Raw genomic sequence first — 112,299 nt, 5'->3', positions numbered from 1 at the left:
GCTCCCTGGGAGAGTGCTGGTCTAGCTTTCAGGGGCCCCACACCTAGTGGTTGGCAGCTTTGGATAAAGGCCTCAAGGCTCCCCCCACTATTTGAAGGAATAACAGATAGAGAAAATACAAAACTTGGTTGTGTACGTTTCTGTACAGTCCACTCATCCACTCCTAAGTTAATGATACATTTTACTTAGTTTCGCCTTCAATCCTAAAATGTGCCTGAAAGTCTACACTAGAGGGCAGCTTGTGATCACTATGGTGATTTCAGGGAGCAAGGTCCCATAGGCCATGGCACAGAGCACTGCAGATGGTGGCATTATTTGGGAGGTTCAGGAGGTATGGCCTTGCTAGACAGAGGAAGTGTGCTACTGGCTGCAGGATCCCAGAGTTCAGACGCTTGCATGCCCAGTTTGCTCTTGGCTCTGTTGTAGTTCTGGCCACCACACAAGCTGCCTCCAACCCCACCATCCTGGAGTTGACCTCTGGAACCATGAGCTCAAATAAAGCCCTCCCCTGCGAGTTGTCTTGGTAGTGGTATTTATCAGATCAGCAAAAAAGTAGCAAATACAGTACCAAGGGAGAGAAGCTGGCCCTGGGCTGGAGAGAGCGCCATGGTCAGAACACTCGCTGTTCCTCCACAGGACCTTGGCTTGGTCCCAGCACCCTTATGGCTGCTCACAACCAGAGATAACTCCAGTCCCAGGAGACCCAGTGGCCTCTTCTGCACTTTTGGGCACTACACACAGGTTGTACATATAAACAAAACACTTGTAAAACTACTGAATCTACCCAGACTCAGTTCAAGGGACACCTGGGCTACTCGCTAACCAAGACAAGAGTGACCCTGTCTTTCTGTTTTTTTTTTTTTGTTTTTTTTTTTTTTTGGTTTTTTTTTTTTGGTTTTTTGAGACAGGGTTTCTCTGCAGCTTTAGAGCCTGTCCTGGAGCTAGCTCTTGTAGACCAGGCTGGTCTCGAACTCACAGAGATCCGCCTGCCTCTGCCTCCCAAGTGCTGGGATTAAAGGCGTGCGACACCACTGCCCAGCTGTTTTGTTTTATTTTATTTTATTTCCTAGACATGGTTCTCTGTGTAGCTCTGACTGTACAGCTGAGACCCTGTCAAAAAAAGAAAGGAAGGAAGGAAGGAAGGAAGGAAGGAAGGAAGGAAGGAAGGAAGAAAGAAAGAAAGAAAGAAAGGAAGGAAGGAAGAAAAAGAAAGGAAGGAAGAAAGGAAGGAAGGAAGAACAACAGCAACAAAACCCAACAACCACCTGCCAGGCATAATGGTGCACACTTTTAATCCCAGCATTGGAGAGGAGGCAGACAGCCTGGGCTACAGAGTGAGTTCCAGGACAGCCTGAACTACAGAGTGAAACCCTTTTTTGTTTTATTCATTCATTCATTCATTCATTTATTGTTTTTTCAAGACAGGATTTCTCTAGCCTTGGCCGTCCTTGAACTCACTCTGTAGACCAGACTGGCCTTGAACTCACAGAGATCCGCCTGCCTCTGCCTCCCAAGTGCTGGGATTAAAGACGTGTGTCTCACCACCATCACTAGTTGTTAAGACCCTCTTAAAAAACAAAATCCTGTCTTGAAAAGCCAAAACAAAACAAAAAAAGGCTGTTGGTAGGTGGCATGCCTTTAATCCCAGCATTCCAGAGGCAGAGGCAGAGGCTGGAGGTTCGCTGAGTTCCAGGACAGCCAGGGCTACACAGAAACCCTGTCTCAAAAAAAAAAAAAAAAAAAAAAAAAAAAAAAAAAAAAAAAAAAAAAAAAAAAAAAAACCGAAAAAAATTAATCAATTTTAATTTTAAAAGGCTGTTATGATGAATTAGTAGGCAAAAGTGATTGCTACTGGCCTAGTGACCCAAGTTTCATCCCTGGAATCCATATGGTGGAAGAGAGGATGAGCCTCATGGGCTGTTTTCTGAACACCATGTGGACAACAGGTCACACAAGGTCTCACACCACATAGACACATGCACGCACTATTAATAAATGGAATGAAAAAAATTTAAATTCCTAGCAAGACTAGTCAAGGTGACAGAAAAAAACTTTACCCAAGAATAAGCTAGGAGAGGTCATTATAACGGTGCAGGCCTGGAAAGATGCTGTGGTGGCAAGATGGTGCTTCTAGTGCCTTGGGTTTCTACTGCTGCGATGAGACACTCTCCATAATCAAAGGAAACCAAGACAGGAACCCAAGCAGGGCTGGGGCCTGGAGGCAGGAGCTGATTCATTCAGAGGCCATGGAGGGGAGCTGCTTACTGGCTTGCTCAGCCTGCTTTCTCATAGACCCCAGGATCTTACCACCCACCATGGACTGTGCCCTCCCACATCGATCATCAGTCAAGAAAATGAGCTACAGGCTTGCATGAAGGCCACTCTGTTGCTGACATTTCCTCTGTGGTTCTCTTCTAAAATGACTCCAGCTTGCATCCAGCTGACATCAAACTGACCAGCACAATTGACCCCTTATCAGCGAGACACGCAGGCCCATCAGTAGCCACCCAGAACTTTGTATTTTTCATTTGTCTCCAAGACAGCATGTTACTATTACTATCACAATCTAAAACATTTTAACTTTCAATAGACCCACCGTCTTTACAAATTCAAACACTTCAAAGTCCAGTCTCTTTAAAATGAGTTTCTCTAAAACATCAAAAGTCTCTTTGAAACTCCTAAGTCCAAAACTTTGGAATTTCTTTAAAATTTCAGAGTCTCTCAGCTATGGGCCCTTGTAAAATCAAAAAACTTTCTTGTTAAATACTTACTTCTTGTTCCATGAAGTAAGAACAAGGGCAGTTAATTAAATCAGAACAAAGTCGAACAGCGTGAGACCCTTGGTGCTGGCCTGGCACTCAGTCATGTCCCATGGGCCCCATTTCACCAACGTGCCTTCACGTCTGAAGCCCAGGCTCTGGCAGGCTCCACTCCACAGCTGCTGCTGTCCTTGGCAGGCATCCCATGGTACCAGCCTCTCCCAAACGTGGGTGCTCTGCTGCCACAAGGCTGCACCTTCTCCCCTGGCCTCTCCTGACTGCTCCCAGTGCCAGGCTTCAGCTGCTCTTCCTTCATGCCGCCTGGGACACTCTCAGACATGACCAAGCAAATTCAGCTGCCAGCGCGACGTATCAGCATGGCTGCCTCTGAGCACAGAAGAGCCTTCCAGGTAGCCGAGCGTCACTGTAATGATGCCGGCCTCCTGGCTTAGTTCTCAGCTCCAGCTGACAGCATCAGTTGTCCTAGGACAGGTGTCACTGGTCTCCGGTTATCATAGCTAATGTGCAGCCTTGGCTGAACGGAACACAGATTCTTTTTTGTTTGTTCTGAGGCAGGTTCTCTCTCTAGCTCTGGCTGTTCTGGAACTCACTGTGTAGACCAGGCTGGCCCTGATCCACGTGCTTCTGCCTCCCAAATTCTGGGATTAAGGACATTAAGGACATGCACCTAAACCGAACTGTGCTGCTTCTGTGATTTTTTTTTTTTTTAGACAGGGTTTCTCCCAGAGAACTTAGACAACAATGCGGACACTAAGAGAGAATTACATAGATCTAATCTACATGGGAAGTAGAAAGTAGAAAAAGACAAGATCTCCTGAGTAAACTGGGAGCATGGGGACCTTGGAGGAGGGTTGAAAGGGGGAGAGGAGAGGCAGGAAGGGGAGCAGAGAAAAGCGTAGAGCTCAATAAATATCAATTTAAAAAAACAAAAGAAAAACAAAAAATAAGACGGTTTCTATGATAGTTTGAGTGGAATTGATCTGCATGAGCTCATAGAAAGTGGGCACTATTAGGTGTGGCCTTGTTAGCGGAAGTGTGTCATGTGGGGTGGGCTTTAAGGTCTCCTGTGCTCAAGCCACGCCCAGCATCCTAGATCATTTCTGTTGCCTGCAGATCAAGAATGAAAAAGACGTAGAACTCTCAGTGTGTGTCTTCTCCAGCACCATGTCTGTGTGCATGCTGCAGTGTCCGAAATGATGGTGATGGACTAAACCCTTGAAAATATAAACCACCCCAATTAAATGATGTCTCTTCACAGCAATAGAGACCCTAATTAAGAGGCAGGCAGATCTCTGAGTTCAAGGCCAACCTGGTCTACAGATTGAGTATCAGGACAGCCAGGGCTGTAGACACAAAGAAACCATGTCTCAAAAAAGGAAAAAAAAAGAAAAGAAAGCCAGGCAGTGGTGGTGCACCCTTTAATCCCAGCACTTGGGAGGCAGAGGCAGGTGGATCTCTTGTGAGTTCGAGACCAGCCTGGTCTACAAGAGCTAGTTCCAGGAGAGACTCCAAAACTACAGAGAAACCCTGTCTTGAAAAACAAAAAAGAAAGAAAGAAAGAAACCTTAACTAAGATAGTTGCTCTGTGTGCAGCCATGCTATTCCTGTACTGGCAGTCAGCCTCCCAGGACACAGAGCCACACTGGACTGGGGAGAGCAAGCAGACTGTTGTGCTCAGGGTACGGTCAGTCTTGTCTGTGTGACAGGATCTGAACTAGCCAAGGAATAAACCTCTGGAATGTCTGGGAGGGATATTTTAGTCTGGGTTAACCAATGTGGAAAGACTTAACCTACATGTGAGTAACACCATGCCCTCGGGCTGGGACCTGGGCAAAATAAGTGAGAACTAAGCAGCAGTATGCATCTCTTTGCTACCTGACTGTGGATGCAGTGCGACCAGCTACCGTGTCCTCCTCACCATGACAGATAGTATCCCCAAGAATGTGAACTAGCCTGGTGCACACCTTTAATTCCAGCACTCAGGAGGCAGAGGCAGGTGGGTCTCTGAGTTACAGGCCAGCCAGCATTACATAAAGAGACTCTGTCTCAAAACAACAACAACACATGTATGTATGCACAAACACACACAGCCCTTGACACGGAAACATTTTTTTAAAAAGATTTATTTATTATGTATACAGTATTCTGCCTGCATGTATATTTGGATGCCAGAAGAGGGCAACAGATCTCATTATAGACGGTTGTGAGCCACCTTGTGGTCGCTGGGAATTGAACTCAAGATTTCTGAAAGAGCAGCCAGAGTTCTTAACCTCTGAGCCATCTCTGCAGTCCGACATGGAAACATTTTAAGTCAAGGGATTAACTCCTAGCCATCTGAGGCAAAAGTTGACAATGAAGGTAAGGAAAGAGCGGGCGCAAAGCACTTGGGCAGTCTCCCTGTGCACCAAGCACACTGACAGCGTGCAGGATAGGGATGCCTTCACACGTGACAGACAGGACTCAGCTGTGATGTCCACGTCCTGGGTAAGCGTTGGATGCACCAGAGGCTCCCGACAACCAGGGCATTTTCCTGATGAGTTTGCCCTCTTCCCCCACCACAATGTATCTGATGGTTAATGCTGTTAACTTGGGGGCTGGGGGCTCAGTCATTAGGAGCACCAACTGCTCTTCCAAAGGACCTGCGTTCAATTCCCAGCAACCACATGTTGGCTTACTACTCCAATTCCAGGGAATCTAATACCCTCTTCTAACCTCTGGAGGCATCGCAGGTGCATGTGGTACACAGACATACATGCAGGCAAATTATCCATACACATAAAAATAAAATAAATTAAAAACATACTGTCAACCTAGGCAGCACATAGAGGCACATGCCTCTAATCCCAGCATTAAGGAAGCAGAGGTATATGGATCTCTGAGTTTGACACCAACTTGGTCTACATAGTGAGTTCCAGGTCAGGTAGTGCTAAATTGTGAGTCTCTCTCTCTCTCTCTCTCTCTCTCTCTCTCTCTCTCTCTCTCTCTCTCTCTCTCTCTCCTTTTCCGAGACAGGGTTTCTCTGTAGCATTGGAGCCTGTCCTGGAGCTAGCTCTTGTAGGCCAGGCTGGTCCCGAACTCACAGAGATCCACCTGCCTTTGCCTCCCGAGTGCTGGGATTAAAGGCATGCGCCGCCACCACCCAGCTGAGACCCTGTCTCAAGAAAGAGTGTATGTACCTGATTATGTACATACACACAATCAGAGACAGCAGTTTGGGCCAGCAAGATGGCTTAGTGGGAAGAACCTGAGTTTGATCCCTGGATTCCATGGGGTGGAAGAAAAGGAGAAGCTCCAAGAACTCTCCTCTCACGTCACTTGTGAGCCTGGTGTGGTATAACACAAGACAAAGCAAACTACTAGCATATCATCAACCTGACAGGATATGGAATCACCCAGAAGAAAACTGGGCACACCTAAAGGGAGTTCTTAGCTTGGGTAAACTGTGTGCAACATGAACCCAAGGCTGGGGTCCTGCACAGTATAGCAAGGAGAAGGCCAGCCGAATGCCAGGTCTCTCTGTGGCTGTGATCTATAGGCCCCTTGCCACCAAGCCCTCTCTGCTGTGGCACATTGAACCTGGACTGTAAGCCACAGCAAACACTTCCTCCTTAAACTGTTTCTGCTAAGAATTTGACCATAGCAACAAGAAAAGCAAGGAAGCTGGGGGGTGGGATGGGGGTGCACGCCTTTAATCTCAGCACTCAACAGGCGGATCCCTGTGAGTTCGAGGCCAGCCTGGTCTACAGAGTGAGTTCCAGGACAGTAGGGCTTCATGGTGAACCACTACCAAAAAAAGAAAAGAAAAGAAAAACAAGGGACACAATACATAAGAAGCATTTAGACATCAACAAAAGAAACATCGCCCAAGTTTGAAATGAAATGTGAATAAATGTTTCTCTAAAGCAGATTTATAAAAACAGAGGAGAGGCGATCACTGAATTATCTTGCTGAGCACCTGGAACCCTGGCCTTGAAAGGCAGAGGCAGAAGTTGCGGGGACCCTGAGAGGGCACTGCAGGAAGCTGCGAAAGTGAAGCCTGGATTTCATGTGGCCAAGAAGAACTGCATATAGCCCATGGAACCAGCTGAAACAGAGGCTTGTGTTGAAGGCGTCAGGGCAGGAGGGGCAGCGCCGTCTGAGCCCTCTAATCAGACATGGGCTAGAGAATTTGGAGTTTCCCTTGCTGGCCTTGGTCTTGCTTTGTTTCTGTATTTCCTCAACGTGCTCATCGTCCTCCCTTCTGAAATGGTAATATATATTCTGTGCTATTGTATGTTGGAAGTATGTAATTTGATTTTTTATTTTATGAAGATTACAATTAAGAGATCCTTGAGTCCAATAAGAGAATTGAGTTCAAACTTCTAAACAGTCTTTTGTTTGTTTGGTTGGTTGGTTTTGTATTTTGAGACGAGTTTTTCTGTGTACAGCCTTGGTTGTCTTGGAACTCACTCTGTACACCGGACTGGCCTGAACTCAGAGACCCACTTGCCTCAGCATCCCAAGCTCTGGGGTTAGAGGCGTGCGCACGAGCACCAAGGCCTCTCTGTGCTTTGGTCTTGATGTTCTATCACAAACAGGAAGTGGTACAACACAACTCCTGTCATCATTGTGAGTCCCTCTTTTTTTTTTCAGGTTTTTTGAAACAGGGTTTCTCTGTAGCTTTGGAGCCTGTCCTGGATGGAACCAGTTGTTGTAGACCTTGGCCTTGATCTCAGAGATCTGCCTGCCTCTGCCTCCTGGAGTACTGGGATTAAAGGTGTGTGCCACCCCTGCCCAGTTAGTTTCTGTTTTGTTTTTTACTGTGGAAGTGGTTTTTACGCCTAGTTCCCTAATGACTCCTGAGTGAGCATTGCTTCCTGTATGTGTTAGCTTTTCAGACAGGGTCTGGGGCAGTCCAAGGCCGGCCTCAAACCAGCTGTGCAGGAGCGTCCCTTCCACAACTTGCCTGGCCTGTGCAGCGCCTCCACCAGAGCCCCCTTCTGGACTCCATGGCCACAAAAGTGGGAATGGCTGAGCTGCCTGCGGGGACTGAGCCTGACCCTGGAATCCTGTTTGCAGAGACTAGGAGCAGAGATTCTCTCAGGCCTTTCCTCTTCACAAACTGGGAATTTAGCTGCCAGGATCTTGTCCTGAGGGGCACCCTTCCCTGATTCCACGACAGAGCAGGCCCCTCTCACCTTAATCTCCTTGTCTCTTTCAACGAAAACCTTGGCTGTGGTCTTCTCCCCAAACTGCACATTTCTCTCCTTCCTGCCCCTTAGCTCCTCTTCATCATAGACTGCACACAAGTGATTGCCAATGTTCATGTGTGGAATCAATACTAGGCTGGCTTGAAATCCCTGCCATCAAAGGAATTAGTCCATTACATCTCAATTTAGTTTCAGGCAAGTTCTTAGGACAAGGATATAAAGCAGTCACATTTTTTTTTTTTTGCCAGAATATCACCAGAATGGTCACTGGTTTAGTTGCCATACTGTTTCCCTCTGAAGCCTCTTGAGCTGGGCCTCCACAGACCACACAGCCCTCAGCACTGCTGTCTTCCAAGCCCTTGCTAGGGTAGCTCATTAAGATCTCCTTGCAGCATTCAAATGCTTTTTTTTATTCCAAATTCCCAAAGTCTTCCACAGCGCTCAAAACATCAAAACAAAAATAGAACTGCCCTTCACAGCAATAGCCCACTCCCTGGTACCCTGTCTGTCTTCCTTTTTAATTAGCTGGGGCATGGAGGCAGAAACAGCCAAGAGCACAAGCAGAAGGCAGAGAGAGACAATGGGAATGGTGTGAGGGTTTTAAAACCTCAAAGCCCACACCTCCAGTGACACACCACATAAAAAAGGCTGACACCCTAATGCTTCCCACACATCCACCAACTGAGGACCAATTATCCAAATACCTAAGGGGACCATTCTCATTCAAAACACGATAGAATCCCAGCACGGAAAAGGCAGAGTCCAGCCTGGCGGTGGTGGTGCACGCCTTTAAGCCCAGCACTTGGGAGGCAAAGGCAGGCAGACCAGGCCAGCATGGTCTACAAGAGCTAGTTCCAGGACAGGCTCCAGAGCGACAGAGAAACCCTGTCTTGAAAAAATAAACAAACAAACAAACAAACAAATAAATAAATAGAAAGAAATTGGGCTGCTGAGACAATGAGATAAGGCCACCTACACCAAGCCTGACTGCCTGAAATGGATCCCCAGAGAGAGGCTCCTGTCAGCGTTCTGTGTTACTCATAGGTGTGGTGTGGCACAGTCACACTCAGCAGAAGAGGAATGCAAACACAGTGAAGGAAAGCAGTTCCTCTGGGACCCTTCCCACTCTCACGATTGTTTCCTCAGTTCTTAATGAATGTGCATTCACTGTGCTCAAACAAACAAACACCAATCATGTCCTTCTTACTTTTCAGTTTTTTCTTTGCTTGTTTGCTTTGTTTTTTCAAGAGCTCACAGAGATCCTCCTGCCTCTGCCTCCTGAGAGCTTCACCCTGCTTATTCTGACAGGGCTAGTCTGTTCTCCACTGTCCTCACCATCAACTGCAGGGTATCTGAGTCAACACAGATGGAAGCACCCCGGGTTGTGTGTATCTGACCTCATAAGACCTCACCGGAGATGGCTGCCCGGCTCTAGTGTTTGAAGGGAACCCACTGGAGTGACTGCCTCATTTAAAGGTTATATTTTTATTGAAAAATATTTTTTTCATACAATATATTCTGAACAGTGTCCCTTCTCTCATTTCCTCCCAGGCCATCCCCACCTCCCAACCATCTAACTCCATGATTTCTTTCTTTCTCTCTTTAGGAAAAAAAAAAAAACAGGCAAACAAACAAAAACTAAAATAATAAAAAAGAAATCAGAAGAAACACATACATTATTAAAACACAAACTCAGAAATCATAATATATAAATTAAAGACCAGTAAGGTAAAAAAAAAATGCCCAGAAAAATCATTATGAGGCAAAAAAAAAATCTCTAAAAATACCATTGAGTTCATTTTGTGTTGGCTACCTACTTCTGGGCTGGGCCTGCCCTTGAGGTTTGTGTATTCAGTAAGACTCCACTAAAGAAAACTATTTTCCTTTGAGTGGTTGACACTTGGGGACAGCCTCTGGGTTAGGGATGGCGCTCACCCTGCGTTGGCCCTGTGCGTGCTGCCAGGCTCTCTGCGTTCATGCGTCAGCTCTGTTGTATCTAGACCTTGTTTTCATGGTGTCCTCCCTCCCCTCTGGCTCTGCCTCTTCTCTCACAAGTTTTCTAAGCCCTGAGGATGTGATGGAGACGTCTGGTTTAGGACTGAGTGTCCCAACATCTCTATTCTCTGCACATTGTCCACTGTGGGGCCCTGTATTTGCCCCATCTTCTATAGAAGGAAGCTTCTCTGCTGATGGCGTAATGGAGTGATCTATGGGCACAGAAGGATGTAATTAGGAGTTGTTTTGTTACTACATTCTTTTTATTTATTTATTTATTTATTTATTTATTTATTTATTTATTTATTATGTGTACAGCATTTCTTCCATGTATGCCCGCAAGCCAGAAGGGGGTACCAGGTCTCATTATAGATGGTTGTGAGCCACCATGTGGTTGCTGGGAATTGAACTCAGTACCTCTGGAAGAGCAGTCAGTGCTCTTAACCACTGAGTCATCTCTCCAGCCCCTTGTTACTACATTCTTTTAGCAGAACAGTAGTACTTGGCTTTCTGCTAGGCCCATGGCCTATCTAGTCTCAAGTTCTAGGTCATCTGAGTAATGACAAGTGTGGGCTTCATCTCTTGGAACTGGCCTTAAGTCCAATCATAAGGCAGTTAGTTACGCCCACAAGTTTTGTGCTGTGATGACTCCAGCTTATCTCGCAGGCAGAAATCACCAGTGTGGATTGAAGGGTTTGTAGTAGGGCTGGTCTTTACCTCTCTACGCTGGTCCACCTGCCTCTGTCTCCTGGATGATAGAATAAAAGGTGTGCACCATGACAACCCGGCTAAGTTTTTAGCATCTCATTCTGTTAATTTCTTGTGCATTTAATTTCAAATTTTATTTGCATCTGTACATGTGTGTCCTTGTGTGTGGGGGGCAGGGAAGATGTCCTATTTTAGAACATTTTATTTTATTTTTATTTGAGACAGTGTTTCCAGTTGTGTAGAACTTAGTTTAATTTCAAATTTTTAAAGATTTTTTTTTTTGAGACAGGGTTTCTCTGTAGCTTTGGAGCTTGTCCTGGAACTAGCTCTTGTAGCCCAGGCTGGCCTCGAACTCACAGAGATCTGCCTGCCTCTGCCTCCTGAGTACTGCCTTTAGGTTTCCAGTTTGGTAGAGCATGGATTTTTTTTTTTTTATCTTTCTCTGTGTGACAACAGCCCTGGATGTTCAAGAACCCACTTGTGGACCAGGCTGGCTTTGAACGCCACCTGCTTCTGCCTATCTAGTACTAGGATGAAAGGTGTGTGCCACCACTGCCCAACTTCAAACTACTTTTTTCTTTTTTATCTTTTTCATGTGTATTCATGTTTTGCCTGTATGTTTGTGTAAAGGTGTCAGATCCTCTGAAACTGGCTTGACAGGTAGTTATGAGCTGCCATATAGGTGCTGGGAATCGAACCTGTGTCCTCTGGAAGAGCAGCCAGTGCTCTTAACCGCTGAGCCCTCTCTCCTAGCCCCCAAACTAAAACTACCTTTTTTCCTTGAGACAGGGTTTCTCTGAGCAACAGTCCTGGCTGTCCTGGAACTCTGTAGACCAGGCTGACCTCGAACTCATTGAGACCCACCTGCCTGAGGCTGGTATACCACCTGCACAGTGGGCTAAGCCTTCCTGCTTCAGATAGCAATGAAGAAAATGCCCACAAGGCAATTCTTCCTGTGAGAATACCTTTTGCCAGATTTTTGTCAAGTGAATAAAAACTAAGCAGCACAGTTGTGTGCGCGCGCGTGTATGTGTGATGTGTATGTATGTGTATGTATGTGTGTGTGTGTGCACGGAAGTCAATTCTTGTGTCCTTCCACCACGTGGGTCCTAGGGATGGAACTGAGGTAATCAGGTTTAGCAGCGAGGACCTTTATCCTCTGAGTATCACGAGGCCAAATAGATCCGTCGTTTTCGAAGACGTGCTAGTCTGGAACTATCTATGTACCCGAGGATGGTCTCCCATTCAAACTCCTCAGAACTCCTGCCTCAGTTTCCCAAATGCTAGAGTTAGGGCTTGTGTCAGCACGAATGCACTAGGACCTCTTGGCCCAAAGGTTTGAGACCAATTGGATGCAGAGTGAGGGCGTGTTCTGCTTACCACCTAACAAGCACCCCCAACTTAAGAAGACCAAAATCCTTCTAAAGTGTTGATGTAAGGTATAAAGAGAAAGCAGAGCTGGCGTTGCGTCTGGGGAGGCCATGCTCATTGAACAAGCGTCGCCAGAAGCTAATACCGGAGTACCGCTAGCACCCGGCCGGTCGCCGCAGCTTTGATGGACACCTCCCGATCAGGATCCAACCCAGGACCCACCACTGACAGGTTTCGCCTACAGCAGCCTGAAAAATGATCAAAAGGCGACACCAGGCTTGCACTGGAGTAGGGAGGACAGCAGGCGGTGCCACAGAGGACCCGCAAACTTCCCCGTTTAGTCATCTTAATTTTTGCCTGAAAAATTGCTTCATCATTTCAGGCCTGTCATTTTTTCCATTCCCAACTCCAGTGGTTAGTAACAGATATGGAGAAGTTTCACAAAATTCTAATCAGCGTTAGTGTGCTTTCTAAAAGATTAGGCATTCGTCCGGGCAGCTCCCCTCTTTGGGACCCTTCACACAGCATTCCGCGGGTTTGGGCCGAACATAGGCTCCAGCCAATGAGCTACGCCGAAATGAGAGGTGGGCGGGACCAGTACTTAAAGGACCCGCATCCTGTGAGTAGAGTAGAACGTGATACGGATAATGGCGGCCGGCGCGGCCATAGCCCTGTCCCTGTGGCTACTCCTGCCAGCAGTAGGAGTGGGAGAGGCGGGGCCGCCGCCCATTCAGGACGGCGAGTTTACATTTCTGCTTCCCGCAGGGAGGAAGCAATGCTTTTACCAGTCCGCGCCGGCCAATGCTAGTTTAGAGACCGAGTACCAGGTGAGAAGGTCCTGGGCTCGGGACACGGTTTAGGACAAGGGGGTGTGGCCAGCAGGAGGGGCGTGGAGTGGGCGTGGCCGGGATGCCTATGGTCTCGTGGGCTAGGGGAGTTCCCAGCTGGAAGCTCTTTGGGTTGGGTTCAAGGGAATTCCCTGGTGGCTAAATGGTCGGCGACCACTATATATTTGCTGCCAGGTAGACATCCACCTTGGACTGCTAAAGGGGGTGGCCTGGTGAAAGATCTCGCGTGGAACGTGTTAGGGACCAGGAAAGAACCTTGCAGGTGTGGATGTCGGTGCTCAGATAGGCCCTTAGGGCAGCCAGATGGCTCAATGGGTAAAAGAACTCGCAGGTGAACCCGATGTCCCGAGTTACCTAACTATGGTAGAGGTTGAGAACTGACTCCTGTATGCTGCCCTATGATCCCCACAGGCTACCCTCCACCCCAAACAAATAACATGGTTTGTTTTGAAGATAGGCTCCTAGTGGTTATATGGGTGTTTTCCAGTTCGGTTCAACCCAGGCCTTCTGTGGAAGATAGGCTGGGCTCAAACCTGCCCGTTCCCCAATTCTTACCTGCTCTTCAGGTGATTGGAGGTGCGGGGCTGGATGTGGACTTCACCTTGGAGAGCCCTCAGGGTGTGCTGTTGGTCAGTGAGTCTCGAAAGGCTGATGGGGTGCACACGTGAGTGAAGTCTTGCCCTGTCTTGGTTCAGTTACAGCCCTGCAGCTCCCTAGTGGCCTCGGGTTACCATCCTACTGGCTCCACAGACCAGCTGGCTGGTCACTCCAGGGTCACGTCTGTGTCTCATCTGTCTGCCCAGGGTGGAGCCTACTGAGGCCGGGGACTACAGGCTATGCTTTGACAATTCCTTCAGTACCATCTCAGAGAAGCTAGTGTTCTTCGAGCTCATCTTTGACAGTTTCCAGGACGAGGAAGAGGTGGAAGGTTGGGCTGAGGCTGTGGAGCCAGAGGAGATGCTTGATGTCAAAATGGAAGACATCAAGGTGAGTTGAGTGTGGTGGTGCATGCTTGTAATCCCAGCACTCAGGAGGAGTTCAAGACCAACCTGGGCTATAGCAGGAACCCATCTCACAAAACCAAGAGGGCTAGGGACAGTTCAGTTGGTAGAGTGATCCCCTAAGACACATGAAGTTCCTACACCCAGCACTCCATAAAACCAGTGTGGGTTACACGTGGATACAAGAGGATCACAAATTCAAGGCTACCCTTGACTTGCATATAAAGACCAGCGTTTGACACAAAAGATCCTATTTTAAAGGCTGGTGAAATGGTTTAGCAGGCAGGTAAAGGCAACCACCACCAAGCCTAACTACCTGAGACCCACAGTGGCAGGAGAGAACTGATCCCTCCCTGCAAGCTGTCCTCTGACCTCCACATGAATGCACAGCATGTGCACCTCTGACCCGTAAGAAAAAAAAGGCCTTACCTAAAAACAAGAAAACATCGTGGGGAAAAACGGAAAAAAAAAATACTGGGTTTCTAGGAGAGGATGTGAGACATGAGACCAGAGAGGAAAATTAACTTGCTGATAGTCACACAGCCAGTGCACGGCACGAGTGAGGATTTGGCTTAGGCAGCCTGACCCCGTCCTCCCTGTGACTTGGCAGGAATCCATAGAGACTATGAGGACCCGGCTGGAACGCAGCATCCAGATGCTGACTCTGCTCCGAGCCTTTGAGGCACGGGATCGGAATCTTCAGGAAGACAACCTGGAGCGAGTCAACTTCTGGTCAGCTGCCAACGTAGCTGTGCTGCTGTTGGTGGCCGTCCTGCAGGTCTGCACGCTCAAGCGCTTCTTCCACGACAAGCGTCCTGTACCCACGTAGCCCGGGCCACAGAGGAAGAGTGAAACAGTGGAGGGCATCAGGCCTGTGTGACTTGTGGAGACCTCCCCAGACTCAGAGAGGACCCCGTGTGTATCCATCCCTTCCTGGGTGAGCAGGGAAGTGCAAGTGGATTGCAGACCCGCTGGATGGGAGGCTTAGCACCAGTGCCTGTTTCTTGGAAGCTGAAGTGTTAGGCGCTGCAGTGTGGGGCTGAATGGCTCACAGATGCCCTGGTTTCTCTTGATATCGTGCCTTAGCTTAAGTCTTCCAGCCATCAGGATGGGTCAAGCTGTGCAGCTGCCCCTGGCCCTTACCCAAGCCGGACATACCCCACCCACAATGTCTCTGCTCGCTCCTGGGGATAAGCCTACTTTGCTAGGGTCTGGGAAGGAGACACACCTGCAGAGTTCTTGCCAGGACAGTCACTTTTATTTGATAGGAAAGTGCCCTGGCTCCTCGGCCCAGTGGGAGCCAGCTGGTTGGGGAAACTGATGATAGGACTCCAAAAAGAACCCTTCCTTCTCTCTGGGTGCAGCCCCACCAGAGTCTACCTACGAGCCTCAAGGAACAAAGGGCATCTGTCCTGGGCACTGGGGTCAATAAATTATGGTCAGAAAAATTAATAGTGCCTGGTGACTTGGGCTCAGGGACAGCAGCTTGGGACAGACCTAGCCTCAAGCCAGGGCAGCCAGGAAGGCGGGAGGGCACTCCCACGAAGCTCAGAAGAAAGGCCGGGCAGGAGCCGATGGAGGTGGTCGCCTGGCACGAAAGAAAAAGATCATAAAGCAAAGTTGAACCATGCCCCCTATAGAGCTAATTGGGGACCTGGAAGTGGGCCTGGCCACAGTGCCGTTCGGGGTAGTGGCTAGAATTTCTGTTTCCTATGAGCACCGTGTGAGGGGGTCCCTATTCCCGAAGTGGTAGAGGGTGTTCAGAAGAAATGACAGGAGACACGTGAGTGAGTGAAGTGTGGGCAGCTCCATGACAGTCTCCCCCTGGCCTGGGACAGACACAAAAGGCCCACACACAGCCACCAGCGGGGCTTCCCTTTATTTTAGTTTATTAATAGGATATACAGAGGCAGGCACTTAACAGTTGTCAAACCAAGCAGTGGGGACAGGATCTGCACAGAGGCACCAGGGCCCACCCTGTGGGGATGGGCCAGCTGGGAGCCAGAAGGCCCCTGACATTCCCCCAGTTCACACAGCCCAAACCACACCGGGGCTGAGGAGAGAGGCAGGCCAGAGCTGAGGTGCTCCAGGCCTGAGGAAGGCACAAAGTCACCTCTGGCTATCGAGACTGGGCTGGGCTCAGGTTGTGTGGTTAATATGGCCAAAGAAGATATATATATATACAACTTGAGCCAGGTAGGTGGCCAGCACTGGGCCTGTTGGGCCTGGCTCACTCCTGAAGAGCCCTTAGGAAAAGTTGGACAGTTGCTGTACCCCAAGAAAGAACAAAGGCTTACAGTCTGTAGAGAAGCCCTGGTAGAGTTCCCCTACACCAGCCTGGATCTTTCTTTCCAGATGGTCCCAAGGATGCAGTTCCTACTGCCAACCAGAGAGTTCTCCTCATCCCAAAGTGCAAAGCCCCCATGTCCTGTTGTCTGGGACCCCACCCACCCCCTCATTGTCATGTCCACCAGGCTAGGGAGGAAAGGGTAGGGGTTGCCCACAGGAGCCTGGTCCCAGCATGGGGAGGGGGCAGTAGTGGGGCCCAAACCAAAGCTCTCCTGCACTGTGGGTGCACGAGGACCCCCCAGAACACTGCCCCCTGCAGCCTAGTCAAGTAGGGACGGCTCGGCCGGGCGGATAATGGTAGGCCGACTGGGCGCAGCGGGTGCTCTTCTGCTGCAAAGAGAGTAAGACACGGGGAGGTGGAGGGCAGTGAGGCCAGAAGCAGGGAGAGGATGAGGACCCCACCCATCCAGCCCACCCTAGGTGCTCCCAAAGTTGGGGCACCAAAAGGAATATTACAGGTATTTTCCTGGTATCTCCATGTCACTAGCTGGCTTGGGTAGCACAGGCAAGTTCTGGGACTTAGGAGGAGCTGGTCTTCACTTCACCAAGAGGGGTCTGGGGACTGAACTCGGGTCACAAGGCTTGGTAGCAAGCACTTTTACCAGATGTGTCATCTTGCCCACTTCCCTGCCCTCCTCGTACCTCAGAAATGGAGACCAGAACCTAGCCTACCAGGTATTAGTGATAACCTAGGGTTAGGGGGACATGAAACCTGCTGCTTAGAGGACAGGCCAGGAGCTGTGAGGCCAGCTGATCTATTGTCCTATGGCATTGGCTAAGTGGGCTTGGCCCCTCTAGGGCTCAGTTTCTCAGCACACAAGCAGCAATACCTGTACTACTTGATGTCTTGTTGGGACTATGCTGGAAGTCATCAGAATGGAGGCCGTCAGAGTCAACAAAGGAACCCCAGGATGCAGGCTGTGGGTCTTACCTGGGCACTCCTGGAGGGATACCAGGGGGAATCCGTGCTGGCCGAGATGGTATCTGAGGTGGCGCTGAGAAAGGGTCGTTGTTGGCAAATGCGTTCTGTGGTCCAGGCCGGGACGGGATGGGGGGTGCTGAGAAGGAGGCTGCAGGCCCCACAGGCACAGGGATCAAGGGAGGCCCTGGTGTGGGACCCCGCACGGCAGGAGGCCGGCCCGGTGGGTGTACGCTGGACACAGGTCGGCGCTGTGGAGTGGGGCTGTGGAGGAGGGAGAGGCTGTAAGCTGGGGGAATGGTACTGTGAACACCCACTGTAAGCGATTGTGACAAGGGCAGAGGCCCCGGGAGCCACCAGCCTGAGCTACAGCATTCCAAGTTACAGGAAAGCTCTGAGGGAGGTGTGTCCAGACTGCTGTACAGCCTAAGACCCTTCCAGAGCCTCTATCTGTGAGGTACCTGTCTGCCCTGTTCCCCACTGGTCCTAGAGACCTCAATCTTCCCAGGTCTGGGCTCTGGTCCTCTTCTTGAAGGATCCAGTGTCCTGAAGTTTCAGTAGGTCCAATGCACTGACATTCCCTTGACTGTGGCTGCTTAGATGTCTCTCTGGCCCAAACTTCCCATCTTGAGGCTATGGAATCCTAGGTTCTATGGGCTAGAGGGCTCTGTTTGCCTTCTAAATCTTCCCCTGTGCCCTTCGCTATATCTAGGAGAATGACCTCTGTGGTAGCTGTCCCCTGGGCTCCTTGCTCTAGATTTCTATTTGGATTTAACCCTTGCTGAAACCACTAGAAGATAAAAGAGGTAGTGGGAATGTTTTTCCTCCAAGAATGTGTTGTCCCATTCAGCTGTGACCTGTCTCCTGATAGGACCGAGGAACAGGAAGGGTGGAGCTTGTATGGGCACATGGGGGGCAAACTGCCCTCCAGACCTGTGTCCACTGGTGTTCTGGAGCCAAGTGTCATCGACAGGTGGGGGAACAGGCGTGGATACAGTGCTGGTACTGATGTCCCCAATGATGTTGAGTGCTTCCTTGAGCGCATGGTACATGCGTAGCATGTCGTCCCGACGCTGAGCCTGCTCTGCTGACTCTTCCATGAGGCTGCTCTGGTCTGCTGATGAGTACAGGTAGGCCAGCAGCTCATGGTGGATGAAGGCCTTTGTCTGAGGACAATGGTGGGAAAGGTCAGACCCTTACACTAGCCAAGAACTTAGAAGCCTAATGTGATTAGAAAAACATCCATCACAGGCTAAGGCTTAGCCATAGAGACTCTGCCTAAAATCAACCCTCCAGTGAGAAGTCGGGGCGTGGCTCAGCTGTAGAGCCCCTGCCTGGACCCCTAAGGACGGAGCAGAGGTGCAGCTCAATAACCCAAAGCTTGCCTGACACGCACCATGCCTGGGTTCAACCCCAACATTACAGAAGCCAACTAACCAGCAACAAAAACCCAACAACAAAAACAAAACAAAAAGCCACCTAAACAAACCAACTTGTTCTAACTTTGAAGGACTTACTTTAAAATATATTGTTGTTTTCTTTAAAGATTTATTTATTCATGTACACATATATGAGTGCTGTCTTCATGCACACCAGAAGAAAATCAGATACTGGGGCTGGAGAGATGGCTCAGAGGTTAAGAGCATTGCCTGCTCTTCCAAAGGTCCTGAGTTCAATTCCCAGCAACCACATGGTGGCTCACAATCATCTGTAATGAGGTCTGGTGCCCTCTTCTGGCCAGCAGGCATACACACAGACAGAATATTGTATATATAATAAATAAATATTAAAAAAAAAATCAGATCTCATTATAGATGGCTATGAGCCACCATGTGGTTGTAGGGAATTGAACTTAGGACCTCTGAAAGAGCAGCCAGTGCTCTTAACTGTCGTCTCTCCAGCTCCTAATTTGTTCTTAAATTAATTTTATTTACTTATTTATTTTTGTTTTGTTTTTTGAGACAGGGTTTCTCTGTGTAATATCTAGGGCTGTCATGGAACTTGCTTTGTAGACCAGGCTGGCCTTGAATCTCAGGGAGACCCACTTCTGCCTCCCAGTGCTGAGATAATGTTATGTATTATTAGTAGGGAGTGTGTGCGTATGCGTCATGGTGTGCATGTCAGAGGACAGCTCTGTGGACTGGAAAGTTCCAGGGCAAGTGCCTTTATCTTCTGAGCCACCTTGCCCGCCTTGGTTTTGGTTTTAGAGACAGGGTCTTAAATAATCAAGGATCCCCTCAAAGTGGCATGTAGCTGAGGATGAAGGTGCCAGGCTGACAGGTGTACTACAAAATGCCTGTTTGTGTGGTGCTGCAGTGGGATGTCCAGCCCACCAAGCCTCAGCTAATTTGGAACTCCCCACTTACATTGTTAATCATGAGGTGCATGATGGTCTTTGGCATGAGGTCACGGATGGACTTGTTGATGATGGCCACATAGGAGTCCACCAGGTTCCGGATGGTCTCCACCTGCCGTTCCAGCTGCGGGTCCATGGAGAAGGTGTTCTCTTGTGCTCCATCCTCGTTCTCTGCCTGCACAGGACACAGAGAGGGTGAGCATGGCCGAGCAGCCGTAGTTAAGAACTCCATGCTCTTGGAACTATGTGCCTACCCTGCTGACAGCCAACCCCCTCTCAAGTGGGTTCCTGACAGTCCTGTTAGATCAGCTGGTCTGTGCTGGGGTATACTGATTAAAGTCAGGCTGCACTCTTTTCCCAGGGGATGGGGACACACACCCAGGATTCTTTAATGACTTCACCCCAAGGACAGGAGGAAAAAAGACAATAAGATGAGTACCAACTTCACCTGCCTTTCAGGCCATGGATTCTGCTAGAGAACCTTCTGGACCCTAATGACAAACTATGCTCACTCTGCCTTGCTTGCTCCAGTGGGGGTCAGCTATGTGTTCTGAGTTATGGTTTGACTACGGGATGCTAGGGTTCAGGTGTTGGTACCTTGGGTTCCAGGAGCTAGCTGCTGTAATTTTTAAGACTTATTTTCATTTATGTGTACATCAATGTTGGTACGTGTATATGCCATATGTGTGCAGTGTCCACAGACGGCCAGAAGAGAGTGTCAGATCCCCTGGAACTGGAGTTACAGACAGCTGTAAGCTGTAATGTGTGTGGGTGCTGAGAACTGAACGGGTCCTCTGGAAGAGTGGCCAGTGCTTTTATCTGCTGAGCCATAGTTCTAGAACAGCACTATATTTGTGAAGCTCTTGAACCTTCAGAAGTGTGGCTTAGCTGGAGGCTGCATCCCTGGAGATACCTAGCCCTGTCACATCTTCCTATTTCCTGCCTCTGAACCTCGATCACTGCCAGCTATGTACTGAGCCGAGCCCTCTAAAACTGGGAGCCCAACAGGACACCTCTCCCTTAGCTGTGTGTATCAGGTGTTTGCTGATTTGTGTCCATCTGTCTGTATGTGTGTGTGAGTATCACCCCTACAAGCTGTTCTTATCTGTGTATGTGGTGGATCCCATCACAGATGTGTCTTTCCTTGACTTATCTTTACTACTTCAAAATAAATGTCTGTCTGTCTACCTATCTACCTATCACCCATGAATGGCAGGGTCTCTCTATGCAGCTCTGGCTGTCCTAGAGCTCACTATATGAGCAAGGCTGGTCTTGAACTGGGATTAAAGGTAAGCAACAACATGCCAGGACCTGTCTTAAATTTTTTTTTTTTTCCAAGACAGGGTTTTTCTGTGTAGCTTTGGAGCCTATCCTGGAACTTGCTCTCCATAGACCAGACTAGCCTCAAACTCAGAGAGATCCTCCTGCCTCTGCTTCCCAAGTGCTGGGATTAAAGACCTGTGTCACCAACGCCTGGCAGTTTTTAAATTTTTAAAATTAAATTTTATGCCAGGTGTGGTAGCCCAAGTCTTTAATTCTAGTACTCAGAAGGCAGAGGCAGATAAATCTCTGTGAGTTCAAGGCCAGCCTGGTCTACATAGTAAGCTGTGGGCTAGGCAGAGCCACACAGAGACCCAGCCTCAAAAAACAAAATAAAACAAACAATAACAAGAAAGCCCTCGAAAAACCCACATTTATGTTTTGAACATGTATATATTTGTGTGAGCATGTGTGTGCTGTGTCATGGCACATGTGTGTAGGTCAGAAAACAACTTGTGGGAATCAGTTCTCCATTATGTGGGTCTTAAGGCTCAAACTCATATTATACAGCTCTGCAGCAAGCACCTTCAGTCCCTTAATCATCTTACTGGCCCACATTTTGAGACAGGCACTCTTTCTGAATTTGGAGTGCATTGATTTTTCTAGGCTGCCTGTTAAGTGGGCTTCAGGGATTCATACACTGTTTTCATCCCAGGTGCCTGCACTGTGCAAGACTGGGGTTACAGGCAAACATACGGTTTGTGTCTGGCTTTCTACTAGGGTTCTGGAGATCCAACTACAGTCTTACACAGCAGGGACTTTTCGTCTGCGCTATCTTCTTAGTCTCTACTGCATTAATGATTGATTGGCCTGTAGCTCTGGCTGGCCTAGAACTCACTGGGAAGTCCAGAGTTACTTTTTTTTTTTTAAACAAACTTTATTTAACTTTATTTCATGCACATTGGTATAATGATGTCAGATTCTCTTGAATTGGAGCTACAGACAGCTGCAAGCTGCCATGTGGGTGCTGGGAATTGAACCAGGGTCCTCTGGAGGAGCAGTCAGTGCTCTTAACCACTGAGCCATCTCACCAGCCCCAGAGTTACTTTTTGAGACAAGTCTCTCCCCAGGACCAGGGGTACTGATGTGACAAGGCTGGCAGGCTACTGGGCTGCAGCAGTCCGCCTCTCCCTGCCTCCCTGGCACTAGGACTGCAAGCACGCACCACCACACTTGGCTGTTGTTTATGTGAGTTCGAGGGATTGACCTCAGGTCCTTATGCTTGTATTGCAAACATCTAGGCTGTTTCCACAGACTCTGGCAGGTATTTTTACCACTGACACTTGTGGCCTAGAAATGACTAGTCCCTTCTCCCAGGCAGCCTCTGGTATGTCATCTATGCAGGGAAGGTAGCTCCTCACCTGGTCCTTCTCTGGGTAGACCCCAGCTCGCAGGAATGAAGCCTTCCAGCTGTCCACGTCTTCCTGGGAATCACAAGCCAGTTCGATTTGTCGTAGGTCCTTGTAGACATTCCTGGAGTAGGCGGTAGAAAGGCACTTGGCTGACCACTAAAAGCAGGGGTCTGGGGGTAGGGTGTGTCTCTGCCTGACCTGGGCACAAAGGTACTGTCGCCAGTTTGTTATAGGGTTTCTGGGTGTGTGTGCATGTATACTATAGCACACCAAGTAACACACACACACACACAAAATCATCAGAGCAAGTGAATACGGCATAGAAATGTTGATAGCTTGTCACTTATTCATAGGGCAGGGCTTGCCACACAGCCAATGCCAGCCTCACACTTAGAACGTCCTGCCTCAGGCTCCTGTGTGCTGGGATTAGAGGTCTGTGCCACCATGCCTGTCATTCTAACCTGTTATTTGAGCTCAGTCATTTTGTCTCTGACAGCTGGCTTTAATTATCAACTGGACACAACCTAGAATAGCCTGGGAGTCTCCACAGGACTGTTTGCAGCAGGTCTGCCTGCAGAGCTTAAGTTTATTGTTGTGGGGAGACTCAAACTCAGTAGAGTGGCACGTGACACCATGCATTCCCTAGGCATGGGGGAAAAGCCTGGGCCACCAGCAAGGGAAAGGGAGTGAGTAAGCATCTGTTTCTGACGGGGATGTCTCAGGCTCCTGCTGTCCAGACTGCCTCACTTTTTGTCCCCCACCCCACCCTGGTTTTTCAAGACAGGGTTTCTCTGGAGCCCTGGCTGTCCTGAAATTCTATCTGTAGACCAGGCTAGCCTCAAACTCAAGAGATCCATGTGCCTCTGCTCTGGCTTGGAAACTCCCACTGAGGTGTCTGCAGGGAAGACCACAGTAACAATGCCCACCAGAACTTCCAACCACAGCAGAAACAAACTCAACCTGCACTGCCTGGTGTGGCAGGCCCAGACAACAGACAGCTGAAAATTCTCAATGATTATGATGATGGTTGTGGGTGTGTCTGTCCGTCTGTCCATGCACGAAGGCCATCTTTATGTTCATTCTAGGGAATGAACTTGGGCCACCTCATCAGCTCACTTTCATTGGGGGACTCTGGGCAGGCACTCTGTCACTGAGCACCATGTCCATCTATCACTGAACGCTTCTATACACGAGGAGTGAGACAGGGCAAGTTAGCAGGTCAGTCTGTGGCACAGAGGTGTGCACGGGCAGGTAGAGGCTAGAATCAACACGGTGCCTTCCTCACTTTCTATGCACCTTCCTCTTTGAGAAATGGTCTGTTTCACTGGCCTGACATTTACAGAACTGGCTAGACGGGGCTAGAGACCACCAGGGGCCCCTTGTTTCTCCCCCAGTACTGGCCGGTCTTCTTCCTGCGAGTGTCTGGGAGGGCTGGACTGGCCTCACACTCACTTCATCCGTCTCAGTCGTCCGTACCCATGGTGCTCTGCCCTCCCCTCACCACACAGAGCTGCCCCAGGACAGGACTCCGGAAACCTGTGCACAAGGTTGCCACTAAGATCTCCTGGGACCCCACCCCTGCAGGCTCCTCACCTCTGCTCCGTGTTGAAGATGGCAAACACGTGCTTGTTGGACATGAAGCCCTTCTCCACATCCCGGATCTTGAGGTTGTCCAGTGGCAGCATGTACTTCTTCTCTTTCTCCTGAGGAGAGAGGGTAGAAGCCTCACCTGGGCTGACAGGGCAGAGCCTTCAATCACCTGAAAGCTGCTTCCAACACCTGACTTGGTGTGATGAGAGCTGCCACCCCCTTGCTCACTTGAATGTTCCCTCAAAATTCCAGGTCTCATATACATCCAAGGCCTCTGTCCAGAATGTTTCTGTCCTAAAACCCTACATGGCCTCCTCCTTGCCTTCTTAAGGTCTCTCAGCAGAAGGGACCTTAGGGCTGACCCCCGCCCACCCTACATTACCTGCTGCCACCTGCCTCATTACCTCAGCAGCTCCTAGATGGATGCCTGTCAATTCTGTTCCCCATCTTGAGAACACAAGCAGTGGGTGCTCAAACTGCTCACCCTAACTTCATTCCCAGGTGGTCCTCCCCACTTCTTGATGAGTGGACAGAACTGACAGAATCTGGTTCACACCACTGAGTTATGGTGACAATCCCACTCACAGGGAAGGAGTCTGAAGCACCGAGAGGCCACCTCAGGCGCATACCTGAGAAGCTGATGCTGGGGCACCAATGCCATAGAAGTATCACTGGCTTTGTGAGTCACCATCTCTCTTCCTTTACTCTGTGCTTGGAATCAAACTCAGGCTTTCGTGGATGCCAGGCCAGCACTACCACTGAAGCCAACCCAAGCCTTTTTTTTTTTTTTTTTTTTTTTTTTAAGTTTCTGGCGATGCTGGGGATGGAACCAAGGAATGCACTCACAGGTAAGCATTCCACTGATGGTCCATTCAGGCAGCCCTCTTCTTCTCATTTCAGACAGGGCTCATTAAGTTACCTAGAACCTCTTTAAGTTCCAATCCACCTGTTTCAGCCTCCCAAGTAGCAGCCATGATAGGTCTGTGCCAGCTAGCTTCTTTACAACTCTCAGTCACATGACCGGCAGCAGCGGCCAAAGTCAAAGCCTCATCAATCCGCTCACAGAACTCTTCCTTTTATGTCTGCTCAGAGTAGGAAGCTGGCTGTCCAAGGACAAGCACAGGGGCTCACTGTGTAATCTAGATAAGGCTGCAGATTAAGTCAGCTCTGTGGGGACTTTCTGCACTATTTAGACTTAAAACAAAACAAAAACAAAGTCTCAACATAGCCCAGGCTAGCCTGCAACTTGCTATACAGCTGAGGATGACCTTGAATTCCTGATCCTCCTGCCTCTGCCTCACAAGAGCAGCAATGAGTTATAGGCCCAAACCACCAATCACACCCAGGTCATAGTACTAGGATGAACCAGGCTCTGTGCACGTTAAGCAAAGCTCTAACAACTGAGCCCTAGCCTTAGGCCCTCACCTGGACATCTGTGTGTGTGGTATATGCACATGATGGGGGAGAAGCGAGATATCTTTATGGAGAAGCCAGAAGACGTCTACTTTCTTGAGACAACATTATACTAAACCAGGAGCTAGGAAGTCAGGCAGCAAACCCAGCCATCCACTTGTCTCTGTCCACTACAGAGCTGGGGTGTGCTCGGTTCCCCATGCTGCGGTGTTATTCTTCCCCACATAGTTAGCCCCCCAGGCTCAACCTAGCCATCTTTTGTGACTCTTTCTCATGTTTCTGCGCTACCAAAAAACCCCAGAAGAATAATTTTGGAATACCATCTCTGAATCTGTCAGCAGCTACAGTGCTGAAAGGGGAGGGTAGGGACCAGTTGAACACTACGAGTACCTGTGTTAAACTCCACTCTGCCTTTCCAGGCTGTGTGCCTCAGGACAAACTGCTGCTCCTCTCTGTGCCCCTCTTCCCCACCTGTCCAAGGACTGCTGAGTCTCACCATGGGGAAGGTAGTATGGTTCTGGCTCCAGGTTTCCTGTTGCTGCTCTGGACTGACTCCCAGTCGTCCTCAGCAGCTCTGACTGCCTGACTGGAGCACAGCCAGAGGTCTGGCACAGCTGGGGCCGTGTAGGGTGGAACACCCAACATATGTACTACATGCTGGGAGCCCCAAACAGGGAGGGCAGCCTTGAAGTCTGCCTGGCTATAAGACACAAAGTTGGGAATTTGAGGGTCCCTGAGGGGGCTCCTGTTTCCTGAGGGGTAAGTGCCCAGAGGAACTCTGTGGCCTGCACCCTATGATGTCATGAAGCAGGAAGCCTCCCACCAGCAGGCCAGGACCAAGTAACTGAGTCACAGACATCCAGGCTGCCACATCTGGAACTGTTTATATATGATTCCGCCCAGATCAGGAGGCTGCCATCTCAACTCACACACACATGCAAAAGCATGCGCATGCGCCTGCTCACAGACTGCACAACTGCACAGAGACCGCCTTCTGTGGCGCTGGCTATTGACTCAAGCTCTCCTCCAGCCTGCCTTCAGATTTCCTGAAAACCCCAACTTTCTCTAGATCTGAGCCAGTCACCGTGGCCTTGCCACGTCAGAAGAGCCCAGGTGCAAGGATGAATGGAGGATCCTGGAAGATGTGACGGCTCCTGTCCTGCAGGGTGGCCGCTGAGCACTGAACTGCCATCCCTGCCATCCCAGTGTTCAGACTAGCTGTTCAGCAGGCTGTGATATGTACAGTAGTCTGCACATTGGTTAGGCTGGGCTTGGACCAGCAGCAGCAGCAGCGGAAACAGATCACCTAAGGTGAGTACCACCCTCTGTGCCACTGTCTCTACCACGGAAGATTCTGGAAGGAAGAAGGTGGGAAATGTAGCCCCAGAATTGAGAGAGCCCTGGGCTGGGGAGGGATGTCCTCAGCTGAACTGAGCCTTTCTCCTTGCTTTCTTTTCAAGTGGCACTATTCTCCGTTTTTTGTTTTTTTATTCCTAAAATAAAGAAAAGGTGCCATCTGGTCTTTACAGAAGGCTTGTCTAAAAGTGGTCTGCTTCTCACAGATGGCTGCTACCTACAATACTGAGGGCCCTGGATTACAGCTTGTTTTATCTTCAGCACACACAGGGCTCCTTTTCACTGCTGTTGCTGTGGCCCTGCCGCAGGACTGGTTTATAGTAGGCTTGGGTGCACGGTCCTCCCCAGCGAGGGGAAGAAGCTCTCAATACATAGCTTGTCAGTTAGGCCCAGGGCTCCTCTGCAATGGCCTCTCCATGACAGGCCCCTGGAAAACCTCACACATACTCCTGGTCTGCCCGTTGCTTTTCTTAGAGTGCTGGAGCTAACACCCAGAAACTCAACACTGGGGTGCCTCACCCTGGGGGGCACAATCCCTGACAGTTTGATGAGCTACATAAAAAAGCTGGTCAGGTCACGCAACTGGGCTCTCCAGGGAGCACTGTGCAGCCTGGCTCCCTGAATGTCTTTGAGGCAGGGGTCACCACGCTCACAGATACAGGGACAGGAACAGTGATAAATCCAATTATAGCAATAAGTAAAATAATTTTAAGAACAGAAAAAGGAGGTTGAAGAGATAGGTAGTTAGAAGCCTGCTCTTTCAGAAGTTCAAGTCCCAGCACCCATGAAACAGCTAACAGCTTTTGTAGTAATTCCCAGAAGATGCTATGCCCTCCTCTCACCTCTGAGGGCAGAGCATGCACATGGCAGACACGCAGAACACCACCCATACACATAAAGATGTAAAAATATAAACAAACACAAAACCAAAACAAAGCAAAACAAAAAACCCCCACAAAAAAGCCCTAGGAGCCCACAATGTGTCTCAGTGGATAAACCAGCTTGTTACCAAGCCTGATAACCTGGGCCTGATCCCTGACCACATGGTGGAAAGAAGCAACCGCTCACTACAAGTTGTCCTCTGACCTCCATATGTATGTATACCATGGCACACGCATACCCGCATACACACACAATAAATAAATAAATAAATAAATAAATAAATAGATGTAAAACTTAAGAAACAGAAAAGAGGAGGTAAAACCCCCCACCACCTCAGTCACTGAGGAGCAACTGGATCAACACCAATGGCCACTGGGAGGAGCCTGCAGTTTTAGAGGCTTCAGATACCTCAGAAATGTCCATGGTACCTCACTGATAGAGTCCTTCACGTTCTAGAATCATCCAGAAGTAAGCCTGTGGCCTTATGTGGAAAAGGGAAGCCAGGCATCATCTCCAAACACCCCTGAAAAAACACATTGGTCTTGGGTGCGGGAATGGCCTGAACTCAGGGCAGAGGTGTCCCTCAGAGAGCTGCCATTAAGTCTCTCCCCACCAACAGGAACCTTTCCTTATTCTGTGACATGAGGCTAGCCACCTTCCAAGGCCCCAGTTTCTTCACCTAGCCATGGCAGTGCCAATCCCAAGGTGGACTTGAGGACTTGTAAGATGGCTCAGTGGGGTAACGGGGCTGGCAGCCAATGCTACCCAGCTGAGTCTGACCACCAGACACACACGGCAAGAGAGAGCACAAGTCTTGGAAGTTGCGTTCAGACGTCCATGTGGCTCAATTGTGCACATACACTCACATGAATAAATGTAACACATTTAAAGTCTATAAAGAAACAGAGGAGCCGGGCGGTGGTGGCGCACGCCTTTAATCTCAGCACTCGGGAGGCAGAGGCAGGCGGATCTCTGAGTTTGAGGCCAGCCTGGTCTACAAGAGCTAGTTCCAGGACAGGCTCTAGAAACTACAGGGAAACCCTGTCTCGAAAAACAAAAAAACAAAACAAAACAAAACAAAACAAAACAAAACAAAAGAAACAGAGGAACATGCCTTCTACATGTAGCTTTGTGTGGCCTTACCTAATCTGTGAGCCTGGCACGGGGTGAGGCCTTGTGGGCATGCAAGCTTTCTATCTTTTCTTTCTGTTTGTTTTTCGAGATAGGGTTTCTCTTGTAATAGGCCTGGTTGTCCTGGAACTCTTTTAACTGACAGAGATCCTCCTGCCTCTGCCTATTTTTAAAAAATTCCATTATGTACATTGATGTTTTGCCTGCAGAAGGGTGTCAGGTACCCTGGAACTGGAGTTACAGACTATTGTGAGCGGCCATGTGGGTACTAGGAATTGGACCCTGGTCCTCTATAAGAACAGATGGTGCTCGTAGCTGCTCAGCCATCTCTGCAGCCCCCCTGCTTCTGCCTTCTGAGTACTAGGATTAAAGGTGCATGCTGAAACTCCCCCTGCCTTTCAGTTGTCCGGCTGCCCCAGTCCTACCTACTCCAACAAGTCTCCAGAGTGGGTCACCTCCATCTTTGTCCTCTCAAACCTCACAGCAACAACCAGAGAAGCCTAAGGCTCAGGGGATAGAATGTCTCCTTAACACATACAAAGCCCTAAACTCCATTCTTGCCTCATAAGCCCAATGTGGTGGTGCATGCCTGTCATCCCAGCACAGGGAGGTTGAGAAAGGAGGACCACAGTGTCACCCTGAGCTACATAGTGAATTCAAATCCAGCCTGTGTTCTTTTTGTTTAAAAAAAAAAAAAAAAGACCAGAGAAGTCTGGCCTTGCCACTGACAGTCCCTATACCATTTCAGGGGCCAGGGCACCAGCTGGCCAGCTTCTAAGAAGAGACAATGAAATATGCAGGAACAGGTTTTCTGTCACATGCGGCTCCACCATGCTTAAGTCCCAGCAGCCCTTTGGTACACTGATGGTGAAGGGTCCCTCCTATATATATGGTGGCTAGAAGACCCTACAGAGGTGACTGCGGATACGAACCACTGGAGTGCATGCTGGGAACAGGGCCCTGTGCAAGACCTGGGACTAGATAGCCCCTCAGCTCACTTAACAGTGGCAGAGAACTCAGGGTAGGGTCCACCCTTCATAGAGAAGTGTATGCATGGTAAAGTTTCAGGAAAACAAGGCTACCTTTGAACTAGTACTGAAGGATGGGGCCAGGAACTCTTGATCCTGAGTGCTGGCATCAGAGGCACGTACCACCATGCCTGGTTCATGTGATGCTGAGTGAGGATGGAACCCAAGGTTTCATGTGTGCTAAGCAGGTATTCTACTGACTGAGCTATAGCCCTCATCCGATTTCTTTTCCTTTTGTACAGGTCCTATGTACATCTGTTTGTGTAGGCACACATCTGTGTGCATATGGAAGCCAGACAACCACTTCAGGTATCATTTCTCAGGTGCTACCCTCTGGCTTTTTGAGACAGGCCTCTCATTTGCCTGGAATGTGCCAGCAGGCCCTGTGTCTGCCTTACCTGTTGAGACTATGAGCACACACTGCATAGGTTCTGGGACTGCAGTCAGGTCTTCTGTGGCAGGACAAGTATCTTACCCACTCAACTGTCTGCCCTGGGCCTTGAGACAGAACTTCCTATGTAACTGGACAGGTCTGGAAGTCACCACATATCCCAGGCTGCCTGTACTCCTTTCCTCTCAGTGCCGAGATTTCAGCATGTTACCATGCCTGACTATAGACTCCCTTTCTCCAGTGACTGAAGGAACAAATGAGTGCTGGCAAAGGGGAATCGGTTTTGGAATCACCTCCTTCTCTCACCTTATCAGGCCACCCTTGTCCCCAACTGCTCACCTCCTCATCCTTGTACCAAGACAGGGACTCAGCCGTCAGCACAAACCAGTACTCCTTGGAGCCGCCTTTCATCAAGCTGATATTGTTGATGGTCAGCCAGCCCCTGCGGATCACCTGGTGGGAAGGACTCATCTTAGCAGGGAGAACAGCCTTGTTGCCTCGTCCACCCTATGCCCCTCCCCAGAATGGATGGAAGCCTGGTTCTGTGGCAGGGTTACCTCTAGCCCCAAGCCAGATCCTAGCTCCTTATCAACCCATGCAATCCCAGCTGGGAATCAGACAGGCAGCTGGGACAGGGGTGGGGATGGATGGAGATACAAATAAAAAGCAAATCTCTAGCCCAGGGATAAAATTGCGAGCTGGGACCCTAGAAGGCCCTCTGTGGTTAGAGTGATTTGAGTGCAAAACGAAATGCACATCCTAGGAACGGCAAGGGTCTCAGGCCAGGAGGCTGGGACTAGGTCATAAGCAGTATGATATTAAGGAACTGCACTTCCTTGGGTCAGACAAAGTAAGCAGAGATGCCTTGATGGAGAACCCACACCACGCGATGGCTGTCACTTCCTGGGGTTGATCCACAGAGTTGGCACCCTCACATAAGCTCTTCCATGTGCAGGTGACCAGTGCTAGAGAAATAGTCTCACCCAGAGGGCTAGGGACAAAGACAGCAGCCCAGAGGACTATTTCCAGGGACCCTGAAAGGGTCAGCAGACTGGGACCATATCCCAGCTAACTTCAAGCACAGCCGAGTGTACTTTTCAATGCATGACAACTCAGGGGTCTGGGCTGGGAGACATGCCATGGAAAGGGCTCATTGGGCCATATCTGTCATCTGGATGGGGAACAGAAGCCAGGCCAGCCTGGGGACTCACCTGACTACTAGGCGCAGGCCGACTGGGGGTGTGTGTGTGTCACGTTTTCATGTTCCCGTGATCACTGGGACACGGAGGCACATGTAGGCCTGAGCCCCCCACCTCCTGACCTGGGGATTCTGGGGGACAGCTGGAAGCACGCAGAGGTGGCAACAGAGATGCATGGGACTAAGGCAGCAACAGATGAGCCAGGCTGCAGAGCATGTGCTGTGCATAGCCATGGGTAGTTGGGGAGGCTGATGTCAGGGCTCCCAGTTGGCCTCCAAAGCCACCACAGCTAAACAGGGCCTATGTGCACCTACTCTGCTACAGTGGGTACATGTGGGCTCCAAGCTGCAGACCATGAAGGCTATAGCGGTCAATAAAGTTTCAGGGATCCCTGTAAACTACTCAAGTCCCTTCTCGGGTTGGGAACAGCATAAGCTGCCACTTGGCATCCCTCATTCTCCCTGAAAGAGACCTCAGGCTCCTAGAGTTGCCTGGAAGCCCAGGGAAGGCTTGATGTCCATCAAGAGTGACTGCCTCATACTGATTCATTCCAAAATGCCCTGGGCTCAGCTCTGGAGGTTCAGCATTCTACAAACACCCTTGACCCCAGACCATCTAGGCTGGCTTGTGAGGCTGGCGACCTACAGCTGTGTTTGTCCTGCCAGCATGGGTAGAGGCCCTTTCACTTAGAGAAGAGCTCCCTGGACTTAGCCTCAGTCTCTACATGTCAACCAAGGGAGAGAAACTGGGCTCAAGCTGCCACTGTACCCCAAGAAGAGTAATCTCATGTTGCAGGGTCTCTGTACTCCTGCATCAACAGGTGTGCCATCGTCCCTTGGAGGTCTGGCCCAGCTGCCTCCACTAAGGGTAAGAGCAGTCAGAGGGGCTGACTGGGCTTCAGGGCACATGGGCTGACAATAGGTCCCAAGGCACCCTTCCCTTCCAGCCCCCTGTCCGTGTGAACACCCCAGTGCAGTCTGAGACAAAACCCTTCCCTATGAGTAGATACAGACTGACCCCAGGAAACAGAGAAGGCTGTGCCTCCTTATCTCCAAGGCAGACCGGGAACCCAGGTAATATAATAGTTCTGCCCAAGGTCTTGGGATAAGGAAGCAGGGGAGAGGTGTGGCAACGGGAGAGGCAACTAAGGCTCCCATTTCTGGGGTACACAATGATAGGTATGCAGGCACACAGAACAGAGAGGGCCCATCCTGGTGGCTTGGACAACAAGGTGTGCTCAGCAGGAGCCATGATGGTTTCCTCCTTGAGTGAAGATCACCTGGAAGACCAAGTACGGCTTGGATACCCAAAGGCTATGACCAGTCAGGCCCATGGCCCTGTGACTGCACATGGCTTTGTGGCCAGAAGAATGGAATTAGGTAGGAACAATGGCTGTCTGGGCTAGAGGGGAAAAGCAGTACTTGACTGATTTACTCATGGCCTGAGAATGACCTTAGTCCCTGGCCCCTCTTCTCTAACATTGGCCCAGGCTTCAACCTTGACCCAGCCTGCTTTTGCCAGGTCCCATCAAGGACCCACCACTGGCACAGAACTGGCTCAACCTTTGCAAAGGCTCCAAACCCCAGGAATATCTTTGCAGAAGGCAGTGGTAGCAGCACAGAATATTCTGGAGAAAGGGGCCTGCCAGGGCTAGGGGCCAAGCTGCTCGCAGGGAGTGCCTCCACCTAGAATCAGCTCTCAACAGAGCTGGGCCTCGCACCCTTCTGACACCCAGCTCCCAGCCCTTGTGCGAAGGGAAGAAGTTACCCACAGTTAAGATGGCAAATACAATACGCACCAACTGACTGATGGGAGCTGCCCAGGAGCACAGCAACAATTATGAGCACAGCAAAAATGTGCTGGAATTAATTAGTCATGTCTGTCCCAAGCAATGGATAAGAACAGGGGAGAGTGGAACTGAACATCCACACTGATCATCCTATCTGCCACAGAGGCAGCAGGCTAGAGGCAATCTAATTATTTATGCCCGTCATGGGTACAGGAGTAGGATAGCACATTGAGAAATTAAAAATTACAACAATCAGTCACAACAGCTAGAGAATGGGGAGTTGATGGTATGCATATTAAGAAAGAATGCCAGGACTGATTAGCAATGTCTTCCCCAGGCTCACTGTGGAGAAAAATCACAGGAAGAAGTGTTGGATCACTTAGTCATGTCTGCCATAGACATAGAAAGGGCAAATCTCCACATGTGGTAATAACACAGGCTCTGGTCAGTCAGTGATGTCTGCACAGAAGGCAGAAAGGATAAGGGTGGGCAGCGGCAAGAATGAATTCCAGCAGAATCCGAGCAAAATCTTCCATGGTTAGGAAGCTGAGGGGGATGGAGGCTATGTGTGAACTGTGTATTTGCCATCTCTGAACTATAGGACACCAGGAGAACCTGTAGGAACCAGCCAGAGAAGTGTGCCTCCCAGAAAGCAATTGGGTTAGTATTTTTGTGAGAGCAAAAGATACCCAGGACAAGAGGTCCACTGAGAGTAGTGACATGTAGCTCCCCAGTTAGTTCATTCTTTAGTTGTTTGAGTAGAAGGTGAAGGTGGCCCTCCTTTGCTACTAGAGTCTCTAAGTTAGCTACCACACTAAGCAGGTACTTACCAAGATCTCCCCCTTTGAGAATGTAAAGTTAGGGTTGTGGGTCAATCAAGAAAGAATAGGAAGAAGAGAGATGGAAGGGACGTGAAAGGACAAAGAAAGAGCAGAAAAAGCACAATGACAGGAGAAAGAAGAGCAGAGGAACAAAAAACAGCAAAAGAAAAAAAATGACATGCTATTAATTATATTCATGGTGTTAATATTTAATTCATTATCTTATTCAAAACAAAAAAAGCAACAACATATGTACTACCTATGGCAAGCGCAAAAAAAAAAAAAAAGAAAATTCAAAATCATGCAATTGTTATATTTCTCCCCAATCTCGCTCTAAATCGTGCAAGATACAACAGCACAGCACCCCACCCTCACCCCAGCCTGACATGGGAAGGGGGTTGGGGGACAGTAGCAGAAACTGGACAGAAAAAGCCCAATCAGACATATAATACTGGTATTTATGAAGCCATTCATAAATATACAAGGCCTCTGAAGCTGGGGTAAGATATAAAGGAAACTTGGGGGTTTCCAGATATGGATCAAACCACCTCCATCTTTCCTGAGCTGCCTGTGGCATGTTCCATGGCTTCTACCTACCTGATTCGTTCCTGGGGCCAAGAGTTAGGAAGCACAATCTGCTTGCATACTCCTCAGGGTGATTGCTATGCATTCTCCTACTTTGAGGGTCAACTCTAACTTTTACCTTAGATGTCAGATGAAGCCTCTGGGTTTTGGAATTTGGTCTCTAGGCCCTGTAGGAGCCATAGCCCTAACAGCTGTGTGGAGCAGAGGCTGACAGAGTGAGTGGCCACTCAAGTGTCAGTTCCCGAATCAAGTGCTATGATGGGAGCTCAGTGTGTTTCTGTCCCCAGAAGGGAATGATGGCTGAGGCAGGAGAGCTACCTGATTGGGTATGGCCCTCTTCTTGTTCAGCTGCGTGCTCCTCTGCTGGGCACTGTAACAGAAACAGAAGGCATGTTCGGATGAGATGCGGGAGGAAGGCAAACAAGAGACCCCAGTGGCCCAGGCTGGGGTGTTTTCCCTAAGAGCACACTGACCCACTAAAGCTAAAGGCAAGGACGTGGCCCCTATATGCAGAGGACACCTAGAGTACATGAAACAAGAATAATGTATTTGCCTAACTCTAGCTTCTAGAACCTTCTCACAGCCACTCTAGAAGCACCAGCTATTTCCTACAAGTCACTGGGAAGTTAAAGCTTCCAAGAGAAGGTGTAAGATGCAGGGGACAGGGAGCTGGCTCCAGGGGGAACTGAGAACATACCATGTTCTCTTCCCACCCAAGTCTACATCAGTCTGGAAATGGCCATGATAAACCCTGACTTTGGGGTTCACAGTGGCCAAAGAGGCTGGCTAGAAGGGCCTGACTCAAGCCAGTGACGTAGAGGAGGTCTCTGCATGTTTCCTCATCAACAGTCACACTCTCCACCCTCACTCTTTAAAGGGGATTACAGCAGACCAAACGCAAGACCTCGTATATGCTGGGCTAGCTCTCCCTCACGGATCCACAGCAATTCTAGCTCCCTTTTCCTCCCCCCTCCCCGCCCCGACAGGGTCTCACTAAGTAACCCTGGCTGTCCTGAATCCCACTAATGTAGACCAGGTTGGCCAGTAACTGACTGAGATCTGCCTGCCTCAGCCTCCCAAGTGCTGGGATTGTGCACTATCAGGCTTATGATCTGTCTTGAGATATGGCCTCGAGTAGCCCAGGCTGGCCTCAAACCCCACATGTAGCCTATCAGGCTTATGATCTGTCTTGAGATATGGCCTCGAGTAGCCCAGGCTGGCCTCAAACCCCACATGTAGCCTAGGATGACCTTGACTCCTGATCCTCTTGCCTTTACCAATCTAGTGCCTCTATATCTGGTTTATGAGGAGCTGGGGATGGAACACAGGTCTTTGTGTATGTCAGTTAAGCATTCTGCACCCGGTCCCTCTAGGCAGGCTATTGTAGTTCCCTTTCCATACTGGCTTCCATATATGCACTGCTCTAACAACTGTATAACCACCTGAAAAACTGTGCCCTGCCACTTCTCTGTTGTATTTTCTCAGGAAGGAAGAAAGAAAGAGAGTAAAGACCCTGGGCAGAGATGGCACACACCTTTAATCCCAGCACTCAGGAGGCAGAGACTGGTGGTTCTCTGTGAGTTCAAGGACAGCCTGGTCTACAGAGTGAGTTCCAGGACAGCCAGGGCTGTTACACAGAAAAACACTGTCTCAAAAACACAAATAACAACAAAAATACCCCCCCCCAAAAAAAGGTGTGTGTGTGTGTGTGTACATGCCTGCATGAATTTATGTGCACCACATATGTGCAGGTGCCTTGCAGGCAGAAGCCAGAGAGGCATTGATTGGACCCCTGGAGCTGGAGTTGCAGGTGGTTGTGAGCCACCTGAAGTGGGTGCTGGGAAGAGCCCAAGTCCTCCTGTAGAAGCAGCCAGTGTTCTTGACCACTGTGCCATGTCTCCAGCCCCATCTTACAGCTCTAGCGTAAGACTGCAGATACCAACAGCCAACACGGCTTGCTTCTCTCCCCACTGGCTGCTCTGAGACTGCCTACAGTGCAGGCCAGCCGAATCTCAAGTGGCAGTTAAGGGAGTGCAGGCTAGCAACCCCAGCAAGTGGGAAGCTAAGGTGGGCAGAGCATGAATCTGAGCCTAGCCAGGGTTACCTAATAAGGTCAGGTGGCCTACAGTGGGCTCCTGGAACCCACAACAACGTTTTCAGGCAGCTGCTGGACAGGTTGAGTGCATTTGGAGGAGATGGCTCCTTAGTCTAGATTGGTAAGAACTAGAAAACTAAGAACTGATGTTCATCAGTGCTCATCCTAACACTATCATCCTAGGACTTGCTTTATTTTAAAGCTTTTCTTAATTTTTCTAGGAGACACGCCATTGTGAATATGGAGCTCTAACTAGTCATGTGGCTTGTACACCACACACGTTTATCTGCTAAGTCATCTTATTGGCCCTAATTCTTTTTATTTTTTTTAAGGGAGGGTCTCTTATGGTCCTGGCTGGCTTCTAACTCAGATATATAGCAAAGGGTGACTCTGAGCTGATCACCATCTCTACCTCTCTTGTGGTGAGATGATAGGTGTGTGCTATCATGTCCCTTTGATCTGGTGCTGGACTGGCTGCACGCTAAGTGCTCTACCAAGCAAGCCACATTAGCAGCCCTCAGGGCTTTTCTTCTTCAGGAGTCTAGGACATGAAGCAAAGGAAGGAGGTGGGACTAAAGTAAGCCATCACTCAAAGCGAGACTGTGTGGTGACAAGGACCCAGACGTGGCACATCCTTAATTGTATTGTGGCTCCTTAAACAGCAGCAAAGACGGTGACACCTTTCCCTGGTCCTAATCAGAGACTTTGGGTACCATGGCAAGTAATCTAAACTCTTCTCCTCAGCCTACTTCCTCGGAAGGCTCTCTCCAGGTCCCTCATGCTTTTTGTTGCTATCCTCAACCACCCACTCACTCCCTAATCTGTGTGCCCTATAGGGACAGGCACTTTGGGGTCTTACCCACTGTCCTCTTCACAGGCCTGGGTGGGGCCCTGGCTCAAAGAGTGGCTCTGGCCGGGCGGTGGTGGCGCACGCCTTTAATCCCAGCACTCGGGAGGCAGAGGCAGGCGGATCTCTGAGTTCGAGGCCAGCCTGGTCTACAAGAGCTAGTTCCAGGACAGGCTCTAGAAACTACAGGGAAACCCTGTCTCGAAAAACCAAAAAAAAAAAAAAAAAAAAAAAAAACCAAAAAAAAAAAAAAAAAAAGAGTGGCTCTGCTATAATCCAGGGGCTCCTGGAACATCCCCCACAAGCTTGAGGCCTCCCAGGGAGGGCACTCCGGGTCACACACCAGGGAAAAAGGCACACAGCAGGCAATACCCACCCTGTGACCAGCTCCTCAGTATAGTAACAGCTGGGTAAGTGGGAAGGCCCCGGAATCCAGAGAAAGAAGTGAAGAGGTCAAAGGAAAAACAGGAGAGATTGTGAGAAGGAACTGTGGATGAAGTGTGAGAAGCAGAGACATTGAGGTGAGGAAACCGGCAGCAAGCAATCAGTGGGACACTTGCTGTCCATGCATAGGTGGGAGAACAAGATTTAAAGAGGTTGCACCCCCAGCACCTGGGTGCAACCCACATCAGGGAAGAAATGAGCCAGCTAGGGCCCTAGGCTACGTCATTCATTCCCTCCCTTCACTCGGCTGCCCCGTGCCTAACACAGCTGATGTTTCATCAGCTCTGCCCGGAGCACCAACTAACAGTTCAAGCCTTGCTCCTAGAAGGCTCTCCCTGTCAAGAGGTCTCCAGAACCCTAAAGACAGGCCCTACAATCACCCTCTGAACTTCCAGGAGGACCTGGCTGGGCCTGGAATGGAAGTACACCAGTAGTCACAGATAAACACACGGGAGATGGTTTTGGTGTGTGTTGGTGTCTTATAAACCACAGTGTAGAGAAAACGCATGAGCTACCAGAACACCCCCAGTGGCACTCAAGTCTGCCAGCTGGTCCAGTGCTAATGGTTGACCCAGGGCCAATACGCCAGATACCACGCCTGGTTACGTGGTCTATCCCATGGCTGTGTGCATGCTAGGCAAGTGTGCTAACAATGGAGACAAATTCCCAGCCCAAGGTTCTGGTTTTAAATCTACAGTACATATGTGGAAAGCAGAGTGTTCTGTATATGGAAAGGCCAGGATTCGGGTGTGTATTGGCCAATGAAAGGCGCTGAGAAGTCTTGCAGGGGTGTGAACCTGGCTGGCTGCCCCCTTCCCTAAGAATGAGCACAGAACCCCCACTTTGACCCTGAGATATCCACAGGTAGACTTCTGGGTGAAGACACTGTGACAGAAGTCATGATTAGCCCCCAAAAGTTTTAAGGCACTCTCAAATGACACTGCACTTAGCCCAGCATTCCCACCAGCTAGACAGACACTCTGGTGCTGGAGGTGGGAACGGGTGCTGCCCCTGTGTAACTGGCTGTATAAGTACATACTTGGCAAATCCAATGAAGTCTTCATGGTTCGTGTTGATGTAGGACTGCTCAATGTCAATTAGAAGAAGAATCTAGAGGGAAGCAGGGGTGGTTGTGAGTACAGAGTACAGAACAGCAAAGAAGGCAGCACACGCGCACGCACACACACACACAAATGCACACGTGCAAGCGCGCACACACCAGCAGAGGGCAGCAGGCACACTTGCTGCATTCCCACAGCCCTCCTAGGCAGGAGCTCACCAGGACAAGGTGGGAGGAGCCCCACAGGAAGACTGGGCTAAGGGGACAGTGTCTGGTAGCCCAGTGTGGTCATGGGTACAGTCTGATCACAAGAACTGGCATCTACCTTTGGCCCCAAACTGGGGCCTAATGTTACTAAATTATGGAAGTGGGTTGGGTTCATTTTCTTCTTTCTTTTTCTCTTCTATTGGAACTGCTGGGGTTGGAGTCAGGACCTTCCTTACACATATGCTAGACGAGCACTCTACCACTGAGATGCACCCAAGCCAGCTTCCAATCACAATGCACTATGACTCAGACTCGCCTTTGATCTCATCAGTGCTAGTTTCAAACGGAAAAGCACATGCTTGCTCGCAGTACACCTCCGTGACAATGTGTAGATATTATTTTGAACAAAAAATGGCGTGGACTGCACGGTGACCACTGCTGCTGGGCAAAGTTCCAGAATTTCCACATTGCAGACTACCCTTCTCCGCATCTTTTACTTTCACTTTCTTTTTTGGGGTTTTTTTGAGACAGGGTTTCTCTTGTGTAACAGCCGTAGCTGTCCTGAAAATAGCTCTTGTGGACCAGGCTGGCCTTGACCTCACAGATATCCTCCTACCTCTGTCTCCCATTAAATGTGTGCGCCACTACTGCCTGGCTCTACTTTCATTTTCAATGATTCTCTGAGCTCATGGTTTATTTTATTTTTTTTTTTTTTTTATTTTTTTTCGAGACAGGGTTTCTCTGCAGCTTTAGAGCCTGTCCTGGAACTAGCTCTTGTAGACCAGGCTGGCCTCGAACTCACAGAGATCCGCCTGCCTCTGCCTCCCGAGTGCTGGGATTAAAGGCGTGCGCCACCACCGCCCATCAATGATTCTCAATATTAATGCATTTCCCTTTAGGAAATTTTGTGCAGGCTTTAGTGAAGGATAAAAATATATACAATGGTAACCTCTCTATAAACAAATTACACACACACACACACACACACACAAAATCCCCGCCACTGAGGAACCAAGAATTCCATTGTGCCCTCCTAATTAATTTCACCAAGAAGAGCAATGTTTGAGGTTTACTAGATAAAGCTGACAAGGATAAAATGCCTACGACCTAGACCCAGAGCCCATGAAGAGCAAGAGCCCAGTTGGTAAGCAGAGAACTCAGGACGGAGGGGGTGGGAGAAGAGTAAGACAGGACCGCCCCTTGGGGAGCTGTGAGGAGAGCAGCCCACACAGTAAGACTAAAACATTGTACAACAGTGTCTGGTCCCCGGAAGAAGTCCTTTTCCCAAGGTCAGTCATTTGGATAAGGGTCTCCATTGTGGGAAGCAGTGTTTCTGCTTCCTAAAGCAGTGATTTTATCTCTAGCAAAGGAACATATATATGGCCCTTTCATTAACATGTGACTGGTGCCAATTGCCAATGCTAGATTTCTCAAGCCACACCTTAGCTCACATGCCACCGATAGGGTGTATAATACTGTGCTTTTCCCCAATTAAATGCTGTTGGTAGCCACCTCAATTCATCCTCAGGCCATGTCCATCCTGTGTCAGCCCCCCACACCTACCTACTCCATATATTTCCTCTGGGCCTTGAACTTCCACCCAAAGCAGGTCTTTGGCAAAAACCAAACATTTATAGCTGCATTCTGAATTTAAGCCAGCCAGGATAATGCGTTACTCTGTTTTCTTTCTTTTCTTTTCCTCCCTTCCTTCCTCCCTCCCTCCCTTTCTCCCTTCCTTCCTTTTTTTGGTTTTCGAGACAAGGTTTCTTTGAATAGCTGTGGCTGTCCTAGAACTTACTCTGTAGACCAGGCTATCCTTGAACTCAGAGATTCAGAGAGCCTCCTGCCTCTGCCTCCCAAGTGCTCCTGGTCCTAGTTTGCACAGGCTGAGGTTGCTCCATGGACATCACTGGCTCGGGTAGCGTTCCACCCTAGTTTCCGTTAAGAATAGCCAGGCTGTCTGGGGAGAGAGACTCTAGTTCCCCCAAAGGTTACCACTGGCTCCTGGTCAATATGTCTCTAGGTCCTCACTGATAAGCAAGACAAAATACACAGACCTGGGAGGCTGTTGGGGAGGGCTGAGTGCTGTGCAGAGTCCTTGGAGCTGGCTCTGAAGGCCTGCATGTTGTCATCACACAGCTTAGTGCCGCAGAGGGACACTAGGGCTGTGTGCACTGCACAAACGGCAGCAGCCTAGACGTGCTCATGCTTCTGGTGGGGTATTATTTAGAGACAGGGTCTCATGGAGCCCAAGATGGCCTCTAACTCACCATGTAGACAAGAAAGACCTTCAATTCCTGATCTTCCTGCCTCTCCCTCCTGAGCAATCTCACATGCACCGTCATGTGGTGCTGTGAGGTGGTTCATGAGGTGCTGGGGATGGGTTGTGGAATAATCTTTTTGTACGCTGTGAAGATGTGTCACTTGGATTGGTTTAATAAAAAGCTGACTGGCCAATAGCTAGGTAGGATTTTCAGGGCAGAGATGACACTTGGAATAAGGGCAGAGACGGTAAGAGTCGTGTGCTAGAATCAGGACAGCAGCATGGGCAGTACGGAGTAAAAGTAATACAGTAGTACGAGGTAGAAAGTAAATGTATAGAAATGGATTAATTTAAGCCTAAGCTAAATTATTAAATTATTAAGCTGAGCTTTCATAATGAATAAGTCTTCATGCTGTGATTAGGAGCTGGAGGAGGACAGAAAACCCGCTTACAGGCCAGGGCTTTGTGAATGCTGGACGGACTGCCCTTGTGCTGTTTCAGGATGTTTTCACTGTAGTTTCACTGTGTAATGTAGTCTGTCCGGCTTGAACTCTTGACTGTCCTGCTTCAGACTCTTTCTACTGTAATGACAGGTATCTGCACTAAACCCACATCTCCCAGGCCACAGAAGCTAATCTAAGAGTCCCAGTGCTAAATGAAGATTTAAGGACAATTCTTTGCCATCAATGGTAAAGGTGTTGCAGGGAAAATCTCACCAGAGTAATAAGCAGACACAATATGGATACTTATACTAGTTTACATTTAAGCACCTGTAATGAGGCCCCATAATTATATTTATATGCACGAGACCAGCATGTATTATCTATCTGTTCACCAAGTGCATGCCTGGGGCTTGCTAATCAGAAGTAGGTATTAGACCTCTGGAACTGGAGTCATTGATGGTTTTGAGCCAACATGTGGGTGCTGGTAACAAAATCTGGGTCCGTCTGACCATGTAACCACTGAGGGATCTCTCCAGTCCTGCACCTGAAGGATTAACGACAGCCCAAGGTATGGAAAGGGACAGCAGAGATTCTGCTGCAGAGGGGCAGCAAGGCTGCAGGTCCACTTTCCCCCAGAGAGTTCGAGTCATCTTCTGGCAGTCAAGGGAAGCCCTAAAAGTGTATAGTATATTCACCATAGAAAATACCCCCAACAACGGAGAATGTCAACCACGGCCACCACAGAAAACACGTGGACCCTACACATTGGGTCAGAGTTGAAAATCAGAGTCCCGTGGTATCTCCCCAAAACACTGTGGGGAAAGACCCTGGCAAACAAGAAACCACCTTGGTCTTTAAAAAAATGAACAAAGATTTAGTCGCATCACAGAGCAATCTAATCTGTAGCCGGACAAAGACATTAACATCACCTGAACAATCACGGTGGGTGTGGCTCAATATGTGACGGGGCAGCCAGGATACAGGCTGGGCATGGGGATGGTGGAGACTGACAAATCTTTTTTAGGTGCTAGTGTGGGACACAAAATCTCATGCAGCCTAGAATGGTGGGCTTGAACTCAGTGTGAAGCCAAGGAATGGCACTGAGGTTCTGATCCTCCTGCCTCCAGCTCCCAAGTGGTAGGATGACAACCGTGCACAATCACAACCTGCTTACAAGGTGCTAGAGATTGAAACTAGAGCTTCACACATGCTAGGCAAGTGCTACACCAACAGAGTCATGGTCCAGGCCTCAGAATGCATCTTTGGGGCTGGTAAGATAGTTCAGCAAGTGAAAAGGCTTGCCTTGGAAGTCCGGTGACCTACATTTGACCCCCCAAACTTCTACATAAAGAGAGAAGGAGCCCAACTTCTTGGAGATTTCCTCTGGCCTCCACATGCATGCTGTGGAAAACTCATTTGAAATGAATAATTATAATAAAAAAAAACTCACAGAACTATAGTATTATACTCTCAGTATTTCCAACACGTGAACAGATGAGGAAAAGGAAAGAGTAAATTGGTACATTACCTGGTCCTTGGTTCTCCCCTCTCGCTCCCTGATATAGGTGGTGACAATTCGCTCTGTCTCCTCTCGCAACCGGGGGTAGGAACTGAGCTGGGGGACAAGTAGAAGGGCTGAGCTGGCAAGGTCTTCATGGCCAGGCCATAGAGAAACAAACCGAGTGCAAGGATGAAACAGGGAAAGAAATGAGGGGCCACCAGGTCCCCACTTTGCTCTTGTCTCCCAGCTTCTCAGCTGAGAGACAAGGGCAGGCCAGTCAGGGGCAAGTGGAGTGAAAAAGGGGAGAGGGTGGCAGTGCGTGCTGAGAGCCACTTTGCAAAGCCAGCAAATGGAGGTGAAAAGTGGCAGAGAAAGTGAGTGACATGCTTTTGTCACCCAGAGGTGCCAGACATCCCCCTCCCGCCCAGCATTAAGTTCAGGCAGGACAAACTGATGGCTCTCACTGAGCATTCAAATGAGCATGGTGCCCTGCTCCAGGATAACAGAGACAGCATCTGGGCCATCAAGCTCAGGGAACCCTTCGCTGGAAACTGTCCCCTGATCATTATGAATTTGGTACCCATATGGGCAACCCTCAAACCCCCTTCTGGGATAGTGAATGATCTGAGCCATGTGTGTGAGGAAGCCACATCTTCCCCAGTTGGTAATGCTGCTAATGCACCATAAGGCAGGAACATGCAGGTGTTCTTGGTAGGGCAAGGGGGTGGGACCTAGGAGTAGGAACTGCTTCACAAATGGGACTGTGCTTGGACACAGAACTGAAAAGGTAGGGATGGTGACAAACGTGCCTAGCAAGGGTTCCCTCCAGCAGGACTGTCCAGATGCTCAGGGCTGATGCCAATGAAGAAATGATGAGGTGGGAACTGATGAGGGACAGGAGGAGCAAGGCCTGTTACCTTCTCAGCACACTTTTTAATGACCGTGGCTAGCTCCGACACCACCAGGTCAACACACTTCAAACTCGGCTCTTTGAGTTTTACAAGCTGTTTTTTCACGATGGCTTCAAAGGCCATGTCGGGGGTGAAGAGCCCCGTCCTGGGTCATGCGGAGAAGGGCGGGACGAGGTTGAGAGACACCCAGGGGTAGTGCAGGCCACACGCACAAATGCACACACAGGACGAGAGAGAGAGAGAGAGAGAGAGAGAGAGAGAGAGAGAGAGAGAGAGAGAGAGAGAGAGAGAGAGAGAGAAGAAACAAGAATGAACCAGTTAGTGCATGCGCAGAAAAGCCTACACCCATGTATGTCTTGGAAGCTGCTTGGAATCAACAAGGCCTGGGAGAGCAGAGGGCTGGTCTACAGGACACTGTCATCATAGGGACAGAGGTATGTGAGCTCATCTCAAATGGCCACATCTGTGACAATGGCTCCTAGGATGACAGTCAGCAGCCACTCTAGGTTCTGGTTTTTCAAACAGTCCCACGCAGCACATGCTAACCTCCAACTTGCTATATGATTAAGGATGACCTTAAACTTTGGATCTTCCTACTTCCAACTCCTGAGTACTAGGATCACAGATATGAGCCACCATATCTAGTCTATGTGATGCTAAGGATGGAACCCCAAGCGTCGTGCACGCCAGGCAAGCACTCTACAAACTCACCCTACCCCTTGCCTGGCTGGGTTTGTTTTGTTTTTTTTGTTTTTTGTCTTGTTTTTTCCTTTTGCTCTGTTTTCCAACTGGAGAAGCTGAGGAAGTACACGGGGACTTTGCTCAAGTAGAACAGGCAGCTCAAGCAGAAATTCTTTGCCATTTCAGAGAGCTGGGGATATTGATCCTGCAAGCAGATGCCCTCTCTTCCTTGCTAAGCACTTCAGCTGCTTGTCAGGAGTGTTCTGTCCTGAGAACTAGCCCTCTCAGAAGAGCCTGGCAGGTTGGTTGGAATAGAGACAGTTGCCCATGAAGAGTGGGATATAGGTCTTTAGGACCAGGAAGACTGAGCATAGATTTACCTGGGAGGGGTGGGGATCAAACAAAGACACCACAGGGCACAGCAAAAGCTGGCAGGGCCACTGAGCCCTCATTATACCATCAGTTTTATGTTCTTTTCAGTGCCAGGGGGACAGAGAAGTGACTCGGTTCCAGAGAAGGCAGGCATTTGTCATTTGTCAAGGGGGACAGCAGGGGAATTTCAGGGGTCTTGGCCTCCAAAGCTCAAGCAGAAAGCCCCGATCTGCTTCCCTAGCAAGCAGCAAAGCAATACAGCCAGATGATATCCCCATTCCACCAGATGCATGCTGGGCTTGGTATCAGGGTCCCAGGAGACCTGTTACTCTCTAGCTGGTACTCAGAAGTCCAGCTTTCCCCCATCCCCTCCTGAGTGGGTCCAGACTGACACATTCCCATCCCTTCAGAATTCTTGGAAATGAGGTAACCTGGGGCCTGATACCAAGCCTGCGGCCCCATGTCCGCGGGTGCGGTACCTTGCTGGTGCATTGCCTAACTGTACTGATAAGCTCCTGGATAACCAGGTCCACGCATTTCAGACAGGGCTCTTTCAGCTTGACCACCTGCTTTTTCACAATGGCCTCGAACGCCAAGTCCGGCGTGAAGAGCCCAGTTCTAAAAAGGTCCGGACCCAGTGGGGAAACAGGGAAAGATAAGTCAGAGAGAAACAAAGGGCAGTCAGCCACTTTCTAAGCATGGCTAGGTCCCTGATGAGGAAGGCCATTCCATCAAAGCTGGTTGGGATGGCCGAGAGTCCCTGATTAGGGAGCCCTCATAGTACCTCAAGAATCTTGAGATGCGAGAGAACTGGGTACACTTTGTTGATTGTAATTAAGGATGGGACACTAAGAGGCTCCCAAGTGACCCATGATGAAACAAGATTCGGGTTCCCATGAACACAACTCAATTCTGTTCCCACCCAACCTCTGATGACTACAGATTTCACAGGGAATAAGGTCATACTAATCTATGCATTTCATCCAGAGGACAAAGTAGCTAAGAGACCCAGAATGGTCATACAGAGAAACACATATACTCTCTCTGTCCTTGGAGAACAAAATGTTTAAATAAGTGCTGAAAATTACCCATGAACCTTGTCAAGGCCTCACTACCAGAGACTCAGAAGGTTGCGGGGCCCACATGGGTTGTGGGGAGGAGAACATGGGGACTTCCCATGTAACTTGCCTGACTCCATGGATGTTCTTAATAGCATAGCTGATCTCTCGTCGTAGATCTTTCTCATCAAACTCCATCTGAGAGAAAACAAGCAAGTACATGGAATGAATTCCCAGGGTCACATCAAGCGTAAGCAGATTCTGGGACAGTCTGTTCTATTTATGACTGTACTTCACAAAGATGACCTAGCAGCTCAATATTAAAAACAACTGAAGGTCACAAAAATGGCTCAGTAAGTAAGGGTGCCTGCCACTATGCCAGATGATCTGAGTGCACCCCCAGAATCCATGTAGTGGAAGAACCAATCCCTAAAAGTTGTTCTCTGACCTCCACACACTAAGTATAGATACAACATCTTACACACACACACACACACACACACACACACACACACACACACACACACACCTGGGTGTATTGGGCTGCAGAGATGGCTCAGCACTCACTGGCTGCTTTTGCAAAGGACCAGCACCCACACAGTGACTTACAACTATCCGTAACTCCAGTTTCATGGGATTTGGGGCCCTCTTCTGGCTTCTACAGGCTATTACATATATACATGGTATACTTGCGCACATCAGCCAAAACACTCATAAACAAAAGAAAGTCTTTCCAGTCAGCAGGCTTAGCCTGCTGGTTAAGTTCTAGGCTGGTGAGAGATCCTGTCTCTGGAAAAGTATGGCTGAACCAGAACTATAGTCCCGTGGTAGAGTACTGGCCACAGTTGCATTAACCCCAAATACAGAATAAACTAGATGTGGTAATACATGCCTTTAATCCTAGCACAGGAAGATCAGAAGGTCATGACTGACTACACAGAGTATGAGGTCAACTTAGGCTACAATGAGACCTTGCATTAAGTAACAAGAGTGATAGCTAGGCAGTGGTGGCACACACCTTTAATCCCAGCATTCAAGAGGCAGAGGCAGGTGAATCTCTGTGAGTTCAAGGCCAGCCTAGTCTACAGAGCAAGTTCCAGGACTCCAAAGCTACAGAGAACCCCCACACACACACACCAAAAAAGTGATAGCTGGGATGTGTGTGGAGGGGTGGTAGTGCAGACCTTTAATCCCAGCAAGAGGTAGGACAAAGACAGGCAAATCTCTGAAATTGAAGTCAGCCTGGTCTACAGATCAAGTTCCAGGACAGCCAGGGCTACACAGAGAAACCCTTTCTTGGAAAAACAAACAAACAAGCAAGTGAGTGGCACCTGAACAATGACCTCCATCCTGCACATGTGTACCTGTGTATGTGAGACAGTCACTGCCTCAAAGGAAGAGGACACAAATGCATGGTCTGCTTTCCTTTCTTCGTTTTGAGACAGGATCTCCCTCAGTACCCCTGGTTGTCCTGCCTCTGCCTCCCAAGCGCCGGGATTCCTGGCCTTTTTGTTTTGACTTTTGTTTCAGGTTTTGAGAACAGGCCTCACAGACATGCAGCTCCATACTCACTCTCGGCATGGCGGTTATCTGTTGTATGAGAATGTGTGTAGGAGGGGTCTGAATTTCACCAAGTATGTGTGGGGTCAGAGGAAACCTCGCAGAAGTTGGTTCTGTTTCCTGCCTGGACATCAAACTCAGGTCATCAGGTTGAGCAGAAGGTGCCTTTACCTGCTGAGCCATCTTGTTGGCCATCATGTATCCTTTCCCCCTCATCAGATTAAGAAACATGAACTTTCCTACTGTTCTGCCCAGAGCATCTAAGCTGTGAGAGCTTAGAAGACAGAGACCACGGAGAAACGTCTTTCAGGCCATGTTTACTGACAGCAGCCTCCAGCATGACGCAGAGCTCGTGACATCTTGGTTTGGAAGAAAATTTAAGGCCAAGATGGAGACCAAACACGTGTGGGTGTCTGATGCACCCTCCAGGCTGAGCACTCACCTTTACCAGCTCAAAGGGAAAGCGCTCATGAAAGATACGATTGATTCGGGCACCCCCAGACAGCTCCAGCGTATCCACTTGATCTCCAGAGCCCTCGATTCGCTTCTCAAAGTCCACTCCAAACTGCTGGACCATCCTTCAAGGAAAGAAAAAGCAAAAGGTCAAGATGGAAGTTTCTGTACAGCCCTGCAATTACACGTGCAGCAAACTGCTTCTTAAGTTACATGTACTTATTGGGGGGAGGCATGCCACAGTGTATGAGTGGAATCAGAGAGTACTGTGGGAGTCAGTACTCTGCTTCCACCATATGAGTCTAGGGGATAGATGTTAGGGTATCAGTCTTGGCAGCAGGCATGCTTACCCCTGAGCCAACCTGTCAGTCTTGTGGCTAATTTTCTTGTCTTTCACTTTTGTTGTTTTTGAATACAAAATCTTGCTGTGTAAGCCCAGCGGGCTTTGAAGTAAAGACCTTTCTGCCTAGGCCTCCAAAGTGATAGTATTATAGGTGTATGTATGCCACCATGTTTGGCTATTTTTTTTTCTTTTAAATACAACTGTTTAGTTGGGTGGTGGTAGCTTACTTCTTTAATCCCAGCACCCTGGAGGCAGAGGTAGATGGATCTCTGTGAGTTCAAGGCCAGCCTGGTCTACAAGAGCTAGTTCCAGGACAGGCTCCAAAGCTACAGAGAAATCATATCCTGAAAAACCAAAAGCAAATAAATAGATAGATAGACAGACAGACAGATGACAGACAAATAAATAAATAAATGTATGTGACTGTTTAACAGCCAATGCATACATGGTTCTTTTTCTTTAAGATTTACTTATTTATTATATATAGTGTTCTGCCTGTATGCATGCCTATATATCAGAAAAGGGCATCAAATCCTGTTATAGGTGATTATGAGCTACCATGTGGTTGCTGGGAATTGAACTCAGGACCCCTAGAAGAGCAGCCAGTGCTCTTAATGACTAAATCATCTCTCCAGCCCACATGTACATGTCTTTTTTTAAAAAAGGATTTATTTATTTATTTATTGGTATTTTGCTGGCATGTATGCCTGTGTGATAGTGTCAGATCCCCTAGAACTTGAGTTAGACAGTTGTGAAGTGCTATGTATGTGGGTGCTGGGAATTGAACCCAGGGTCTTTGGAAGTGGAAGAGTAGCCAGTGCTCTTTCCCACTGAGCCATCTCTCCAGCCCCACGTATGAATGTTTTTTTTTTTTTAAAAAAAAAAAAAAAAAAAAAAAACGAGTAAAACAAGCAGGCAATGGTGGTGCACACCTTTAATCCCAGCATTCGGGAGCAGAGGCAGGCAGATCTCTCTAAGTTCAAGGCCAGCCTGGTTTACAGAGCTAGTTCCAGGACAGCTAGGGTTGTTACACAGAGAAACCCTGTCTCAAAAAGAAAAACAAACAAACAAACAAACAAAAACAGAAAACCTGACAAGCCCCGGACACCATCCTGGTTGTTCTCATGGACTCTAATGATCTGCTATTCCCAAGTTTCTAGATGGAATTCTGAGGTCAACAGCTATGCAGCCCCCCAAGACAGGCCAAGGGCATCTGTAGTGTCTGCTACTTCTCTACCCTAGTTGCACAGGGCCCCACCCTGGACAGGCTGCAAAAGCTTGAATAAGCTGCACCACACTGGGAGCCTCAGGATATACAGAGTAGGCCAACAGGATGACACACTGTGGAACTTGGCAACCATAAGAAGTAGTATATTGATAGTTTGTGTAATAATATATATATTTGGGGGGAATGGTGGACAGCAATATGGAATATGGTTCAATGAATAAAGGCACTTGTCATTGAGTCTCTGGGAAGTAAATGATACAAGGAAGGAACTGACTTCTCAATGTCACCCTTGGACCTCCACACTCTGGGTTATACAATGTACACTCCCTCCCAAAAAAAAAGGGGGGGGAATAAAAGGGAGCAAGTGATTATTTCGGATTCTGATGTCACAGATTGTTTCTAAAGCAGGGCTGGCTTCGAACCCAAAGCTCAACAGCCCCTCTACCTTCAGCATCCCAAATGGCTAAGGCATGTGTCAGCTACCACACTCAGTTGATCACAACATATTTGCTTGTTCTCTTGCTGCTTCTTCTTCTTTTAATTAGACAGGGTCTCTTATACCACACGCATGTGCATGTGTTTCTAGTGTCTTCCTAAATCCTTCCCAATCTGACAGTTTCTCACTGGACAAGCTGACCAGCGAGCAAAAATCAATCTGTCTCCCCACCCCCCAGTGCCTGAAGTATAAGTCTGTTTTAATGTGTTTGCCTTCCTACATGGATGCTGGAGACCCAAAACTCAGGTCCTTAGGTAACTTTACCGATTTAGCTACCTTTCCAGTCCCTGGCTTCAAATAATTTTTATTTACATGTACATGTCTCTGAGTGAAAACAAAGTGGGCATCAGGCCCCTTGGTACAGTTCTAGATGGTTGTGAGCTACCATCTGGGTGCCGGGAACTGAACTCAGGCCTCTGCAGGAGCAGCAAGTACTCTGAATAGCCACGTGGTGTGTCACAGTGCACATGTGGAGGACGAACCATCAAAGTGGATTCTCTCCTTCCACTGTCAATCCTAGGAATGGTGCTGGAGCCAGACTTTGAGGCAGCACTTTAACTTGATGATCCACCTTCTCAGCTCAGGAACTTTTATCTTCCTGCTTCCACCTCCCAAGGGCTGGGATATGGTCTTAATAATATGCCAATTCGATGTGTCCAACTTACATGCCACAAGCCACAGCCAACTACAGCAATGAATGCAGAACAATACAAAATGATAATTTATTAAAACAATGTGATTTTTCATCTTTTGCTGTAATGCAACTGCATGGTTTCTAAGCATGAACCCTACAATGGCAATGTCATGTTGACCCCCAATCATGGGCAGCTTAGGACAGGGAATGAATGGAGAGCAGAATGAATTAGACAGGCAATGGGGTAAGGCAGGGAGGGGATACATACTGCAGCAAGGCTTTGGTCTTGCGTGTGGGGTCATCAGGCCGGAAATTTTTGTACTCTTCTACTTCCTTCTCCAAGGACAGAAGCTGGCTCTGTAGTTTGCTGCGCAGGGTTGGCAGTGACTCCCGTATGTGGTTGGTCAGTTGCTGCAGGGAACAGGTAAGCGTCAGACAGGGTAGCTCAGGCCTAGAGGCCAGGAAAGAACGCAATTCACTCTCAGCCAGAACACCTAGAGCTGTGGGTGCAAGCGAATGAGAGCCACAGAACTCTAGACAAAAACATCAGGACATGGACAGAAGCTGGATGGACGGCACAAGGTGCTGCAGAAAGCCCGTAGGCAGATGTCAACCAACATCCAGGGCCGTGGACGGTCCAACTGAGACCCAAAGGTATCCTGAGAAGTAGTGGGGGGCACAGCTGTATGGAGATGGGAGGGAGAGGAAGGGACAGAGCAAAAGCACGTCACAACAGGTGGATTCCCATCAGCAGAGAAGACAAGGATTCTGAAGACACAACGCTAGAGGAGGGAAGTAGAAGAGGCTCCTGCTTGTGTTGAGTTCAAGTCCTGCTGTTCAAGGGAAGCAACATGCCTCAGGCAGGCTGGGTGCTCACAGCTGTAGCTTTTACAACTCTTCTTTACCTACTATTGTGGGGGTGGGAAGTGCACATGCCAGGGAGCCTGTGTGGAGGTCAGAGGATAGTTTCATGGAGTCCACTGCTTTCTTCTACCTATATCTGACTTTTGGGGATTGAAATCAGGTCCTTAGGTATGAGTGGCGGGTGGCTGTACCTGCTAAGCCACCTGTGGACCATAATCCTGGGCTTACAGAGAGGAGCAGGGTCAACCAGCGTCCCACAAAACACCCTTCAATTCAAGAGGACTGGCTAGTCTACACACCAGGCTCTCAAGCAGCCCCAGGGCCTGTGGAGGGTTTTCCTTCCTACCTGTCCTTCCTCACTCTGCCCAGGCCCAATGGGCCTCTGACTACAAAGACACACTGCTCAATTCTTGTTCCAGTTGCTCTAAGGATGAGCTTCATCTTGCAGTGATCCCCAGCTGTAGCTAACACGGACTTTATCTGATAGCTTGTTTACTGGCCGGCACATTGGACCTTCTCAAAGGACAACTGCCCTTGTACACAGTGCCTCTGTCCCAGTCCATGCATAACTGAGGGACTTGGCTGTTATTTTCTGATTTAGGCAGACTCTCATTTATCTCAGATTATGTAGCTGAGAGATGCCCTTGGATTCCTGATCTGAGCTGAGCGCTGGGATTACAATGCAGCACAACACTGATTTATGTGGTGCTGGAGAAGGAACCCAGGGCTTCCCATATGCTAGGTTGGCACTATACTGCTATGCAACACTCCCAGCCCCTAACAAGTAGATTCCAGTCAGGTGCTCTAGCATGGAGCCAGAGCCTAACACCCTCACCGGGGATTCTGGTCTCTGCCTCTGTCTGCACTTACCAGTTTTCTGTTTCAACCCATTGAGACGGTGGGACAGATCTAACGGGAGACCACCAAGTCCAGTTGGAATGGGACTGATGGAACAGGGGACCAAACCGGACTCTGAATGTGGCTGACGGTGGAGGAGGACTGAGAAACCAAGGACAACGGCGATGAGCTTGAACTCTACAGCATGGACTGGCTCACTGTGAGCCTTGTCAGTTTGGTTGCTCACCTTCCTGGACTTAGGGGGAGCTGGAAGGACCTTGGACTTAACATAGAGTAGGGAACCCTGATGGCTCTTTGGCTTGGAGAGGGAGGGAGTGGGGGTATGGGTGGAAGGGAGGGGAGGGAAGGGGGAGGAGGAGGGGAGGAGATGGAAATTTTTAATAAAAAAATTAGAAAAAAAAAAGACTGTGAAAAACATGGCAGTCCCTGGAGACTGTTCCCTTTCACACAAGGTATATGATGGAGGAGAGTTATCTGTCTATGTTTCTTTCATTGGTTAATTAATAAAGAAAACTGCCTTGGCCCTTTAAGAGACAGAAAATTAGGTAGGTGGAGTAGACAGAACAGAATTGTGGGAACAAGGAAGTAGAGTTGGGGAGACGCTTCAGGCATTCGCCATAGTGAGTCTCCATGCTGCTCCTCTCCGAGATGGACGCAGGTTAAGATCTCTCCTGGTAAGCCACACCTCGTGGTGCTACCCAGATTACTAAATATGGGTTAAAGGAAGATGTGAGAATTAACCAATAAGAGGCTGAAACTATGGGCCAGGCAGTGTTTTAAAAGAATACAGTTTCCGTGTAATTATTTCGGGTGTAAAGCTAGCCGGCGGCCGGGTGGCGGGTGGCGGGACGCAGCCCTGCCGCTTCACACTACAGGTATATACCCTGTGCTGCAGACATGTGGCCTCACTGACTTCTACCCTAGGAAATAGAAGGGACAGCTATTCTCCCTTGGTGGGTAAGAGGAGGGAGGCATGGGAAAGCTGGGCCAACCACTGCTTGCTCAGAGGCTGGGAAGGGTTTTAGATCCCAGCAGTCCACACTGCACATCTTCCCACTTAGCTGCAGTCACCAGCCTGGACTGTTACCAACCCCAAGACTGCAGTGGCCTTAAAAACAACAGTGACACTAACTAAGAGATTCAAATAGTCATAACACCAGCTCAGACTCACCCGGTCCTCAACAGGCCTGCAACGAAAAACACGTAGGGTGGGAATAACGAGAGAGTGACAGCCTAAGAATGGCAGACTGCCCCACTCTACACGGGAGCCTCAAACCTCAGCTGTACCTGATTCAGGGTCTTCTGTAAGTGTGGGGTACCCATTCGGTCAGCCATGTGCCGGTACGCTGGGTGAGAAAGGAAGAACTTCCTCTCAGCTGCCAGGGCAGCCCGGATGTCCTTTTTGCCCTCGATGTCTTTCTGGCTGCGGTTAACCACACCAATGTAGCCTAAAGAGAGAAGGTCAAAGCATGCATCACACCAGGAAGGACACAGCGCTGTGCTCCCAGTGTTGACCTGGCTCGGCTTGGGCCAGTAAAAGTTAGAAACAGACTAGCCCCACAAATTACTGACCGAAGAGGGCACAGGATGGTGGAGACCTCACTAGGGATGGGAAAGCAATGGAAGGTAGCTGGGGAAAGCAACTTGAAACGTGGAAGTCTCCAGACTGAGCTTCAAGGATAACTATGAAGGGCAGGAGGGACAGCTCAACAGGGACAGTCCTGAACAATACGTGGAAAGCCCTGGTTCCTACTCTAGAACCACAAAATAAAGACAGTTGTGCAGTTAAAGCACTTCCCCTTGTGCTGGGTAGTGTTTGTCATTACTAAGAGCTAGAGTCATCTGGAAGAGGAACTTTAATTGAGGAACTGACTCTATCAAATTGGCCTGTAGGCATTTTCTTTATTATGAGTGCTGCAGGAGTGCCCAGCTCACTGTGAGTAATGCCACCCCTGAACTGGTGGTCCATGGTGTATTTGAAAGCAGGCTGAAGATGGGCGTGGTGGTGCACGCCTTTAATCCCAGCTCTAGGGAGGCAGAGGCAGGCCCTGAGTTCATGGTAGCCTTGTCTACAGAGTGAGTTCCAGGACAGCCAGGGCTGCAATATACAGAGAAACCCTGTCTCAAAAACATGTGCCCCCCAAAAGAAAAGCAGGCAGAGCAGGTTACAGGGTGAAAGCAAGTCAACAAGCAGTTTCTCTGTGGTCTATGCTTCAGCTCCTGACTTCAGGTTCCTGACTCAGTTTCCTTCCATGATGGGCTGCAAACTGTCAGCCAAATAAAGCCTCTCCTCTCCAAGTCGCTTCTGGCCATGGTGTCTATCACAGTAACAGAAAGCACACTAGGACATTCCTCCTCCCCAGTACCTATGTCAGTCAGTGGCTCATGGATGTCTCTAACTTCAGCCTATGGCCTCCAAGAAGGCTGCACATACCCAAACTCATTGCCACAGTGAGTTTAAAAAGAATTAAATTAAAAATAAAGACATAAAACATTCCAAAACAAAAACACCACCAACAACCCCTGGAAAACAAGGTAAAGAGAAGACAGCCCATCTTCTCATATTAAAACCCACTACAGCCAACACATGGCTCAGCAGTAAAATGGCTAGCTGCCAGGCCTGATGACTTGAGTTTGACCTCCCAGAATTCATGTGATGGACAGAGAATTGACTCTAAAAATGTTGTCTCCTGACCTCCACACCCAAGTTGTGGCACCTCCCCACCACAAACATCACGCATACCCCCACAGCCACATGCAAATAATAAATGAAGTAAAACCCATGAGATTCAGGCTTGGTGGCCCATGACTGAGAAGTCTGAGGAGGAAGGTGCTAAGCTAAAGGTGGCCCTGCATTATGTCATGATAGTCACTAGGCATACAGTCCTTAAAAACAAAAACATGTCAGAAATGAAAATTAACAAAAATAAAAAATACATGTGCATATGTAAGTGAATAAGCCCAGTGTGGCAGTACATATTAGAATCCCAGCTGAGGCAGGAGGCAGGAGGCTCAAAGCACCATATATACAGTAACACAAAAAGGGCAACAGTCACACAGTAGCTGTCTGAGTCTGTAAAGTAGGAGGGAAGACACAGTGGAAGAGCCAGGTCAGAAGATACCACTCACAAGTGGGGAGGGAGAGATGTCATTCTTGGGAAGACAAAGGGAGACAGAGGTCATGTAACTGCCATCATGAAGGAAGCGGAGGATGAGGTCATGAGTCCAAATGGATTCTCAGTACAACCAGTGCCTGAAGATGCTGAGCAACCCCTTGGTCTAAGGAGGAGCACTCCCAGTTGTAGAGCAGAGCCAGAAGGCCTCACTTCCTCTTTAGTCCCAGCATTCCATCCCTCAGCCTCTACTAGCTAGGAAAGCACTTCTCAGCCCCACTCCAAGGAGTTGGAATCAGTTCCTCCTTCTACCTTTATGTGAATTCCAAAGTCAGGTCATCAGTGCTTTACCCCAAGCTGTCTTCAAGCTCATGATCCTTCCACTTCAGGCTTTTGAATGTAGGACTGACGGGTGTGTGTCCATGCCTGGCTATCCTCCAATGCCTAAGCATCACTATCTACATATTGGAAAATGATGGCTCTAGGGTCCTTCAATAGGTGGAATCAAGCAGTATGAGTCTCTTTGCTGTGTTCTGTTTGTGTAGCTGGAGAATGAACCTTGTTCCTAGCATATGCTGGGCAAGAGCTCTACCACTGAGATTCATTCCTAGAGCCTTTTGAAAAAGCATTTTATAGGGGGCTGGAGAGATGGCTCAGAGGTTAAGAGCATTGTCTGCTCTTCCAAACATCCTGAGTTCAATTCCCAGCAACCACATGGTGGCTCACAACCATCTGTAATGAGGTCTGGTGCCCTCTTCTGGCCTGCAGGCATACACACAGACAGAACATTGTATAAATAATAAATAAATAAATATTTAAAAAAAAAAGAAAAAGCATTTTATATTTGTTTGTTTGAGATGAGGTCTCATGCAACCCAGGCTGGCACAGAACTTGCTATGTAGCCAAAAATGACCTGGAATTTCTGACCCCCATCTCTACCTTTAGAGTGCTGCGATTATAGTGATGGAGGAGAGTTATCTGTCTATGTTACTTTCATTGGTTAATTAATAAAGAAAACTGCCTTGGCCCTTTAAGAGAACAGAAAATTAGGTAGGCGGAGTAGACAGAACAGAATGCTGGGTAGCAGGAGAGGGGAGACGCTTCAGGCAGTCGCCATATGCAGTCGCCATGCTTCTCCTCTCTGAGATGGACGCAGGTTAAGACCTCTCCTGGTAAGCCACCCCTCGTGGTGCTATGCAGATCACTAATAGGGGTTAAAGGAAGATGTGAGAATTAGCCAATAAGAGGCTGAAACTATGGACCAGGCAGTGTTTTAAAAGAATACAGTTTCCATGTAATTATATTGGGTAAAGCTAGCCGGGTGGCAGGAAACAGCCCCGCCGCTTCATTCTACATTATAGCATGCACCAAGCCTGGCTGCCTACTTGCTTCCTAAGGTTCCAGAAGACAGCTGTAATTCAGAACCGCTGTAGGCCCACCCCAGCCCTGCATACCTCTTCTCAAGGGCAGTAGCTTGTTTTCCAGGACATCTCTGGCATCTGTGCCTTCATCCATCAGGTCCAGCTTGGTGATAACACCGATGGTCCGTAGGCCTGAAAGAGCCCGGAAGTCAGAAGGGGTCATGGGTAAGGGGTCATGGGGTCCTCTAACAGGGGATGAGACAAGAGACAAGTCAGTCATTGTGTCGTTTTGCCTGGATGCCTGTTGGCAGTTACATAATGACAATTACAGCTCCAATGACTCTATCAAGAGGCAAGTGCTCTCTCAATAAACAGTGGCCAAGAATGTTAGTGGGTCACAGCAGAACCAGGGAACATCATGGAAACTAGAACCTTCCCCTACCCATTCCCAACTGCACACTTGAACCCGAGCAACTGTTTCCAGGGCTCCTTGTTACTTGGCTCAAGTTCCACTCCAAGGACCACACCAAAGTTCTCACTACGTCTGCCAAAGTTAGTACACCCCAATGCAAAGCTACACCCCCAAATCCACTGTGCTTCTGGGCCCACCCTCTACTATTAATCCCCATAGCCAAAATTTTTTAGTTTGGGGTTCTGAGCACAATTCACCCGAACAGTTTGTAAGCTGAGCTTCCAAGCCAGGGTAGAGGATGGTGCAACTCCATGTACCATACTTACTTTAGCATTCACAAACCCTAGGTTCCGTCCCAGTGCCTGCTAAGCTGTAAAGTACTTGGCAAGGAACCTGCAGCTCTTTCCTAAGCACCCAATTATAATGGGCATGTTGGTACACACCTGTAATCTTAGCACTCAGGAGGTAGAGGCAGGAGGATCAGAAGTTTAAGGTCATCTTTAGCTACACAGGGTTTGAAACCAATCTGGACTACACAAGGTTCTGTCTAAGTGAACAAGAACAACCTGACACATCAGGAACCCAGGCATAGGCTGGGTACACATGTGCACATGTTACCTGTATGTACCACATGAGCAAGACACATCAGGAGCCAACAGAGGCCCACTGAGACTGGTGTCAACTTGGAAATCACAGGTGACTGCACTAGCTGGCACTACTCTGAAAGGGACTGCACCTTAAATATTTATAGAGCTAATAGGGAACAGGTCACACTACAAAAAGAAATGAATGGGAGGAGCCTGTGGCATGGACTCCAATGGAAACATCTGTTGACAAGAACAGATACAGTGAGGATAAGGAGTGGATAGATAAACAATGGGGCTTCCGCACAGACTAACACACTGTCACTATAGTATAAAACAGGGCAGGCGTGCTGGCGTGAACCTGCAATCCCAACACTTGGGAGCACAGGCATATCTGATACTGGAACTACCTTGGTCTATGTAGTGAAGTCAGGTTAGCCAGGGCTACATTCTGAAACCACAACTGAAAAATAAAAAGCACAAAAAACAAAACAACGACCACAAAACAGGGGCACATTACAGATACACACACAAAAGTAACGACAGACTGTCCCTCTTTAAGAAATAACAGTTTGCCCAGTGATAGTGGTACACGCCTTTAATCCCAGCACTTGGGAGGCAGAGAGAGGCAGGTGGGTCTCTATGAGTTCGAGGTCAGCCTGGTCTACAGAGCAAGTTCCAGAAAAGTCAGAGCCTCTACTCAGAGAAGCCCTGCCTTGAAAAACCAAATAAGTAAACAAACAAACAAACACACACACACAAATAAATAAATAAATAAATAAATAAATAAATAAATAAATAAATAAATAAGGTTTACGAGTAAGAAAGACTCTAGGAGTCCAGGACTATCTACATGGAAGCGGCATGCTCTGTGGGCTCCTGGTTTTTCCATGGTAACTTTCCTTTCCATAATAACCATAAGTACTTTCAAAGACAAAAAAAAAAAAAGAAGAAGAAGAAAGAAAGGAAAAAAATAACTAAAGGAGGCCAGTGTGCTCACAGATGGCACCTCACCATGGTGATGTCCACTTTGCATTGTCTCATTAATACCTTCTTGTCGCCATGCCTATTCTGTGTGTGGACAGTGGGTAACATGACTGACATGTGCTGGAGGCCCCTTAGGAGGACCAGCAAAGCCTTGTACTTCAGCTCACTCTGCATCCTCATAGGCCTCTTCCCTCTCAAAATCTCTGCCAGGTTGTCCATGCTCTTTCCCCAGGCTTTATTTTTCTTTCTTTCTTTTTTTTTTTAGAGAGAGAGAGAAAGGTTCTAATGCAGCCCAGGCTTGCTCAAACTCACATGCAGCAGAAGATGAGCATGAACTCTTGATGCTCCTGCCTCACTTCTGGAGTACTTGTACTGCAGGTGTGCAGCACCACACCAAGTTCATACAGTGATGGATTCTGTGTACTTGGCAAGCACACCACCAAATGAGTTATAGCCCAGGCCACCCCCAATGTTCCTATCTCAACAGAGAAGACTGTACGATGCAGACAGATGTGTCTGGAATTACAACTGTGTCCTGCGAACGCTGCTGCTAAAGACTGTGTCTTACAATTTATATTTGCTATGGCTTTTTAATTTTATTAGATCAACTTATTTTTATAAGCCTAAGTGTGTGGTGTGCACACCTGTCCTGTGTACCATGTGCATGCCTGCTGCCCACAGAGGTCAGAAGAGGGTGTCAGTTCCCTGGAACTGAAGTCACAGATTGTTGCGAGCCACCATGTAGATGCTGGAAACCAAACTCATGTCCTCTGCAAAAACAGCGAATGCTCTTTTTCCTTATCTTTCTTAGACAGAGTCTCACTATGTAGCTCTGGATTGCCTTGAACTCACAGGGATCAACCTGCCTCTGCCTATCAAGTTCCAGGATTAAAGGTGGGTGTCACCATGCCTAGCAGAAAGTGCTCTTAACAGATGAGCCCTTGGATGGAACCTAGATCCTCATTCATGCTGGGTTGCACCTCCAGCCTGTCCCTAGGCAATTCTACCACAGAAAAACAGCTGCAGACTAAAATTCAGATTTTAAATATCCACCAAAGGCTCATGTGCTAGACTATCTGCCTTTATGAAGTAAGGTCTTCCTGAGGCTTTCTGGTCACTGGGGTCCCACATCCCTTTTCTTATTCCATTCTGTTCCCTGGGTATGAGGTGAGTGTGTTTGCTCCCCATATGCACAATGAAGTGCTGTCTTCTCATGGGCCACCAATCACAACCAGGAACCTCTGAAATGAGCCTAAATGAACCTGTATGCTCTTTAAAAGACAATGCCTATGTCAGGGTGTTGGTTCTACTGATGGAAAGTTGACTAGCACAGACAGATACCACCCTCTAGGGCTGGCAGAATGGACCCCATCAATACTTAATGATGAATGTCTATTTTAAGTGGTGCAAGGGATGCCCACCACACAGGGGATACTGAATCCCAGGAGACCTCTTTCTAACACAGTCCTGGGCCAGAAAGCGCACTAGGGAAGGGACCAAGCACTACTAGAGGGAGTTGCTTCCCTGGGGCTGGAGGGTCACCTTGGGGATCCACCTCCTTGGCCAGTTTGAGGGCGTCTGAGTTGGCCAAGTCCATGTTGGCTGGAGTGACGGCAAGAATGAGGCTGCTCTCTCGGCTGATAAACTGCAGGATCATATCCTTGATCTGGTACTCGATGTCTGGCGGCTGGTCCCCCACTGGTACCTTAGTGATTCCTGGGAGATCGATGAGGGTCAAGTTCAACACTAAGGGCAAAACCAAGAAGCAAAAGTGATTAGAGACTGGAAAGGGTTCAGAGCATACACACAGCCCAGCCCTGAAGAGACCCAGCTGGACATCAGCAAGTTCCCAGAGGGAGTCACATGTTGGGACTCCTACTAGAACATACTTCTGTGTGTACTTTGCATGTTTGGTGGATGTCCTTATGGGCACATGCATGTGGAGGTCAGTTCACCCATGTATTGTTCTCCACCGTATTTATTCTTTTTAAAATTTATTAATTTTACAGAGAGAGAGAGAGAGAGACAGAGACAGAGACAGAGACACAGAGAGAGAGAACATGTATACCAAGGTCCACAGATGGAGGTCAGAGAATATGTAGTAGTCAGTTCTTTCCTACCACATGGATCCTGGGAACTGAACTTGGTCATCATGCTTGCCAATAGATACCTTTACCTGGTGAGCTATTTTGCTGGCTCCTACACTTTATTTTTTGAGAAAGGGTCTCCTCACTGAGGAGAGCTACCTAGAGCTACCAACTCAGCTATACATTATCTGTCCCAGTGTCCTGGTTCCAGAATTAAAGATACACACAATGCTGTGCTGTGGGAGAACACAGTCTTCACACTTGAACAGCAAGCATTCCACTCAATGAGCCATGTCCCTTCTTCTCACACCTTCTCTGTGTTTGAAGCAGAGTCTGGGTGTGTAGCCCAGACTGGCTGTGAACTTATTATGTTGCTCGGGCCTGGGCTGGAGTTCAGTTGGTAAAGTGTACACCTAACACCCACAAAGCCCCGCATGCCATTCCTTGCACCACAGTCATGTCTGGATGTGCATGTCTATAATCTTAGCACTGGTGAGATAGGAGCATGAGGATGAGAAATTCAAGGTCATCTGAACCATATAAGGGGGCCAGTCTGGGCTACATGATATATTGTTTTAGGAAGGAAGGGAGGGAGGGAGGAAGAGAGTGAATAAATAGGGCCAGTGAAACAGCTCAGTGGGTAATGATTACTATCACCAAATCTGATACCCTGAGCGCGATGCGATTCCTGGGACTTACATGGTGGAAGGAGAGATCGACTCCTATAAGTTGTCCTCCAACCTCCACATGTGCACCATATAATGTGAGAACACACACACAGAGAAAAGAAAATCTGAAGAAATATATTAAAAAAAAAATGAGCCAGGCAGTGGTGCACATCTTTAGTCCCAGCACTCGGGAGGCAGAGGCAGGCAGATGAGTTTGAGGCCAGCCTGGTCTACAGAGTGAGTTCCATGACAGCCAGGGCTACACAGAGAAACTCTATCTCAAAAAGACCAAAAACAAAAACAAAAAAGGAGAAAAAGGAGTTGAGTAGTTACCAAACACTGGCTCCTGCAAAGGACCTGGGCACAACTCCCAGGACCCACGCAGTGGCTCACAGCCACCTGTAATTCCAGTTCCATGGGATATGACACCCTTTTCTGACTTCCTCAGACACTAGGTGTGTGTGTGTGTGTGTGTGTGTGTTATGCATACAGACATCCAGGCAATATACATACACAAAGTAAAATTTTAAAAACCTTTACTTTTTATAAAAGAAGAACTTTTTACAAAAATTTAGGTACTTTCAGCATCAAACACAAAGTCCTTATGTCTTAGCCTACTGAGTGCTGGGGTTACAGGCATATACACCGCCATATCTGGCCCATTTTTATTTAAAATGTGGTACTGGGGATTTACTTCATGCTTGCTACACAAGTGCCTGACTGCAGAGCTCCAACCTCAGTCCTGTTTTTTTTTTTTCTTTTGTTTGAGATGGGGTCTTAATATGTCCTCTGGCCCTTGTCTCACAGAACTGAGGTATAGGCATGCGTCCATGCGTCCATGCCCACTCCTGACCCCCCACCCCTCAAGGCTTCCTAGTCATGATGCATCTCTCAAATGCTCGGGAAGTAGAACAATCCTACTGGACAGGAAAACTATACCAGCCCCCCTGGTCCCCATCCAAGCTACCTACCGTGTGGTGAGTAGACCCGAAGGTTGATGGGCACCGGGGAGATGCCTTTGTTGGTCCCCGTGACCCGGTCAGTCTCCGCTTCGATTTCCTGCCGGACTTCATCGAAGTCTGTAAACTTTTTGGACTTGCAGTGCAAAAACTCCGCATATTCTGACACAGAGATAAGAACAGATGTTCAAGGTGAAAAAGAGGTGGTGTGCTGGGGTGGACGGTGCCCAAGAACATGCAATGTGTCAGTCAGAGAAGAAAGGAAACCACTTCAGTTCCTACAGAAACTTGAGGAACATGGCATTTGTTCTTTCTTTCATTTTATCAGGTTGGCTTGTATTTTGAGACAGTCTCACTATGTAATTCTGGGCTTAAACTCAGACATTTGTCTGTCTTTGCAAGGATTAAAGGTGTGTACCACCAGACCTGGCTCATTCTTCTTCTTCTTTTTTTTGTTCTGTTTTTCGAGAAAGGGTTTCTCTCTGTAGCCCTGGATGTCCTGGAACACATTTTGTGTACCAGGCTGGCCTCAAACACACAGAGATCCGCCTGCCTCTTCCGAGTGCTGGGATTAAAGTGCCACTGCCCATCATTCCTTTTAAATTCTATTTTTGTGTATGAGTACTCATGCACTTATGCACGCATGTGTGTGGCAGTTAGACACTAACCTCAGATGTCCTTCCTCGACTGCTCTCCACCTTTTTGAGACAGTGCCTCTGAAAGGGGCCCAAAGTTTGTATATTGGGCTAGGCTGGCTGGCCATGAAGCTGCAGCAACCCTTCCTTCCATCTCCACCACTGCAGGGCACCCAACACCTGACCTTTTACAAGGGTACTAAGGACAAACTTAGGTCCTCATATTTTGTGACAAACCCCTCACTGACAGACTTTTTTTCTTCTTTTTGATAAAGGGATTTATTTGGTCCCAGGTTAATCTGGAGCTCACTGCACAGTTCAGGAAGGACTGACAGTTGAGATCCATTGCCTCAGGCTCCCAAACGCTGGGAAGAGCTGGATACTACAGTACACACTTGTGATTCGGGCACTTAGAAGACTGAGGAAGAAGGATAATGAGATGGAGGCCAAACTGGGCCACACAGGACACACTGACAAAACACAAAACAAGCAGGTGTGCTAAGCAGGTGTTGTGTTTGGACTGCAGGCATCAGCTGCCAGGATGGGGTGTGGATGCCTGAATTTGTCAAGGAAAGGCTGAGGAAGTGCCAACACTCATTCTCAAAGGCTGCATGACACACACACTCTAGGTAATACTGTGGGGCAGCGAGGCGCCCTGTGGAGCAAACCAAAAAAACTTGGCTGTCCAAACCACAGAACCACAAGGCAAGTAGCCTCAGAGAAGAGCAGCCACAGGGAGCTTGAGACCAGAGGCCTGGGCAGGGAAGTCTCCATAGGTAGAGCTGGCTCAGCAGCTCATTTGGCAGAACCCTCAGCAGGCATGCAAGAAGCCTGGGAGACCCCCAGCACTTCATAACACAGCATGGTAACAAAGGTCTTTAGTCGTGGATCCAGGGATGTGGAGGCAGAGGGTTAGGAATGAGAGCCCAGCCTGGGCTACATGAGACCCTGCCTTAAGAAAAATAAAGCATTTAGCCAGAGATGACGCAGAAGTTAAGAGCCCTTGTAGCATAAACACGAGTGTAGGGCCCAGGTCTACCCTTGCTCCTGGGGTTTATCTTGAGGACAGTTTCTGGTCAGCCAGCTAAACATTCTGTACAGGTGCTCCCTCTGCCCCGCCTGGCGATTAGCTGTAGGGCATTGTTTACTCCATCTTGGGTGTGGCAATTTCCCACCTGCCTAGGCATTCCTTGTGCAGAAGCTAGGTATTTAAGAATTTCCCCAAAGTTGAATAAATGGCATTCGGCTGATCTCCTTTCGAATGACCCAGGTCTCTTGTGTGTTCTTTCAATCTCCAAGCCCTTGCCTGACTCGCTTACGGTGCAGTGGCACGCAAACTGTACTGAGAGGGTAACACAGAATCGGGTGTTACACATGAGGATGGGAATTTGGATCTCAGCACCCACATACCAGCCAGGTGTTCCCACAAATGCCTATAAGCCGCAGCTCTATAGGGCATCAGGGAGAGGAGGCTCAATGGGGCTTGCTAGCTTCCAGTTTAGCAAAAACAAAACAAGCCCAGCATAGTAGTACACACCTTTAATCCCAGCACTCAGAGGTAGAGGCCAGGAGAATCTCTGTGAGTTCAAGGCAGGCCGTTATATTGTCTCAAAACAAAACAGAACAAATAAAGCCAAGCCCCAGAGACATTGCCTCAAAGAAATAGGTGGAGAGGGAAGAAGAGGACACCTGATGTCCTCCTCCTCTAGCCTCTGCATGTGTGCAGGTGCACATCAATACACATGTGCACACTCATGCACACAGATACACAAACATAATGTCCATTTCACAGACATGCAGAGAGGACATAGGAGCTCAGAGATGGCACGGGGACTGGGTAGACCAGGTCAGACCACTTGGCAGGGATAGTGACTCTCAAATTCAATGATCTCAGCAGGACCAGGTCTGTGTCTAGCATAAATGCTGGCCACCCAAGAGCAGGACGAGTGAGAGTGTGAGCAGGAGGCTCTGGGACACATTATCAGCTGACCCACTTCCCAAGGGCAGCCTTTCTCTGGCCTTCCAGGGGACAAGCGGAAACACTCTTCCTGCAGCTGCCACTAAAAATGGATCAGTCACCCAGCCCCCACAGAACATCAGTTCTCTTCCTGATCAGGCAGTCAGCAAGTATGAGATGGTGGCAGGGTAAGGTAGCAGAAGCAGGGCCACAGCCGGCTCTGGTTCCTCTCCTTCTCTCTCCCTGCAGGACCTTTCTGCCAGTCACCCTTTCCATCTTGGCCTCCTTTACCATCTTCATGACTTTGATGGGGCTGGAACCTGCCAGCAGCAACAGCACCCAGATGCCCAGTGTTTGCTGCAGTTGTTAGCTTAACCAGCACTGGAGGGCCTCACCTGGGCTTTAGCTCCTTTGATCAGCAAAGCAGACATCCCAAAAAATCTGTATGAGGACAGAAAGATTGGCAACCAGCATCTCTGCCATTTAGGGAGCAGAGGACCCGAAGGAACAATGTGGAAAAGTTCTTGGGAGAGAGAGCTCTGTTATCCCCCTGTTTTAACACGAGAGACTCCAGAGAGGGTATGACATTCATATAAGCCACATAGCAACTTTGACATAAATGCCTGCTTTAAGCTTATCAGGGCGGCCAGTACCTACAGCTCCGAGCAGTCCAGTTGCCAAAGGCAGGATCATGAGTTAGAGGCCAGCCTGGGCTACACAGTGAAGACTTGCCTTAAAAAGAACCTCTTACTGGGTGGTGGTGGTGCATGCCTTTAATCCCAGCACTGGGGAAGCAGAAGCAGGAGGATCTTTCTGAGTTTGAGGACTGCCTGGTCTACAAGAGGTAGTCCAGGACAGACTCCAAAGCTATAGAGAAATCTTGTCTCAAAAAAAACCAAAAACCAAAACAAAACAAAAAAAAAAAAAAAAGAACCTCTCACTGGGCGATGGAGGCACACACTTTTAATCCCAGCACTTGGGAGGCAGAGGCAGGTGGATCTCAGTGAGTTCGAGGCCGGCATGGTCTACAAAGTGAGTTCCAGGACAGCCAGGACTGTTACACAGAGAAACCCTGTCTTGAAAAAGCAAAAAAGAACCTCTCAAGGCTGAGGACTCAGTCAGTGAAGTGCTTGCAATGCAAATATGAGGACCCGCATTTGATTCACAGAGCTCACACTAGTAAGACAAGTGTGGTAGTGCAAGCCTGTAACCTCAGGGCTGGGGAGACAAATACAGGCCTAACTGGCCAGTCAGCCTACCTCAAACAGCTAGTCCAAGGCAAAGAGAGCCTCAGATAAGTTCCCTGTTAATGCACATGCTCAAATGTTCAATCAAAGAATGTGCTGGGTGCCTTAAGGCTGAGCTTCCTGCCAGTTAGTCCTAAACAGCCTAGGCCATACCTCTAAGCCACTGCCAGCTCTGCCAATCCAGGTCCCCACGTCCCCATGGTGACAAAGCCAGTCCTCTGGTCCCTGTGCCAATATTGCAGCATTCTGACAGTCACATACCCACTGGAAGCAGAGTGGATTCCCCCAGGCCCTTCCCTGCACAAGGCTTTCCCAGGGCCTGGCGCAAAACAGGGATAAGGGAAGAAACCAAAGGTGGGCCCTGGTCAGGAGTCATACTGCTAATCCTGGTGGGCCAGCCAGCCTTTAGGTGGTTCTGAGCCACCATGTGATGGGAATTGAATTCAGCCCTTTAGAAGAGCAGCCAAAGCTCTTAACCATCTCTCCAGCCCGGGAAGGGGGTTTCTGATGAGCTTCTGTCTGCCTAGATGTAGCTATAAATAAGGGCTGGGTGTGGGTCACTCCACTCTCTAGCACCTGGGTCTGCTTCCTAAGATGTATGTAGGTGTTAGAAGATGGAAGCAGTGAGAGTTCACCCACAGTCTGGCAAAAACGAAGCCACTGTGGCCAGCTCCTGATGCCCAGGACCACTGCATCTGTCTACTTATGATCTAGCATTGGTATGCGTGTCTGGACAAGAATACCTGGGGGTTCAGACACACTTTGGAGACCCCTGGATATACCCAACAACCAAACAGGATCTGTCAACCTAGAGGATTTGCATGAATGGAAGGTCAGCCTAGGTGTGGTAGTAAGTTCCAGTCTCAAACAAACAAACCAAGAGGGTGCTGGAGCTGGCTCCACAGCCAAGAGTGCTGTTCCTGAAAAAGACTGAGTTTGGTTCTCAACACCCACATCAGGTAGCACACACCTATAATTCCAGCTCCAAAGGATCCAACACCTCTGAATTCTAAGGCATATACATCCATACACATCCATCCATCCATCCATGCACACACACATGCATGTACACACTTCAAAATAATAAACCTAAAAGAATAGGAGTGGGTTTAGGTAACACTCAGTTTGGTAGAGGGCCTTTTGACCCCAGCACTACATAAACCCTATGTGGTGGCACACTCCTGTAACCCAGCACTAGGGAGGTAGGGAAAGGAGGATCAGGAGTTCAAGATCACCTTCAGCTACTTAGTGAGTTCGAGGCTGGTCTACATGATACTCTGCCTCAAAAATAAAACAAGCAAACAAGCAGCACACAGGATGTGTGCACACAGGCTACTCAGAGCCTGGGGCAGGAGCATTAGCACAGCACTCACTAGTTCTGCTCTGCACCTCTGGTCTGGGACAATAGGGACTGTCTCCTTGTCTGGGATAGACGGTTACTCTGAAGCAGTCAGTCCAACTAGGCCCCAACTTGAGCCACAACTGCTTCAGGCTGTTTTTTTTTTCTTAGACCAAGAAGCACCCCAAAGTATGGTTTTGTATGCTACCGATGACCACCCAGGCCTTGGTCTTCCACCAGTCCTGTACAGATGAAGACACGGGTTCAGAAAAGGGCCCCCATGGCCAAACAACCTAGCGAAGGAGGTAATGGATAAGAAATGGTGGGTAGTTCCATGCACTTTCCAGTCTTTAGACCATGCAGATGGAGCGTGGACGATCTAAGGCCCCAAGAGGGGTGTCAGGCAAGAAAGGACAGCAAAGTATTTCAGCATCCCCCTGCCTCAGTATATCTCCTGTTCTAGTGAGGAAGAGTCACAGGGAGAACACCAACAACACAGCTGGACATAGTGAGGCACATCTGTAATCTCTGGATATTGGAGGTAGAGCAAAGAGGATCAGGAGTTCAAGACTAGTTTCAGATATAAGCAAATTCAAAGCCAGCCTGGGCTACATGAGATCTGTTCTCAAACAAAACTCAATTTGACTCAAGATAGTACAGTTTTATCTAACAAGGAATCCCGTGGGACATGGTAAGGGCCAGAGTGGGAACATAGACGTTTGAGGTGCAATGAGAAGGCATGGCTGTCTTTGGGGAGCAAGAGAGGCTGGGCTCTGACCATGTCCTGACATCTCTTTTCTGGCACAGTGATCACAGACCAAAGTCAGGGTGAAGTTTGGGGATGGGATGGGGGTCCTCCCCCACTCCTGTACCCACAGTTTAGCAGGATGATTCTGGGTGAGGGCAGGGTTCACTTGTGGGCCACTAGGCTTCCTGGAGCCTGTGGTCCTAGGTAATTTTTAAACACCATTAGCTACTAGTCATGGCTCAGCAAACCAGCCTGAACAAGAAGCCACAAGGCACTTGGGTGTCTAAAGTTCTGAAGGGGAGGGCCTTGGTCTGGTCATGAAGCCTATCTTTAGACTCCTGAACCTCGAAAAGCAGCGGTCACTGGGGTATGGAGAACACGGGTCAGTCCAAATAGCTGGCTCTGCAGCTTGGGTCCCAAGCACCAGTGTGAGGAACTTGATCTCTAGGGCTCACCTATCCTTCTCCCACCTCTATACCCACTATTGCTATGACCTAGAATGTGCTCCCAGGGACCCTGACCTAGGGCATATCTCTGCTCTCTAACCAGCCCAGCTGAGTACAGTAAATGTATGTCTGCAGCATCTACTAGGACAGGGTGGGGAGATGAAGCAGCATGGTGACAACACAACACACCTTGAAAGAAACCTCTCCAACAGACACCAAGGCCCTGCAGAGCATGAGCATCTACCTGAAGCAAGGAGACTGCCAATGCCACTATTAGGCAAAGCGTCAGGGACACTCAAGCTTGAGGGACACAGGATAGGACAATGCTGAGACACACTTGCCCACCCAGACCAACAGAATTTAGCTATGTCCTCATGTCCCCAAATGTCATCCTGCCCCAAATAGTCACACCTAGTAACCTGCTCCAGCCTCCTCGCATGTGCCTGGTCACATCCCTAAGAGCAGCCTCAACAAGGATCTAATTAACCCTCCTTTGGGACTCAGGCAAGAGGTGGGAAAGTTTGGGCTCCCTCCAAGAGGGAGGAAAGTCAGGGACTGATCCGACCCTTTACAAAGGTCAGCTCTGGGCAGGTGTCCCCACCTCAATGGTTCCTTTTGTGGGCTTTCCCCCAACCCTACCCAGACCCACAGAGCCTCGGGTTTCCAGTAGACTTTGGCAGCCCAGGAACCTCCCTCCATACACACCAGGTCTATTAGGCACCAACACCCCCTCTTCCCTGCACATTCCAGTCAGGCCTTGAGGTATGCTGTTCCAGCTATCAGGGAGGCTGCAAATGGAAGATCAAAAGTTCAAGGCCTACCTGGAACAGAATGAATTTAAAGTTTACCTAGCCTAAAAAAAAATCACAGTTGGAGGGAATGGGAATATCGCTCAGCAAGGTGCTAAGCGAGTTTGCATGAGGGTCCTGGGATCCATCCAACACCCCATAAACCAGGTATGGTGGTGCATAATTAAAATCCCAGTAATTGGCAGGCAGGAAGGCCAAGAGCTCAAGACTGTCCCCAGATACAAGTGGAGACCAGCCAGAGCTAGCAAGTCTAAACAAACAAACAAACAAACAAACAAACAAACAAACAGGGCTAGGGATGCAGCTTGGAGCACTTGCCTAGCATACCCAAAGCCTAGGAGCATTCTCCAGTACCAGAAACATGCAAAGTAAGGGAGCAGTTCCAAGGTCCGCTCCTGAGATGCCCATGCTGTCTGTCACCTTCCCCCTCTTCTCAGCATCGTTTCCCTGGGAGCATAGGGTGGTACTCAGTCTCTGGACCAGCCTGTGATAAACTGTGAGTGCTCAATGAACCACTACTGGTGGCAGCCTCTATGACAAAAGCAATGGCTTTCCAAAGTAGGAATCAGCTGATCTGCTATCCCAACAAACCGTCTCCAGACAATCTAGCAATCGCAAGCATAAAACTACAGTGAATGGGCCAGAAAGATGACTCAGCAGGGAAGACACCATCCTGACAACCTGAGCTGGATCCCAGGGACCCACATGGCGGAAGGACAGGACTCCTGCAAAGTTGTATTCTGATTTCCATGCATGTGTGCGCGCACGCACACAGACACACACAGACACACACAAAATAAGAAGATGAATACAAAGAAAAGGGCTAGAGAGATGAATCAACAATTAAGAGCATACACTGCTCTTACAGGACCCAAACTTGGTTCTTGGGACCCAGGTAGGGTAGGTTAGGACCACCTGAGCTCCAGAAGATCTGGTGGCTTTAGGCCTCTGTTTCTGTATCTGCATTCAGGTATACACGCCCCCACACAGACACATGCATACACATGATTTAACAAATAAAGTAAGGGGCTGAAGAGATGGCTCAGGGGTTAAGAGTATTTGGTTCAAGTCCCTGCACCCACACAGTGGTTCCCAGTGCCTGTAACTCCTATTCCTGGGAATCTGATGCCTTCTTCGGACCTCCACAAGGACCACACACACATGTGAGCAAACATATGTGCAGGTGAAATATCCATACAATTAAAAATAAAGATATAAAAAAATTAAAAATTAATTAAAACTACAGACTACAGTAAAATTAGGCATAGTGGCTCACTTAGTGCTGTCATGCTAGCGCTCAGGTCCAAGAGAGCTGGCCAGTTTGGGTACCAGCTGTCCAAGCAAGCAACCAGCCCTGTAGGTATAAAGCTAGCACTGTTCATCAAGGGCCTGGCACATGATTACCTGGTTTTCCCATTCTCTTTACTCTGCAGACAGGGTGCCCACAGAGAAGCAGCACAGGAACCTGGAAAGGCTTGGCTCCCTTCCCTGCTTACCCAGGCAGGCTTTCCCAGGTAGCCAGGGACCAGAAGCAGCAACAATGCCAGCTGGTATCCCATGAAAATGTGCAAAATAGGGATTCCTAAGGTGAGGCAGAGCCCTTCAGGCAATGAGAGCAAGAATAGGAAGAGTTGCCTTTCCCAGTATAGCTGACTGGAAGCCTGATCCAAGAGGCAGCAGCCCATCCTGCAGCCTTTAATGAGGCAGAACCCGCAAAGGGGCACTGTGCACCAAACCTCCAGGTCTCAATGGGACCAGGATAAAGAAAAACAGCAGGCCTTTGGAAGGCAAGGTGTCAGGTCGTGAGCATCCCAAGTCAGGGGTCCACTAGAAATGCAGGGAACCTGGCTATGCCTCAATTTTCCCAACTGTAAATTTAGTTATAGGGCATGTGAGGGGAAAACTGGCAGCATGAGACCATGGACTGGGCCTCAAATGACAGGCACAATGGTTCTTTTAATTGGGTCTGGTCTGTGACTGCACAGGAAGTATAGGAAAGCAATTAAAAAAAAAGATTTAGAAAGTAAAACTATGGCACCTGTGGCCCTAGTTGGGGATTCAGGGCTGCAGCTGGGATGTTCACTGAGGTGTTTTTCAGCTTCCTTGTACATGTGGGGCCTTCAATTCCAACCAAGCCCACATCGGCACCCAGATATGGCCCCCACGTAGGACTTGTTTGTTGTTGTTTGGAGACAGGGTCTTGTGTAGCACAGGGTAACCTTGAGCTTCTGATCCTTCTGCTCCACTTCCCTAGTGCTGGGATTACAAGTGTGCACCACCAAGCCAGGTTTATACGACGCTGAAGATAGAACCTGGCCTTCCCACATATTAGGCAAAATGTCTGTGAACTATGCTGCCTCTGTATCCCTTATTTTACTAATTTATTTATATTTTATTTTAACTTTTTCTTGGTTTTTGTTTCGATTTTTTTTTTCTCATACCTGTTTTGGAAAAGATGAGCTGCAGAATGAGAGGCCTCCGGGTGACAATTCCTGATCCACGTGGAAGGAAGTCCCTGGGAGAAGAGAAAGCAGCAGAAGTGACTCACACAGTCCTGCTAGAGAGGCAGGAAGTGTGACCACAGGCAGTGAGCAACTGTCTGTTGCAAACCTCAGCAAACACCAATCCCAGCTGCCCCCAACCCCCAGCCCTCAGGCTATGGGGGTCTGTGAAGAAGGCTGAGGACTCAGAGCTGTGTGGACAGTGTTGCTCTAGCACTTTCACTAGGCCCTCTTTGTATTGTATTCAGACAATGTTCCCGTGGCAGAGTCCCAGAAGACTGAAGGAGGATCAAGTTCAAGGTCAGTCTGAACTAAAACAACCAACCACCAACAACCCAGGATGCTGAAGGTTGAGAGGCAGGCAGATGGGATTAAGCAGCAAGATGCTGTCTCAGAATAAAACAAGGGTTGAGAGGTGGCTCAGTTGCTAGAGTGCTTGTCCAGAACACAGGAGGCTCTGGGTTGGATTCCCAGCACTAAAACAAATGGGAATGGTGGCTAAAAGCTTGTACCAGTACATGGGGTGGCAAAAGTATCCTGAGTTAGGTCATCATCATCATTATCACATGGCTGGTTCAGTTCTGTCTGGCAAATGGACATCTGTGTGGGCTGCCAAGTGGGGATAGAAATGAGTACAGCTGTCCTGGACACCTCATACGCACCCTCTACAGGCACATGGCCCAGGCTAAGCTGGTACACAGATGGACTTGAACCTGAACAGGCAGAGCTCTCTTGTGATAAGATCAGGGCAGAGGCTTCCTTTGGAGAAACAGACAGGAAGACACATGACAGGACTTTCTGAGGTGGCAAAAAAAAGTCCTCAATGTTGATCTGTACAGTAATCAGCAGCTTTTTTAAAAAAAAGTTATCAGAATAATCAGGGTGTGTATTTAAGATGTATGCTTTACTGTATCTACATTAGATCTCAGGAAAGGTCACCAGCAGGGCATCAGAGGCAGAAGGATCAAAAGTTCATGACCAGCCTGGGCTACATGTGACCACATGGAAAAACAGAACAACTCAGATCTAAAGAATCTGCAGAGCAATACAGGATGGCAGTGCACTTGCATAGTGTATATGAGACCCCAGATTCAGTCCTTTACATAGCACAAAAAGAACTTGGGCTATGTGGCCCCAGAGACCCATGTGGGAATTTTGCTGGGGAGGAGGGGAACTCAGCAGCAGGAGGGTCAGAATGTCAAGGTCGTCCTTGGCTGTAGCACGGGTGCCAGGCCAGCCTGAGCTACATCAGCTAGGGCTATAGCTCAGCAACACAGCACCTGTCTAGTATGGGCAGTTAATGAGCTCATCCCCAGAAATGCAAAAGAAGGGACTGAAGACAAGAGGGGAGGTGAAGATACTTGCCAGCAAGGTTGATGACTGAACACAATGCCTAGGACTGGCATGGAGAAGAAAGTGCCAACTCACAAGTGCCCTTCTGACTTCCACCCATGACCACAACACACAGATACACATGTGCATAATAAATAAATGAAATGTAACCTGTTAAGTGTTTCACAGAGTAAGTTAAACAAAAGCTTCACAACTCAGCAAGAGGGGCTAGTCAATACCAAGCGTCCACCTAGAGGCTCAGGAAGCCAGACATATAAAAGAAAAAGCCTTTTATCTTCTCACAAGGAATTTCCTCCTGGGTGGACCAGGTAGGGAGGATTTTTTGATATTAAAGAAAACACAAATGAACTACAACAGAGCCCACAGAACTGGGTCCACTGACTGTCCTCAAACGTTGCTGACTATGCCACTGGGTGCTGATTTTCTGATTTGGTCAGTGTGTTCAAGGTCATGCCTGACTCGATAGTAAGTTATGGATTAGTCTCAGATATCTGAGACCCTGTCTCAAAAGTCCTAAATTAAATTAATTCATTAATTTAGTTAAGAACATCCATAGGTATGGTAGAGCAGCCACTATGGTGTGACAAGTGAGGAAGAGAGCAAGAGCACTTAGCATGGATTCACCAATTTAACAGTGATAAGATCCTGACAGATGGCTGAATTTCCCCATCTCACAGGGACTCAGAGACTGGGTCCTGCCTAAGGCTGCAATATATCAACAAAGCCAGCGACTTAAGACTGAGCCACATGAGGTCCACCTGAAGACGCTGACCTCCAGATCCCAGAATCTCAGCCCCATCCCACAATGCAGCCTCTCAGTGGGGATCACTGAGGAACACCCTCTGCCTCCAGGGACCAGTAACCACTGGTATGTGCTACAGGGCTTTACAGTGGGGGCATCTGAGGTGATAAGACACACTGAGGACAATGGTGATACTCCAGACATCAGCCTCTGTCCCAGACAAGGGACATAGAGTTTCAAATGATATGTGGGACACCCTGGACAAGCTCCAATAGGGAGGGCAACCAAGAAGGCAGAGCCCAAGGAGGAAGAGGCTAAGCAGGAGATGGACAGTCATGTCACAGGCCAGACCGGGAGCTAGCAGCCCAGAACTAATATAATGCTGCTTCCATGAGCCCTGGAACTGAGTGCACAGCATCCGAGCCCCCAAGCTACCCACCTTAAACCCCTCAGGGGTTTGGTCTAGAAAGGTCTACCCAAGATGATTTCCACAGGCCAGTGAAATAGTCAAGTAGGTAAAGGTATCTTCTGTCAAATCTGAAGGCCTGAGTTTGATTCCTGGGCTTCACAGGGTGAAAGGTCAGAACTGACTCTGGAAGGCTCCTCTGGCCTCCACTGGCATGCCATGCCAAGTAAGTGTGCCACCACCACTACCCCACACACAAAATAAATAAGGAAATAAATGTGCTTTAGATTTTTTCCCCTGTTTTCTGGAGTTGGAGTAATTGGCTCAGTGGCTAAAAGCACTGACTGCTCTTCCAGAGGACCCTGGTTCAATTCCCAGCACCCACATGGTTGCTCACAACCATCTCTAACTAACTCCAGTCTCAGGGGATCCGACACCCTCTCTGACCTTAAGCACCAGGAATATATGTCGTTAGTACACAAACACACATGCCAGCAAAACACGTATACACATTAAAAAAATAATCATAAAAAAAGAAAAGTGCTCCCTGGACAGAGCAGCAGAACACACCCAACAAGCCTCCCAAGCAGCTCTCCCACAAATGCCAACTGTCCACAGCTGGCAATGGAGATGGCCTCTAGCTTCATCTAGTTCTTCCTTCCCCAGGCCACCCGCCTCCAAGGCATGAGTCCTTTTCTCTGCTGTTGCTATGACATTTCCTGTGTGCTCTGGCTGCCCTAGCATCCCAGTTTCTCACTTAGCTAGTTCTGTGCTATGTGACTTGGGTTCACTCTCAGGTCTGGGTTTCCTGGTCAGTAAAACTTTGCCAACTTGAACTCCTGATTGTCTTGTCTCTATCTCCCAAGTGCTGGGATTACAGATATGTACCACCATGCCTGGTTTATGTGGATGCTAGGTCAGCCCTCTGACTGAGCCACAACCCAACCCCTCAACCCCACATTCATTTCTAAACACAGACCTCCAAAATGCTCCCCTACAAAAGTGTTGTGTCCACTCATAGCTGCCAATCCAGTCCTGGTCTCCAGACTATCTAGGTCCCCCAGTGGCCCTCGGAACCCTTGACCTTCGCAGGAGTTGTTCTTTCTGCCAGGAAACCCTTCCCTAGGGAACTGCCCACCTACCAATGGTCAGAGGCTAGAGCTTGAGCCCATCCTTCCTTCCCACTCCTGCCAGCTCAGCCTCAGAGGCCCTGTAACAGATCAGAGCTGCACTTGGTCAGGTAAACAGCAGCCTGAACACAGACTCTCAAGCAGCAGCTATAATCCAGTGTGTTGAGGAGACAGAAGGTGTATGGGCTCTTGGGTCAAATGTCTCTGTTGGCTGTATCATGCCCTCTCTGGGCTGTGGTTTGGTTCCCTGTGCTATAAAAGGCCATCCCCTGTTCACAGGACTAGTGACAGGGTCGTTGTGAAGGCTTCTCCCCCTCCGGCCTGTGGTAGGATGAAAGGGTTCCTGGGTGGGGTCAGGGAAGAGGTAACACAATGGCAGGCTTGTTTACCTTTACCCTGAGTGAAGAGGGTGGGGACAGCTTGTGAACCAACAACTGCAGGCTAGGTCTCCAGGCCTTCTAGGGGAAGGAGAGCAGACACGGCAGGAAAGGATGAGACCTCACCAACAATTGAGTAGCCTGGTTTCTGGCAGGATAGAGGCAAAGGCCCTGGATGGAGACCCCTTCCTCATCATCCTCATTCCCCAAAGCTCAGAGCCTGAAGTTAGAGGTCATACCAGATCAGATCCACTTTCTGTCCCTCGGCAAGCTGATTAGGGCCTGGGGGTGGAGGGTGGGGGAATGGGTAGTGTTTCTCTCTCAGGCTCAGACCTTCCCATGGCCCACTAAGCTCTGCACAACCTGCTCATCAGCTCCTGCCCCTCCCTGTCAACACAGACCTCCAAGCTCCCTTGTCACAGGCCAGGCCCTTCTACCTGCCTGAAGCCTTCTTCCTGAAGCACTCCCAGACCGGACTGATGACTCCTATGAGTTGTTTCTTCCCTGCCTCCATGTCTGTCCCCTACTATGCTCCCATCCTAGCAGCAGTCACACCATGGTTGGACATTGGACACAAACTTAGCGCTCTCTCTCTCCCCAATCTCCCCGGACACAAGTACACTATCAGGGTGGGATCAAGGGCTGATTTCAGCCATTTCACAGAACAGGACACTGAGCTCAGGTGGAGGGGGTGGCAACCTGGTGCCTGCTTGGCCTTATGAGCTCAGGCCTGGTGCTGCTCACCTCCTAGCTTCTGCCCAGCAGTCCCTCCCTAGCCAGGAATCCAGAAGAACCCAGATCAGTCCCACCCTTGGCACTCAGACCTAGTGTCACCTGCTCCTGGTCATATCTGAGGGCCAGTTTGGGCAAGGATCAAGAGCAGGAAATAGGGTGACTTGATGGCTATAGCTGAGGGACTTTTCAGTCTTTGGATTACTTTTAGAACCTTTCTGGACAACCTAGAGAATTGGGTGACCTCTTACGGCCTCAGTTTCTTTGTTGGTTGAGTAGGTAAGACACCTGCCTAAGAGAGAGAGTCAGTTACAAAGTTTTTTACCATAGTATCCCACAATACAGCATTCTTGGATCTAGGGAGATGGCTTGGCCAGTAAAGTGTCTAGCACACAATCTGAGGAAGGACCCAGGTGTGGGGCTCCAGCACCTACACAAACTAAGCAATAGTTTACACCTGCAATCCAGCACTTGGGAGGCAGGGAGAGAAAGATCCCTGGCTTACTGGCCAAGCAGTCTAGCCTGAACTGATAAACTCCAGATTCAACAAAAGAACCTAGTCTCAAAAATATGGTGGAAAACAATATAACAAGAGCCATCCAAGCCAGGCGGTGGTGGTGCACGCCTTTAATCCCAGCACTCAGGAGGCAAAGGCAGGCGGATCTCTGAGTTCGAGGCCAGCCTGGTCTACAAGAGCTAGTTCCAGGACAGGCTCTAGAAACTTCAGGGAAACCCTGTCTCGAAAAACCAAAAAAAAAAAAAAAAAAAAAAAAAGAGCTATCCAATATCACAATATCAGTTTCTGTTTTGCACACCCACACACATGACAGCAATAGTCTACACAGCCAATATAAGGGGTAACCTGTAATCACTACGCCTCTCATAACTTTCAGGGGCTGCCATGCCATCATGCAACAATCGCCCTCCCACCCTTCACTTATTCCCTCTTTCTTCCACAGTGAAGGTCTCTCAGAGGAAACCAGCACATTCTGCCTCAGGGCCTCTGTTCGTCCTCACACAGTAACCTTTCTTTATGACAGCTCTGGCTGCCTCTGCACACTGAGGGCTCAGATGCGATGTCCCCTCTTCAGAGAGCTCTAGCTGCTTCCTAGTGAGTTTACACCCACCCTGCACTGCCTGTTTTCGTTTTCCTCACAGAGATGTCCTTATTACCTTGCACTTTCTGGTTCATCTACTTCTCAAATGAGCAGTTCCAGCTGGAACATGAACACCTCCAGGGCAGGTAGGAGATGGGGCCTACACCCATCAGCACACAGAAAGGGCAGAGACCCCACAGTCAGAAACCAGTCACTGCCTACATGAGTTAATAAGGACAGATGGCAACACCTGCCCAAGAGAACATCATTAATGACCTAAATGTCCAACCAGCAGGGAATGGACTAAGTCAACTTTGGCAGCTGTTCTGAGTAGTCCAGGGCCAGGTGCCCTCCAGAGTGTGGAACACAGTGTGGACTTTTTACAGAGGAAAGCTGCTCTATATGGAGGAAACCTGTGTCATATTTAGGAAGTTTTGTTGTTGATGTTTGTTTTCTTTGTCTTGTGGTAGGATCTCATAGCCCAGGCTGGCTCTGAAGCCTCTATGTAGCTGAGTATGATCCTCCTGCCTCTTCAAGTGCTGGAATCAAAGGCATGCACCACTATGCCTGGCTTGTGGATGGAGCCCAGAGATTTGTACATGTCAGGCAAACACTCTAACCACTAAACCCTAGCCCCAATCAGGGGGTTTCATCCGTTTGTATCCTTTTTTCTGCACAGAGGCAACTGGCTGGATAGAGGTCATCCATGGATTGAGAATAGCACTGGTATCTGTTTCCCTGGGTGTGGTGGCCCTCATGTGATCCCAGGACTCACTGGTAGCAGGTGGATCTGGAGTTCAGGTCATCCTCAGTTACGTAGTAAGCTCTAGGCTAGCCTGGACTCATGAGACCCCGCCCAAACAAGAACAAATGAGAAATCCAGAGTGGCGGTAAACGTATGAAATTCTAGCACTCAGGAGGCAGGATTACTGTTAGTGAGACCAGTTTGGGCTCCACGAGACTTTCTCACAAAACAAAGCAAAACAAAATAAAAAACAAAAGTATGTTTCAGTCTCCAAGGTGATATGAATTCCAGATTTTGACAGTTCATTTATAACTTTATAACAGGTAAATATTTAACCTGTCACCATCCAGTTGTATGGAACAGCCAAACAACACTGCCCAGAGTGACAGGGAAGCTGTTTGAATCGCAGAACCATGGATCTCATCTCCACCCTTCCATGGCCCAGAACTGCTGGTGGCAAGAGTTGTGACCATGCCCTGTCCTCCTGTGTGTCAGTTAAGTGCCCTCAGCAGAGGACTCTTTCATATCCTGGGTGTTGTGTAAAATAGGGTGAGGTGAGGATTGAGACAATGACCCCAACTCTATACAGCCTCAGTGCGACAGATGCCTACTGACATGTGGATTCCCACCTCTGTGAGCCCAACTGTTCCCCAGGAAGGAAGGAAAGGCACGCAGCCTCCAATCTACCAGAACATTCCAGAACCATCCTCCTTACAGGCAGACTCCTTTTGCAGACCCCTCCTCCGGCAGCTCAGCCTCCTATGACCCAACAGTGTCTCTGGATCTTTTTCCTTCAGCAGCAGTCATATATCCTTCTCCCAGCGCCAAAGTAGCCTGTCAGCTCCACAAGGACCAGGAAGATTGTCTGCTGTGTTCAGCTCCATGTCCTAGCAGTGTCTGCCACTTGGTGAGCAAAGTGCTTCCCTGAGTTCCATCCCTAGGACTGCATAGAACAGATAGGGTGGACACACCTGAATGTCCCAGCACTCAGAGATGGAGGCAGAAAGATCAGATACAAGGTCATCCTTGGCTACATACTGAGTTTGAGGCCAGCCTGGGCTACATGAGACCATTTCAAACAAAATCACCCCCTGTTAATAAACAGCCTGTGCAAAACATATATACCCCACAGGAGCTAGGCTGACTGTGGGAAGGCAGTCTTGCTGTGCTACCACGGGGCTCTCCTGTCCCCAGTTGGTCTTTCGGTTGTTTAAGGGTATCCAAATGTAGCTCTAGCAGACCTTAACTCCTAATCAATCCCCCTGCCTTGGTATCCTGAGTAGTGGCTTTTTGGAAACCAGGTATTAGGGGGTTAAAGTAACTCAGACCAAAGCCACACAGGTCAAAGTGACACTTCTGACTGCTGAGGTGCCTACCTAAGTCACAGCGATCCTGCTCGCAGCACACCTGGGAGCCAGGATGAAAAGAAACCAGAACTCTGAACACAGGAAGAAGGCAGAGTCTGCACGGACAGCTGAGCCTCACTAGCACAAGGACATTAGTATCCCAGTCCTCCATCTGTAAATGGGGTCCTAATACTTAGTCATGCCCTGAGGCAGAAACAGGTGGAGGAGGCACAGGGTGCTGTCACAAAGGCCATGATGTGGGGGAACCATAAGAACCACACAAGCAGCACAGACCCTTGTCCTCAGTACCTGTGAGGACACTAGCAGAGAACTTCTGTCACGTGAGGCAACACATTCCTAAGTCCACTTCCTTCAGCACAGCACTCACACAAGCCTGGTGACCCTCAGGCTCTGTCAGGAGAACGACCCCTGGAAACAGAAGTTCATGCAACATGACGATGGGAAATAATAGAGTCAAGGAATACTGTGTGGATGTCAACACCCCACTTTACTCAGCTTGTGTGTGGGCAATGTGCATGCATATGCCATCTGTGTGGGTGCACATGTGTGCATCAACATACGGAATCAAGGCTGATGTCAGTCTTCCTCCATCACCCTTCACCTTATTTTCTGAGGCACTGCTCAGAGCTGTAGTTCAGCAAATCCAGTTAGTCAGCTTACTCCGGGACTTCCTGTTCCTGCCTCCCTCCTGATGGAAGCAGGCCCCCACACCTACAGCTTTTTAAGTGAGCTCTGGCGATCCTTTCAGTAATTACACAAATGGCAAGAAAGGGTCCCTGTATTCCTGAGGCTTAGGGCAAAAATACTGGAATTCCAGACTAGCCTGGGTTTATATAGAAACAGCCTATCAAAAGAAATCTGGGTGGAGGGTTGGGCTGGAGAGGTAGGTTCGCAATGAAGAGCAGGACCCCGGGCTGGTCTCTGGCACTCACAAGAAGTATCACTCCAGTTCAAGCCAGCACTCTAGTGGTCTCCTCAGACACAAGCGTGCAGGTGCCACACACACATAGATGCAGGCAAAAACATGCACAAAAAATTAAGATAAGTCACCGGGCGGTGGTGGCGCACGCCTTTAATCCCAGCAATCGGGAGGCAGAGGCAGGCGGATCTCTGAGTTCGAGGCCAGCCTGGTCTACAAGTGCTAGGTCCAGGACAGGCTCTAAAAAAGCTGCAGAGAAACCCTGTCTTGAAAAACCAAAAAAAAAAAAAAAAAAAAAAAAAAAAAAAAAAAAAAAAAAAAAAAAAAATTAAGTCTTTGTTTTTGTTTATTGAGACAGAAATTTTCTGTATTGTCCTGACTGTCCTTGAACTCCCTAACTTGCCTCTGCTTCCTGAGTGTTGGGATTAAAGGTATGCACCACCACTGCCCAGCTTAATCTTTAAAAAAAGAAAAAAAGAAAGAAATAGAAGAGGCTATGCAGGTTGTTGCAAACCTTTTCTACTAGCACCAGGAAGCAGAGGCAGAAGGATCTCTATGAGTTTAAGGCCAGTGATGTACATAGTAAATTCCAACCAAGATGACATAGTAAGATCCTGCCACTTGCCCAACAAAAAGGAAAGAAAAATAAGTGAAAGATGATCAAGAAAACAGAAAACATTTAGAGTAAATACTACCAAGAAGTAAATACAACAAAGTGGGAAGAAAGACTTGTGCCCATATCCACCTGGCAACAGTGAGGCCTATACTCTCTGGGGGTTTTATCTGTCTGCTTTTCCTCCTTTCCCATCATGGTAGGGTAGAACTCAGGGCTCCTCGCATGCTAAACTAGTGCGTTCCCACTCAGCCATCTTCCCAACTCTCGAGTGTATACAGAACAGCCTCCAAGAGACTGCAGGTTTGGCCATGGCAGAGAATAGCAAAGACTGGAGGCAAGGAAAGTATGCTCACCAGCTTCAGCAGAAAGTCAGAATTCACAAGAGGGAATTGGCGAATTACCAGTATTACGTGGACACCAGCCACTGTGTGCCTGCAGTCTGTAGAGAGGGACCCAGAGATAAAAAGCAAGCTGCTGGGCGGTGGTGGCGCACGCCTTTAATCCTAGCACTCGAGAGACAGAAGAAGGTGGATCTCGGAGTTTAAGGCCAACGTGGACCACAAAACAAGTTCCAGGAAAGCCAAAGCTGCACAGAGAAACTCTGTCTTGGCAGGGGTAGCAGATAGGGCAAACCAAAGCTTCAAGAACTGGGGTTCCATGGGTAGAATGCTCCCCTGGGATACAGAAGCCCTGCTGTCCCCAGCACCACATAAACACATGGTGGTTCACAACTGGCATCCAAGCACAGGGGAGGTAGAAGCAGGAGAAGCAGGAATTCAAGATTTTTCTATACAGTGAATTTGTGGCTAACTTGTTTAAAAAAAAAAAAAAGTGAGGGGAGGAGAGGGAAAAGAAAGAACCAAGACTTCCCAAAGGGGGGAAAAAGGCTCAAATGATTAATATTTGGAATAAATGTAGGGAGATCATGACTAACCAAAAAACAAACAAACCAATAAATAAAAAAGGATGAAGGGCTGTCGAGATGTCTCTGCAGGTAAAGGTGCTTGCTGTATAAGCCTGAAGACCCGAGTCTGATCCCTAGAACCCATATAGAGTGCTGACTCCAAAGTTGCCCTCTGACCTCCATGTGCATGACACACACACACACACACACATAATAATGAGTGAATTAACATTTGTAATTTTTTTTTAATTTTTAAGATAGGGTCTCATTCTGTAGGCCTGGCTAGCCTAGAAATATTGACTAGGCTCATCTTGAACTCACAGAGATGCACCTTCCTCTGCCTTCTGAGTGCTGGGATTAAAGGTCTGCACCATCACACCAAGCTAAGATTGTCTTATTTTTATTTTATGTGTGTGTGTGTTTGCATGAATGCATGTACATGTACTGTATGTGCAGAGGCTGGATGAGGGCATTAGATCCCCTGGAACTGGAGTTACAAAGGATTGCGGGCTAAGGATGTGGTGCTAAGAACTGAACCCAAGTCCTTTGCAAAACAACAAATGCTGTTAACCACTGAGACAACTCACTGATTCCATCAAATACTATTTATTTTAGTTTAGTTTAGTTTTTCAAGATAGGGTTTCTTTGGGTCCTGTCCTGGAACTAGCTCTTGTAGACCAGGCTAGCTTCAAACTCACAGAGATTCACCTGCCTCTGCCTCTCGAGTGCTAGGATTAAAGGCGTGGGCCACCGGTCCCACTATTTTCTAAAAGAATAAGAGAACACTATGAAAGAAATTGAAAACCTTGGAGGAAATGGGAAAAAAATTAGAAAGAAACTAAATGGCTGAAAGTGGTAAAATCTCTTTAGACTTCAAAGGACAAAAGAATCTGAATTAGTTCTAAAAAACATTCCCCAAAAGACACCCCAGAGCCAACAACTTCATGGTGAATTCTAAGAAACACTGAAAAGGGAATGAACACTAATTCTTCAAAGACTCTTCCAAGGAAGGGAGGAGGAACACTTCTGAGCTCATTCTGCAAAGGCAGCACTATACTGCTCAGGAAGTCAGACAGCAACAGCAGAAAGTTCTGCTCCTCCTAGAAGCTAGGAGAGTAAATGCAGGTTCAGCACAATGCTAGCCAGGGAGGCCCTTGCCACATTACAGGCTTCTGCTACTCTATTGCCCTTGGTGGCAAGCAGAGCTAGATGTTAGAGCTATTACTCAAGACATCACACACTGGACTGAGAGCTATTTCCTGCTGAGTACTGGCAGGTATTTCGTGCTGAGAGCAAGGCTGTGGTGACGCATGCCTTTAATCCCAGCTTCTGGAAGCAGCGGCAGGTGGATCTCTGTGAGTGTGAGGCCAGCCTGGTCTATATAGTGAGGTCCTGGATAGTCAGGGCTACACAGAAAAACCTTATCTCAAAAACAAAAACAAAAACAACAAAACAACAGTACCGTTTTGGGATGAGGAAATGGCTCAATGGGTAAGGGCATTGGCTGCTCTTCCAGTTCAACTGCTAGCACCTACATGGCAGCTCACAACTCCAGTTCTAGGGGATCTGGCACTCTCACAAGCATAAGCATGCAGATAAAACATCAATGCACAAAAAATAAAAATAAATAAATCTTTTTTTTTTTAAAGGTGCTGAGAAAATCACCAGTGTTCCTACCCAGCTGTGCCTACAAGCTACAGCAACAACCTGTCTGGGAAGATAGATCCACTGGTGCAGCAATGGTATCAGGATTATTATTCATGCCTGTCTCTATAGAATTGGCCAAAAGTTGGTAGCTAGAGAGGTCCAGGATTTGGGAGAGCACATACTACAGGTTTTGGTTTGATTGTTTTCTTAACAGGGTCTCTATATGTAGTTCTGGCTGTCCTGAAACTATCACTGTAGACACCTCCAGCCTCTGTATCTCAAGTGCTGGGATTAAAAACATGCACCGCCATGCTACTACTGTTGTTTAACTGTCAAACTGGACTTAAAAATAACCACCAATCAGTGCTGCTCTTGGCCTCCATCAGAGAAGCTTGCCTCTGCAATGGGGTCGGCAGCACTTTGTGTAGAGATACACAACGGGTCAAAGTGGAGAGTGACTGAGGGTTCTCACACCAGACCTAAATAGGACAACTATAGCAGTGCCTCCAAAGATCCAGAAACACCTGGAAGCAGGAACAGAAAGACGTTATGAAGCCAGGCATATGCCTCTAATTCCATCACTCATAGGCAGAAGCAGGTAGATCTTTGTGAGTCTGAGGCCTATGTAGGGAGTTCCAGAATAGCCAAGGGTACATAGAGAGAATCTGCTTCAAAAAAAAAAAAACAAGAACAAGCTTGGTGTGGTAGTACATGTCTTTAATCTGATCTACAGAAGGAGTTCCAGGACAGCCAGGACTACACGGAGAAACCCTGCCTTGAAAAACTAAGAATTAGTGTTGGAGAGATGGCTCAGCGGTTAAGAGTACTGACTGTTTGTCCAGAGGTCCTGAGTTTAATTCCCAGCAACCATGTGGCAGTCACAACCATCTAAAATGGAGTCTAATGTCCTCTTCTGGCATACAAGCACACATGCAAACAGAACACAGATACAATCAGACACACACAAAGAAGAACTAAAAAGTAAATAAATACATAAATAAGATAAATATTTTAAAAGCCAGAGAACAAAAAGTGATAAGAGGCAATGTCTTCTGGACAGGATGGAGTTACAGCTACTGGCTCAATTCCTGCATAGGTTTCAGTCTGCCAACATCGCATTATGCATGGAGGAGGGGACTCATAAGGCTCCACCCCTCACTGAGGGACTACAGGCAGGGAAAAGGTTCTAGGGGGCATTCATCATCATGTGCAGTAAATACACTCATGCCTTTGCAAGCAACCATTGCTAAACAAGACTAGTGGAAGGGACCTGAAAAGGGCATCAGTGGGAGGGGTAGAGTGAAAGCAAAGAAGCCTGCCTTGGCTACCTTCCCCCTTTTATTTCTTCCCTGAGACAGTCTCTCTACATACCTCTGGCTGTCTTATAGCTCATTATGAAGACCAGGCTGGCCTTGAACTCACAAAGATCTGCCTGTCTCTGCCTCTGGAGTGCTGGCATAAAGACGTGCACTACTATGTCCAGCTCTTAGCCACTTTTCTATTGCCATGACAAAACACCATGAGAAAAGTTAAGTATTAATGGGGCTAGAGTACTGGCTGCTCTTCCAGAGGGCCCTGGTTCAATTCCCAGCACCCACGTGGCAGCTCCAACTGTCTATAACTCCAATTCTAGGGGATCTGGCACCCTCACACAGACAAACATACAGGCAAAACATCAATGTACATAAAATAAAAACAAATAATTTTCTTTTTAAAAAGCAGCATTTAGCCGGGCAGTGGTGGCGCACACCTTTAATCCCAGCACTCGGGAGGCAGAGGCAGGTGATCTCTGAATTCGAGGCCAGCCTGGTCTACAAGAGCTAGTTCTGGGACAGGCTCCAAAGCTATAGAGAAACCCTGTCTCGAAAACAAACAAACAAACAAAAAGCAGCATTTAATCTGGGACTCAAAGTACCAGAGGTGATAAAGTCCATGACTATCATGGTGGGAACATGGAGGCTGGCAGACAGCCAGAGCACTGGATCAGTATATCTGATGTAGGCTGCAAGCTTCCATCTGATCTACAAGCAAGAGGCAGAGAAACCTCAAAGCCCACCCTTAGTGTTGCGAGTAAGAAGACAGATATGCAAAGTTTAACAAAAGTTCTATTTTATTAAGCTGAGAGTCATTACTCAAATTCAAACTTTAAACTCCTAATCCTGGATGTTCACGGGTGTGACATGTCTTAGCTAAAGGTCAGGTTCAGCCTCTAACAATAGTCTCTGATTTGAGGGTCAGGATCCTGGTGGAGACTCTCCAGCCTCAGGACAGATCAAGGTAGTGTCTCTCCAGATGTGCAGAGCAGAGCTTTGCTCTTGGTCTCTGCTTATATACTGTAATGCGGGTGTCATGAGGTTCTAGGCCTGTGTCTGGTTATCTTGAGTGGGTGATGGCACTGTTCTGGCTCTCAGGGCAGCTTAGGGTGTAGTAGAGCTCCTGACTAAGCTATTTTTACATGTCTAAGAAGCATTTTTACAATGCCAGTGACCCAACTCTTACAATAAAGCCACACCTCCCAATCCTTCCAGAACAGTTCCATAAACTGGGGACCAAGTATTTAAAATAATGAGCCTATGGGGAGAGCGGCATCCTCACTCAAACACCACAACAGCCAAGCACTCAGTATATACATGAATGAAACTGCTGAAGTATTTTTTTTTAAAAGCATCACTAGAAAACAAAGATGAAGCTGGACACAGAAACGCTTCCCTGTAAGACCAGTGCTCAGGAGGCCGTGGAGTGGCAATCCTAAGTGTCATGTAGCTAACCTAGGCTACATAGCCAGAACTTACCTCAAAGACAAAACATAGCAGAGGCTTATGAGGCCCCTGTTCACAACCAAAGAAGCTACTGGCTGAGAGGCTGCTGGGGAACAAAGGGTCATTTTCCTTTAGACATGTGGCCACTGTTAGTTAGGCTGCCCACACTCCAGTAGATGGCCCCTCACACATCTATGCACATGTGGGCCATACTAACTGGACTCAGCAAGTCATTAAAGAAAGAAGACATGAAGCTTGGAGAGGAAAGTGGTCCAGTGTTCCAGGGAAGTAAGAGGAAGTAGGTGTGAATACAATCAAAACACATTCTATGGCCTAGCATGGTATCACAAACCTTTAATTCCAGCTCTGGGAAGGAAGCAAAAGCAGGGCAATCTGTGAGTTTGAGGCCAGCCTGGTCTACATACTGAGCTTCAAGCCAACAGGGCCACGCAATGAGAGCCTGTCTCTAAATAAATAAAATTTTTGTTTTTGGTTTTTTTTTTTTGTTGTTGTTTTTTTGAGACAGGGTTTCCCTGTAGTTTCTAGAGCCTGTCCTGGAACTAGACTCTGTAGCCCATGCTGGTCTTGAACTCAGAGATCCACCTGCCTCTGCCTCCTGAGTGCTGGGATTAAAGGCGTGCGCCACCACTGCCCGGCCCTAATAAATAAAATTTTTAAGGGCTGGCACTGTGGCTTTGTTGGTAGAGTGCTTGCCTGGAATGCAAGAAGCCCCAGGTTCCATTCCCAGATAAAATAGGGTGCAGTAGTGATACTTGTCACCTCAGCACTGGAGTTAAGAGGCCAGGCTGAACTATATGATGAGATCCTGTCTCAAAAACCAAAAAGGAGGCAAGTGGTGCACACCTCTAATCCCAGCACTAAGGAGGCAGAGGTAGGCGAATCTCTGAGTTCAAGACCAGCATGGGCTACAGAGTGAGTTCCAGGACAGCCAGGACTACACAGAAAAAAAAACTCTCTCCAACAACAGCAACCAAAACCAAAACAAAACAAAGTAAATCAGAAAGGAAGGCTGGAGCCTAGTGCAAGAATGTTTGCCTAACAGGCATGAGGATTAATCCTTAGCACAAACAAACAAACAAATGCATGCCTTGGAATTTGGTATGGCCTGGAGAAATGGTGAACTCCTGAAACAATTAGGAAAGAATCCCAACATAACACTCCTGGGAGTCCAGATCAATACACCAGAGACACCTTGCACCTTGGTTTTATGGCAGCAGGCACCATAGTTTGGTTATGAGATGAACCAAGGAGTCCACACACAGGGGGATGGGTGACAAGCTATCTACACACAGGACTGAAGGCACCTGCAAGCCTGGAGCTCACCAAGAAGTGGATAATCCTATCAGAAGGAGAAATTATCTAATGTTTCTCTTATCTATGGCTCCTGCTTTTTTTTTTTTTTTTTTTTTTGAGTCAGGATCTCACACCAGAGCCCAGGTTGAATTCTCGGTCATGCTCCTGCCTCAATGGCCCTACCCCAGCACTGAATTTTGTTTACAAGGCAGAACCATTCATTCTCTTATAGGTGCATGGGGGATGGGAGTTGCTTAACTGTCTTTCTGGAAAGTGTGTCACAGGCCTTGTGATCCACCGGTTTTAAGTGGCTGCTAGGGATTTTTGTGGATTCAGATTGTGAAACCATTTCCATTAATTTCAGGAGATTTTAATCTTCCCCAAGCTCCATATCCACCAAGTATTGACCACTACCACCACCCCACACCTCTATAACCACAAGTCTATTTTCTGTCTCTGGGAGCTAGCCTGCTCTGGACTGTTCTTCCAAGTGGATTTATGCAGCATTTGTGCCTGGTTTCTCATGTCTTGTGCCTGGTTTGTTTGTTTGTTTGTTTGTTTCTTTCTTTCTTTCTTCCTTTCTTTCTTTCTATCTCTCTTTTTCTCTTTTTGTTTTGTTTTTCAAGACAGGATTTCTCTGTAGCTTTGGAGCCTGTCCTGGAACTAGCTCTTGTAGACCAGGCTGGCCTCAAACTCACAGAGATCTGCCTGCTGAGTGCTGGGATTAAAGGCGTGCACTACCACTGCTTTTTTTCTTTCCCTTACATTTTTTTTTTTTTTTTTTTTTTTTTTTTTTTTTTTTTTTTTACAATTTTTTAGAGTTTTAATAGTCAAACACAGAGGTCTGCTTCATTTCAGCTCCTTTACTGCCAAGCCAGGGGGTAGGGACTGTTTCAACTTCTCGGCTTTCTCCTTGTCTGTGATGACCAGGGTGTAAAGGTACCTGCTGCAGCGAACCTTGAACTTCACATTATCCTTGTTCTTCTTGATCTTGACAGATTTGGCATCCTTCCGCCGGGCCGTGAGCAGGAAGTCCTTGATTTCCTCAATTTTCCGAGGCATGGCGACGGGTGCTCGGCGCTGGAGACCGTACCTCGGATTTAACCCCCTTCCCCGACTACCCCAAAGACTCACAGCGGCCAGACTCCCTTACATTTTTTTAGTGGGTTTCTGCTCGTCTGTTTTTATGGTTTTTGAAAAGGTCTTTACACGATCCTGTGTTCTGAGAGGGCATCTTCACACACATATATGTACTTGACCTTGGTTATACCCACTCCCGGTCCTCTTCTATTAGTTGGTCACTCCTCTAAACTTGTATTGGTTTATATTTTCATGTTATACACACATACATGACTTTATGTCTCTGTATAAACTCTAGGACCATAGCTGGTGCTGGTTGAAAGCTGGCAGACCATTTGCCTAGCACAGAGGAGCCCTGGGTTCTATCCTCAGCACCCCATAAAGCAGATGTGGTTGATGCTGGGTCATCTTAGCACTGGGGAAGTAGAGGCAGGAAGATAAGTTTAAGGCTAGCCTCCTCTAGGTTTGAGGCCTGCGAGAGCAAACATGAGACCCTGTTTCAAAAAAACCCCATTGTTGCCAACACTAACACCTCAGGAAGGCCTGGGTCTGTCCATCCTAATTTGCCTGCCCTGTGTGTGGCTGCAGTGTCTCACTGTGACTCAGCTACACAAAACACTAAGCATGTTGGTTCGGATCAACTGGGTGGGGTCCAGGGCAAAGAGCAGGCCTATCTGCTTTGCTGACTGGCTCTTGAATGGTGACTAAAGCATAGGTGGATATAAAGTGACACAGGGAGATGGGCCAGGCAGGCGCACACCCAGGAAGAGGAACCTTAGGTCAAACAAGCAGGCAGGCCAAATACAGGGTGTATAAGTGCTTCCAAACGAAATGCCAAGTGGACAGAATGACAAGGTGGTGATACAGTAGCAGAGTGTCGAGGGAATGCTCTGGAGGGACCAGCAGTGGCCAGGAGAGTGCAGACAGCATGTCCAAAGATCCTGAGATGGGTTCATCAGGTTGAGGAACATCAAGGCCCAGTTGGGCTGGAACAGAATAAAGGAGGGGGCTATGAGATGGCTCAGCAGGTAAAGGTGCTTGCTGCCAAGTCTGAAGACCTGACTTCAGTACAGAGGAAGGAGAGAACCAACTCCTGCAAGCTATCCTCTGACCACCACCACCACCACCACCACCACCCACCCACCCACCCACCCACCCACCCACACACACACACACACACACACACACACGCGCGAGCTACCTCAAGTTTTTATGACTGGATGTGGTGGCTCACACCTTTAATCCCAAAACTTGGAGGACAGGCATGTGGATCTCTGTAAGGAGTTTTAGGCCAGGCTGGTGTACATATAGCAAGCTCCAGAACAGGCAGCGCTACCTTGTCTCACAATTATACAAAACAACAACAACAACAGGGTTCTAAAAACAAATAGAGACTGGAAAGAAGAGTCTGGCGCCCAGTGGGGCTCACAGCACCAGTCACTCTAGCTCCAGGAAGGTCCAACACTGTGTTCGTGGGCACCTGCACTCCACTCTCAGGCATATAAACAAAAATACATAAATAAGCCAGGCATGGTGCTGTAAATCTTTACTCCCAGCACTTAGCATTCTCTGCGAACTCAAGGCCAGCCTGGTCTACACAGTGAGTTCTAGGACAACCAGAGCTATACAGTAAATCCCATCTCAAAATAAAGTAAAACAAATGACCTTGAAAGAATAACTGTGGAAGTTCCCGGGCAGAGGGGAAATATCCAGTTAGTTCCTTGTATCTGTAGCTTCCATTTTTGCAGATTCAACCAACTACTTACTTGAAAAACACAATCACATCTACAGTGAACAAGTAGCCGTTTTCTGAGTGGCTCTTTCCCAAGCAATCCACTCCAGCATTCCTGGTCCCAGTGCTGGATGGAGCACAGGCCTGTGCACCACATGGCCCAGGGAGGCAGGCTGCTCCTGTGGAGGTGGGGTAGTCAAATGAACAAGGGTAAGACAGCAGGCAGTGAGGGGCCTGCACAGCTAATGGAACAACACAGCAATCAAAACTAACAGGAGGCTGGGGTGCACAGACAGGAGAATCCCCAGAAGATCAGGGGTCACCTGGCCTGTCATACAGAGAACTGAACAGGAGGCAGCCAGAACCCACACCTGGGACTATCCTGATACCTCCATTCACAAACATGTGCACACACAAACATAAACATGAATAAAGTAAAACCACGCCCCAGCAGAGGCTCACTTGGTCAAGTGCTTGCCTGGCACACATGGAGTCCCGAGCTCTGTCCTCAACACCACACAAACAAGGTGTGGGGTGATGCTTGTCATCCTAGCACTTGGGAGGTAGAGGCAGGAGGGTCAGGAGAGGTGCTGGGTCACCCTCAAGTACAGTGAGCCTGATGGGACAGTACACTGCTCCAAAAGACCAAACACCAAATAACAGGTCTTTATAAACACAAACAATCGGTTTTATTTCCCTTTTTTTGGTGGTGGTATGTGCTAAGGGTGGAATTCTAGTCTATGCTTGACGAGGACTCCATCACCGAGTTTTTGTTTTGTTAGTTTGGTAGAAATCCACAGCATAGCTGGGGGTGGAGGCCCACAGCTTTAATCCCAGCTGACGCTGAGGCGAGACTGGTTTACATACTAAATTCTAGGACAGCCAGGGTTGCTTAGTGAGGCCGTGACTAAAATAAATAAACAGGAGGTGGTGCACGCCTTTAATCCAGCACTTAGAGGCAGAGGCAGACAGATCTCTGTGAGTTTTAGGCCAGCCTGGGCTACAGAGTGAGTGCTAGAGCAGGCTTCAAAACTAGAGAGAAACCCTGTCTCAAAAAAGAAAGAAAGAAAGAAAGAAAGAAAGAAAGAAAGAAAGAAAGAAAGAAAGAAAGAAAGAAAGAAAAAGAAAACATAAATGAAGAAATAAAGCCGCTGGTAGTAGTGCGCACCCTTAATCCCAGCACTCAGGAGGCAGAGGCAGGTGGATCTCTGTCGATTAGAGACCAGCCTGGTAGGCAAAGAGTTCCAGACTACACAGAGAAAGCCTGTCCCAAAAAAATAAATAAATAAACCGATCCACAAGCAAACTGTAAAACAGACATTTAGAGCTGGGCACAGCGCTGTACTTCTGATCCCAGCATGCACCAAGCTTAGCAGAAGTGGCTCCTATTCCAAGTCAGTGTGAGCAAAAAAAGCAATAGTCTCAAAACAACAAACAGAAACAAATAAAATTATTATTTAAAGGACCTAGAGCACCCAAAACAATTGAGAAAAGAACAAAGAGTGCTCACAGTGTCTGACTTCAACACTGAGCTGAGAGCTGCAGTCATACAAACAAACAGATGTGGCTTGGGTAGATGTGGGAACCACTGGGCAGTGCTCCAGCAGCATCCATCAAAGACCATGGCCATCTGACAAAGGCCATCCACTGCAAGAGAAAACTGAACACCAAAAACAGCTCACAACTTACACTTTATAATCTATATAAAAAGGCAACAGACAGCTAGAAAATGCGCTTCAACAGCAGAGGGCCTATTTAGAAACCCCAATGAGCGGCTGGAGGTGTGGCTCAGTACTGAACCACTGCCTACAGTAGTTTCCCTCTATACCCTAATCAAAGGGATGGAAAACTTCATCAGCAGGAGGGCACTTGCCTGGAGTCTATCAGTGAGAAACTAGGGGTATTATTTAATGGTGGAACTCCTGCCTAGAATCTCACACCAGCCAGTGAGGCTCAGTGGTAGAGCCCCTGCCTAGCTTGTATGAGGACCTGAGCTGCATCCCTAGTCCCAAGTGAAGTCTAAATGAAGGCTGGGGAGATGGCTAGGCAGGCAGAACACTTACCCTGCGAGCCTGAGAACCAAAGTCCAGCTCTCCAATACCAACATGGACTCCGCATGTGTTCCTGCCTGTAATCCCAGTGTTTGTGGGGGAGAGAGAGAGAGAGAGCGCGCCCTGGAACACATACTCAGGCCAGTTGGACTGATTAGCAGATGTGGACAGGCCATGTTTAAGTCAAAGATTCTTCCACAGTACATAGGGAGACACTTGATAGCAGGCTCTGGCCTCCACACACAAGCGTCCGCACACATGAAACCTTTAGGGTCGGGATACTTACAAAGTACAGAAAAACAAACAGTGACTTTCAAGTAGGGAAATGTGGCAGACGCCATGCTCAACAGGAAGCCACAGCCATCTCCCTGGTAACATGTCTTGCTGACTGACATAATGAAGCCCTAGAGGATGGATAAAAGGGACCTAAATAATTTTCTTACCCAAAATGACGGAACTCACAGTTTACTGTGAGAAAAACCTAGATAAACCGGAATAAGTTACTGTTGCTCACGTTCTATCAAAACTAAAGGTCATGAGAAACTAAGAGAACCTGAGAGCCTAGGGATCCAAGAAGTGAAGCCGCTGGACATGTGATCCTGTGTCAGAAGGGTGACAGGGTGATGGCAGCCACATAACAGGTGGCTGCCATCGTCAATGACAGTGATGGGTCTCAAAAGAGTCTGCAGTTAGAGGCGAGGCAGACACAAGCACCTGTTCTATACATTTTTAAATTACTTTTTTTTTTTTTTTGAGACAGGGTTTCTCTGTATATCCCTGGCTGTACTGGAACTTGCTCCGTAGAGCCTCGAACTTACAGAGCTTCACCTGCCTCTGTCTCCCAAGTGCTGGGATTGAAGGCGTGCAGCACCACCACCTGATTTTTAAATTACATTTTATTGATTTGTTTGGAGGCAAGATTGCTATGGCCCATGCTGTCACAGGACAACTCGTGAGTCTGTTCTCTTCTTCTACCATATAGGTCCCAAGAACCCAACTTAGGTTATCAGGCTTGGCAGCAAACACCTTTACCCCACTGAGCCACCTGGCCGTCCCTCTCTGACCTATCTTTAGAACTCTTCTGTAGCCAGACATGGTGGCACATGTCTTTATTCACAGAACTGGAAAGCAGAGGCTCGTAGATCTCTTGAGTTTAGAGCCAGTCTGGTCTACAGACAGCCAGGGCTACTACACAGGGAAACCCTGTTTTGAACAACCCAAATAAATAAGTAACTCTTTTGCAAACTTAAAGCTGAAGAGGTGATTCAATGGTGGAGCCCTAGGAGCAATCACCAGTATCATAAAAATATTTCCAGCCCAGTGTAATGGCACATGTCTATAATCTCAGCACTCAGGAGGATCAGGAATCCAGGCCACCCTAGGTACAAAAAAAGATCTTGTCTCAAGCAAACCAGGCTTGGGGGTGCATGAAGCCATGGGTCCCAGTCTTAGCACCACATAAACCAGAAATTGTGGTCCATGTCTGTCATCCTAGCACTAAGAAGGTAGATACAGGAGGATCAGAAGTTTGAGGTTAGCCTGGATTACATAAAACTGTCACACACACATAAAAATTTATTTTATTTAGGCATGACTGTGGTGGTGCAGGCCTGTGATTGCCAGCAGTCGAGGCTGAGGCAAGTTGTTGGAGGGAGAAAAAAGCAGCTAGGCCTGGTGACATATCTGTCACCAGCATAGGGAAATGAAGGCAGGAAGCACAGGAAAACGAGCCAAACCTCAGCTTTGTACTTAACTTAGCTTGAGGTCAGCAATGATGACATGAGACCCTCTCAAGAAAAAAAATTTAAGATTCAGTCTTCATGCCAGGAACAAACCCCAGGAAAGGCCCTCGCTAGACAACAACCTATCCCCAACTCCTTGACAGCCTATGCTAGGCAGTGTCCCCTGGCAGTGCCACCAAAGCAGAGGCTGCAGAAGCTAAGCTTCCACTTGGTTGAGTGGGAAGTCAGCATTGCAAAATGATGGCAATGGGGACCTAAACCACAGGCAGACGGAGCTTGGCAGGGCTCCAGGCACAGATCACCATCTTCCGGTCTAGCTTTCTGCTTGGTTTCACACAGTAGTCACAAGGATCTTAGCAAACATGCCACTCAGTACAGTGGCACACACCTGGAGTGCCAGCACTGATGGGTATAAGCAGAGGCACCAGGAATTCAAGGCAAGCCTCACCACTGGCAGGTTCCCTGCTGTTAGGGCTACTGGGGTAAGCACTCCAGGTCAGAAAGCTACCATACTCTAGAACAATGATTTGGGAGCCAAACAACCCTTTTACAGGGGTCAGATATCAGATTATCCTGCATATCAGATAGTTACATTATGATTCACAACAGCAAAATTGCCATTATGAGGTAGGAACAAAAATAATTCTATGGTTGAGAGTCACAACATAAGGAACTGTATCAAAGGGTCACAGCATTAGGAAGGCTGAGAACCACTGCTCATCTATCAGTATACAAGTCAGAAGCCCCACAGCCAGGCACAGTTGTGTAGTGAGGCCACCTCTGGGGCTTTCAGTGGGGCTGGCCTGGCTGTGCCAGGGTGTATCACCACCCAGCAAGCACTGTCACACCAGCTAGGACAATGCCTGCCTGCTCTACAGTCCTGAAGTCTCCGGGTGCCTCCTTCTTCACCAAGGAGTGGGAATGTTCCTATAGCCTAATGGCCTTGCTTCCACAGTTGTGGACCACAGCGAGCCTTACCCCAGCATTTCTACAGGAGGACAGCAGGGGCCCAGGTGGATGGGCACTGCCTGTAATCACAGCACTCAGGAGGCTAAGGAAAAAGAATTACAGGTTTGAAACCAGCCCGAGCTATGAACAAACTCTGTATCAACAAAACGAATGCTAGAGGCTGGGGACTTGTCTTCAAGGATAAGGCACTTCCTCCACAAACATGAATTCAATCCCCAAAACCGAGAGAAAAATCTGGGCATGGTGATATATGCCTATATCCTAACTCTGGAGAAGGGGAAAGGGCAAAGATAATGAGACCAGGTTCAATGTGAGACCTTGCCCCAAAAAATAATGATTAAGGGTATTAAGGGTCTGGAGAGATGGCTCAGTGGCTAAGAACACAGACTGCTTTTCAAGAGGACCAGGGTTCAATTCCTAGTAAAAACAAAGTTGAATCACAACCATCTACAACTCCAGTTCCAGGGGATCCAAAGTCTTCCTCTGGTCTCCTCGGGTACCAGACATGCACATGAAACACAGACAGATAAAATACCCATACACATAAAATAAATAAATAATGCAGGCGTGTGGCATACACCTTTAATCCCAGCACTAGGGAGGGAGAGGCAGTTGAACTTAGTGAGTTTGAAGCCAGCCTGGTCTAAAGTGAGTTCCAAGACAGCCAGGGCTATACAGAGAAACCCTGTCTCAAAAAACAAAAGCAAAACCAATAAATAAATAAATAAATATTTGAAAAATAATATTTTAAAAGATGAAAATAGCCCATGGCCTCCTCTCCCCCTCCACACAGGTGTGCGCACACACACACACAACAATGTCAGAGTGATAATAATAGGTCTAAGGATAGGCTGGCTGTAAACTGGTAGACTGCCTGCCAAGCACACATCAAGCGCTGAGTCCCATCCGAAGCAGCACCGCACAAACCAAGTAAACCAAGTAGCAAGCACCTGAAATTTCAGCACTCAGGTGAGGCGTGAGAATGCAAAGTTCAAGGTCATTCTCTCCAGGTGGAACTCACCAACAGACAAGCAGACTGAGACAGTCTTGAAGAGAATGAGACACTCGGTGAGAATGAGGTGGCAGCTCCCTCACCTCCAGGGGAGGAAGGGGAGGGTAAAGGAGGTACAAGCAGTGAGGTGCCAAGGTCTGCAGGTTCATGCAACCACCAGGGTGAGACTCAAGAGCCTGCACCAACCACCTACCCTTCCGCATCCTCCTCACCTGCACTCTAGAAGGGTCCCTACCTGAGAAGTGCATTTCAAACAAAAGGCAAAAAGAACTCTGATGTCTTTCACAGAGGGACAGACACACAGGTGACAGCATTTTACAGCCAATATTATTCAAAAAAGAATGGGCTGGATAGCCAGCAGCAAGGGCACACAGCACAAGGTCAGCAAGTCACTAGCTGCTTTAGGTCAACAACAAGACAGCTGCCTCCTCCTCCTGCTTCCAACAAGTAGGTATCTGGAGACCCTTTATCAGCCTGACCTACCGCTTCCCCTCAGCAGCCTTGTCTATAAGTGGAGCCACAGCCTAAGTCTCCACAGACAGAACTCTGGTCCTGGAGGAAGGTTGGAAAATTCCTCTCTGTTAGGGGGGTCTATAGGCAAGCCAGCCTCAGGGTAAGACCCGTGAGAGAAGGCCATGAGGCTGGTCTCCTGATGCCCACTCCAAACCCAGCATTCATGGTTTTGTTTGTTTGCCAAGGAACCTTACTGGAGAATGGGAGCACATACCGAAAGGCTACTCTCACCTTAGCTCTCCAGCGTTGCCCCAGTCCTCCTCCACTCCATATGCTGGGGTGGGCAGGATGTTCCAAGTCACAGCTGGAAACTACCAGGGAAAGATTTCTAAGAGTTGCCTCTGGCTAGGAAGCTAGTTGTGGACTCCGTGGTTGAACATTTGCCACACGAGAGTGAGGACCAGAGTTTGGCTCCTAGAATTCACATAAATGCTAAACAGGTGTGGCAGTCCGCTTGCAATCCCGTTCTAGAAAGACAGAACAACGGACTGGTACCTAGAGCTCGCTGGCTAACCAGACTAACCATATCAGTGAACTCTAGATTTGATTGAGAGGGCTTGACTCGATGGCTGTAGTGGGAGATTTCTAATATCAACCTCAGCCTCCACGTGCCCTCATACTCTCACATGCAAACACACACATCACACACATCTGAATCAATGGAAAAGGAAGCAGAAAGTTGTTTTTATAGGCTTTCTCGTGGTTATACTGTTTTGTTTCCTTTTGGTTGGTTTGGGCTCTTTAAACAAGATTCCTGCAGCTCAGGCTGGGTAGAAGAGGCTAGCCTTGACCTGTCCTCTTCCTGCACACTCAGGTGCTAGGATCACAGCTTTTCTTGTTTTCCTTTTTTGCTTGTTTGTTTCCTGAGACAAAGTCTCACTCTGTATCCCAGGTTGGTCTTGAATTTATAGTAATCCTCCAGCCTCAGCCTTTGAAGTGCTGGGATTATAGGAGTGAGCTACCACACTCAGTCTGGAAAACTAGCTAAGCAATATAAGCAGTGATCCAAGCTCCAGAAAAATCCAGGGTGGAGATAAGGGACCAGCCTAGGAACGGCATGTATACTCCACTATCAAAGAGGTGCCTGTAGGACAGACTCCAAACAGACAATGGTGCACCACATGAAACTGGCAGAAGGGCGGGGTCTGTCACTGGTTCCCACTCTACTCGTGTAATTAAAAGTGGACAGGTGGTGTCCTGAGTCCCATAGGCCCCAGGCTATGCCAAATCTAAATCTGCATCAGGCAATCAGCAAATCAGGTGTGTGTGCTGGGGGAGGAGGGAACCCTGTACCTGCTGTCACCTCCCACCAGTTTCCAGCTCAACTGAAGGGCATCTACGAGACAGTGGGCACTCAAACCTATCTCTCACTTCTGACTCCACACTTCTCATTCTCCCAGAACGTTCTTTGTTCATTTACTTGCTTGCCCACCTGTTTAGCTAGGTCCAGGTCCCTGTCAAATCTCCAGCACCTGATCCAACTTAAGGAGTCTGACCTTCATGATAAACTTATGTTCCCTCTCTAGTCTCAGTCTCCCCACCTGGGAATCAAGGCAGTAAAAAGGCAGCAACCATCTTCCAAGGGCTGTAGAAAGTCCCTACTTTACATCAGAGTAAGACTTCACCCAGGGCTGGGGTGGAGCTCAGCTGGTGGAGTGCTTCAGCTGCCTAGCATGCAGCAAGCCTGGATTCCATTCCAACAAGGAATAAACCAGAGTGCTGGCACACACCTGGAATTCCAGCACAGTGGAGACAGGAAGATTGGGAGTTCAAGGTCATCCTCAGCTATTTAGGAACTCCCAAGCCAGCCTGGGCTACAGGAGAAACAGAAGGTGTGGGGAAATGACTACTCAGTAGTCAGGAGCACTGACTGCTCTTGCTGAGGACCAGGGTTCAATTTCCAATACCACATGGCAGCCTACAACTGTCTGCAACTCCAGTTCCAGAGGGTCCAACGCCCTCTGGCCTCCAAGGGGCGCTGCACACGTGTGGTGCTCATAAACTCACGCAAGCACACACACATATACATAATAAAATAACAAAGTATGTCTTAAAATGAAGAGAAACTCAATGAAACCAAAGTGCTCACCTAGCCTCTGGCTGAATCCGAGGGTGAACTCACAGGAACCCCACATATACCTGGATGCAGGAGTCTTTCTTAGTGTATCACCTGGTCAGAAGGCATGACAACATTCTCCATTGCTCAGTTTGAAGAGGCTGTGGTAAATAGCTCATTACTGACTGTATTTTCTCGAAAAGCATTGACACTTTAATAAAGGCCTAATTACAGCCAGCAGTTGGCCCCTCCCCTGTAAATTAGAGTTCAGCAGATGCCCAAGTTTCTCCCAGCAACCAAGGAGCCTGTCATTTCAGCATTTGTATTCAGACCTGGCACAGCCTGGACCAGCTGCAGCTCTGAGCAACTACTGCAAGTGTGAGGAGAGAGATGAGGTTCCCTTTGGTGACCAGCCCTTACCCAGCTCTGGAAAACACGAAACTCAGTCCAGTGTGGTGCTACAGGCCTGCCATGGCAGCACTGCGGAGGGTGGGGAACGGGGAGACAAGGAATCACAAGCTTGGGATCAGCTTGGGCTACATATCAAAGACACTATGTTTTAAAGGCAGAAGAGCTGGTCAGTGTGGCTTGAGCCTTTAATCCCAGAACTCAGGAAGTATGTGGGGGGGGTGGGGGGACGGGAGAGGTCTCTGTGAGTTTGAGGCCAGCCTGGTCTACAGAGCAAGTTCCAGGTGGAGGAGGGGAACAGGGAGAACACAACAGAAGGAAAAATACTGGTGAGATGGCTCAGTGGATAAAGGTACCTGCTGCCAAACCTGATGACCAGAATTGGATCCATGAGAACCACCAAGAGGAAGGAAAGAAACTACTCCCACAAGCTCTCCTCTGATCTCCACATGCACTGTGCCACACACAGACATACCCAACACCAACCTCTAGTGTCCACATGCATAGGAACACAAGCACATGTAACTGCACACATGAACACAAGCACATGTCACCAATGCCTCCTGATGCAAGGAAAATGGGACCAGGCCCTAACAGGTGAACTGAATGGAGAGAAAACAGCTAATCAGGAGAGCAGAGCATCCTCAGCCCACCCAAGCATCTAATTAGAGATAGGAACAGTGCCTCCAGGCCACTTTCCCTCCTTGACCCTCCCAGAAGAGGTGACCTGTGCCAAGCCACACACCAACTCTTTTCAAACCTCACCTCACAGTCCTAGCTTCTTGGCACTCTTGGGTGAGTTTTCAGCGTGGAGCCTTCACACTGGCTATTCCCACATCTGTCTTCAGGACACCTCTGTCAAGTTCTCCTAGCCTCTTCTCCAAAGTCACGTCACCTGACTCCTCTGAGAGCAATCCTCACTGCTCGCCCCACTCTATCCCCCCCCACCCCCAGCACTGCTATAACCTGCACTAGTGGTTTTTATCTATTTGGCTCAAGGCCATATCCCTAGGCACGTGGGAAAATTGTGCTAAGCACTGGAAGACACTATCATTGTCCTAAGAACACTCACTAGGCCTATGGAAGAGTTGTTGCTACCACCCCCACCTCAACTTTCTGTTTACTAGGCGGGTTTCCCTACAGAGCCCAGACTGGTAATTCCTGCGTCAGCCCCCTGAGTGCTAGGGTTCCAGGCTCTTTTATTTTTTCAGGGAGCAGGGTCTCCTGCAGCCCAAGTTAAGAGACTACCTATGCTGCTGAGCATACCCTGAACCAACTCCTGATCCCTCTGCCTCCACTTGGGTTTAAAGCATGTCCTAGGTTTGTGTGACGCTGAGGGTGGAATCCAGCTGGAATCAGCACTTCACCCAGGCCTAGTACTCTACCGAGCTGCAGCCCTCTAGTTCCCTTCTTGTTTTCCTTTAAAAACAAAACAAAATGGGCTGGAGAGATGGCTCAGAGGTTAAGAGCACTGCCTGCTCTTCCTGAGGTCCTGAGTTCAATTCCCAGCAACCACATAGTGGCTCACAACCATCAGTAATGAAATCTGGTGCCCTTTTCTGGCCTGAAGGCACATATGCAGAAAAAACCCTGTATACATAATTAATAAATAAGTCTTAAAAAAAAGAAACAAAACAAAACAAAACTTTTTAAACACTTCATTTATTTATTCTCTTTGGGTCTGTGTCTACATGTGCACGCACCACACAGGAATTGTTCTACTGCTTCCACCACTGGGTTTATGGGGATCAAACCCAGGTCATCAGACTTGGTGGCAAACCCTTTACCCACTGAGTCATCCTGACAGCATGACCATAGCTCTTAAAGAGATGGGATGCAGTCCCTTTCCAAAGGCATCAGTGGCAGGCACAAGATGTGCCTCTACTGCAATGACAGGCACCAGGTTTCTGCATTAGTTAGCAGGTGAAATACTCAACTGGAATGGTAGCCCTACTTCGTACTCAGCTAACAGACTTTGAAAGGCAAAACACTCACAGGAAGGAGCCCAGCCTCAGCTTCCCAGGCTGGAGCCCCAACTTCCTGGGCTCCTGTCCAAAGAAAGAAAAAGAGAGAAAGAAAAAAAAAAATCCAGCTTCTCTTTGCCAGACCCCAAGGCTAAATAGCAAAGGTTAGTTAGGGACCAAGCCCTCCTGAGATCCACAAAACTATGGGCTGGTGCACACAGCCGGTCAGCCAAAGGTTTCAAATGCAAAAGCTTCCAAAAGGTTATGAGCAGCCCTGGTAGAGGACCCAATGAGTTACCCACCAATTCACGTCACCCTAGGAAGAGGGTCTTGGTCTTTCTTTTAACTCCTGGAGCCTTAGCAAATGACAGCAGACACTCTACCACTGCACTGCCCAAACTACAAACAGCCTCCACCTTGTAGAGGAGAAACCTAAGGGCTGACCGCTTCACCTACTATGCACCAAGTGCTGGGTTCTGTCCCCAGCACTACAGAAACCCAAGCATGGTGGTGAGCACCTGCAGCACCAGAACTCAGGAAGTAGAGGTAGGAGAGCAGCCCTAGGTTGCTACAGACATTTCAAAGCCATCCTAGGATTTACCAGTTTTGCTTTTGTTTATAAAAGTTTGTGTGGTGCTGAGGAGCTGGCTTACTGCCCAAGCATGAAGACCCGAGTTCAACCTTTGGCACCCATGTAAAAAGTCGGGCATCATAATGAACACTTGTCATTCCAGCACTGTGGAGGCCCAGACAAGTGAGTCCCTGGGGTTTGTCAGCCTAGATTAATCAGCAAGCCCCAGGTTCTAGTGAGAAACCGTGTCTCAAAAACACCAAGCAGATGGCTCCTAAGGAACCACACCTGAGAGTAACCTCTGACCTCCACACAATCACACTCAGATATGTGCACAGACGCACACAAAGGAACCTGGGGACCAGAAAGCCCAGTCCACTTGACTAAAGACAAAAAGTTAATCAAGGCAGACCTGTGCTTGGGGGCCTCATGCCTCCACACCACCATCATTACTCCTTAGATCCTTCTGGGCAGTTTCTGACTCTGAATAATATGAACTTCATGTGAAACTGGTCTCCAGGGCCAGCAATCTGCATGCACACCCCTGCAAGAGGCTGGGCCAACTGTGTCATCCACATGTGTACCAACATTCTTTGAAAAATCCAAAGACAGCACTAACAGGAAGCAGCCCGAGCTATCCCCAGGTGCCAGACTAACCCAAGCCCTTGGCACACTCTCTCCTTTGCTCCTGGGTGCCAGCCAGATGCCCACTAGACATTCAAGAACAGCAGGGGAAGGAAACAGACTCACAGTTCTGACTCTGTTTAGTCAAATTCACAGCAGGAAATACAGAGCAGGGTTGAGTGGGACCCACCAAAGAACCCCTCTTCACAGGGTCTTGCAGTCCAGGGGCCTTAAGACATTGCAGAGAAAAAGAATTAATGTCAGGCATGGCAGTATGTGCCTGTGAAACTAGCACTTGGAAAATGGAAGCAGGAAAAGGCTGCTACAACTCTGGGGGCCAGCCTGTGCCACATGGTGAGTTCCAGGTCAGCCTAGGCTACAGTATGAGACTATTTCAAAAAAAAAAAAAAAATCAAAAAATCCAGGAATGGTGCTGTACGTCTTTAATCCCAGCACATAGGAGGCAGAAGCAGATAGACCCCTGTGGGTTCAAGCCCAGTCTGGTCTAGAAAGTGAGACTCCATCTAAAAAATTAATAATTAAAAATGTGTATATACATATACATGAAAAAATTAATTCAGTACCTAAAAGCCACAATCATAAAACAGTCTCTGAGTATGAAGCAATCAAAGAGAACATAAATGGCAATAATATTTATTATCAGTTTAGGCTTAGGGCCTTATCCATGCTAGGCAAATGCTCTACAACTGAATTACATCTATAACCCTCTCACGGCTTCTTCTGAGACAAGGTCTAGCAATGTAACCCAGGATGATCACAAACTCAAGAACTGTCCTGCCTCAGACTCCTCAATACCTAAGATTGCAGATGCAGCTAACTTAGCCTAAATCAACACTTCCAACATCCCAGTCCCTGTATCCTTAAATCAACCTTTATGTTTTTTTGAGACAGGGTCTTATTATGTAGCCCTGGCCGCCCTAGAACTCTCTATGTAGAGTAAGCTAGCCTCAAATTCAGAGATGTTCCTGCCTCCCCAAAAGACTGGTAACAATAACATGCAACAGAGGGAGGGAGGGAGGGTGTGTATGTGTTTGTGTGTATGTATGTGAGCAGGCGTGTAACCCAATGCAAGGGTGAGAAGCTCATTGGCCAGTCAGTCTAGCTGATCAGTGAGTTTCGGGCTCAGAGCATCACTACATTTCAAAACTTTAAGATGGAAAGACAATGAAGGATATGGCTCAATGGATAAAGGGGTTTGCTATATAAACCTGATGACTTGAGTTTGATCCCCAGGACCACATAAATGTGGAGGGATTTCACAAAGATGATGTCTTCTGACCTCCACAAGTGCACCGTGGAACACACTTGGACAGACACACACACACACACACACGATAATGTCCGCAGCAAAGCAGATGTTATCACTGGGCACACACAGCAGCATCACACATGGAACGCTTCCTGGAATGGAGAAGTGGTGCTGTATGAGGCAGAGGGGGAGGGGACAGGAGTAAATCAACATTGCTCTTTCACTCACTTCCTGGACCATAGAAACAGCTGCAAGTGGAATTTGCCCACTGGACAGATGGAACAAGCTGAGGCTCCCAACGCTGTCTGGGAGAGCTCTCCAACTGGGAAGCTTTAGCTTAGAAGCCAGCTAGTAGGTTCTGGGATCCCGAACCAGGAAAGAATCCTAAAGAATGTTTCTCCCCAAGTCCCCACCTTCTGCCACTTGGAGAGGATAGAACTGCCTGGGTAGTAATGGAGAATAGCAGGGCAGACTAATGGAATGGATTCACTTGGAACACTGGAGCCAATGGCCCAAGAGACCAGACAACAGAGTCACCTAAAGTTCAGCCATTCAGATAGTAGAGGCCAACTTGAGTAAGCAAGGGGCACAGATGGGCATTTGCACACCAGAGGTCACCCTAGACAGCTAGTCAGACAACAGTGGACTTCAGGGTGAGTCTGGACAGATGGGACAACCAAATGGTGCCCGTAGGAATCCTGTCCAGAAAGGATAAACAGCTAATCAGATGGCAGAGAAGGCTCCAGATAAATAACTGGCCTGACAGACCCCAGGGGTCATCCCCTATGGATGGCCGGGTGACAAGTGTAGCTTCAGCAGCATGCACACTAAGATTTTCAGGTAGCAAGAGAAAAGAGGAGTGGATCTATCCCGGATCACAGGCAAAGCGATGTCAGAGTTCACCAGTGATAGCTGGGACTACATGCACCAAGAAGGGTCTACATTGACCGTCTTGTCCCAAACCTCCCCGACTATCACCGACCAGTCGCGGACCTGGGTCTGCAGCTCCAGAACCTACGGAGTTATGAAGACTCTTGCCCCAGACTTTACCCACTGCCACCGGTACTGCGACGTCCGCGAACCGCAGTTCCGCCATTCCCCACCCGCCCTCCGCGCCCTAGGCCGCCGCCCGCCCTCCGTGCCGGAGCCCGGGAACCGCCGCCGGCGCGCTCGCTCACCGGCCCACGAAGTTCTCGAGCACCGAACTCTTGCCGGCGCTCTGGCCGCCCACCACAGCGATCTGAGGCAGGTCCAGGTGGCAGCTCTGGCCGATGGAGCTGAAGGCGTCCTGTAGCTTGTTAACCAGCGGGATGAGCTCTTCCATCCCGCGGTTGCCCATGGTGCCCGCCTCCGCCCGCGGCTCCCCCGACTACGACACGCGGCCCCGAGGCGTCAGTGGCCGTTGCTTCTTCCCGCTCCGCTCTGCCAGCCCGCCCGGGCTCCCCTTCGCCGCGACGCCCGCTCCCGGCTCGGTCTCACAGTCGCCGCCTCATCCGGTTCTCAGGCGACACCCGACCCGAGCGACCTCCCCGCTCGGCCTCCGGGGCGGAGCACGAAACCATAAGGCTACTCTCAATTGGTCAAGAATGCTGCCAATCAAACATGGAACCCAATAAAAAAGACACGAGGAAGGGCTAGTCCCACAACTTCATTGGATCATAGAACTGTCATTAATATGAACAAGCCAATGGAAGTAGAAACCGGGTTGTCACGCCCAAAAGGCAGGCTATCTGGAAAAGACACCGAGACTTCTGCTCACTAGGTTGATCTGGGCTGTCTTATTGGTCTCTGGAAGCGTCAGCCTGCCAATGGTGTAAGGAATCGATCCTTATACACTGGTGTGCCACTTGACCCTAGTTAGTTCCGTAAAAATTTCTCATTGGTTGGTAAAACATCACTTCGCTCCTCCAACCAATGAGAGAAAAGAGAACCATAACCTTTTTTTCTACTGTTTCTGAACCATAGCCTAGCCGCAAACGCGGTGATCCTCCTGTCTCAGTCTTCCTCCTGCTAGGATTATACATACTAACGTCCCAGTCCTGATTCTGATGTACACCTGTGTCCGTCAGTCATGAAAATTCTTCTTAGCTTTCCTAACGTATGTTATCAGATTGTGATATTCTTTTTAAGCAGAGGGCCACAGTACTCGGGAAAGAACCACACATCGTGGTAAACTTAAGTGTTTTGGTCACGCCTGCGATTTTAGGCGCTAGAGAAAACTTGTATCTTAGAAAGCATCAGATTCCAGTTCTGAAAGAGTCCTAGTGCCGGGGGAAGATGACTCTCATAGAAGGTGGAGCGTAGTGTTTGAATCGAGTCGTTTGGGGGTGCATGCTTGCGTGTGTGTTCCTGAATGTTACTGGGTAACGGGTAAGTACAGCCTCATGAAACTAAGCAAGTCTTTTACCAGTGGCTACAACCCTAAGTTTATTTTTACAAAAAAAAAAAAAAACAACAACAACAACAACACAAAAAAATCCACTTTTTTTTAATTGCTTCTAGAGAGCACTTGCTGCCTTTGGAGAGGACCGGAGTTTGGTTCCCAGCACACGCATGACAGAACACAACCATCAGTAATTCCAGTTCCAGGAATCCGACATGCTCTTCTGGGCCTCCACCAGGATCAGACACAAACATTAAGCACACACTTATATGCAGGCGAAACATCCATATACACAAAAAAGTGACTTTATGTAAACTTTGGTTTTATGAGTTTTTGAGATACGGTTTTTCTGTGTAGCAGCCCTGGCTGTCCTGGAACTAGCTCTTGTAGAACATGCTGGCCTTGAACTCACACCTGCCTCTGCCTCCCAAGTGCTGGGATTAAAGGCACCACCACTACCCAGTCGTAATATTTTTTTAAATTTTCATAAAATAACGTTTTAAATATTTCAAAGATTTAAACAAAAAACTAAAAAAATTAAAGATTTTCTTGTACACCACGTAACATGCCTGGTGCTCACAGAAGTCAGGAAGTGTCATATACCCTAGAACTGGAATTCTGGGTAGTTGTGAACTACAATGTAGGAGCTGGGAACCAAACCCAGATCCTCTGTGAGAGCAACAAATGTTCTTAAATGCGGAGCGATCTTCCAAACCCACTTTACTTTCATGTATGAGGGGTTTCTCATGCATGTTTGTTTTGTTCACTACGTTCATGCAGGGTCCACGAAGACCAGAAGAGGGCATGAGATCACCAGGAACTGGAGTTACAATTGAAGTTGTGTGTTGATGCTGAAAATTGAACCCCGGATCTCTACAAGAGCAACAAACGCTCTTAACTGTTGGGCCACCTCTCCAGCACCCTTATTTTTCATTATGTATATGTATGTTGTGTGTGTTATGTACACATGAGATGAGGACATGGGATCTCCTGAAGCTAGAGTTAGAAGCAGTTGTCAGCCACCTGTGGATGGTTACTGGGAACTGAACTGCAGGCATCTTCAGGAACAGCACCCTAGGTGGGTGGTGGTGCATGCCTTTAATCCCAGCATTCGGGAGGCAGAGGCAGGCGGTTCTCTGTGAGTTCAAGGCCAGCCTGTTCTACAGAGCAAATTCCAGGACAGGCTCCAAAGCTACAGAAAATCCCTGTCTCGAAAAACAAAAACAAAAAAAGAAAGAAGGAAAAAAGAAAAGAAGAAGGAGAAGAAGAAGAAGAAGAAGAAGAAGAAGAAGAAGAAGAAAAAGAAAAGAACAGCACCCTAAGTTGTACCTGCAGCCCCCTGCCCTGTGCACGTGGAGGTCATAGTTTGACATTAGGCATTCCCTGCTCTTATATTTTGGAATAGGATCTCTTAGAGCCTGGAACTGGTGAATTCAGCTAGAATAGCTGCTGACTAACCCTGCCAGAGCTTGTTACACATGCTCACCACCATGCTGGAGTCCTGTGGATCTGATCCACCATCTCTCGAGGCGCCCAATCCACCCACCCCCAGCCATCTTAAAGAGGAAGCCAATATTCCACAGCTGTTTCCCTATTTCTTCAACTTTACTACATTCTAGACCTTTTAATTGCCCAGTGGAACTAGGGGATCTACTCCCTAAAGCACAAATGCAGGCCACACTATTTTGCAGGCATAACTGGGGGTCCTGGGAACTGCATATATGGGGGAGTGGTAGTGTTTTTGACAGCGCCTCATTTAGTCAGCCTTGACCCAAGGCTGTCTGTGTAGCTGAGGGCCTTACGTTTAACACCCCTGCCTCTAATTCTGAAGTGCTGGGATTGCAGGACCTGAAACACCAGTTTATCAGGGACAAAGAGCTCTTTTAGATGCCAGGGTCCCAGTCACATTTGTTTCCTTTCAGTGTGGATGTGTTTACTTGAGTCAGTCTGTACAGCTCAGGCTGACCCATCTTACTACGTATCCCAGGCTGGCCTGGAACGCCCAATCCTCCCGCTCCAGCCTCTTGGATTTAAGGAGGGATTATGGTCATGCACTGCCAGGCCAGGCTGAACTATCTAAGTAGGAGTCCAGTGAGGAGGCCAGTGTACATGGTGTTGCAGACTTTATTAGGACTCCAAGAACCTTGTTCACAAAGGAGTTGGCTGGATATTATATGGAAACTATACAAAAAAAATAGGATTAGGAATTTGATTCAAAGGGCACAGTGCTGGTCTAGGAGGCCCAGCACCATATAAGCCAGCTGTAGTACTGCACACCTGTCGTCCCAGCACATGGGAGATAGAGGAGAGGCCAGATGATGGTAGAGATGCAAGGTCTCCTGAAGACTAACAAGCTTGAGGCCAGCCTGGGCTATATGAGAACCTCGCAAAAAAAAAAAAAAAAAAAAAAAAAAAAAAGTATAAATCATAGTTGGAACGGGGCAGTGGTAGTGCCTTTAAATGAGGCAGGCAGATCTCTGTGATCTCGAGGCCAGTCTGCTCTACAAAGCAGGACAGTCAGAGCTGTTCCACAGAGAAACCCTGTCTTGAAAAACAAAATAAATAAAATGGTGTGTTGGGGAGTGGTGGTATACGCCTTTAGCCCCAGCACTTGTAAGGCAGAGGGAGGAAGATCTCTGAGTTCGAGCCCAGCCTGGATTACAGAGCAAATTCTAGGAAAGCCAGGGCTACATAGAGAAACCCTGTCTCGAAGAAAATAAAAGTAAAATGGTGTCTGGTGGATAGCACATGCCTTCTATCCCAGCACTGGGAAGGCAGAGGCAGACATCTCCGTGAGCTCAAGACCAACCTTGGCCTACATTGAGCGTACTAGGCCAGATGGGGCTAGTTAGACCCTGTCTCAAGAAAAGCAAATAGAGGCTCAGGGACTAGAACAAAGGTGAGGGACAGAGTGTAGGTCAAGCAAGCTTGGCCTTGATCTCCATCACAAGCCTGTTATGGGATGTTTGAACACTGTGTGATGATGTATTACTATGATTGGCTTAATAAAGAGCTGAACAGCCAATAGTTAGGCAGGAGGTGTAGGCGGGGCTTCCAGGCAGAGAGAGGAAGCAGGGGGAGATAATCAAGATGCAAAGAAAAAGCCAATGAGACATGGAGGAATTCTGACATACAGAATAAAGAATGGTAAAAAAGCCACATGGTAAAACATAGAGGGGCTGGAGAGATGGCTCAGAGGTTAAGAGCATTGCCTGCTCTTCCAAAGGTCCTGAGTTCGATTCCCAGCAACCACATGGTGGCTCACAACCATCTGTAATGGGGTCTGGTGCCCTCTTCTGGCATGCAGGCATACACACAGACAGAATATTGTATACATAATAAATAAATAAATATTTTTTAAAAAACATAGAATAACAGAAATGGGTTAATTTGTTATAAAAGCTAGTTAGGAACAAGCCTAAGCTATAATTAAGTCTCCATGTCATGACTTGGGGGCTGGCTGGCAGGACAGAGAAAGAAACGTTGCACATACATGGTGTGAACATCTACTCAATCACACCTATTATCAGCAAGAGAACTGAGAGCTATGCAGAACCAAGCCTGTGCCCACTGGATGAAGCCTAGAGCAGAAAAGCAAGCTGCCACTCCATTTTGGTGACCTTGGCCAAAGCAACTTCCTCTCCTGGAGCCAGTTACACACCTGGCAACCAGGGAAGGATAACAGTGATGTCTTCCAGGGTAGCTGCGACATCCTGACCTCAAGAAGGAACCCCCAGACTGTTGATGGAGGAGCACACTTTAATTCCAGCACATAAGAGGCAGAAGCATGCAGATCTCTGAGTTCAAAACCAGCCTGGTCTAGAGAGCAAGTTCCAAGGCAACTAAGGCTACATAGAAAAACCCTATCTTTAAAAATAACATAAAAAGAAAGGAGAGAAAAGAAATAGGAGCTGGAGAGATGGCTCCTCAGGAGTTAAGATCACTGACTGCTCTTTCAGATTCCCAGCACCCACATGGACGCTCACAAGGTCCATGACTCTAGTTCGAAGGGCTCCAACACCCTAACACAGACATATATGAAAGCAAAAAACCAAAACAAGCTGGGCGGTGGTGGTGCAAGCCTTTAATCTCAGCACTTGGGAGGCAGAGACAGGTGAATCTCCATGAGTTCGAGGCCAGCCTGGTCTACAAGAGCTAGTGCCAGGATAGGCTCCAAAGCTACACAGAGAAACCCTGTCTCGAAAAACCAAACCAAACCAAACAAAACAAAAAAACAAACACACGGGCTGGAGAGATGGCTCAGTGGTTAAGAGCACTGGCTGCTCTTCCAGAGGTCCTGAGTTCAATTCCCAGCAACCACATGGTGGCTCACAACCATCTGTAATGAGATCTGGCGCCCTCTTCTGGCATGTGGGCATACATGGAGGCAGAATGTTGTATACATAATAAATAAAATCTTTAAAAAAAAAACACACACACCACCAACAACAAAAAACTCAATGCATATAAAATTTTAAAAAATAAAAAATAAGTATAATTTAAAAAGTAAAAGAAGAAAAGAAAGACGGTGCACACCTTCTTTAATCCCAGCACTTGGAAAGCAAAGGCAGGTGGATCTCTGTGAGTTCAAGACCAGCCCGGTCTACAGAGTGAGTCGCAAGAAAGCAGGACTATGGGGCTAGAGAGATGGCTCAGAGGTTAAGCTCTTCTAAAGGTTCTGAGTTCAATTCCCAGCAACCACATGGTGGCTCACAACCACCTGTAATGAGGTCTGGTACCCACTTCTGGCCTGCAGGCATACACACAGACAGAATATTATATTCGAAAGAAAGAAAGAAAAAGAAAGAAAGAAAGAAAGCAGGGCTACACAGAGAAAACCTTATCTTAAAGTTTTTTTAAAATATTTATTTGTTTATTATGTATACAATATTCTGTCTCTGTGTATGTCTGCAGGCCAGAAGAGGGCACCAGATCTCATTACAGATGGTTATGAGCCACCATGTGGTTGCTGGGAATTGAACTCAGGACCTTTGGAAGAGCAGGCAATGCTCTTAACCGCTGAGCCATCTCTCCAGCACCCTTATCTTAAAGTTTAAAAAAAAAAAAAAAAAGGTGGGCTTTGCCTGGTGGTTCCCTGGTACCCCACTGATGCTATGGTTATTTTTTTGTTTTTTGTTGAGAAAGGGTCTTACGCAGTACCCCTGGCTGGCCTCGAAAACCAAGTTGGCCTTGAACTTGCAGCTATCCAACAGCTAATGCCTTTCTCAAGCTAGGATTGCGCTGAGAACCACCAGACTCAGACTCAAGCCCT

At 48.3% G+C, this 112,299-nt stretch overlaps 3 protein-coding genes across 12 annotated transcripts; 1 reads left to right on the top strand and 2 right to left on the bottom strand.

Moving 5' to 3' along the window:
• The first annotated feature begins 12,660 nt into the window (after positions 1-12,660).
• Positions 12,661-15,344, top strand: Tmed1 (transmembrane p24 trafficking protein 1). Its single transcript, XM_038324509.1, has 4 exons — positions 12,661-12,870; positions 13,458-13,555; positions 13,695-13,878; positions 14,503-15,344. The coding sequence occupies exons 1-4, from the start codon at positions 12,691-12,693 to the stop codon at positions 14,719-14,721; spliced, it is 681 nt and encodes a 226-aa protein (XP_038180437.1). The 5' UTR covers positions 12,661-12,690; the 3' UTR covers positions 14,722-15,344.
• Dnm2 (dynamin 2) lies at positions 15,129-106,147 on the bottom strand. Of its 10 annotated transcripts, none has more exons than XM_038324504.1 (21): positions 105,823-106,147; positions 72,485-72,558; positions 62,875-63,024; positions 60,691-60,894; positions 57,259-57,357; positions 53,979-54,139; positions 51,238-51,380; positions 48,258-48,393; positions 46,386-46,453; positions 45,677-45,815; positions 43,261-43,347; positions 38,799-38,869; positions 34,692-34,743; positions 33,798-33,809; positions 30,319-30,432; positions 23,782-23,891; positions 22,198-22,309; positions 19,527-19,691; positions 18,094-18,326; positions 17,173-17,424; positions 15,129-15,480 (listed from the first exon to the last, which is right to left on the bottom strand). In XM_038324504.1, exons 1-21 carry the CDS (start codon positions 105,981-105,983, stop codon positions 15,441-15,443), a joined length of 2,583 nt encoding a protein of 860 aa, XP_038180432.1. In that variant the 5' UTR covers positions 105,984-106,147; the 3' UTR covers positions 15,129-15,440. The 10 variants fall into 10 exon arrangements, with proteins under 10 accessions (XP_038180432.1, XP_038180434.1, XP_038180435.1 ...); XM_038324506.1 differs by lacking the exon at positions 45,677-45,815 and adding an exon at positions 44,151-44,289; XM_038324498.2 differs by lacking the exon at positions 15,129-15,480 and adding an exon at positions 15,765-16,571.
• Positions 89,454-89,790, bottom strand: LOC119810838 (60S ribosomal protein L38). The gene is made up of 2 exons (XM_038324510.2): positions 89,787-89,790; positions 89,454-89,745 (listed from the first exon to the last, which is right to left on the bottom strand). Exon 2 carries the CDS (start codon positions 89,712-89,714, stop codon positions 89,502-89,504), a length of 213 nt encoding a protein of 70 aa, XP_038180438.1. The 5' UTR covers positions 89,715-89,745; positions 89,787-89,790; the 3' UTR covers positions 89,454-89,501.
• Positions 106,148-112,299: the final 6,152 nt, after the last annotated feature.

Source organism: Arvicola amphibius, chromosome 3, assembly GCF_903992535.2.
Source record: "Arvicola amphibius chromosome 3, mArvAmp1.2, whole genome shotgun sequence".
NCBI lineage: Eukaryota > Metazoa > Chordata > Mammalia > Rodentia > Cricetidae > Arvicola > Arvicola amphibius.
This window is presented reverse-complemented; position numbering and strand designations above follow the sequence as displayed.

Excerpts from the sequence above, each read along its gene's own strand:
- Tmed1 (XM_038324509.1), top strand. The coding sequence starts at position 12,691 with ATGGCGGCCGGCGCGGCCATAGCCCTGTCCCTGTGGCTACTCCTGCCA. Across the intron at positions 13,556-13,694 it reads AAGGCTGATGGGGTGCACAC|GGTGGAGCCTACTGAGGCCG; the intron begins GTGAGTGAAGTC and ends CTGTCTGCCCAG. Across the intron at positions 13,879-14,502 it reads TCAAAATGGAAGACATCAAG|GAATCCATAGAGACTATGAG; the intron begins GTGAGTTGAGTG and ends GTGACTTGGCAG.
- LOC119810838 (XM_038324510.2), bottom strand. The coding sequence starts at position 89,714 with ATGCCTCGGAAAATTGAGGAAATCAAGGACTTCCTGCTCACGGCCCGG.
- Dnm2 (XM_038324498.2), bottom strand. The coding sequence starts at position 105,983 with ATGGGCAACCGCGGGATGGAAGAGCTCATCCCGCTGGTTAACAAGCTA. Across the intron at positions 48,394-51,237 it reads AAGACCAAAGCCTTGCTGCA|GATGGTCCAGCAGTTTGGAG; the intron begins GTATGTATCCCC and ends CTTTCCTTGAAG. Across the intron at positions 23,892-30,318 it reads CTTGGTACAAGGATGAGGAG|GAGAAAGAGAAGAAGTACAT; the intron begins GTGAGCAGTTGG and ends CTCTCTCCTCAG.